Source organism: Sylvia atricapilla, chromosome 3 (assembly GCF_009819655.1).
Source record: "Sylvia atricapilla isolate bSylAtr1 chromosome 3, bSylAtr1.pri, whole genome shotgun sequence".
Lineage (NCBI taxonomy): Eukaryota > Metazoa > Chordata > Aves > Passeriformes > Sylviidae > Sylvia > Sylvia atricapilla.
In genome coordinates, this window is record NC_089142.1 from 96,573,640 (window position 1) to 96,713,374 (window position 139,735).

The 139,735-nt window shown below is 40.9% G+C and overlaps 2 protein-coding genes across 9 annotated transcripts in view; one reads left to right on the forward strand and one right to left on the reverse strand.

Annotated features, from left to right (window-relative positions):
- Positions 1-12,288: 12,288 nt before the first annotated feature.
- On the reverse strand, positions 12,289-103,075 carry ENAH (ENAH actin regulator). Of its 8 annotated transcripts, none has more exons than XM_066316278.1 (15): positions 102,852-103,075; positions 58,000-58,165; positions 56,407-56,584; positions 45,157-45,241; positions 30,733-31,052; positions 28,719-29,519; positions 26,616-26,923; positions 26,223-26,362; positions 25,786-25,840; positions 25,444-25,492; positions 23,328-23,394; positions 20,857-20,919; positions 17,398-17,476; positions 16,121-16,178; positions 12,289-15,332 (listed from the first exon to the last, which is right to left on the reverse strand). In XM_066316278.1, exons 1-15 carry the CDS (start codon positions 102,854-102,856, stop codon positions 15,295-15,297), a joined length of 2,412 nt encoding a protein of 803 aa, XP_066172375.1. In that variant the 5' UTR covers positions 102,857-103,075; the 3' UTR covers positions 12,289-15,294. The 8 variants fall into 8 exon arrangements, with proteins under 8 accessions (XP_066172375.1, XP_066172379.1, XP_066172376.1 ...); XM_066316282.1 differs by having other exon boundaries at positions 28,719-28,829; positions 102,852-103,043; XM_066316279.1 differs by lacking the exon at positions 20,857-20,919 and having other exon boundaries at positions 102,852-103,069.
- Positions 103,076-137,296: 34,221 nt separating this feature from the next.
- The window catches only part of SRP9 (signal recognition particle 9), a 6,354-nt gene continuing 3,915 nt past the window's right edge, over positions 137,297-139,735 (forward strand). Inside the window, exon 1 of the mRNA XM_066316277.1 lies at positions 137,297-137,448. Within this exon, the coding sequence (XP_066172374.1) occupies positions 137,377-137,448 (72 nt within the window). The 5' untranslated portion in view covers positions 137,297-137,376. The remainder of the gene's footprint in view (positions 137,449-139,735) is intronic.

Sequence of the window (139,735 nt, forward strand, 5' to 3'; positions counted from 1 at the left end):
CGCTTTAGTGTCACGTATTTAAATTCCTGTAATTCCAAAAACTAGCCCAGGACCTTCCCAGAAAGAAGGCCCGAAGCACAGCTAACCCGAGGTACTGGCACCCGCTGTACCTCCAGGACTCCCTGTCCATTTCTCCCCCTGGGCTGCCAGGCTGCGGGAATTCAGAGCCTCTTCCCCAGCACTCGGATTAGCAAGGAGGGCTTTGCTACTGAACAGCGAGAGAGACGGTGAACACGGAAACTGCGCCTGAGGTTCAGAGAGAGTTCAGGGTGAAGTTTGCAGAGGGGCCGGGCACGAAGCGCGGCTCAGCCCCGCTCGCAGGAAATGAGCTCGGCGGGGCCGCTGCGCTGAGCCCCCGGCCACGCCCGGCACCTGCGGCGAAGCTCTTCCAGCTTCCTTCGGCCCTTGCTGGCCCCCGGACACGCTGGTGGCACCTGAGGGGTGTGGAGCAAGCGGCCAGGGGTTTTGCTCGGGTTTTTCTTGGAGTTTTTGGTGGGCGATGACAGCGCTGGCGGCCCGTCCCTGCGCCGCCGATGGTTTCCGCAGCCTGCTGCTTTCGCTCTGGTCGGGCTCGCCCTACAGCGAGGGCCTTTCCAAACAAAGGGAAGTTTCAGTAATCTGTCGGGAATCAACCTCCCAGATGGCACGGCAAGAGTTTTTAAAAAGGAATATATTGGATTATTTAGGTCAGCGTTAAGCTGCTTTATGCCTTTTGTTCTTCTGTTCCCGAACAGATCCTGTTGTAGTGTTCCCAAAGTGTACTATACTGTATCAGAGCATCGGTCCTGTTGAGTTGCCTTAATGAAAACCTCAGACACTGCTCAAACAAAAATTGCTCTCTATTAAAATAGTCTGAGTTGCGCTGAGTTTATGCTGTTGCAGCTCTGAAACCTTACACTGAAAACAATTTGGTCCGCAGTGCACAATAGGTTTCATAAAGGTCCAGCAGTGCTTTGCTGTGTCATTTCTCTCATTCCCCGCTGTAGAGAATAAATTACATGTACAAATGGCTCTTGAAACTCTGCAGAAAAAAGGTAAATGGTATTGTTGTGCAGTACAGCAGTAGGCCCATCTAGCTAATTTAGTTTTTCACCATATAATTACAAAACATAGGTAGATATCTTCTGTAGAGATCTGAAACACTGAACCCAAAGAGCATCTGTGCAGGTCTACCATGCCAAGTTAAAATTTTCCCAGGGGAAAAACATGTATTTCAGATTATTGCTTTCCCCCCCCCTTTTTTTTTTTGTAATTACTTATTTACTACTGTAATAATTACTTATTATTTAAAACACATTTAATGCCATTTCAGATAAAATACGCAGCTCAAAAACAACCATGTAATTTGGGTCTTCAAAGACAGCAGTACCAGACTGCTGCTTGGAATTATACAATAAAATGAGCTACAGGGATTTTTAAGCTTCTATTGTGATTGTTTCTCATTTACCAGTGATTTTGCATGTAAAGAGGTGTCAACAGAACTGAATGCATCAAATGCATCTTTTTACATCAGCAGTGAGTTCCTTTTGCTTTAGAAACGGACATTGTGTTCTTTCACATGACGTGTGAGATTCAGATAACTCCATATCCTTTCTAGTGGAGACCTTTGGGGGTGAATAAAGCAGAGTTTTTCTTGTTTAGTTCAAATCACTGAATATTTGTTTCCGAAGTGACTTCTTTCAGCATTTAAAACAAGATCTGTCCCTAGTGGTGAAAGGCAGTTCCCCAAGCTTGCACAGTGTTTGATGGGTTTTCACAGCAATCTGAATTCGAGTATGATTTGCATGACATCCGTTCTCTCTTCCACACATCCGCGTCAGCAACTCAAGGTCACCTGAGAGAGGCTGCACACATCTGGATGAGCGCCAGGGAAATGCTTACACAGCTGGAGACGTGCTCAGGACTCTTCAGTCCCTCCTCTTGCTTGCATTGCTCCTGTCCTGGGACATATTCCTTCCTTGGACAGTATCCCAGTGAAGAACTTTGAAATTAACCAGCCTGACTAGGGAAACATATCTGCCATTTTTCATTTGTGACAGACCTCAAAGGAAAGAGACTTCAGCTGGTCTGAGATGTTCTAGCACTGACATTGATTCAAGGAAAGCAAATCCTTAAAGTAAATAAGAATCAGTGGGTTTAGTCCATGATATTTGAAGCAAAGAATCAAACTCATAAAGTGGAGTGTGGGGAAATTCCAGCTGGAGGAAACCCAGAGCTCATCTAACCTTCATCTCGAAACAAGGTCAGCTGTAAGGCCAGGCCTGCTCACTCAGAGATTTAAATGTCCTTGATATGGCATTTTAAATAGGTCAGCAGAACATTCCTTAGTGCCTGTACTGACACCCAGCAGACCCACCCTGCATCCATCATATCGCTGCAAATGCTGCAGTTGTTAACCTTGCCAGCAGATGCCACTGCAGGAAATTTGTTATAAAAATACATAAAACAGTCAAGATTAAGATTTTTGTTACTTGGTCCGTCACGGTACCTACCCAGCAGCTTTCCAGAGTTGCTTAAATCAGAAGCTGGTGACTGGGAAAAAAAGCCCAAGCCCTGTATCAGTGATCCCCCTTCCAGGGGACTGAGTTCTCTCAGGTTTGGTGCAGAAACCACGGCACAGCAAAGAGTGAAGGTACGGCAGAAAAGCTGGACATGACAGATGCTGGTCACTGCATTTAACTCCCCCTGGCAGATGCCAGATGGACAAGGAGGGACATGACAGAAACCGCCACGCCTGGAGCATCCTGCCCACAGTTTATGCTCCCGAATCCTCGGAGACCTGCTGGTGCTCAGGCAGCCTGAAGTATCACAGAACCATGGAATAAGCTGAGTTGGAAGGTATTCATCAGGATCACTGAGTCAAGCTCCTGTTCCTGCACAGGACGTCCCAAGAATCCCATCCTGTCTCTCAGCTCTTTCCATAAGGAAGGGACTGGGAAAGGGCTTGGGTTTTTTGTTAGTTTCTTTCTGAACTTTCACTGTGAACTGTTGGTTATTGATACAAGAAACCTGTGGCCAAGCACAGGCATGGAAATCCAGCAATCAGCAGGCACCAGCAGCCACGTCTGGGGAAGATGAGGCTCTGTCTCTGCCTGGAGCATTTTCCTGGTGAGGCTCTCAGTCTCTGGACAAGCTGACACTGCTCAGAGCTGGCAAGAGCAGCGCTGTTGCCAGTGAACTGTCCAGACCATGCATGTCTGTTACTGAAGAGGTTGTGGGAGAGTGGTGGAAGAACCCATCTGCTTTTCTTGGCCTATATTTGCTGGAGACAGACACTTGGTGACAGGAGGAGCCCAACTGCTGGGACACTCCTGCCTGCTGCCAGCTCAGCAGCCTGAGAAGCCTTGATAAGGCTCAAAACGCCGCATGGGGCTTGGCAGTGGTGCCCTGTGACTTATCCAGGCAGCAGCTCCCTCCAGCAGCCAGGCAGGAATCACCACACCCCGGCCTCCCTCAGCTGCAGCAGCACCTTGGCTTTGTTTTTAAATGAAATTCGTGGGTGCAGAGGTGGTGGTGGGAGGTCAGGTGTGGTGGGTCATGTGCTGGAATAAAGGTTGGGTGGATGTGGAGATGAATCTGTGAATTGGAGAGCAATAATTAAGGGATCACTGCCTCTGAGGAGAGTGGTGGTGAGCATAGGACGGCAAGAAAATCCACCTTGGAAAGGGGAATAGGAACAAGACAGACCCTTAAAAAACAAGGTGTCCACACATTTCCTGGACATCCTCTGAACTGAGGGAGCCTACCAGCTTCTGAAAGAGATGAGGAGGGACACAGGAGAGAAGCACTCACCTCCCAGCAGAAAGTTCTACCCCAGGCTCCTACAGGCGTATCCACAGGAGTCCACTCGTTGTGTAATGCGCCTCTTTTCCTTTGTAATCTCACTGATCCCAAGTTAAATGATGAAAACCTCCTTACAACAGCACCCAGACTACCTACCAGCAGCACAGCAGTCAGGGAACTGGAACAAATTCCTTGGGATGGAAAAGAGCCAAAAGGCTCTTCTTGAGCAAATAAGGCCCCCTATTGTCAAGCCAGAGTCTGAGCCAGATGAAACCTTCATCCTCTGGAGATGCTGTTTCTCTCCAGTGCTTTCTCTAGGCTGGAGAGTTTAGAGTTGGAGGCCTAACCAAGAGAGCAAAGCTGAGATGGTGCCAGTCCCTCCTGGAGCTGTAGGTTTCCTTTAGGATTACCAACTTTACCCTTGGCATCTATAGCTCATGACTTTTCCCTTTTCCCAAGACGATTTCTTCCAGTCACAGGAAAAGAAGACATCTCCTTTTCCTCAGCACCACTCCTGGGTTACTCCTCCATCTCTCAGGGCAGACTTTTAGGCAGATGAAGATGGCATCTGTTCTGTAGCAAAGTGTAACCCCCCCAACACACCCCACTGTGTAGTAGCACCAACATTCACCTAACAAATAATATTTCCAGGCTCCTGTCAGCAGCAAGTCTCACTTTACCAACTCCCAAAGCCTTTGCCTCACCAGCCTCAAACTCCACTGGCCATGGGACGGTGCCACCTGTACATCTCTATTCTGAATACATGGGCAGAGTTTGGAGCTCACCATTTTCTGCTTACTTTGATTAACTGTGTGTTTGTGGCACACAAACACGTTGCCTCATGGCAGGAAATAAACCACGGAAACATTTCCTTTTCTTTTTTTTTGTTTTGAAATTTTAGCAGCAGTCAGCCCCTTAGAAATGTACAAGTGTCACTCTCACATTTGTGCTAGAATGTAAAATGCATATTTTTTCACTGGGCGATTATTTGAAAGATGAGTATTTTTCCCCTTCAGAAAATTCTACCTGAATGTAACACCAATGGCTGAGGTCAGGAGCTCTCCAGTCACTGACTCAGTCACTGGAGTAAAACAAAAGAAACAGGAATCATTTAATAAAATCTCTTAGAAGAATGAATGCACTTGAGCAAAACCATCACTGACATGCACCAACTGCACTTTTGGCAGAACTGAAGCAGCAGATGCAGATTTTCCCTTTCCCCCCAACAACTCCTTGTGTTTGATGGTGCCCTACCATCACCGCTTTTTGTTTTAACAGTTCTTTTGGAACATGACGCAGGATCTGTGCATGCTCAGTAGAAATTCTGGTCCATGGGCAAAGCATGCTAAACACACAGAGTACATCTGGCTGTCCACAAACACGAAGTTCTGTCATCTGCATCCTTTTTGCACTTGAAAAAAAGTGGAAATTGTTAATCGTGGGCTTAACTAAGAGTTTGGATTTATGGATTAAATGTGTATCAAGAATTTAATTGCTTTGCTAGACTAAGAAAATAACAGATGCTGATGCAAGGAGTGGAAATACCACAAGTTTCTTGTGATATTCCCTATGTAGTTTGCTAGGAATATTTAACCTGGGTATGGAAAATTCCTTTTAAATAGGAGTCCTCACACAAGCAAAGCTTTGGTTTTGAATGAGAACAAAAGGGTCAGATCCTTTAATCAAAAACTCCCTAATGCCACAATCTACTTTGTCTTTGTGCATGGGTTTTCTTTGGACAAATGTAACAGAAATGTGGGTATGGATGGATCATGCAGGGAAACTCCATTCATTTCCACTCTTTTCTATGAAAAGCACACCATAAGACAGAGAGGTTGGGAAGCTACAGTGATCTGAATCCTTTCTTGTAAGAAAAAAATAAAAAGGATGACACTTTCCTTATTCCTGTCTTGGTCCAACACTGTCAGAGATCCTTTTGTCTCTGTATCCCACACAGACTGCCATCTCAACAATCTCATTACATCCTGAGACCTTGGGAAGATCTTTGATCAATTTTTCATTTTTAACAGAATCTGGTGTGTCTGGGAACAGAGGCCATACACAGGAACATTTTCTCCTAAAGGGCCCATCATATTTTTCCTGAAGCTGCTGGAGTGTAAACACACACACACATTAAAATTATACCTTGGTTCCTATAGACCTTACTTTTCTTCTGCATGGGCTCCAGCTATTTTACACCTTTCCCATGACAGTATTGGGCAATGTTAACTGGAGGGGAACCACCCTGCCATTCCCTCCTGCTGCTGCCTTTGCAGGGGGATTTCCCAGCAGTAATTTACTTGCCAATACACAATCACCTGAGCAACACTCCAGACTGAGCATTCCTGAGGCCTGTTCCATAGGATTTTATTTCTAAATTGTATCCTTGACACTGAAGTACTTGGGTGTTTGTACTGCTGTGTCCTGAGGCTTGCCAGGTATTTTTCCTGCTTGTCCAATGGCAAAGAGTATTATGCCAAGGAGCACAGTCCACATCACCTCCCTCTTCCCCTCCCCTCCATAGCTCCAGACAGACTATTTTGCCATTCATTCCAGCTTCACTGTTTTGGATAACAACTGAAGAAGATCCCGTTGTGGTGGAAAGAGAGATCCCCATTAACACAGGATTGCTAATAAAGGCCCAGTAAACTCCCAGGGAGGAGCAAATCTTCTGGAAGCTAAACTGAATTACTGATAGCCAATAACCCAAATCACCTTGGCCAGGTGTCACAGTTTAACCTCAGCTGTGAACCAAGTACCACACAGCTGCTTGCTCATTCCTCCCACAATGGGATGGGGAGGAGAATCAGGGAAAAAAAATGCAAAAACCCCCAAACTCACAGGTTGAGGTAAGAACAGTTTAATAATTGATGATACTACTACTACTAATGAGGAAAAAAAAACCCAAAGGAAACAAGTGATGCACAACACAGCTCAGGCTCTGCCAGGAGCTGAGGAGAACCTTCTCAACAGGCAAGTGAGAGGATGCTGGGGGAGATTTAGGAAGCCTGGAGGAAAAATATGAATCCATATCCATGTGCCTACCTTTAAAGACGAATTTAAAAGACCACAGTCTGAACAGTCACCCTCTGCCTCTTCTGAAGCTGTTTTAAGACTCAAATCACCTTGTGGAAATTGTTCTCCAGATTCAGAAAGAAACTGTTCCATTAACACTTCAGTGATGCTTCAGCTGCCCCCAGGGGTATTTTCAAGAGGAAGAACTGAAATTAACTGGAACATGAAATCTATATGCAGTTCACAAAATACCAAAAGACTGTTTCTAAGCCACAGTTTGCAATGCAGAATCTCAGTCTGGCTGTGATGCATCTGTGCAGCACTTCAGTGAAGTTTTCCTCTGGGTGCATTAGCTTTGGCAATGACATTAAAAATCCCCTCTGAGATAACTTCGTAATGGGAGTATTTTCATTTTCATTCCCTTTAAAGCAGACCTGTAGCCATTTCTGAAATTCTAGTGAGGAATACCTCTCCCTAAAAAGGAGTTTTCCTTACCTGTTGCAAATTTACTGCTACTGAAACTCAGTAGCAGAACTCAAAATTCCCTCAAGGCTTGCAGTGGTTGCATCCCCCTGCAATTCCAGCTCCAAACTGCACTAGCTGGAGATTCCATCCAGCTCCTTGCTGAAAAAGAAGCCCTTACTTGTCAGTAATTGCTGTTTATCTATCTAATATCTCTACCTCAGCTAGTCCAGATATTTAGCAGATCACCAGTAAAGAAAAAAAAAAAAAGGTTCAATTTCCTGCAATTCACATTATATTTTATTGTTTAAAGTATTTTTCATAAATGCATAAAAAATGCTGGGCAGTATTTACTAGACTGTAGTAACCAGAAGACGATTACATCTGATGGTTGGGAACATTTCAAACTAAAAAAACCAAACTTGTATTGACTTCAGAGAAGCTGAGAATACTCAGGGCTTGAACATGTGTAATGTTTTTCTTCCTTATACCTGAGAGCATACAGGGAAACCTATTTGGGTCCAGTAAATGAAACACAAAAACTTAAGAGTAACGTAGAAGGCAAATTTAGTCTTTTTATTTGTTTATTTGCTCTAAAGGTTGCAGGCTGACACTGAGGAAGAGCAATGACTTCACAGCAATGAAGCTGTCCTTCAGCAAATACATAAAATGTAATTGTTTTACAATGGAAAAGCCCAGATTTCCTGGTGGTGCTCAGGGCTTCAGGGCCAGGCTGTGTTGGATGCTGCAGTGCTCAGCTCTCAAGCTATGCCCCTGCCAGGCTCTGCCTTCAGACCTGAACTCTTTATGCTAGTCAAATATGTAAAAGGGATGACTATAGTTATGTAGTTCACCTCTAATGAAGAAACAAAGGCATAGAAGTGAAAAGTAATGCAGCAGGAAATTGCAGTAATTTTGAAGTGCTGATTCCCCTTCCTTTATTCTCCTTCCCTTATTCTCCTCTGGCTTTCCTCACACACAATGCTTGGGAACACATGAAACTCAGAGGCTCCAATCAACATTAACTGTTTTGCCCATGCAAAGTGTCCCACTATCTTTGAAGCCTTTTGCAACTCTACTCCTTTATTTTCAAGGAAAGAAGGGATTTGCATTTTTGGCTGTCAGAATCCCTCTCTTCTGGAGTCCTCTCATTTGCCTACCACTGCTGTGGACTTGTGACTTCCCTACCTGCTTGCCCTGAAGATGCAATTAATCCCTAAGTTAATCAATAAATTGCAGTACTGTCACATTTTCAGCTTGCAAGTTATTTTGTAAAAGTCCTCAAAGAGTGCATTTTTTTAAAGTAATTTATTTAAAGAGTAGTTGAAAGCTGTCACTGGTATGCAGTATGTTCCCTTTCCTTGTATTCTGAGATCTGTGTGGGCATGTGACCTTGTGAAGATTTGGTGTAAGTTTGCCACCACAGCTTCATAAAAGCTCTCCTGACTCCAGAGCAGCTGAGAAGGGTGTTTAAATTTCTGAAGGATTTTGTTTCCCCTCATGAAACAGAAGAACCAGAGCAGATTTTAAGGCCTCAGCAATGCTGCCTCCAAAAATGTCTCAAGCACATACTGAGCTGCCAGGTTAGGGAGATACCCTCATCTCTAGCTTTGTTGAGTGACACTCATCTCTTTAATAACAGGCTTTAGGGAGAAAAACGAGAGGAGGGGAGGGGAGGGGGAGAGGTGACAAGCAGTGGATTTCCTTTCTCTGCTAGACAAAGGCTCCTGACCAAGGTGTGCATCCATGGCTGACTGCACTTCCCTCTGGGGACACAATATTTATGAGGCACCTCCCATATCCCTGAACTTCCAGTGTCCAACAGGACTGAACTCCTCAGCTTCCCACTGCTCCTGGTGTGGTGGTCACCTCCTCCTCCTCACTTCATTAAGCCATGGAACAGCAAATCTCAGTTTTCTGAGTGCCTAACTCCTACCCTAATTCACTTTTGGGAAGTCCTACTTCAAGTCACTTTTGGGAGCTGGAACACATAAAACTGGCTCACTGAGACATTCACTCCCATATAACTAATGAGATGGAAAGTAAGAGTAGGATATTAAAAGGTTCTTACTTCTGAGAATCCAAACACTCTGGCTGCATTTCTGTCATCACTCACTCTGAACTCTGGCAAGGATTTTTCACTTACCCCATAAACTCCTTGAGGAACCAACTCCATCAGCACTGGACTCCTTGGACCCCCTCTCTCTTCCTAGACTGCAGTGTCAACTTGTGGGACTGAGAGCCAAGCACAGCTTTTCTCATTAGTGGTGCAAAGATTACTAAGCACACTGTTGATGCTCACGTTTGAAGCAGAATTGGCCTGGCACTGGCAGAGAGAAAGATTTCAGCCTAAAAGCCATGTAAAATTCTGTTCCTCAACTTCTCCAACCACAAGGCTTCTTGGCAGTGACAGACACCCCTAGATCCATCCAGGAGGAATTTATGGGTGTGTCTGCACCCCCTTTTCCTCAGGGGGGCATTTGGGGCTGGTTCTGCAGCATCACAGGACTTACCGACCGTGTAGGGTCTAACAGGTTTCACAATAACAGGGCTGGGGGAAAAAAGTCAAGTAGCAGAAAATTTACCTTCAACAGTCAGGTAATTTTTTTTAAACTTCCCAGCCCTACACTGATGGGCAAGCAGCCTTCAGACTGCCCAGAAAGCCACCCCTCCTGACTATCTCGATTTGTGGATTCCATCAGCATCCAGAACAGGTTTAAAAGCTGTTTGTGTTTTCAGGCCTCCTGCAGTCCCATTCATTCCAGCAGCATCCTTCCCTGCAGGTAGCCTGAACACTTCCAGAATCCCTTACACTTCTCTTCCTGTACCCACTTCCTCACTATGTTTTTCCCTCCTCTTCCTGTGTCAGCAGGACAATTCCAGAGACCCTGCAAGGAAAAGCAGTTCAGCACACTTACAGCACATTAGCACAGGCAACTTTATTGCTGAGCTGATGTTGTTCAGGGAATAGCTGGGGACTTAAGTGGCTCCAGCTGGTTGGTGATAAAATTTACATTAAAAATGATAAACATCAGATGAAGATGGGAAATCTCTTCCAACTCTACTGTGCTTGAGGGAACTGAGGGAGAGACCTGCAGTCACAAAGAGAAGTGAAAATGTCACACAGGTGACGGCTTCAAAACAGGCTGAGAAGGGAGGAGAGGGCAGTGTCCATCACTGAGTAATGATGATGGCAGAAATATGCATCTTAGAGAAACTGTCAGCTTGGAGCTGCCACAGCCAGAGCAGCAGCACAGCCCAGCTGCAGCAGCTGCTCCACATCTCCACTGAACAGTTTAGCAGTAAGACATGAGCATAATACTAACTAAGATCCAGGACACCAAGCTCTACAACGTAAACGTTAAGAAACTCCGTTTGATGGGATCCAGTTATAAAAGGGAGGCAATTTCCAAAGCTCCTTGACCTTCAGCAACTACCTGAGGAAGGCCCTTCCATCTGCAATGGAAGATGCTGATTACCAGGTATCCTGCAGACTGGGCTGTGACTGTAAGGTTTGCCTGAGCTTTTCCAACATCCAGAATCACCCCTCCTCTGCCCTATCTTTGAAAATTCCATCAGTTCCTATTACACAGGTTTTTAGTTTAAGATTATAAACCTACACTGACTTGAATACAGCTCCTGATGTATCAATTTCAACAGTTTTTAGGTGACCATTTCCACGGTGTTAAAATAAATCTTAACTCCTGGTAGGCCCCAATACAGGCTGACTTACTGACATGCTCTTCTGAATGTGCAAATACATGTTGTGACAGTATTGATTTAACATACTAATTCTCTCTCCTTTAAGACTCCCAGATAGCATGTAAAAGCAGCCTCATTTCCCAAAACCATCCCTTAAGACAAAGAATTTAAGTGATCTTTAGCCTGTTCTTCAAGAACTTTGAGCTGGTCCCAGTTTCTCCAAAATCACTGACTTTTCCCTTTTTACCTTCTCTCCATCACCTCCCGCCCAGCAACAGCCTACAGAATCAAGAAAATTTACAGCCTCAAAAGGAATTCTTAAGTGTTTGGTAAAAAGCCAGTTTGGGAAAAACTTTTCTTGCTTCCCACCTTGTTCACCTACTGAAAACTGAGGTAATATTCTTAATTTTGCAAGCTTTGTATGACTAGATGTAGAAGACACTGGCAAGTAATACTCAGTACTGGAACCGAGTCCAGTTAAACATTTTCAGAAGAGCCCATGACAACCCCCACTTTGAATAACCACAGACCATCTCGCTACCTTTTAATACACAACTTCCAAAAGTAGCTACCATCCATCCCTTGACACCAATGGACTGAGTTGGTAACACTGTTAGGACATTTAAATCAGGAATGTTTTCACTTGGTGCCTTAAACACTGCCCCAAGAACAGCAGACCATTTTAGAATCTAGTGGTAATTTTATTTAAAAAACCCCGAACCTTTATAACTCATTAAGGTTGATGCCAAACTTGGCACTGGGACCAAGGTTTGCCAAACAACAGCAGAAGCGAAGTACAGCTTCAGGGTGTCAAGTCAAGGACATTTGAGCAGCTCTGCTCAGTATTCTGCTGTAAGATAAACTGAGCAAACTGGCCTTAGTGCACAGAAACCTCTAATGATCTGCCATGGTAGGTTTGCTTTATTACAGTATTGAAAATAAGTCATGAACATAAAAGCAGGAAGAGAAGAAGTCAGACTGACTGCAATTATTTCCCCCCCAGTCTTTCCTTCTCCCTCCCATGTTCTCCTTGGATACAGAGACCAAAGTGTGCATATACCATGTGTAAATCACATCATACATTGGAAATTAATTTTAATTTATATACAGCAGTTACCATTCATGAATGTACACAGTCCCTGCAGTTACATTCTTTGTAAGGTTACGTCTTCGCTATTCTCTACTGGATCTTCTGATGGAGAAACAACACGGAGAGGTGGAATCCAGGAGTAAGGAATGATCACAGTCGTTAAAAATTTGGGGACTTTGAGTAGTAAATCTCAGAGAGTCTTCTAAGAGGTTCCAGAAATAAATGGTGGCAACGTGTATATATTGCAATTTTATTTCATTCGCTCAAACAAAACGTTAGCATGTAAGAAATTTAAAATGACACAATATGATAAAAATAGCAGAGAATGAACTGAGAAACTAAAAAGAAGGTAAACCTAAATGCATGAAAAGTCAACATTCATTAGTGAACAGCTTCAGTCTTTGATTGACACTTGATAACTTTAAAACAACGAACTGGAAATCATTATGACTGTCTGAAGAGATTTCAGCACCAGCACTAAGGGTTTTACATTCAGTTGGTTTGCGGTTGACTCGGTAGCCACTTGTCTATAGTGCAGGTTTATCACAGGTCAGATCACAGTGTTGAGGAAAGCAACGCCCTCCTGGCATTAGGAAGGATCCCTTAAACTGCCCTCAGCTTAAGACATCCATTGTACAAAAGCACAGAACCACCACAATATGGTTTTTAAAGAACTTAGTCACCAGTAAGCAAAATAATCGTAGCTTCTGCAGTTCATTTTCAATACTGAAATCTCTGGAAATGGTGCAACTGTCAGTAGGTCAGGAAATGTCTACAGTAATCTTTAATTCAATCCGATTTTCTGGAAAGAACCAGTTCTGCAGGTTGGGATTACAGAAAGTATATAATGTAGAAGCAGCACAAAAAGACAACAACTGTTCCTTTTTCTTTTAAACAGAAATCATGTTAATTGTAGACCAAGGCACAAAACGTTTAGTGCATAAGCCAGTTCCTTGCACAATCTAGAAGTTCAGCCTTTAATTTTGGACCACTTATAGCCATCCATGCTATTCCACTATGTAACTCCTGAACCCTCCTAGAAACGAATCAAATGTGATTTCTGACAAGGGTAAACATCCTTACTGCTCAAAAAGTCTGTGTAAAACAAAAAGCTACATCAACAAAGATGAAAATGCCTCCTCTTGTTTTGAGATAAAACAGTACTTGACAAGCTTACTACGGATTTTTCTTCTTTTTTAATGCCTTCAATAAATGCATGCAGAAAAGTGATGTTGTTTCTCCTATTTATTAAAAAAAAATATTAATAAATGGAGTTAGGCAATATTTCCACTGTCGTCTTCCCTTAGAATCTGAACCTATAAGATCAGGCAATGTTTGAATGGGAGAAAAAATTTCCTATTGAAGCCTTTCTGAAGCTGTTAAGTGCTGTTTTGCTTTGGTGTTCAGCACTCTAGACAGTCTGTCATTGAAAGCATCTGTGCCACGAATGGAGCTGCCTGTAAGAGAGATTTGTAAGCAAATCTCTCCACAAGTTGTAAGTAAACTTTTCTTCTGGATCAGCACAGATCCCAAAGCAAACACAGCTTGGAAAAATGGACAGTGCAAAGGAAAAGGGAAGATTTTCATCCATATTCTTTGTCTAAAGCACTACAGAGCCAATTTGCAGAATTTCTATTCCACTGAACTTTACCACATTAAAAAACAAAATTAAAAAAAGAAAGAATTTACACTTATAAGATTGAAAACCCTGGGAAAGAGAGAGGTTATCACCTCCCCTAACAATGATTCTCAAATTGTTGAGCAAAACCAATGGCATATCATTGCTGTTTTTTTCAGGGTTTCTGTTGTGTGGAGCTGTGGGGGTTTTTTGTTGGTTTTGTGTTTTCTTGGAAAGGAGGGTGGCAGATAAATTAGGAGGAGAAGGGGCCATTTACTGTGACCTGATTGTTCTCAGGTAACTACTGCTGTTCTGTTTCATTAAACAACCAAGAAAAAAAGGAGTCTCAGAAAAGAGTGAAGCAGAGGGTCATGGTGAAAAGGTGAAGGACAACGCACTTACACAGGGGCATCCTCAGCAAGTCAGATGCCTACAACGTTTTTTCTCTCACCGAGAAACAAATTCGGTTCATGTGGGAGTTTCCGAACCATTACTGGAAGTTATTACTGAATTTCAAATAGAAAACTGAAAAAAGATACAAAAGGATCAAGTACCTGGTTCCATTAACATGGTTACTGATAAAAGTCATGTTTTCCTCATTATTACACATGCATGTAAGATGAAGAAAAAGTGTAGAAAGTAATAAAAATGTGTCACCTTCCCCCTCCCTCTTCCCACATCTTTCTGGGCATAAATTAAGCCTTACAAATGAAAAGGCTACTCTGTGACATGCAATTTTTCTTTTAATTAAAAAGCTGGCTGTGTTGTGTTACATTACAAAATGTCCACATGCATAAATCTAAAAAAAGCCCCAAAATCTACTGTAAATCTACAACATACTAATGATTTACATTTGACTGCTGATTCGCTTTATGTCGAAGTCTTAGATTTGGTAAAGCATCGTAACAATGTAGGAAGGCATCTACATCTTTAAACTCTGGACTGTATTTGCTTTTTTTTTTTTTTTAAATTTTCCTAGAAAATTGCATGAAGGCTAACTAGAGAGGCTTCCTATCATAAAATTCCAAAATCTTGATATGTCATCACCGTCTAGGTCATCCTCACTTACAAATATTGCCCTTTAAAAGCACGCGTCTCTAATTTTTCCTTGTCTTGTGAACTGAACCTCTACACATCTGATCTCTTAAATTACTCATGGAAATATCAGATATGATAGGAAGACAAACCTGAGATACATTTGAAGTACAACAGTATAACTTGCTAACTCCTTCATTAACAAAGAAAACCTCTCTGAAAAGCCTTCCCAAGCTTTTCCCTGTTTTTTTGTCTTAACAACAAATTCTGAAACATGTGCAATTTTACCTTGACATGAGTAGACTTCAAAGCACTGTGATCTTGTCTGATAGATGTAGGAATTTCTGCATAATCATTACAGTAACTTTAAGAGTCTTTTCCACCCTGCTGTAAAGGTCAGAAAAAAGCTGCAAACTAGGAGGGGAATAGCATTATCACCAGAGTGATGTGTCTGAAGCTTTTCAGAATAGGTTGTTTCTCCCTCCTTCCAAGTGTCTGTCTGTCTGTCTCCATTTTCTTCTAACAGCTCACAAAACGTAGTCAGTTTTATATCAAGTTAAAGAGTCACATCGGCTTAGTACGAGTCTTTCTATGCAGTATTGGACTTGCTGAGTTCCTGCCTGATAGCTGCAGAGAGAGAGACAGAGTCAGCCAATCAAACAGGGCAGGAAGCTGGAACACACAACTGACCCCTCAAAGCAGGCTCACCCTGCTCTCACAGCACGAATAACCAACACCTAAGGCAGCCCCATGTGGCTTCAGACAAGTGGCATTATCAACCAGGCACTACCTTTCTTCTTCCTGTGAAATTTATGTTAAAATCTTAATTTTCAGTTCCCACCTCCACCAAGGTAGCAAATCACAGACAGAGTTTTATTTAATTCCTGACAGGGGGACCTTGAAGATTATGCTTTCTCAATGATTTCCCTTAAGTACAGAAGACTACATAGGAAAATAGCTTCTGTTAAAATAAAAATGGGAACTGAGAGAATTCTTTTCTTTGACTCTTACATTATAGATAGAAGAGGTAACTGAAAGCTGGAAGCACAATTCTCCTATGAATATTACTAGTTTTGAAATATGTACCTCAGCAGCTCTGGATTATTTAAAAATAACCCACCTAGCACCAAATGATAGTAGGGATAACTTCAAATCACTCAAATACAGCATCACTTCAACCACTCTTAAAAGACACACTGGTATCAATGTTCTACTAAAACAAAACCCCCAGGAGATAAATCACTGGAGCACATCAGCTGGAACAGGTCTGGCACCAGTGGTTTGCCACCAGATGAAGAACAAAGCTACATTTACCAATAAATCGCTCTCAGGCTACCAATACATTTTATTTACATTTTGAAGCACCTGCAGCTACTCTAAAACTGAGCAGCAGCAGTGAACAGAGCAATACTTACCATCAATGAGTTCTTCCTTTAATTTCGTTAACTCCTTCCTCATTTCATCTAAAATGTCCTAAAATGTGTCAGAGCATAAATAACAGATTAGCAAGCAGATTACTTTTGCTACCTGTAAATTTTCTGTGGAGAGAAATCCAGAATTCCCCCACTACAATCTTTCCATTAATCCACAACCCTTCTGAGAAGCATAACCCACCCCTCAGCTTCCAAGTTAATCCTCAAAACCTAAGGCATCCCTAGAATATTATTAATGCAGATATAATGCAGGAAAAACAGTCCCTAGAAGTGCCACAAATTGATTCCTGCAGAATTTATGAGAGGAGAAGGGATAAGAATGACAAAGCCTTGCTACAGGTGAAATGTGATGTGGAATGCAAAGGAGCTCACTCAACACCACAAGCCAAGGAAGTATTCCAAGGGAAAAAAGAAAAGAAAAGGATAATCAAGGTACCAAGATCCCAGCCCCGGTGGAATGTGATGGAATGAAGGCAACAGAATGAAGTGCTGTCCCTGATTACTGTTTTTTCTATCTTTTCCTCTCAGCTCCTCCAGAACCACTCACCAGGACAGAAACCACTCTAGAACTACCTGTTGAGGTAGGACCCAATCCAGAACCAACCAGAACTGATCCATAACCCAACCTAAAGCCACCCACTACATGGGGACGTGCTCTAGAAGCAACTAAAAGTTGCTACTAAAGTAAAAGTGGCTCTAGAATTACCCACGGAGCTGCAGCATGCACCGGAATCTCCCTCCCCACTTGTTGATGGACCCATTGATCCAAACACCACTTGGAGATCCTTCACCTCCAACTCTGCAATTCCCACAGGATTCCTCTGCTCTTGAACTGGAGAGCTACACAAAAGACAGCATCCCTGGATGCTCCTCCACCACCAAACTTGTGACCACAGGTGCTCAGATCTGGTACTAAAACATGGTGACAGTTGCTCTGCTAGAGCTGCCCCAAGGGCTTGCTGCTTGTTTGTGTACAGAGAAGAGAAGGAAAGGTTTTCCAGGTAAACTGATTTCCTAGTTCCATCTATGTCAACAACACGGGAATTTTGTGAGAAACTAATGGGGCTGTCTAAGCCACCATCCTACAGCTGCAGCTCCTAAGAATACTGACACATGCTTGGGCAAAAATAAATACTAGTAATTACTGAATCATTAACTTTGGAACTGGCTAACAAAACAGTTAAAAGGAGGTATTGGACAGCTGCAAGTCCTTATATCCAACTTATATAGCAATCCTTTTTAAAGCATTATACACATACCTGCTTCAATCTGTCATAATCTAGACCTTCTGACTGTACTCCGTTGGCACTGGGCTGTCCCGTTGGTGTAGATTTTGGTCTGCAGCACAAAACCACAAAATTCATGAGTTACTGGTTGTTCATTATTACAGGATACCTAGGACTCCCTCATCAAAATTGCTGATGTTTGTCTAACAAAAACATAGAAAAAAATCAGAATGGAAAAAAAAAAATTGGGAGGGGGAGGCTGGGAAAAATCAAGCAGACCCAAAATACCACACAGAATAGAAAGCAACACCCAAGAATGTTTTCCACACACTGGAAATATTAATTACCAGAAGAGTTATTAGTTCTAAACAGGAACTTTCAAAGCAGGAGACAGATTTCACTGTCTGTGGTTTCTGATTTCTTCATAGTGGTCATGAAAAGCTGAATGCCTTCAAACGTCAAGTACTTTCCTTTTTTAACTGCTTGCTCATTCAAAAGAGACTCTCCCAAGGAAGCACTCCCACTAACTAATGACTGCATGTTGATGCTGACTGTATGAACACTCAACAATCACCCTGGGGGATTTTCAACAGTTGACAGACCCAAGCAATGTTATCCAACTCCTCTGCAACCTCAATTATTCCATCCAGCATTCTAAAGCTACTGAAAACAAATACTCTAACAGCAGCAAGATTTATCTGGTGATACTTGAGAGGAAGTTCTAATGTTTTGGACTATGTCATGTTTGAGGTTTGCTTATGAAATGCTCTCTTTTAGACATCAAAAACTTGCTTGCCCAGATCACCCTGCATTTTTAACACAGATTTCAAAAGAAGGGCGTTTCCTGCCTTTCCACTTCTCTTTCCTGATCCTCTCTCTCATTCAAGGGGTAGTTCAGACTCATGGACTTTACTAGAGCTATGAGCAGAGACAAGAGCCTGGATGTTCACAGCAGGAAAACCGAAAGAGTTCTCCAAAGAGGGAGCAATGTTCTGCTATTCTTAAATACATTTTACATCTTGGCTAGCATTCTCCCTCCCTTACCTATAAAATTTCCAGCCAAAAAGAAGCTGTTGATAAAATTCCAGACAATTCATCTCAAGAGGTTTCCCCCATGTTTAGAATAATCACAGTATGCTAACTTTAAAGAAGGGCAGAGTATAAAGTAGATGAAACTGGGTCCTATTTCACTGCCCTTGTATGTGGCATCTCTGAACAAAATAGCCTGGCCTACACCCAGTGTGTCCCTGCAAAATTCCTACATAGGAGGAATTCATTTAGCACTGCATTTTTCTGCATTTGTTACATGAGGGTGCAGACTGATTCACTGCAATGAAGGTGGACAGGAACAAGGAAAAGACTTTATTTCTTAGTTTGTTTTACAAAATCACTACCTTGAGCTTTCATGCATCTTCCCTTACAAGACAGGAGTGAATCCATAGGGAAATTATCCTATTACACTGGTTTTATTCAGTAAGAGCTGAATGAAACTCACACTGGATTGTCTTGTTGACTTTTACAACCTGAGAGGACTATTTTCTGACTTGCTAACTGAAGAACACCCAAAATGTGACTCCCAACAGAAAAGGGTGCACACATCAAAATGTTGGTTTGATACTTGTTCTTCCCTTGGGCTCACAAATCTCAATTGTCACAGCTGTAAAGACTTCAGTCCACACAGTTTAAGTTCCCAGAGAGAAATTGCTAATTACTATTGCTTGAAATACACCAAAATTAAACACAAAATCCACCGAGCAAGACAGAAGATGAAAGATTGAATAACTTGATAGTGAAAGAAGCTGGAAAATAGAATTCACCTTGTAACCACCAGAGAACCTACTGTGTGCACTAATGCTATGAAGGCAAACCACAGTTTAGGATCTTTTACAAAACTCTTTACACATTACAGTGCTTAGTTCAGTATGGAAGAATTCCTTGCTCAAAAACATTCATCAGCTGAGATCTTTGGCAATTGCTGTTTCATCAGGTATCTGGTACTTAGGTACTTGCAGTTTACACTTCAAATTGTGAGCCCTGACTTACTCCAGGCAGAACAGCTGAGTTTTAAAGATACTTCATATATAATTTCTGATCATTTCCATTGACTATAGTTCTGTTCCCATACACTATAGTATGAGACCATTTATCCACCATGACTGAAAAAAATCCTCTTAAATGCAGCTTCTGACAACTGGTAACAGGCATCTAGTGCCTGCTTTAATGGAAAAACCCAACCAATTGTACACTTTAAGATATTTTTAAATTACTTATGAGTTTAATGTAATAATAAGATGACTTCAAAGAAAAGCTCAACACAAACTGACTTTTTCTTTTTCTTCTTATCCTTAGAACAAGAAGTCAGTTTTACCCACCACAACTATCTACTGCTGCTATCTGTTAAGAAGCTCCAGAGGAAAGCTTCTTTATGAATGCTGCCCCTCAATCTTGACAATATGTTTGTTCCCTTTTTGATTTCCAAAATGCAAAACATTCTTAATTCAAATACTGAAATATCATAACCAGCAAAATAGGTAATTTCTAATCTCAGGAAAATCTAGCTGTGTTCCTCCCCAAATTATGCTATTTCTTTTCTTTTTTCAGCCTGAATGCAGTTGTCATTTAACAAAACAGTAACTATTGAAATTTAGTGAATAAAAAATTCCCAGCCATTTGATCCCAACATGGCTAAAGAGCTCTCCCGTGTGGTTTTTCATAGCATTGCCTAACAGGACAGTGAGGCAACCCTGACAGTCCCTAACACACCTTCAATCAAGCATGCAAAGGAAAGATTTTATTCATGCCAACATGCAGAATACACCACCCAAGATAAGTAGCTAAAAGGGGAACTTTTCATACAAAAAGATTAAGTAATCACCACAACGAGCGCCTTCATGAAAAACAAAGAAATTGACTCAGTAATTTTTGGGGGATCTGTAAGACATTTACCTCTGGAAAGCTCTCAAACCCTGAGGGGTTTCAATGTCAGTAATTTATGACCACTAGAGAGTAAAACTTGGATTTCCAGCAAATGATACACATGATGTTAACTAACTTGGGAATATGTTCCAAATAGAAACATTAACTTAATGTTTAAAAAGTCTTTAATCAAAAAAGCAGGTGTGAAAACACACCTAGAAAATTAATTCCAGTTCCTCTGTATCTAAAGTTAAAGTTTTGAAAACCTGCTTCTTAAAACACTGCAAATGGTCCACTAAATCCTGGCATATTCAACAGGAATTTGTACCTTTGCACGTGGAGACTGCCAGAAAACCAGTATTTTATACGAATTTGTACCTGGTTCTTAAGCCATCTCAATTTGTCTTTGGCATCATCTGCTTTTAACCAGTCCAATAGTGGGCTCAACTGAACAAACAAAATGTGGAGAAGGAATCTGGTGGTGCATGTGGTGATTACCAACCCATGTAGAAAAAGCCCAACCCTGAACTGGTCAAAGGGGTTATTAGGAGGTCTCAAATCCCAACAGGATGATACCTGTTTAATGAATCATAGAACCTGTTTTCAGAAGCAAGCAGATTTTTCCATGGAGATTCCCGTCTATTAGGGGGAGAAACACTACCTTTAAAAGCTATATTAGGTCTTAATTTTGTTCAGTTTTAGCACCTTAAACACCATGGGGTTTCAGTAGATTCAAGAGTTCTACGTGCATGTTTCAGGAAATATTAAAAGCCCACAGCTGAAGTCTTTGATGTTTGCTACACAAAGAAAAGGCCTGATTTTAGACAGAAGACTGTCTTTTCAAAAAATACTTAAAACATTCATTCTGAATAAAAACAACTGCATTGTCTACCTCTGTGGAAGCTCTGAAGAGGAAATTTTGCTGACTTGCCAGCTTCTTAGGTGTGCTTTGCTTAATGCCTGTAAGTGACTCACATCCTCCCTCCTGCAGAGGTCAGGAGCAGGCTCTCCAGCCCCACCAGGGGAAAGAAATCATCTCCTGGCTAACACAGTATTAGTGTTTCAGACAGCAGCTCCCCTGACTAACTCACTCAAACAAAGCTAGTTTAACAAGCTGCTTGCTGAGACAGAGACTTGGCAAATGTAGAGAATTAAGAAAAATACAAGGATATTCAAGAGAGACTTCTTCTAACACCTTCTCTTTCTATGAAATTTTCCTCATCCTGGCAGAGCAAGCAGTCAACACTGACTAGAAAATTGTATCAGCAGGCCCAAAGTATGTGTTATGGCACCTTCCAGCAGGTTATGACAGCACTGGAAAAGAATACTGACATTAAATAAACAATCAATTCTTATTCTGAAAGTACTTTCAGAGTATATACCCAGGGAAGCTCACATCAAGTTAAATTCTACCCACGTTTTCTACTGGATGAATGAAGACAAAAGCTTGATGGAGAGAGTGCCCCAGTACATCTAAGAGAAATCTCAAAAATCCTCTGTATTCCTCTAGGTCAGAAAACATTTTTAAATAGACCTCAGCGACCTCTGAATTTTCACCAGTTGGAAAAAGATCAGTGATACTGGATGCATAAAACAGTTTACAAAAACCTACTGCTGTAGGGGCAGGTAGAATCAAGACTTCAAAACATTCCAGACTCCCCAAAAGAGTCTGATATTGAGAGCTGACCTACTTATTAATCCCTTTACCCTATGGATAAGCAGTTTGAGCAAAGTATCTACAGCCAAAGGGCCGGGTCAGCAACTGTCTTACAAAACATGAACTCTAAAATGCTCTTTAGGACTCCTTACACCAATTATTTCTGTGACAAGCTCCCCCTCAATGCCACATTTTGAAGCAGATCAAGGTATCAGCACAAGAGAACTTGGTTTAAAGCAGGTCAGACCTACTGGGGGTGAGGGGGAAGAGGGCAGGGGAAAGTCAAGGCCAAAGGTGATGCAGTATTTTGTTATACTGACAGTGTAGCAGAGAACATCACCACCAATGGCACCTGCTTCTTGACAAAAATCAAAGCAAGCAACCAGAACCCAGGCTGCAGACACATCAGACACGGATTTATTCTAAAAGACAAAGATACTAAGAGTGTTTAGTGTTGTGTTTTAGAACTGAAGACCTTAAGGGCAACCGCCACTAAAAGTGAGGCCACTCAGAGAACAATTCTTTTTAATACTCCGATCACACAATCTCTATAGCTTATTCTAACAGCCAGATTTTAAGGAGAACAAGTAATTTCCAACACAGCATTCCCAAGTTGAATGCGTTCTTATGTTTTCTCTCAAGAAATTCTGGTAACTTTCTCAAGATTATGGCAGTCAGGACCCTTTAACCTCTGTGTACACAACACACAGAAATTCTAAATGAACCACAAGCCTTGTGCTTAAAGTAAACGACAATTAAATATATCTCCAAAAAATTGCTACAGTAGCCATTTCACTCACTGAAAACGCTTACCAAAACACTTCCTGCCCACCAATGTTCCTGGCTTTTGCATTGAAGGATCAATGTAAAATATTTCTACACTTCTTTAGGATGGACTTTCTTAGATCGGTACAAGAGCTACTGAAAATTGTCACAGAATCAAATCTTACCAAGATGGCTTAAATATCCACATAGGCATTCTATGAGTAGCAGAGAAATAGAAACATCACCTGTTGTCTAGATGTACTACTGAATATGTGAACTGCACCTTGCAGGAAATTTCAGAGTTCAAAATAAAGAACTAAACATTGCTGTAGGCAAATATACACCTTATTAATTCAGGTTATACACCAGCAATTGTTAAATAAACTTTTTTGGGTACTACTTTTGATTTTACTGTTGAAAATTTCACCTACTAACATTCTCCAAAAGTAACTCTTCATTCCTACTTAGAAGTGCTAAAAGCAGTTTCACAGCAGCAATTTTAAACCCATAGATTTTGCCTTTAACAGTATCAAGATGATCTGTACTGTTCTAGTCCAGTATCTTTAGCAGCATGTGCAACAAGAACAAATGTAAGGAAAAGACAGCTGGTACAAAAGGGGAGTACCTTGAAATAACAGGTGACTTGCTTCCATTCACTGTATTTGTCCTTTCCCAAGGCTTTCTTGTTAGTTCTGGAAAACAGAGTGAGGAGATTAAAAGCTGTTTTTTTCTATTCACTGTGTAATTTCTGTGAGGAAACTTCAAGCACCTGGCAACCCAAGTCAGCTGCTTGGTGGTTTTACTACATTGCTTTAGCTCTTTCACATCAAGCTACCTCTTGTTGTATTCATCTGTGCATGCATCAAGTGAGGGAATCTTCAAGTCACACTGGTCTCCCAGACACTGTAAATGCCATTTGATTCTCAATCTGCTTATACTTTATGTATTGGATTGGTTCAGTTGTGAAATGTGGAATTTTGTAACCAGTCAGCTTCAAACACTTGAGGAAGAGGTTTTTAAGCTGAAGGAGTTTTCCTAAACTGTTAATGATATAAAATTAATTCAGTGCCAGTTTCAGTGACATGCCAGCAGATACAGTCTGACACAGCTAGAATATCTTTCAGCAACAAGAAAGAAGGTGGTTCATTCCTTACAATCTGCACAAGTTGAAACAGCCTTTCTGTAGTGTGGATTGTTATTACTTGCTATCAGGACTTCAGTGTGCCACTGATCTTATCAGCCTTCATTTCAGACTTTGAGTTTGTTTGTTCTGCTCCCTTTCTTTCATATTGCTCAGCTCTGCTAAGCTGGGCAAGCAGAGAAGCAGAAAGACCCTTTCAGAGTCTCATATTGACCAGAAAATTTCCTGGGATGCAGCTGGATACTGAGAATATCTAAATGGCAGAAGTCTGTAACTCAGCCAAGTACAAGCTACTTATGCCAGTAATAAGCCTTAAACTTAATTTTATATACTAGTCTTCAGGACTTGTCCTGCCATAGGAATTATTTTAGCAGGATTTTGGCTGTATCTGCAAAACTGAGAAACTTCTGCTATGGCTGCAGTTTGCTCAAGGATGCCAAGCATTCCAGTTAAAACACTATAAAGATATGTTCCACTGATGAGGCTCAGCATTACCAGAGCATCTCACAGCAAGAAACGAAGAAAATTTCTCAACTGGAAGGGAATGGTCAAATTCTGAATGCATCTGACATTTTTAACAGGTTTGATGAGGCTTCTTATCATCACCAATTAAAGGAACCACTTCCACTGGTTTTAATTTCCTTCTTTTGGGTCTATATTATCAGAAGCATTCTAAAAGCAGTCATTTTCCTAAGGCTAATGTCCTTTCTGCCTAACAGAATGTTTTTAACAGAATGAAGCAGACTCTCTTAAAAGAAGAGGAAAAAAGGGGGTGTGTGTGAAAAACCTGATTTGTGTGATGCCATTTATTTCCTTGCAGTCTGGCTTCTCTAGAAGAGTGTCTGTATCTCAGTATTAAGTTGGCCAGTTATTTCCATGTGGACACAGAACTCCTAGCACTCCCTTTTATTCCCCGGTCAGGTGTCACCTGGGTTTTGTTCACACTACAGCAGTGATTTTCAATATTAAGGCCTACACATCATCAAGTGGTTGAATTATCTAGAGAAGTGTACACATGGGCAAGTCATCAGCAGAGGAAGCTGGAACAGCCTGAACGCTGGTATTTTCATTATCCAGTTACTTCCCTTCTGCTTCCACTGCTTTTTGGGATGACAAACTGCAGGGTTATATGGCACAACCCCCCACTTTTGCAGGTATGTACTGAGAGGTGGTCAGGGAGACTGAGGGTACAACAAGGTACTGCTAAAGGACAGGAAAAGAAAGTCTTGAGTGTCTCTTGAGAGACAATAATTTACAATATGAATCCATATGCATGCTGACAATACCTCTTGGCCAACTGCGGAATGTGCAAGTTTTCCTTACTGACTGCAGCAGAGGTGTTGGCTACACAGCTCCAAACACTGCCTCTGCAGCAGAGGGATCATGGCCAAAGAATTTCAACACTCTGCATTTAACACTCTTTATTCACTTATGTTCTTTTTATCCATCATCTTCTGAACCAGGACCCATTCTACAGCAAAACCCCTGGCTGTAATCATGGGAGAAGAGGCAGGCTCCAAAATTCAGCAGAGATGACTGAGATTTGTCACTAGGTTTTAGCATCACAGAGTCCCAGAGTTCACAAACCTGAGCTACTTACCAGGTGTGCTTGTTGAAGAAACCTTAGAAGATGAAGACTCTGATTCTTCCTGATTAAAAGGGAGAATAGAGGGAACAGGGAAGGAGAAGGGGGGAAAAAATCTTTATAATCTGTTAGATTCAAAAGAGTCAATCTCAACTGTATAAATATTTCAGTTTTTATATATATTTAAAATGGTTCTGTTCAACTATATATAGAAAATGAGCAAGCACTTCACAATGTAGTGGCTATATGTGTGTATATTTATAAAGTAAAGTATAAATAACCCCTTGTACACCACTGGAATCTCTCTAATAATCCTTGTTTTGAGTAATGTGAATTAGATTAAACTGCTCAACTCACAGCTTTATCTTCTTTCGGCTCTGGTTCTGTTGATCCCTTTTCAGCAATTCTTCTCCTGTAAGCAGAGACAGAAGTTACCAAGTTCATCATGGCTTCAAGATGGAAGAATGTTGTTTACTGCAATTATAGACTTACACAGCCTCATGAAAATTAGTGTTTTAAGAAGTACTTTCAAAACACCTTCAAAGGCAATGCCGTCCTGCCAAACCAACTGTGCAATTTGAAGTCTGTATGCCTTCCCCTACTGCTGCACAAAGGCTTACACAAAAGTACTGGATTACATTCCAATAAAAATGGCTATTCATGAAACACGATCAGCTTCCCAAAGCAACCACGAGCTGCTGTCTATCTGATCCTCAGCCAACTGCAGGCAGGCACCCCAAATCCCACCTGTGTGATAGCTAAGCAGCTGGAGCAGAGCAGGAACAGCTCCTCACCTCCTGGCCAGCAGGGCACTCATTTCTTCCATCAACCCACTGCCTCCCAAGGGAAGGGGTCCATTTCCACGGCCACCGTCTGTTTTGGATGAAGCAGAGCTTCCTCCTCCTCCTCCACTCGAACTGGAGGAGTCTTCACCCTTCAGAGTGCACAAAAAGACAGCAGATGACATCTGAAGTCTGCTTCATGCGAGCTGACTCCATGAAACCAGCAAAGTTCACGTGCCAGAGGCACAACTGCATAAAGAACAGGATGGGCTGGCAGCACATCCTGTAATGCTCTTTTTTTTAATGAATTAAGCCTACCCCAAATGTCTTGATACTGCTGTTAACCTTGAACAAAGGTTAGAACCAGGGACAGGAATCGGAAAAAGAAACCAGAGTTATATTTACCCGTGAGACTTTCCTAAGTTTGGCTCCAGCAAGTGCAGCTGCTAGTCCAGTTAAAGGGCGATTATCCTCGGACACGAATCCCGCTGAAAATCCCGAGGCTGGCAGGGGGGGAGCAGGAGGTGGCAGGGGAACGGGAGGAACTTGGCTAGGCAGGGGAGGAGGCGGCGGCGGTGGTGGCGGAGGCCCCGAAGGTGGGAGTGGAGGAGGTGGTGGAGGGCCAGGAGGAGGTGGGGCTGCTACTGAAGACTGAGCTGGGCCAGGGGGCAGGGGAGGTGGAGGAGGAGGTGCAGGTGGTCCTTGGACAGCACCTAGTGTCAGAGAGAAGACAAATGGAAGGCATTAAGGATTTAGAAAACAAAGGTCTTGCTCCCATTGAAATGGTGGTTCTTTTGCTCAGTGAATGAGACATTAACACTGGTAAGATACTGGGCAAGAAAACACTGAATTTCAGCAAGAAGAGAAGCATTCTTATTCAGTGTACTAAAAATGTTACACAGTATGCTGTGAGAGATCAGACAGTTCCAGAGGCATTTACATTAAACCCCTCCAGTCAGGTTCTGTGCTGCAACCAAGAACAACTTCACATCAGGAAACAGGCAGAGAGTCAAGTCAGGAATGAGCTTCTTAGCAGGAGGAAGGACAGGGTGTGCTCACGTGGTGCTAAACAGTATCTCATTGTATTAACAAGCACTAACACATCACCCAAACATCTGAGCCCTTGAATTGTTCCAATGCCAATGCTAGTTTCTAAGCTGCATGTAAATCTTTCCTTTAAAATAATTCCAGCAATCAACTTCTATAATTTAATACGAACACTAATTAGTGAGTTAGAAGACACATATTTCAAGCTGATGGGAAGAAGCTCTTCTATTTTTTAATCTATCATTCTTCCACTTCTTTAAATTCACACTGCTAGCCAAATATAAAGTCTACTTCGAAAAAAGAATATTCTGATGATCACTGTATTATATTACTACAAGAAGAGTTTAAGAAATTTTGACTTAGACAACAGCTCCACACCTCCACAGATCCTACCTCTGTCTCACCCAAACTGCCATAAGGCATGAAAAATGCTGCACAACTACCTAAATCTCTAAAGGCAGGAATTCTGCATATGAGTCTTCCTGTTTTCCTACTCTGCTAAGCACTGCAGAAATTTAAAAGTCTGTTAAATCCTCTTGGCATCACTCACTGTCCAAATATACACTTTTATTCCATGCTAGAAGTGAGGCCATTCACTCTATTTCTACTCCATCCCAAGGCAGCTCAGACCTTCATTTCAGACAGGAGGATATAAACAGGCTCCATTCTGCATGGCTTGTACCAGGCTGCTCATCCCCCAGCAGCCCCTCTGCCCACACCTTTAGAGCTACTGCAGAGTTCTGTACAAAGACCTACATCTATTAAATCAACCTGAATCTGTTAAATCAATATAAAAGCAGGATTCAGGTTAACAAAGACATGTATCACCATGTAAAATGAATTTCTATCATATTGGAGGAGTGCTCATTAAGGCTGTCACCTGCTTAATCAAACTTTTTGTCCAAAGCTGTCTTAGATACACTGGTAAAGTACTGCAGAAAGACCTGTCTCTCTGTATCTAAATACACACATATAGGTGTATGTGCACACAGCCATATAGCAAAATACAACCACGGTCCAGAAAGAAATGCTGTAGGTGTCACACACTACTTCCTAAATTTTAATTACTCCTCACTGAAGGTCATTTTCATGCCCAAAGCCACGCATATGCTCTTCTATGCTGGCTGCCATTAGGAAACCAGTGATCCTGCCTGGTAACACCACTTTCCAAATAAACCAGCAGCACAGGGTTTACCAAGCAAGAATTTGACGAACACTGCTCTCAGCAGATGAGTTCTTATGAAATTACAATTTTACTCAAGAGAGGCCACAGAACCTGGGCTCCTGGGCACAGAGCTTTTCCATTTCCCTTACCCCAGTCTTCCAAAGGGTGTTTGGCTGTGGCATTAGGATGGCTGCAGCTTTGGAAGCAGCGGGTTAATTCCTGGGGCAGTCAGGGGCTCTGACACCCAGGGGCTCCGCCCTGCTTAGCGCATTAGTAGCAATAACAGAAAGCCTTACCCTGCTGGCTCGGAGGTTCAACCGGCTGAGAGGCTGCCTGCAAGACTGGCTCAGAAGCAGAGGAGTCTCCCAGCACAGAGTTTAGAGAGTTCTCAACAGAGGCAGGGGTAGCTGCAGAGGGAGAAGGGAGAACACTAGGCTTGGATGAGGGAGTCGAGGCATTCGGGGAGTTGGGAGAAGGAGAAGCTTGAGGTCCAGAGAGTGACAGAGGCGGAAAGGAAGGCAGTGGGGGGGGAGGAGGTGGCGGAGGCGGCGTTGGACCTGAGGTAGAAGGTGAAGGAACCGGATAAGCCAGGTTTTCAGGAAGCCCGTTAGGAGCCGTGGGAGACGTGGACATTTGGGTCACCGGGTTGGAAGCCGACACCGGGAGGACAGGCCTCGGGCCAGTAGCTTTGCCTGGTGGGCTGCTTATCATTACTGGAGGAGACGGGGGCAGAGGGGCGAAACTGGGCGCGGCCCAGGCCACGGGCTTTGTGCTGGGAGGCAAAGTCGCCGCGGCGCTGACGGGAGAAGGGGGCCGAGAACTTTTGTTCAGCGGACGAGGAACCGTAGCGTAATGGGGGAGAACGGGGTGGAAAGCTGAGCCTAAGGATGTAGCAAAACGTGATGCAGAGTGCCTTAGAGGCGGTGTAGGGGGAGTGGAAGTCGGTGGTGCAGAAGTCACTACAGCGTACTCCGGTGTGGCCTCTGCCATTGGTGCTGAGACTGCTTTTGCATATGATGGAGGAGGTGCTGAAGGAGGCTGGCAACTGGAGTATTCAGGAAGTGGAGTGCTATACGGGGAGTTGTCGAAAGATGGAGCTGGACAGAAGATGGAAAGCAGCAGCAAAGGCAGGATAAAAAAAGGAGAAAGAGAAAAAGGGAGCTAATGAAGCAACAAAACCAGCAATCAAACAAAATGTAAAAATGTAGACTACAGTTAGTACCAGAGGATTAGGCACAAGTGAAAATACTGTTAGGAAAGTTTTACATATTATCAACGGCTGCTCTTAAATTTTACCAACTCTTTTTGTGCCAACATTTGAATTTACAAGTACGTTCTAGAGAAAGTTTTCTCAAATCCCATCTGTGAGATGGATTAGATATAGGGTTGAGTAATCAGTCTTTTACCAGTTATTATCTTCTTGTTTGGTTGCAAACTGCAAGCAAATATAGTGATCTTAACATTTGTTTCAACTCCACTAATAAAACTCTTACCATGGGCAGCAAGTGTCATCTCTCCCTATTCCCCAGAAAAAGCTCCATAGCAAATATTGAAAGTACTGGAGGTAAAACTACCAATAAAATCCTCTATTCTAAAATGACTTAGACAGTATTCCTTGACTTTCACCATGAGCTGACTTACGCAAAATCAGTTTGAGACTGAAGAACAACCAAACACTTGACTAATGTTCCATTGCATTACCAAAATGAGAAAGCTTTCAGTTATCACTGGATACATTTCCACAGGCAGTGCATTATCTTATCTACAAATACATACAACACGTTTCACTGAAATGTTACTACAATGATAGATTAAGCAAGACCTCAGACTGAAAAGCATTTCTCACAGTATTACTTTGCCTTATATAGGAACATACCTTCTATGTTAACACACTCAACCTGACACCTTTTAGGGGCTTTTATCCAGCTTAGGTAATGACAATACATTCATTGAATAGAGCAAACAATGATAAGGTATTTAAAAAGTTTAACTCATCACACTTTAACCAACATTGGAGGTGCCCAAAATTATCAAGTTCTTCCACGTGATCAGACAGTGTGGCAACAGAGTGAGCAAATAGCGCAAAAAAAATAATTTCAGAGGTAATGGAAAATTATGACAGGAAAGTCAAAGCTCTTAGACTTCTTGCCATAAAAAAAGGGAAGGAATTCCAGCAAAACAAAGCCTGAAATACTGACTGTTGCTACACAGCTGTACTCACTGCCATTTGTTGGTTCTCTCACACTCCATCACCCAAACATATAAAGAGCAGTCTGGTGGTAGAACATGCTCAGGTTTTGAAATTCTTACCAGCATTTGAAATTCTTCTCTCTCTTTCCCATTCCAACTGTTCCCTTTCCAACTGTTCTTGCCGTTCTCTTTCTTGCCTCTCCCGTTCAAGTCGTTCAAGTCTCTCCCGGTCCTGCCTCTCCTTCTCTTGTCTCTCCCTCTCCAGGCGCTCTTGCCGTTCCCTTTCTTGCCGTTCTCTCTCCAGTTGCTCCTGCTCTAGGCGCTCTCTTTCCAGTCTTTCCCTTTCTAGCCTCTCTCTCTCCAGCCTCTCCCGTTCCATTCGCTCACGATCCAGCCTCTCCCGTTCCAGCTCCTTCTGCCTCTGTTGCTCTTGCAACTGTCTACAATTGTGAGAAAAGGAAAGACACTGAGCTGCAAAGCGAAAACCAAAAATATCAAGCAACTGTTAAAAGGACAAGGAGATAAACTAATCAACAATCTTGGCAGCAGCGAGAACAAAAGCACAGCATTTGTACCTACGTGGAAGCCTTAACTCCAACATGCCATTTTTCTGAGCTGGATAATAGTTTTATTATGTTTACAGTAAAAAAGAATCACATATCCGATTTCCTCTTAACTAATTGAACATTCTGAGAGACAGCCTTCAACAGGTAAGAATAGAAAGCTGATGCTGCTAATTTACTAACTGATACAATCTTCCCAGTTTGGGATATGGAGTTACATTTGTTCTTTGTATGGTATTTTATACTCAAACCAGTGACTAGAAGTACAGTGAAATAGTCGCAACACAAATACTCATTAAAAAAAACCCCACGCCCAAATAAATGATGGGTTTTGGACTAACCAGTCAGGTAGAATTTATCCAAATTTAACAGAAGCATCAAAATGCACACATGTCCATCCCCACTTGGATAGTAACACACACAGCTGAACTGGCAACAACATGAGAACACCCTGAAGGCACAACAAAACTGGACACAGTAAAAAAAAATCCAGGGTGCAGCAGCCAAGGAAACACTGCAGGGAGCTGGCAGGGTTTCCAGCTCATGGGAGTCTTTGCAAAGCAAAGCAGAGGGGGAAGACATGAAGAGGAGGAATACAAGTATAAGCCAGGCAGTGGAAATATCCTAAGAGTAAGAAGAAACCTTGTAAAATTCTCTGCCAATGCCACTGATTTGGCTGAAAGGGCTTTCCTAAAAAAAAAAAAAAAAATTACAGTGGGAAAAGCTATACCACCTTTCTGATCCTTTCTTCACAACTTTACATTTTCTTTAGGGTTTTTTAGGGCTTTTTTTAAGATATATCTTCTTAGTTGCTTAAAATACAGCACTTTGATTTCCAGAGTTTTCTCATCTCTTGGAGATAACTCACTGCTAAAACAAAAATTAGGCACATCTTCCTCCCAGCTGTGGCCAGTACATTACTGTCAGTACCTAACACTAAAAATGTTGCTAGTTGCTGTTCTCTATCTGAATTCTTGAATCCTTTGCTTCAAAAAAGAAAACAAAAAGACCCCCACCGACCCAACCCCAAAAAACAACAAAACAAACGAATGAAAAAACAACCAAAGGAAACCCCCAAAAAACCCACAACCCAAAACCTCAATGATAACAGTTAGAAAATCTTGTCAATAAAGCACAGAGCCATTTTTTTCTGTCAAGTTTCAGACACAGCTTCTCAACAAACATAAAGCACAGCCAGCTCATAAATATAAAGCAGAGAGGAGACCTGAATTGTCATAAGGACTGAATTCTGTAAAGGAAGGGGACTTCAGCTGTTTCACTCCTTTTCATGCCCAGAAAATACCAGCAATAACTGCAAACTCCAGCCCATGAACTATTGTTATTGAAGTCCATTTGATTTTTAAAACAATGTTCTTCCGTTACAAAAAAAAATTATAAATAATGAAATTTCATAATTTCTATAACCAAGTAAGTTCCAGTTATGCACAACAAAAAGACTTTTTTCACTACTTAACTCATTTCCCATCAGAAGCAAAAAAACCAGTTCTGCTCCTCTACCATTTCTTCCCTGAGCCATACAAAGCTGTAAGAGCAGTCACTATGAAATTGGAGCTGCAACTCAGCTTGTTAAATGACTGATTTTTAGCCTCTGAAGTCCACTAAGAAGTCTGGTGATTGACCCATGTATATTTGGAACCAGTACAGGATTTCTACAAATGTTAAGAAAATATAATAGAAATCACATAAATTTAAGCTCCAAGAGGTATTAAAAATATTTTTCACGTTACGTATTTGTTTATTCTGTACAAAGGTAATTTGACTATGTGCTCTTTTTTTCCCCTCAGATAAAACCTATTATTGGAAAAAAACCAGGGTTTTCATCAAGGCTAACTTCAGCTTGGTCATGTGAAAATTCTTTTTCGTAAAGGAGAGGTGGATGCACATGTTTGTATCTAAAAGGCAGAAGAAAACACTGACAGACTCCAAAGCAGCTTTGTTTATTTTCGTCATTCCTTGCATTCATTTGCCAGAAATGAGCATATTCTACCTAGAAATGTACACTCTGTTCATCCTAAACCTAAAATGCAGATATGGCATTTGGGATCATAAACATTTCATGTTATATTTAGTTTATAATACTGAAAGGTATCAATCCCCTGGGTTTAACAACACATCAAGCAACTGCCAGAAAATTTCTTTTGCTTAAGTTCTTCATTTCTTTACAGAAATAGAAGCTCAATATAGGTCACTCCTCACACAAGGGCAGCATTGCCAAGGCTGTTTTGCAATAAGCCATATCAAGAACTCTGCCATTTCATATTTCCATAAGCAACCTGGAAAAGAAACAGTGAGGTGCTTGTCATAAAGCTCCTTAAGAATATTTAGTTATTTAGGGTGGCAAGGATGATGGCTGATTATGAAGAATTACTGATGGATCTTCTAATTCCAACTAACCTGGGAATAAAAGTGGCTAATAAAACTCAACTGAAGTGAACCAGGGCAGAGGGGAAAATACCTGCTAAATTAATTTACAAAGTGCTGGACTTAAGAGTTGCCTGTGGACTCAGGAGTGAGATATTAGTGAAATCCATTCACTGATATGTCCTGTTCAAAAACCTCAACCAGATGCTGTACATCAAGAAAGGATTACAGAGCAGTACAGAAATAACACCATCCTGCCTCACAATCCCTGCATCCCTGCTCCCACCCCAAAACAGCAGAACTGAAAACATTTGAAGAGCAGCAACACTGAGATCAAACATACCCAACACCTTCCATTTAAAAGTATTTTCAAAAGCTGGAATTCTGCATTCTGGTAAAGACACCAGGAGCTCTGCAGAATCCTGAGTGATGAGGACACCCCTTCACAAGAGCTGGCAGGAAAGATGCGATGCAAATAGTGAGAGCAATGCTCAAAAGGAAAGAGCATCTCTGCACATCAGGCAGATGAGCTATGGAACCCCTTGCCAGAGTGATTCAAAGGGAGAGCAGGAAAAAGCCCACAGGAAAAACAATGCAAAACAAAACCAACCACCATGGGAAATCATTCAGAAAACAGAAATTGCATTGTGCACAAGAAGCTGTTGAACCAAGGGATGCCCAGAGGATGGGAGAACAGCAGAGGGAAGTATTCCAGTGTTTGGGCTGGCTCAGAAGGGTTTGTGTCATAACAAAATGCATCTAAGTGTTTAAACTTAGTCTGAAGCAAAAATTATTTCAGTTGGCAATGAGCACTATCAAATTATATTGACTAAGAAAGATCTAGATGAAAGATGAGTGAGATAACCACTTTTATTCACAGAGGACCTGAATAACAAAGTGCTCATTATTTAGTAAATATTGAGTGACGCAGTATTTAACTTTTTTCTTTGCTTGGTTTTTTTTTTGGGGGGGGGGTTGTTTTGTTTTTAAAGAATATTCATTTTCTATTTCTTCAGAAAATAAAAGAAATAAACCCAGAATCTTTTGCCAGGAACAAAGTTCAGCACTTTGCTTACAATACAAATGCTCTACCAAGAGAGGGCAGCAAAATACCTTGCAAGCATATCTTATACATATGAGATTAAATACACCATTGTTGAGAATAATTTCTCATTATTTGTCACTCAAACATCCCTTTGTCAACAACAACAACAACAAAAGGCCAAAAACAACAAGGAAAAAAACAAAACCTAACTGAAAAAACCACACCTCGCAACTCACTACATTTCTACTGTCATTTTAACAATTTTAATAAACTTTTTGAATAGCAAACCAAAAGCTGCACAAGTGAGAAGATCAGTATGCCAGTAATGCAATCAAGTTGCTTTAACACAACTTAGTAAGAAAGGAAACATTTCATAAACTACACACTAGATCTCAGCAGGTGTTACAGTTGAATACTAAAAAAGATTAAAACCACATTTGATTAATTTTTTTTAATTGCATTACATCCCTCTGGGGTTTTTTCACTAGCGTTAGACAGCATAATTTTATTTAAAAATTTTGTCAGAGATCAAAATTATATTAGACAAAAGCATTAGTAGATTAAGGAGAGTCATCACATCAATTAAAGTACGACTGAATGTCAAGACTGGTAGTTCAAGAACCCTGGGAAAGCAATACCTGAAAATCCATCAGTCTTAGAGGGCACATCTGGCCACCAGGACAATTTTGAAAAAGCTAAAGAGGTACTCAGAATACCCCAGAAAGCTATCTTGCAGTGAAATGCTCATTATGCAAAGATGATGTGATTATTTTAACTATTTTAGAAGTGTGACTTATTAAAGCTAAGAGCTAATTTACATTAAACAGCTGAGCCTGCTGTAAAACTGTACGTGTCAGTCACACACAAGGTACTGTTACGCATGTTTAGATTCAGAGTCAGCTTCAGAACCTCAGAATAGCTTCTAGCTTTATCACAGGGATTATTCACAACATTTTCTTTGGGGATTTCAATTAGCTTCATGTAAAACATGTAAAATGCATTTTGGGAAACTTTACTTTGGGGTGTTTTGGGGAAGGCTCTTGGGGTGTTTTGGGGGTTTTTTTGTTTTTTGTTGGTTTGGGTTTTTTTTTGGTTGTTGTTGGATTTTTGGTTTTGTGGCTTGCTTGCTTTTTTTTTTTTTTTTTTTTTTGGTGGTCCTGTTTTTAAATTAGCTTACTTTAATACGGCATCAGCTATTAAAATTATTTCCCTTCTTGCCCTTATACTTTTGTCCAGTTAAGGAGATACTGGGAGATACTGTCTGAGGATAAAGAAAGAATGATATTTACAATACCAACTTGTGATTTAATATGAGCATTAATCCTGCAGTTCTTTGGGCAGCCAAGCAGCAGGAGCATGACTACATTCTTGAAATAACACATGGAGGAAAAAAAAAATGCAGTGAGCACAATTAGGCACACACTGTTGCATCCCTGCTGAAAAAAAAATCCCCCCACATTCTCTGATGGTGAAAGTGTTTAGAATTTCTCCTACACAACAACTGCAGAACAAAATTGCAGTTAATTTACTTACCCAGGTACAGACAAAGCCTTCCTGGCTTGCTCTTGATCATAAGAAGGAATAACAATTAAGAAGTCCTGCTGTCTCAGCTCCTGTTATTATATGAAACGAGCCAACACCACATGCACACTGAGATCACTTTCCATTTAGCAAGTAACATCACTTCATTCAAAACCCAGTGTGTGTGATGGGTAGCTAGGAAGCTATATCAAATTAATACTATCCATTACTTTTTGATCTGTACTGGGGAAGGAGAAGGGAACAGGTGGGTTTTTAAACTTCTGTTCCTGAAGGTGAATGACTGTGAGAACCTCTGATCAATTTGCTGAAGACCTCAACATAGTCAATCAAAAGAATGGAGTCCTCAGTTAATTCTCTTAACACACAGCATTACCATACAGGTTGAAGAAAAGACAAAGATCTCAACTAGATTAAGAAACTTCAGTGTTTACTGGTAAAACAATATTCTCTTTCAGAGCAGACTTACTAGCCAGAGGGAAACTGTCCTTTTCCAGGACACTTTTCACATCTAAGCCTCCCTATCTTTGTCACCTGCAGCAGAGTTACGGTATTTGTGGGAAGACTCCTTCCAGCAAAGCAAGGACGCCTTGAAACACGAAGAAACTCCCATTGTGTCAAAACCCAGAGCTTCTGTCACAAGGGTAGAAAGAGAAAAAAATGATGAGTAACGAACCCAGAGCTGAAACAGTTTGCAAAAGCAGAGCTGCTCTGGCAGGTCACCTTGCTTCCTCAAGTGGAAGTTGTGCTGTACATTCACATAAATCTTCAGAATTCTAACACTAGCTTGCTTTGCTCTTGGCTGTGAGATCAAGGCATTACATTTTTTCCTAAAAAGATGATAGGAAACTGCACTGAGCAGCCCATATATCAACCTGAATAACAGAGTTCAGCCACGAACCTGGAAGGCTTCTTGTCACAAAGCCAGATACATTAAAAACAGAGGTATTTCCATGAACAGTACAAAGGCATCTTTGTATCACATCCAAATTCAGCAGGCATTGAGCTGATAGACATTCCAAGATGAACAGAAACTTGTTTGAAGTATTTAATTTAAAAACTCACTGTAGAAAACAAAGATCCAAGACAAAGCCTGCAGAAAACAAAATATCTTGAGGAACAGACCTGACTGAAGCAATTACTGCATTGAATGAAGAGGTCAGCTGCAGGCAGATAATATATAATATTTGACAGCTGCTAGTTGTCATTTATTAACACACCAATTTCATATTTCATTCTTTACTGGCGGAAAAACTGTGTGTCAAAGCAGGGCATCCAATCACTCAGAAAGATCAATACAATACTATCCCTGTTTTGTCTGCTTAAAGATACAAAAACAAGGCAAATGCAGGAAAAAAAAGATATCACTAATGTATATTGAAAGAAGACACAAAAAACCAACACTTGAGTCATTAAAAACCAACATGGACTTAAAACACATACAGCTGAGGGGAGATTTTCTGTGTCTCACATGGCGTTTTCTCGTTTTTTTTTGAAAAATAGTTTCTTGCTTGTGCTGTTACTTTTTCAAAAAGGACAAGGTGTGCCAGAAGAGAGATACAAGAATGACACCCAGAAGGCAGCATGAAGGTTCCCAGACTATTGCTGGCTTCAAATATTGCAGTAATATTCTGCACTTATTGTTCTGACAGTTACCATTAAGACATTCAGTATAAGAAACCAAATGTGGTTTTAAGAAAGTACTCAACAGCATAGGCATCTTTCTTTCTGCGCTGCACTAGGGGTTCTGCTGAGTTTTAAAGACAAGAAATCTAGGAATAACTACTATGCTAAAGTTCTAAAAGCAAATGTATCACCCCAGCTGCGATGAAGGCTGGGCTCATCAATCCAAACCAACTGAGTTGTCCAACCTGGAGTCTCAGTGTACCCAGGCTTTTGGGGCTGCCCCGAGCTGCTCTAAGCCTGCCTCCAACTGCGGAGCAACAAACAAGACAGCAATGTTTTGAGTTTTATTCTCAAAGGCTGTTAGCCCCAGCATGTGGGCACAGATAGCATTATCTAATCCAACAGTCACTACTTACTAGAATACATCTCACATGATGGCTCTCCTCCTCCCACCACTGAGTCACTGCAACAAACAGAGCAGCTGGCTGCAGACAGGCTACACAATGTCTGCCTGAGCCACAGGCACCAGCACCAGATGCAGGCTGACCTCAGCTCCATCTGAAACACGTTGTCCTCTACACAAGAGCGGTTACCTTGTGGTCACCAGGAATTGCATGTGGTCTCTGGACATCAACAGAAGTAGATACAGACACAGCCAAGCTACTTTATCCCTGTTGAAACTATTAACAGGGGGAAAAAAAGTGCTTTGACACGCTATTTTGAACATAGCTCCTAGCTTGATTTTTAATAGTTTAATCCTCTGATCATCTTCTGCACAAGTTCAGGAAAGTCTGTCATTTATGGCCCTTCAAATTTGCAGGAACTTATCTGAGTAATCAAAATCGAGTACTAGCATTAAACTTGCTCTTCCATCTTTAATATTAAATATTTATTCAGCACTCCAAAATTCAGCATTTACCACAGAGCTCACTATTCTGTATGGTCACGCAAACCTACATATCTCAGTGCCTACACATTATGTACCATGGAATGAACACACACCACCCCCCAAATTTCATAATTCATGTACAAAGAGAAAATACATCCACATCTTGGAAATTTGCAATCTGTATTGACATCAAACACAGGCAGCCTCCACAGAGACTGAGAATCTTCATAAATAAAAAGTACAGGGATGCACCAATAACATAAGCCCAGCAGAAGCGATCAATATTTAAGCTCTTTGCATCTTCCTAAGCAATTTCAGCTGCCTAAACTTCACTTCACATTATCTAAACTAAACTCCTGTTCTAAAACTTTTACCAAGTCAGTTTTATTTTCTGTCAAGTGCTTGACAGTCAGGACAGCTCTACCTGAGCATAATGCATACGGTGTCAGAGAAACCTAGACAAGACTTAGTCAGCTTGGTACAATGAGCAAGAGAACAGGGACTCAGAATATCTCCAAGTCTGACTGCTAAAGGCCAGATGTTTGTGAAGTGAGCCTGTGTATATGCTCTGGAACTGGCAAATCCTGTACTCTGAACAGTGCTGTGGACCTTTGGTTCTTTAAGCAGCAGTGAGAGATGAGACTTGTTTCAAATTATGGTTTGGTCTTTTCTTAATTTGTATTAAACACTATATACAATGCAAAATTATAAAGGCACGTAATTGACTACATGTATCATGATTTTGAAACACTGCACAAATCTAGGTCCTTACAGCTCCTTCCAGGGTTCAGGCAGCTTTCTTTTGATCAGTCGCCATTGCATATAACACTTCCAAAGTCCGTTTGATTTTCCCTGCACTAATGAGGTCTACAGGTTGGTGGTTTTCCCCTCTAAAAACAGGACACCTACTTGAACTCTCATTCTATTCTGATCATCAAAATCTGCAATATCATCCAACTCCTCCTGTTCTCCTTCATTCTCACGTATCTCAACTCACATCAGCAACAAGGACTTTGTTCAGCAAAACACCAAAACAAATTCAATTTTTACAGGTCCCATTGGTACACTGATGCCTGTTCTTGTGCTCCTCACACTTCCACAGCAATCCTCCTCTCTTCCACATCAACTAGGAAATTCCTTCTTCATAGCTGTCAAATGCTTTACCAAAGTCCAGGAACAGCCTTTCTGCTTTTGCAAAGAAAATAGTCTGGATCCAGTTTACTGTCCTATGTTTTATCTGTTACCAAAGTCAAATTAACAGGCTTGCACTTCCTTGATCAAAAGGAATTTAAGGTTTAAGAAGAAGCTTTCATGTTGTAAGCTGCAAATGCATTAGCTGGAAATAATCAGAACTAGGTTTTATCAGTCAAGCAAAAATTAGTAGCCAGCCACCATGATAAAGACATGAAGAGACAAACAGAAACCTGAAATGTATTAGATGGAGGAATTCTAATAGACTAAGGGATCTATTACTGCTCTTGCATCAGACCTATTTAAACCAAATTTTCCTCATCTCCATCTTTTCAACGTATTTTCTCAAACTAACAGAACACGAACTTTCCTGGCAGAAGCTAGATCACAGAACAGACACCTGTACTCATGGAATTTTAGAAAAAAGAAGAATCTCAGCAGAAGAAAAACCTATTTTCATTGGTGACTCCCTATCAGTGGTGTATTCTGGTGAGTATAACCAGAACACAATTTCATCACAGGAAACCAGAATAACCAAAAACCTGGAAAAATGTAGAACAGTTCCTAACTCCAATTTCATGTTCTGCATTAAACAGAAAAAATCCCCACATAACTGAAAGATTTCAAAGCAATTATATCAATGTCATCTGAATACTGCCTAATGGAAGAGTGACCTCAGTCTTCTGAACAGATCAATGCTACCAGCATCTACCATTATAGTGTAACCACACAGCACCCATTACACCTATCCACAAGGCCAGGTAAGTCTCTGAAAACTACTACAAATGGAAAGAAAATGAGACAGGCTAAAAATAAATTTTTAAAAAAGGAGGAAAAGCCCCTTTTGAGTCCATCTAAACCATATCTGTGCAGACTTAACAATACAATCATATGAGTGGGTTCTACTGACGTCTCAAACCCTAAACCAAAAAGCCAACAGCTCCATCACATTCATGTGTGTCTCACATTAGAGCTGTGTGCTGAGTTATAGTCTAACGAATCCACATGCCTTTTAATGAAATCCTACTTCCTTGAAAGAAGCTGCTGGATAAATGGCATGATTTCAGAAGCAAAGGCAAACTGGAAGCTGTACATATGGCCACTAACTAGGGAAAAGTTACAGGCTGTGGGAAATCAGTAGAAACAAGGCTACCAGGGACACAAAGCCATGGGCAAACTTTATTCCTTTTAAATACAATAGCTTCATTGATACTGAATTGCAGGATGCAAGGTTTTTTCTCTTAGCATTTCTACATACGTTTTCAAAACTGCTCAAGAGTACGTAATAATTACTAATACAAGGGGGGGGGGGGAATATTTTACTGTAGTTAAAAAATAAGACTAGTAAAATTCAGAAAAAAATTGTTTTAATCTGTAAAAAAAAAAATCTTGCCTTCGAGTCTCTCAGTAAATAAGAAACAGCTACATTTGACAGTCTCTGAACTTGCACTAAAACTAAGAATCCTTCCACAGGATGTAATCAAAACCACACCATGTCAATACTAAATTCTAGCACAGGCACACCCTACGTTTTCTTTAACACTATCATCACAAACCAAACTAAACCTATAAGCAAATGAATTATTTAATAATTGCAATCCCCCCTAATATTCTGCTGTTGGGTTTTGCAAACTTGTAATGTTTTCGAGTACTTACGAAAGAATTCGGTCAAGTTTTGGTCCATGATGTCCCTGAAGGACAGTAGGGGGCTTGTACACCCTCATCATTCCTTATTCTCTGTTTAGCTCCTCTGTTCCTGGAGCTCCTGGTCTCTTTATTTATGAAGCTGTGACCATTTTGAAGTTATTTATAAACATTAACTCATTAAATTCCCAAGTGTCATATTAGATACCAACTCAGTGAGTCATATTCCTGACAACATATTTACCAGGGCTGGGAGAGAAGGTAAATTTACATGCACTAGTAGCACACACAGGCATGCCATGAACTAATCTTGTATTTTAAAATGGTCTTTGGCATTAGGTAAGTCTGAAGTTATTAACAAATACGTGTGTCAACTGAAGCTGGCTCATTATCAATCAGTGGAATTTATAAACACTGCCTGGCCACCATTCTGACAAAACGAAAAACAACCTACAGAACAAAATATCCCTTCATTTTTGAGGATCAAAAATGGAAGCTAGAGTGTTTTAAAGCTTGCTATTACTGTACTTAAGTGGGTGCAAATTAAGGAAAATTACAGCTAGCTTCAAGTATTCCCTGAGAGGGAAAGCATCCGCCATGTGTTAAGGTTTCTTAGAAGACAGTAACAAAGTTATCAATTCACCAGAAGAAATTACTTCATTACACCTTATGTGAAATCTTGGCTTCATAAAAACCTCAGTGTTTCAGATGGCACATCTGGTCCTAACAGCCTTAGAAACTGTATCACTGCACAGTAAGCAATACAAATATTCAAGTGAGAAGTTCTGCAGCAAAATAAAAAAGTAGTATTAGTACTTTAGCACTTTCACCCAAAATCTAAGGGCATTTAAATCCTTTCCAAAATAGAGAAAAATCCCTGAACCAAAATAACGTACTTCTGCTGGCAATGAATTAATTTCACTCTTCACTTCCCAATTTTCCCAAGATTCCTGCACGCTGGTTATGAAAGCAAAGGAAAACATCAGATCCGTTGAAGAGCTCTCTTTATTATGCCACTCTTCACTGGTCAGTCCTTTGGCAAAATGTTTCTGAAGAAATGTTTCTATTTCTGCCTAGGAAAAGCCTGAGGGTCCAAGCCACATAATTTAACTTTGAAATTAGTCCTTCTCTGAGCAGAGGGTTGGACTAGACCTCCACAGGGTCCCTTTTTCAACTTTAATTTTCATGTAAGTAGATATTTTTCTCCAGCTTAGAATAATTTAAAAAACATTTCCCTGCACTTAACATGGGAGTCAGTTACAAACTACTAAATCCAGGTACACCTAAGAGGAAGGATATTAAAGCAGAACTCAAACACAACTATTACCAAGCCACATTTTAAAGAAAACCCCCATCCCAGAGACACACATTCCAGAAGCCATAGACTTGGCAAAGCCTTTCTCCTGATCCATCACAAACCCCATGTTCCTTCCCACGCAATAACATTTATTCCCATTTCTCGCATTCCCTGTAGTCTTACTGCTCCCCACAGGATTCAAGTCTGCCCACACTGCCTTTACCCTTTACTGAGATTGGAAATGTCACTTGCAGATATGGTAAAAGTAATACAGACTTAAACCTTTTCTTCCCAACTATTTACTACTCTCTACATTATGGTAGTAGCTCCTGTTCTTACAGCCTGAAAGCTGCAAGACAGTTACTACAGGAGAGAAGTTTTAACTCAGAGATAACTGAACTTATTGTAACCATGTAGTTACAGGAGTAATGAGACTGAAGAAGCATTTGTGAAATGTTTTAACAAAATTACATGTTCTTCTTAAGCTTAATGACACAACAGCAGTAACCTTTCCACGGACAATCTGTCTAGCAGCATGAGTAGAGACTCATTCCAGTGCTCCATCCTCCTTTCAGGGAAAAACAAAACAAATCCACAACCAGACTTCAAAGAGGACATTGCATTAAATGGGAACGAGTAGAGCATACTGATCAAAAAACCCAAGCCATAAGAATGCCATCTGATAGGATGTCCTTCACATACCAAAAATTTCAAGAGACTTTCAGAGCTCTTAATATAGGGCAGCATTTTTTTCTGAGGAGATGCCAATCTACCATGCTTCTCTCAAAAGTATTTCAGCATTATGAACTTCAGATAATGCAGCCTTCTAAAGGAACAGAGAGCAAATAAAAATACTAAAAGCCACTAATGTAGGACAGAAAAAAATATCAAAAGAAAAAAGGCTTTTTAAAAGTCTGTCAAAAGAAGTGACATAAAAGACTTTTATCATGACAGCAAACCTGCACATAAACACATCAAACAGACAAATTTGTAATGAGTTTCTTGCTATTTGTTTTTAAACAAGATAACTTTCAGATAAAGTGATTCCTGCTCAGATTTAAGAACACACAGAAGAAAAGAGACAGACAAGTATGACCAATTTTGATGTCAGCCCTTTGTTCAACATACATAGCTTGTTTATCAAATGAATTATTCCTAAATTAGCAATCTGGTTCTGCTCACCTTTTCATAAACAAACTAAATGCTGAATAGCAAAATAGAAAAAAAACTTAAGTGCTAATTAGACCCAACACATTTAAGCATTCTTCCAGCTACCACCAAAAGCTATTAGGTGCATTTACACCATCAGTCAGGACCACTTCCCATTTATTCAACGCTCCTGTTCCTCTATCCGTCCTAATGCATGTGACCTAAATCATTCCCAGCATCCCTTCAGGAAGGGAACAGCTAATCTCCTGGGAGTATTTTGATGGTAAAATAATCCAGGATTGCACCACAGGCAGTGTGCTTGGGACAGCCCAAGGTCTTACTGTTTTCACTGAGCCCAGTGTGACAGCACTGTCCCTACAAGACTTTGCCCTGCCATACACCCACAGCCCAGTCACTCACCCCACAGCACCACTCCATATCGCCACAAAACAAAAGTGGGAATAAGGCAACCACAGAGTTCGTAGAAATTGGGCACTTGATCAATACATAATGATTATTAAAAGGAATGGGAAATAAAACCTGTATGCTAGAGATCTGAAGAAATATCCCACAGGGATAGAAATTGAATGGAACAGCTTAGCTTGGAGGAAGCAGCAGCTGGTCAGGGGAACACAACCAGTCACTGAGGGCAGCACAGATATAAGCAGCACTGCTCCAGTTGAAAATTCAACTCTTAAAGGCTCCATTAGTTTATACACTAAAAGCAGAAAATTAGGGGGTTTTTGCTAAAGAATACAGTGTAAAGGCAAACAAGATTTCCAATAGAATGCCCTGATCTAGTACATCCACATTCAAGACAAAAGCTCTGTCATTCATGATGACTCAATTCTCTGCTTCTAAAACTTCCTTCCCTGGAAGCTTGCTGCTTTTTCCAGTGTCAAAAACTGAACATACAACAGTCACTGGAAAATTAATTCGCTTGGTTGAAAATGACAACAGTGAAATCTCCCAAGGCTTCCCCTCTAATCTTCAACTCTTTCCTGGCATGCCAATTCCAATTGCATTGTTTGAATGGGTGGAGAGCACGAACAAGGGATCCAGTGACAAAGCTTTTACAGAGTGATGCTAATGAAAACTGTGCACACACAAACGCTGCCCCCATGCAAGAGAGCAATTCGAAGCCCTTGACATTAATTTTCTCCTCATTAGGAGTTATCACTTCCTTGAACTGAACAGCTGTTCACTTTTAATACCATACCTTCTCTGGATTTCCATTTCTTCTTGTGATGGACCATTCTGTACTTGAGAGGGAAGCTGTGAATTCTGTCGAGGCAACGTAGGACCTAAGAGCAAAGACAGATCATAAATTATTGGTCTGAATTTTTACCATAAAAAAAAGCACAAAATCAAGGAAAAAGGCCAGCCATCACACAACATTTTAAGAACTGCCCACTTCTGCTTTTTAAGCCAAACAAGCTCAACAACATAACGCAGCAAATAAAAACTGCAACCTCACGCATGTACAATGTTACCTCACGCATCTGCAGAATGAATTTATTTCAGATGGATGGAAAGGTCTCACAGAAATGCAAAACAAACTTTCTACATGATAGAATTTGACAAAAGCTTTGAAAAGCACTCCAAGTCTGCATTTTCTTAAAACAATGAACAAGTACTCTTGAAGGAGCAAGAAAAGCTCAAAAAATTAAAACACTCACCTAAATAGAACACTGGAAAAGGGAGAGAAAACAGAAAAAGGAAAAAACAAAAGAACAGGAGAAAAAACATCAGAACCGTATCACCACATTGAGAGAAGGAAGATAAAGCAGGTTTCTACAGGTCACACCAAAATGTACTCAGATTTCAGGACATCAACTTGGATCAAAGACCTTTTTTGCATAGGTAAGTATTATTTATATCCAAAGGAATGGGGGCATATAACAAATGTGCAAACTGTGAATTCTGCTAAGCACAAGAGATGCAAAATGAGAAGGTCATGCAAAATCATCTCCAGCCTTTACTGATGGGAAATTCTGAACCAAACAACTTTCAAGTAATTGTCTACGTGAGAACTGTATTCTAGAAACAAAAAAAGCTTTACCATTTTAATCACAAATGTATTTACAGTACAAAACTGTGTAAAAAGAAGTGAAGAATGACAAAGTGTGGAATGGAATACAGGAGACCATGAAAGCATAGCTGCTGTCAGGCAATAATCCAGGAAAATATTTAGACTATAGCTATGCTCAAAGATTACGAAATTTATAAGAAACAAGAACCAAAATCAATTCAGACACCCAGTTTTGAAAATGCCCAAGAGCAAAACAGTAATTTCTCACTAATATTCCACCAAACTAGTAACAGTTATGGAAGTGTAATGAGATCTTCTCCATCTCAAATATCAAAATGCAAAATCTTTTCCTGTATGAACTTGTGAAAGTCACCCAAACCCATGAAAAGACCATGTGTGATACACTGACACATCAAGGACAGGCAATTTGCTAGAGACACAGCAAACAAGTGCCTTGTTTAAACCTCTTCAAAAACTTTATTTCTTCAGAATGCCACAGTATTGTGTCCACTGTGACCTTTAATCATGAAAATTATAGAAGTGTACACTATCTAAGTATACCTTACAATTACAAAAAGTAATGGAACTTAATTGTGGAAGATAAAAGCAGGCAGTGTACTACAGAGGTGGTGTCTTCCTTAATTATTCTTTCTGCAAGCATTAAGCCCTTAATCCTAATGGCTAGATGTTGCTTGGGACGCACTCTTTTTGCTTCAAGTATCACCAAGAGACACCTGCAAGTATAAAACCTATGGTATTTTAAATGCAAAACGTTTAACTATGATGATCAATTAATAGTTACATTATTGCTAACTAGAAACATCTGCCACATGGATCCTCTGGAAAACTCTTGTGCTTTAAAATTTCCCTGAGAGCCACGTCCTCCTCTCCTGTCCCCTGTGTGACAGGTGGAAAGCTTTAATGCCCATTAAGCCATGACTGCAGCTCCCAGGCAGCTGGGCTATTTGCTGCCTGCACCAGGCTGCAGCCTTTCATGGACTTTTACAAGTAGACACAATCCAGCAGCAGCTAAAGGTGCTATAAACACCACCACTGCTGTTTGCCATGCCCAACAGAACACGTGGAGTGAGAGTCAAGGCTCACAGCTTGAGCTGCAATCTGCAAGCAACACTTGAAGTATCAGGTAAGTGATGAAATTCCTGTCCTATTCCTCAGAATGAAACACGCTGACCTAAAAATTAATAATGAAGAAGAAAAATAAAAAGAAATAGTCACAATGTGTCTGTATACCAACCAGAACTGTTTTGAACTGAAAATGCAGTAGAAATGAAAAGTTCAACCTTCCACCAATTTAATCTTTGGGAGTATTTAAGAGGATTTTTTGAAGAAGGTATTATCATGCTGCAGCAGCTGGAGGCAGAGTGCCATTTTCCAGCCTTTCCAACTTAGTCCTTCTTTAGCCTACACCTCCAGAAAACAAACACCAAGCTTCACCTGCACTGGCTATTCCAACCTGCCTAGCTATGACAAAACCTGTTCTTGTAGTCTCAAACTTTCTTCCGGAGCACTGTCCTTCAGAAAACCATGTTATCCATCAATTCTGCACAAGGCAAACATGAGCAAGCCAAGTCAGCTTTAACTTGGCCAGCCTGCTCCAGTGATAGGCTTCTTTCATAGCTATGCACACAGGAGACAGGACAAAATCACCTGCTGGAAATTAACCTGGTGGTCCCAGTACTTCTCATATATTTTTGCCACCAGGAAATGCAACCTGAGTATACCAAAGGCTTTCAAGAAAGGAAAAGTTCAGCTCCCAAGTCATCTGTCCTGTTTTCTCATGAAATTTCCCTCTGCAGCCACCCTGCTTATGAACATTAGAAAGTTAAAGGTACATACCTGGTGGAAAAGTGTGTTTTATCCTAGAAGGTTTATTACAGTAAGGCAAGACTACCACTTCATTGCTAAAATACAACTGCCTGGGTAGCAGGACAATAAAACAAATAAACAGGAACTAGCTAATAAAAACCTCTCTCAGAGGCTTTTGAACACTTCAAGATACTTCAGAAACAACCACCCCCACAAGAAATACTCAGATACTGCCTGGAAAAGAACTCTGATCCTCCTACAGGATCACTTTATCTTCAGAAGCCAATATAAGCAAAGTGAGAGATGGGGCTGAATGGTCTATTCATTCTGAGTTTTAAAGAAAACCTAACATCTCTCTATTTCTAAAAAAGCACAGATGGTGCACTTTGCAGCACATTCTGACAGACAGAGGATATAATTTCATACTAATTTGTTCAGCAGCCATTCCAGTTTCAGTGCTTTCTGGTTTTTAGCTTATTCTCACCTTTGCATCACCTTCCTCTACAACAGTTTAGGCAACTGCATAGTGAGAGATGGATTGGAAATCTAGCACATTAAAAATCCCAGGGGAAAAAAAGCCTGCATTAAGCATTTCTACCAGCTAGAGGACAGCCAGACCTGGTTCTTCATGCAGTCACACAGACAATTATGGTGGCATCAACATTCGACATCGGAATATCAACATCAGACTGCTGGGGACTGCTTGAACCAAATCAAGCATCCCCAACATCACCCTTTTAAACCACAACCAGATTTATAGTTTGATAAACTCCTAATTTTTCATCCTTAATTGACCGGTTACCTTGTATCTCTATTCAAAAGCCAAACCAATTTCAATTGCACAACCCTATGAAAACATAACTGGCAAGCTGGGAAAGGAAACACGTGGTTTGTCCTCTCCCAATGCCTTTTGTTCCTCTGTGACTCACTCTTTCAGTTACCTTGTCTGATTTGGAGTGTCACACCATACCCTGCCCCACTTCTTTTAATGCCAGCTGCATTGTATGTTATCAGTGTTGACAGTGGCTGATATTGAAAATATCACATTCCTATAGCCCTAAAAAACCCCCCAAGCATCAGCTGTTCAAGACTGGCACAACACGTGTGCTGCAAAGCTGTACACTGAGCTACAGTGTGTGTTTTCATTTGGCTGGACAGACTTACTTGGGACCTGCTAACATAAGGGTGGATGAAATGGGGTTTGCAGGGGACCAGTGGCAGTCAGATCATGTGAAATCTTCCTTAGAACCCCACATGCCCTAATTCAAGAAGGCAAAAACACACAGAAAACCTCACACCTGCAATTACTGTACCTCAGGGTACAGCAGTAAAAGACGAGCCCTAATTTTTTAATAAATCTAGTAAAGCTGGTCAACTATCACACATAAGAATTTTAGTTTGAGGTGAAGATCTCCATTTTCTCCCCAGGAAACAGTTTGTATAAACAACTCAGTAACTAAGAATTTCCACTCTTTCACTTCTCAGTATGTTAGTGCCAAAACTAAACAGTGTTCTAATTATACAGTCTGATATCCAAATCAAAGTATGACTTGTCTTTTAGAAGTCTTTTCAAAGACTGAAAGTGGACAGCAAATTTATTTATACATCTATATGATATAAACATAAGTGAGCTGGCTAATCACAATATTCAGAAAATATTTTCTTTAAGGACAGTTTGAACACTCCTACTAAGCAAAGCCCACACCCCAGACAAGAGTTCAAAGCTACAGCCAAAAAGATGTATTTCTTTTAGGGAATATAAGAACTTACTAAAAAAAAAAAAAAAGTGTTTTACTAAATGGTTAAAGGTTTTCTGAATGAATGAAAAGCAGGCTTTTCAGAGATCTGTGTAGGAAGCAATAAGAACAACTAAGGTGAATCCCTCTCATGTGTTTCCAGCTCCTTCTCCCATTCAGAGCCGTCCTGCTCTAAGGCCATGCCAGAACAAAGTCTGGGTTGATTTGCTAACCAGCCCCCAGAAGAACCACAACCACATCACTCCTCAAGCCCTGGACATGTGTTATGGGTTTATGTGCAAGACTATAGATGGCCAAAAATGAGGGCATTAACTACGGACAAAATTTCCTCTAGTAGTTCTGTTTGGGTCAATCATCTTCCAGCCAAGACTTCCCCTCCCTTCAAACACCCACTTCCTCACTCCCAGTTACCTTCAGCTGAGTTAATTCACTCATCACTCCAAACTTGAAACTAAATGCTTTCCACTTCAATCTACAAGCTCTTTTAACTTGATCAAGGTAATAAAAGGCAACAAGAACAGCAAAACTATTCACTGAAACACACATGAATTTCAGCAGAGGTAAGCCTCCTATCAGTGGCAGCAGAAGCCCCTATCAGTGCCAGCAGTGCCTTGGAAAGCAGGCTCTGATAACCTGGGAGCCAGGCTTGGCTCAGCACCCGTGTGCTCCAGTTCCCCCCTGCCATCCTGTCATGCTTGGGGACACAGAGCTTCACCAGCAGCCAACTATGGCTGCTCAACGAGACTACAACATCACAAACTTAAAGGAGCAAATTCTGAGGTTAAAATACATCCATAGCATCTACTGGGGAAATGTATAGCTCCCCCTCCACCCTCAAAATTTGTTGAAATAGTAATGTTATAGGTGATGACTGTCACTATGGGTGTATACTAGCACAGAAATGAGCCTAGCCAAGGTATATTTCACAACTATCTTCATGATTTTTATGAAAACACTCCGCTCCCAAAAGGCAGATTTAATCTATCTACAGCTTCTACTGATAATATTTTTAAAGAAAACACTACAAACCCTCAACAGTAAAATAGGCTGACATTCCTCTATGTTTATTAAACAAAACTTTTCCCATAAATTAATATACCTCTATTTCTATTTGCCATGCAGTTTAGACTAGCTACCAGATTTTAATTAAATTTTTCAGGTTGTTCACCTAAAATCTAATGCTTTCACATGGCACACCCCTAATTCTAGAGAAACAAACAAAAAAAACCCCACCAACTTAGAAACACCATACGGGCAACCCTTGAAAGTCTGTATAATTCTGAAAACTTAGCAACCCTCCCTTCACTTCCAAACACTATAACTAACACTGATGATGCTTTTAATAATCTTATGTGCAGTTACAATGAAGAGGAAGTATTCTGTCCAATAAACAGACAGAACTTCCTCTAGGGTCAACATCTGGCACCTGAATCAGGTTTACCTAATCAGTATTAGCTATTATAAACACCTAGTAATGACCAAAAAAAAAAAAAAAAAAAATTATCAATACCACATTTAAAAGGAAGGGGGAAATCTTGCTAGCAAGACCAGAGATATCATCCAACCTTTGACAATACAGGTAATAAAAATACCATCATGTTACTCCTGTTCTGACAGGGAGTGCTGACAGCCTCTTCCACAGGCTTGCTAGGAGTACGGGTACAGCATAATTACTTCACTGCTGTAGAATTTTTCTTCTCTCAAAACATGTTTTAGCATGACATGAACCAAAACAGTACAAAGAAAATCATCTGAGATCCCCCCCGCAAGCTCCACATATACTTTTCTCATTTCAGTCTTCTCTACTCTCTCCATATATTCCAATTAGGCAACCCCAATTTTTGTTTCAGTTTGCATTTCCCGAAGATATTAAATTATTCAATCAGTGATTTGAGTGCATTCCCCTATCAGCAAGGATTTAATTACCTGTCTCTGCAGGAAGAGAAAGGACTGCACATCAATATACAGCTGTGAATAAAGATTTGTTTATTTAACAACTGGACAACCTAACTTCAAGTTACTAATTCAAGAGAAAATCAAAACACTTGAAATACAGGGGCTTTTTCCTCCCCAAGGTCAGATGAACAAAATAGTGAGACCTTGGAAACAAAAAACCCCCTCTGTTTCTTCTTCTTCATCCCCGTTTTCCTACGAATTACACTGTGATCTAAGGCAATACTAGAACATTCACTGAAGCCCTTCCTGACCCTGCCTTTATACCCAGAACATTCCAAAATCTTTTCAAGAACCAATATATAACTGCTACAGATTAGTACAAAAAGCACCACAAATCTTACATCTATGTAATTCTACTAGAAAGAATTAAAATAGATTTATTTACTGTTGTGACATCCTTCCTTCAGTTCTTTCGCAGCTTTCATCTTCTGCAACAAACAACTCCAAGGACCTCAGATTCAAATTCTACATCTATGAACCTCAAATTTGGTTTCCTATTCTCTTAGCAAGGCTTTCCTGAGGTTGAAGACAGATGCCACACAAAGCAACACCGATTCCAGCTGAACTAGAAGGTGCTTTTTGCAGCAAAACCGAGTGTGATACTCCTTTGTTCCTCCCAACACAAGCTTCCCTTATGTGACCTTATTCCTTCAAAGAAATAATCCATTGTCTCACACATCAGAGAATTCTCAGCCGTCTAATTTCCCTTCATTGAAGCTTTTCTCTTATTCCAGAGCCACTTTGATTGCAACAATGAGCCCTACTTAATGCAGATATGAAAATTTTCTTTGTAATGCAATGCAAAACCTTTGCAGCGAGCCGTCATCTCCAGACAAGACCAATTACTGAATATCTGAACACATTGCACACAGCCTTAGAGCCAGAAATCCTCTTCATTTGACCTCTTAAACTTGATGACACGCATTTGTCATTTGAGCAAGCATTTTGACCACATCAAACAGTTATTTAATGTAAGCAGTAGTAAGTCTTTCAAAATTTTCCCAAATGAGCACCAGAAAAAAAACTTGGTTCACTTTTAATGCATTTCTGAAATAGTGTGGGGCAGGAATCTGCAGTATTTAATTCTTTAAAACTCCAGGACAAAATGCAGTCCTGTCCTTCTCTTCTGGATTTGCAGGCTGCCTACAATCTGCCCAGCTAGCCAGCAGGAAAACAGGGTTTGCTAATGCAATAATTCAAACCAGAACGGAGCTAAAACAGCTAAAACACTTTGACATTTATTTAAATGAACAGAGTCCAACCATTTGAGAAGCCAGGATGTTCATTTGATCAGTCCTATAACTCAGGGGGAGGATAAAATCCTAAATCTGCAGAGCATTTGCAGCAGTTTCACTGGTAAGGGAGCCATTGCTTCTGCCTTTGAGACAAACCTGCACTCTTTTTTTTTTTTTTTTTTTTTTTTTTTTTTTTTTTTTTTTAGCAGATAGCTGCCACTTGCAGTAAAGCCTTTACTCTCAGCTTCAGAGATTTTCACTTTGCATTCTGAACTCATCAGAAGGACAAAAAGCCCATCCCTGTGAGCTCAGCGGTGCCTCGACTCCAGCAGATCCACTAGAGGGAGATCCTAAATTAAACAACCTCCAATTTTGCCAGCAGCCAGCAGAACAGCTGAGGATGCCAACTAAAAGATCAATGACATTTTTCAAATATATGCAAGAGAAGGAGACCATGATTTAATTTTATTTTAAAGAGAGCGAGAGAGCCATACCCAACAGCTGACTTGCAAACCAAAAGGATGTACACAACTTAGTCTTTAATATCCCTCAGAACTCGTTTAGATTTCTGTGAACTCCTGCTTAAAATTTAAAATTCATCTACAGCTTTATGAATTTCTGAATAGTATGCTCAGCTAACATTAGAACTGCTTTCCTTTTATGAATAAAATACAACATAAAATAAGCAGGCTAATAAAAGAAATTGCCAAAATGAGAAAGCACAGCAGAAAACAAGGATACTGCAAGAGTCTAACTGGATGTAATTCTAGAATAAAAAGGAAGCTATCTATGTAGAATTTCTTCATTTTATTTGAGTTGGAGGTTCTATATGCCATTTTGGATATACTAGGAAACACAGCAATTTATTCAAACTAATAGAGACAAGTTGTCATCTTCAAGTACAGATTTTTGAAGCAGTATCATCAAAACACCAACAACGGACTGCATGTGTTAGAAATTTTTAAAAGGCAAGCAGATACATTGAAAGAAACAAAACTAACCATACATCATCTATTGATCATTACGTATCAGTGTAAGTATTTATTTTACGACACATACCCTCCCAACACCTTTTCAGAAAGAGTAATTTGCTCATAAAAGGGAGGCAGTTCCAATCCATTTCCTAAAAGAGCTAATATTAGAGCCTCAGAGCCAGTGACCTGTCTAAGCAAATATTCATCTACTTCAGAGATGCTGGGGGGGGGAAACCTAGCACCAAGGATTCATTTCTAGCTGCACTTTTAGGAAATTATACGAACTACAGAGAAACAAAATTCATTGAACTTCGAGCAAGGAGCACAGTTAGCTTGTTTCTAAACTGCAAGCCACTTATCAATCTATTTCCATTATTGAAGCAGCACATTCAGAAAGACACTTGATCTTTTTTACTTCTTACACTGATATAGGTCAGAAAAATTAAATAATATCTAGATCATACATTGACAAACTTCCCAGCTGATAAAACTTAGGAATGCTTCTTGACAGTACTCTAACACAGAAACATTATGAACATTTATCTTTAAACATCGTCTGGAAGTGATACGAGGTTGAGTGCAATTCTGTGTGCCTTATTAGGAATGTTTTTTTTTAAAGCAGCAGTGCAAAACTGCTCATCTGCTGAAACAACGCTGATAATCTGAAGGTTTGGTTTTATTTCATCTTAATGGAAGCTAGAGCACCTCTGTCTGTGACACAGGTGACAGCTAATCTCAAACCACCACAGCCCTTGGCTGACAGGAGCCAGGGAAGAACAATTATCCCCTGTGCTCACCATTAGCTTGTGATGCAGCTAATTAATGCATTTTGACTCGTGCCTGCTGCTACCAAATCAAATTCACAAGAAGGAGACACAAAGTGACTATCGTGTAATTAAAAAAAAAAAAAAAAAGGTTACATCCAATCACTTTCAAACATAGTTACAAAGCTTAATTCGTGTCCATCTCAAAATTGCTGAGAACAAACCAGAGGACAACAGCAAGTATTCAGCAACCAGGCTGTCATAAGCCATATGCAGTTATGAAATTTTAGTTGTAAAATTTTAGTTTTATCCAAGTGTTTACAAACCAAAGTGGCATCTCTGTTTAATAAAGTTTCTACTGCTGAGCAATATAACAATACAGCAGACCACAAACACCTTGCACAAAGTAGCAAGAGAGAGAGTCATTAGGCAAATTACAAGCCACAAAATGAAAAAGGACACACTGTCTAACTAAAAATGAGCAATGCCATGCCTGCCTATGTAATTTCAGCCTCTCTAGCAGCTCAGTTTAGTGTTATGAGGAGTTAAACTGAATTATGAAGATATGAATATGCATATATATACACTGAAACATACAACAAATTATTCAGGTACAGGTAATGGGAAAAAACTTAAACCCCTCAAACCTGTGGCAATTACCATCAATCAGGCCTCTTCATTAAAAAATTACAAACCATCACTTCACATGTTCCCAAATGTTGGTTGGGAGACAGGTGATGAACAGTCAGAATGCACAAAAAGTTTACAACTGAGTAACCCCTAGGGAAGGCAGAACTGAGGGGTTTAGAAGAGAAAACACCCAGCTGAGAGGCAGGAGAATGGGAATCACAACTGGGTTATTTTAGTAGGCAAAAAGAAACCTCTTAACTCTAGCTACCTTTTCTATTTCGTCCTCCTATGTTTTGTAACAATAAGCACTGCAGAATGTATCATCCACAGTTCTAGACAGTTTAGTTTCAAAAGGTAAGTCTTGAAACAACTACCAGCATAAAAGCCAATTTGATAAATCCACTTTTTTTGCTGTAGTTGAGACAGCCCTAGTATAGTTATCTACTGCCTCACTTCTGCACAAGAGAAAGAAAACTGGCACACAAGTGCAATCTCTTGTTACACGGGCAATCTTTAAAGTTTAATGAGGACAAAAGAATTCTATTTGGTTACAAGAACACAAAAGACTCTTAGTCTTTTTAAAAGAAACTCTCTTTGTGTGTGTCACAGTGTTATACTGATCAATTTGCTGTAGTGCCTACCTAGAATATGCTACAGATACCAGCAGAAGACTAAAAACCAGGAATTTTTCCACCACTGTTTTAAAGCTTATGTCACCCTGGTCTTCAAACAAATTAAATTATAGACCTGAAGTCTAAACCATAGGTGCTCATCTGAATGTTAACCCTGGATTCAAGGTCTTTGAGCTAGAAAACTCTGTATGATAAGAACTGCCAGAGAAGATTATCTGAATTCCAAAATTTGAAGGAAAAAACCCTTCACATTTTTGTAATAAACCAGTAATCAGTGAGAAGCAAAAATACCAGCACACAAGGGGAACCTGGATGTCTCTAGAAATCCTGAAAGTATCCTCATTACAAAGGTACATGCTCCTTTGGCAGGTTTTTTTTTATTTTGCTTCCTTAAGAAAAAGGCAAAGCCAGCAGTTTCTGTATCTAATATAGAAACATGAAAATTGATTTACTTGCTAGGAATTGCAATTACAGGGATGCCAGTTGAGCTGAGAAGCACTGTTAAGAAGCAGTAATTAGTCAGACAAAACACCCTAATAATTAAAACACCTGGAGGCTTAATCATGATTAGAAACAAGACTTATAAACTTTCATGCATAAACATTTGAATTTTTCTGTATTTGAACAATCTTAGAGGAAAAAAACAGTGAAGAGACTCTTACCAGCTTCCTGTGAATTTAATACTTCTAAGGCATGCATCATGGCACTTGCGAAGACATTGGCATCTTCCTTGCTGCCAAAATTCAGACCATACACCTGCCTAGCATCACGCCACTGGTGGAAGGTCTGTGTAGCCTGATTGTACTTCAGCCCTTTTGGAATGGCACAATTTATTACCACCTATAATCATTAAAAAAAAAAAAAAAATTATTTATGTTAGAAATTGCTGTTCATCAGAAGTTTCAGCTTTGCGTAGATTTTCTTCCTCCACCACATGGTTTAATTCACGACCCATAATCTGAAACACAATGCTGAAAGCACATAAACATTTCAATTTTAATTCCAACTCTTGTCTGTAATCAGTGATGGGAATACACAAGGGGACTAATGAGATATTTTGTATCAACTTTTGTAGCTTAAGTGTTCTCACTTCAAAAGATGCAGGATGTTTCCTAACAGCAATGTAGTAACATCAACAGCTCTGACTTCCAGCAGCAGACTACTTGACGTGAAATATGCATCTGAAATTCAGAAACTCATCTTTCCATGAATTTCCCTGGGTATTTGTTAGGTTTCTTTTTCAACCAAGTTATCACCTTCTCCCTGGGGCTGCAGCAGCCCTTGGCTTGCAGGGCTTTCAGCAGCAGTTTACTGGATTTGTACCCTGGATCACAGAGTATCATTTTGCAAGATTGTTATGGCTCACACAAAAGATGATAAATTCGAGCTATTAGGGCAACCATTTACTACAAACCATCCAATAAGAGGATCCCATTGCACTTGGATAACTATATCCTCTCACCTTTTTCTGCTGAATAATGGGAGGAAAAAAAAACCTGTCTCAGAGGGGGTTTGCTCTCAGATGACTGCACAGAGACAATTTATTACTTGGAGAAAGTGATTAACAACAAATCACACTGGAGATTACCAGTCTAGGCTTCAAATGTGTGGTAAATGACCAAGAACAGACCAAAATAATTCTATGAAATACTGGGAGGGAGGGAAACAAATAGAAGAAGCTTTCCTCAAGCAAAAGATTAGGTTTTTAACCCCATCCCAAGCATCATATGGCAGAGCACATTTACAGACAGAGTGCTAATTTGCCATTTAATCATGATCCAGTAACTTCATCAAGGAAATTAAAATGTAATCCCCATTACTCCCTTCTCACAGTCTCTTAAAGTGGTAGATGATCAGCATTACCAAATATCAGAAGGTTTTTTGAACAAAATGATCTGGGGAAATGAGACATCATGCAGCCAAGTTTTCATGAGCTAGGAAGAGCTAAAAGAAGTGCTGGTGTCTACACAGGCTGCAGCTCACAGTGTAGAGTGGGGGAGAAAAGCTTCTAGGTTGCCACTTTGCCTTAAAAAGAACCAGATGACTTCTGTGTACACCACTAGCCTTTATAAATAGATATCTGTAGGAAGGAATGGCAAAAGGACTATTGCCTTGGGGGTATGCAAAGTGCTTAGTTCACAGGGAAAAAGCAATAAAAGTTTTGCTACTTCTGTGAAAAAATGTTTTGGGTTTTTTTATTGGTCCCATAATTTTGCTGAAGACTCAATAGTCTAAATTTTCAGAGGTTTCCTCACCTGATGATCCTGAATCTTCCTGCCCACTACTCTGAATGTGTTGTTGCCTGTGTGATGATATATGTGAACTCTGCTGAATCCAGTTGATCCACCAGCTGGTACCCATTTCTTATTGGCATCATCGTAGACCATTACAGCAGCTCGTGCTTGGCAGATACTCTGTTCACTGTTAATATACAAAGTGGAGGAGAAAATAAAATTACTTGTGGCAAAGCATCATCTTTCAGGTTAACTGGGTTTTTTTAAACTCAAAATGTTAACGCAATACTCCTTGCAACTTGCTGAAAGCTCTACCTTTCTGAATACAAAACCACCAGGACATTTTGACATCTGACATTTTGCTGACATGCGTTGATTCTGAAAAGCTGTGGTCCAGACAGACAGACCTAACAACCAATAAAAGAGATCAAGAAGGTATTCACTACTTTTTGCACTTTTCCCCCCCTTACAGGTTTTCTTCCCCTCCTTCTTCCCCACCACCAGCCATGAACTCTAATTAAATGCCATAACCCTATACAAAGCTTTCTGCAAAGACCAAAGAATCTGGAGTTGCACTGGAATCTGGAGCTTCATACAATCTACACTTCTCAGTGGAAATGACTTCTGCAAGAGATGAGAATTGGAAGGCCCTTGCCCCTTTTAATGTACAGAGAAGAAAACAAACACACAAAATAAAGTCCAGCACAAAAATTTCACCAGGTCATAAATAAAATGCATTTTTGTTTTAATACATTTTACGGCAGTTGACACCCAGATGTAACATTTTCTCCCTGAGAAAAAGCTCTACTGATCACCAAAAGTGCAAATTCATCAAAAGATTGCCATCAGTAGCTAATCCTGATTATGCTAGTCATCTGGAAGCTGAGCTACAGCCTGAAGTTAAAAAGGAGCATAACATGAATGTCATCGTATAAGAAACACATGAAATCAGACCATACCAGAAACAGACTATTTATTAGGAGAGGAAAGGGTGATAGATACCATGCAGGTTGTCTTCGTGGGAAATGTCCAGATGCAGACAGGAAATAAAAATAGAAAGGAATGATTTCTTATCAGTAAGTCAGATTGTCTGAACAGACCACTCCAGCACATCCAACATTATAGAAAGCACATGATGCCTGGCTTGCAAGGAATGAGCCTGCCATTTGGAAAACTGAGAAGGCTGGGGAGTCATGCATCCTTCATAGGAAAGTAAAGGAGTGTTTCTTCATATTTTATGAAAGAGGGAAAGGATGCCTCCCTCACCCATCTGTCTTGGATTTTTTTGTGTTTTTTATTGGTTGGTTGGTTTTGGATGGAGCGTGTGTGTCTTTGTTGGGTTTTTTTCCCAAAACCATGCTGAATTTCCCAGTATCTTATTCACATCTCCCAACACAAGAAAATTCTGAAGTGCATCCAGCTGTATTGTTAACTTTCAATACCAACATTTTTGAGGAAACAGAATCAATTTCTATCACACTTTCCATGGCATTCTAACAATTAGAAAAGTGGTCAACACTGGGATGTTTTTCAAGTCTCATGGAGAAGACAGAATCTGAGATTATGTCTCATGCACGTGGGAGATTGATGATCAAATAGGTTCCAAATTTTAAAAATGCACGTGTTCTAATCCCATCACCTATTCAACAACTAGATCAGAATGGGATTACAACCTCTAATTAGACCACCCTTTTTCTAGTGCAATTTAGGGATCTTAAAGTCTTAATATACATAACTAAAGTGCTTCTTTTCTAAGCATAATTTATAGTTTAGACTGGAAGGATTACATCCGAACCAGGAAGAAAGATTAACTGCAAAGAAAATAAATTTTGATACAACTTTTAGGCATTTCTCTGTCCCACTAAATATTTGCCACAGTGAAATACGGTTCCTTCCCTTGAGAAGAGGACAGTACAAGAACCTACTGGATTTCTTTATTTTTAGATATTCTGGCATACATCCTAAAGTTCAAACCTAGAAACATTCTGTACCGTTCACAAAGTACATGACAAACACTAGTGGTTTTTCTAAAATGCCTGACAGTAAACATGGAAAACTTTGGAACCCATAATAAATTTTTGCTATATTTCAATTTGGATCAATCACAAGCATGATGAACCATAGGTGACAGGACCTAGATACTGAGCCATGTGGTTCACAGAGTTCTTGCCAAAATAGCTTCTACTCAGTCATGTGCCAGACAGATTTAAAAAAAAAAAGATTCTATTAAAATTGAGACTATGATTCTAAGCTTATATGTTCCAATTACAACAGAGGTAGAGCCACAGAGTGACTGAGTAATGGCACAGTGAGCAGGAGACTTAATTAATAGGACAGACCATCAAATTTCAGGTGCTCTTATTCAGCCTAAGTTTATAAAACTTCTTACGTGATTTTATTTGACATACCAAAAAATAAAGGAATAAAGAAGAAGAAAAAACTATTCATTTTAGAACTGTTTGGTATTCAAGTGGCAGTCTTCACAAGTGCAAATAAGATGACCTTGAATTGAATTTCTAGCTTTTCTTTAACAACTGCTAAACTATTTTTAGTTCCTCTTCTCAGGCCATGTCTTATAACTGGAAGTATTAACCAAGTCTAGATCTCAAGTACTTCATGCTCTATTTAAAATAAAACCATTTTCATAACAGGGAATTATTCATATAAAAAATGAGATGATTCACAAACTTTTAAAAGTGACAAATACAAACAATTTCCAGCTGACCTTTTCAATCACTACACAATAAACCTTCTGCCTTCATTTAATAAAAATGCTATAACCAAAATTTCAGTGTTCAAAGACTGTAATTTTCATATCCAGGTATCAATTTGAAGGTGACATGCTCCCCTCCTGGAAACAGTTTCCAACACACAGCACCTTGTTTATCAGACTGCAAGAGTAAGATGGAAAAATCAAAGAAAGAAAAGATCCCTATGAGAAAAAAATCAAACCATCCCAGGATGCTAGCCTATTTCCAGGGTTCGATAATGATACACCAGTAGGTGAAGGGGAGATTTATTCAATTACTCTCTCTTAGTAATAAGTTCTCTAAAGTGATTACACTTCCTTTTGAAGAAAAGCATGGAGGCATGAGCTTTAGTGAAAAGAATCTTTAGTTCTGCCCTTCAATGGCTATTTGATAGTTCAGCATCTGAATACAGTATATTGTGTATTATGATTAGACACCATAAAGCATTTAAGTATCAACCTCAACTAAAAATGCATACTAGAAATCCACTCACTTCAAAGGGTTACACCGAATCAAAAATCCACACTGTTAGCTTATGACTATCTTTGACAGGTCTAATGAAAAATTAGGTTTAGGTTTTCTTCTGAAGATCCACCTTTTTCTAGGAAAATTCTGACTTTGGCATATACACTGTGACGAGAACCTGAACCGGTCTCTTGTATTCTAGAAATATAAATTAACTTAAACTTCAGTGCAAAAGAGCAAGAGACAAGTGAATCAGAAAGGTATCATTTATTGCATTCTTTGCTTTTCATGCTTATGACACTTCTCTGCTGTACTTTTATTAGGAAACAGATCTTCACCCATCTCAGTATTTATACATGAGCTCTTCACAGCGCTCAGGGCTTGCTGTAACACGTGTGTCCTTTCCATGACCTGTGCTAGGACAGCTTCCTTCATTCACTGCACCAGAATCACTCTGGTGTGATCACAAATGCAGATTTTTTACATATTACCTTACACTGGTGGCAAATTAACAAATTGTCTCCAGTCATGTTGGAAGAGAAAAGCAAAAGGGTCTTCATCTCCTTGCCATGTCATTAGGCCTTCAAAAGCATCCTACTGGGTTTACTTGCCTTTCTACAAATTTTCCTCTTCCTGGTGGGGTGTAATGGTTCCAGAAACCATTAGACTTGGATTAGTCTGCACCTTTTCAATATGTGACACGATTAGGGGATGTGGGAGATTGAGCATCTCCAGCTTCACATGCTACTGCCAAAATGCACAGCTGCTCCAAGAACTGATGGCTAAATTATTAGGGCAGTGCGTTGGGGAACTACACTGAAATATTAACAAAGAAAAACTGAGAAATCCTATGTTCCCAAGTAAACTTACTAAACTTAGTATATGAAATTATTTGCAGAAAACAGAAAAGTCATACGAGGGAATATCCATGCAAAAAAAGTGCTCTCCAAACCTTAGGAGACAAAGTGTACAAAGTTCTCTTCCCAAAATGTAAAGCTTGACAAATAGCTGGATAAATATATGTTAGGAGGAGTTATTCTCCAGACAAAGATGCAGGGCTCTGATTGTTAAAGCCAGCCATTATTCTGGTTGAGTCCACCTACAGCAATACCATATAAAGCCAACGACAGGGTGGCTGGTTTTTATTTGGGGTGGAAGAGTGGGGGGAGGTCTGGCACTCAAAAGGCTCACACAAAAAACCACAGTAGTAATGAATCATAAGTATAAGATTATTCTTATGGGAGAATATACTTTCCTCCTCCAGTGATGAGATCATACGAAAAGCTCAAAAACCACAGCAAACTGAACCCTAGCAGACATCATTCTTTTGCCCAGATGGAATGTGTTCATTCTTTCACATCCCAAGTTCTTAAACTCAATGCACAGTGACACCAATCCAGTCTGCTGACCTAAGCCTTATTTCTTTTTTTTTTTTTTTCCCTCTCCACAAGAAGTGGATCTTGGTTTTCCTCTCTCAAGAACTAAAAAGGATAAACATACTTCAAAGATCAAACTCATACGAAGGAGAGCACAATTGCAGCCACAAAAAAGATCATTTAAATACACTAACAAAAGCAAGGAAAGTCTGAGATTGCTCTGATGCCCAACCTTTGATATTTTTGTCAGCAATGTAACAATGAGGGGTTTGAAAAATTATATCCCATTACCACTGCTTCTGGTGATTCAGGCTTTTTTTTTTTCCTGCTATGTTCTCAATTCACAGAGACATAACAACATGTTCTTAAAATGTGCAGTCTTTGCGGGGCAGAAGGAATGGAAAAAGACACTGATTCATCAAACGCCTGTTTAGGATTTTCAAACCATGTGGCACAAAGCTAGAAAGAAACTCTAAACATTTCCAATTCTAATATCTTAAAAATATACATTTTTTAAAAGCAGCTAAATGCTGGTCCAGATATAAAGTTCTATATCTTAGTGATGGTGTTTTGCAAGGTAATTTTTCCTGCTTGTTCCTGAACCTCAACTGGCACATCACAGTGAAAATGTGTACTCTCTGTTTTGCTCTTTCAAAGTTAAAACCAACCCAAACCAAAACAAAATCCCACTGTATATATACTGTACCACTACTTTCTATTATCTAAAACCGACACTGTAGACAAAGTTGCTGTGTATTCTAAGTTGCTCATTTGGCTTAACAGTTAAACTCTTTTTTAACATCTTGAAGTTAACACGGAAATGTTTCCTATGCCCTCAAATATGCTCCAGACTGAACTCAATTACATAGCTTAATATTTATTTTGGGGAGTAAGGGAGGGAGCTTGGGTTTCTTGACGGGGGTGATGTGAGTGAGGAGATGGGAAGAACTTTGGGTTACTTCAGGTTTTAACTCATAGTATGCTGCCTTAATTTTATTCATTTCTTAACTTTAGCATTTCAGCGAGAAGGACATCTCAGAGGAGGCTGAGTATAACAATTATCACCTCCTCCTGCCAGCAAGACAGTCACACCATCAACAGGACATCATGAAAAAGTATAAACCATTAGGACTCTGCAGAGGTTAACACAGCACTTCAATAAGTTCAATAAGTTAAGTTTCTCTAACACAACCTCAGCTGGAAAGTAAGAATCTCAACTTTCCCTGCATTATTAAAAGCCAGTTAAACATGCTGCTGGCAAGGGAACATCACATGTTTGGTACAGCAGAAGGAATCAAGATGTGCTGTGTCACTTGTACCCAACTTTAAATGATGCAGCTTGCCCACTCCAACACTTCAGCCAATACAGAATTTATCTGCTATTTAGGTTTTAAAATAAGACTCAGTTAGGAGCAGCTGATTAATCTGATCTGTTTCCATGTGGGTTCTCCTTCAGACACTACAACCCCCCATAGGACAAGAGTCCTTGTTGATTCCTTCCAGCAGATCCAACTCAAACAAGGCTGGCTGTTAAAACAGGAGGTGAAAGTGGAGGGAGAAATCCCAGATTGCTTCACTAACAGCTCTCCTGTACTTGCCTGTGCCTAGAAAACTTTTGATTGATAACTGAGAGATTCATTCATCTCTCCCACTTTTCCGTCTCTGATAACCGAGAGATTCATTCATCTCTCCCACTTTTTCTCCTTGTGAATTACTCTGAATACAGATTAGCTGCAATATCAAAAACCAGCAAAAAAATCCTGCATGGTAAAGTCCCAACTAGAAATAAAACTAGTACTGCTGAGAAGCAGGGGAAACTGAATCATTGGGATTAATAGTTGGCAAAGGAAAGGTACTTTGCTTCTGTCACAGGATTCTGCAACACTCCAGAGTTTTAGTTGGTACTCAGTTTGTTGGGGACAAACATTCTTTCCTCAGTGACCACCTTCCACCAAAAGAAAATTAGTTTTCATCTTGTGTATAAAAGTATTTAACATTAATTTAGAAGAAGTCTGCTCTTGGAGCCAGAAAATTCTCATAAATTTCTCATGTTGCTATGAATCTGTTCCTTGATGATTTTGCATTTGTAGCTTGTTCCAGAGCAGCAGGTGAATATCAAACAGCTGAAAGAAATTATGGCAGGACATTCAAGCAGAAAGAGAAATTATTTAAAACAGCAGGTTGATGTCACTTTTCACACTGAATTCCCAATTTAAAACTCAAAGAAATTCTCCTTACCCAAACGTTTCACAAGCCACATTTCATATTTCATGCAATGGACAAAGCAATTTTGTGTTGGCAATTCAATATTGTCTCTAGGTTTGTCATACGCTGGTTCACATCAAAATTCACCTATTCTGTCAAAGGAAATCAGGAATATCTAAGAGAGAATACGACAAGTCAAACCAACCAACACTGACACTACAGAGACAAACCTTAAAAAACCCAGAAGTATTAATAATAATTAAGAACAGCAGACTGAAAAACAGATATTGAATAGCATGAAACTCGTTGTATTAACAATGGCTAACTGTATATGCAATAATGTAATGTAGTATTAATAAAATATACATAAGTGACTAATTTAATCTATCCTTAAATTCATAATACCCTCTGAAGATGATATTAAGATACTTCATTTCTCAACTCTCACATTAAATAGACTGTGTAATTACGCAAAACCAGATACCACTTTTTTAAGAGAAACGGGCACTAAAATCCTTTCAATACACAAAGGTAGGGGTGTTTTTTAAGCAATTCCTTCAGCAGACAGAAGGAATGACCATTTGCTACCTTGTTCCTTTAAAAAGTATAAAATTCTGAAAGTATAAAATTCCAAGCTTGAGACAGAGAAGAATATGAATATGCTACAATTTTATACAAAGATTTGGTCCTCGCCTTGCATGCAAACTAATGATGACTTCATGGAAATACTTTATTAAAAGCCTTCATTATTTTAGCTTGGAGGTAAGATTTTCAATGAAACAACCTGCAAGAGACAAGAGCAGCATTTTCCCACTTTCTTCCACTATTTTCTAGATCTTTTCATCCCACAGAGAATCATGAAGATATTTTTTCTCAATAAATGTTTCCAACAGATGTTTTGAAAAAAATCAGGACTACACAGAGGCCAACAATTTCGTTATAACACATTTACACTGACAAGGGAAATCTTTCTAGCCATTATTTTTATACTGGTAGAATAAAGTCCTGCATTTAGACTCCACAGAACCATGAAATAAGATAATTCAGTTTATGCTTGCTCCATGCACTCATCCATATTCTTGTTTTCTTTTATCCTCTTATACAGGGGTGTTCCCTTAGACATGGCATCTTCGGTAATTTATCCTGATTTTTTCTTGAAAATATTACATTGTTATAATCAAATCCATTTTTCCACCGATTCTTCAAACATATTTCTTCAGGGCATTTACTACTTTGCTTACACTAAAAGGCTGTGCAGAATCCATGCAGTAATTGAAGCAGATTCCATTTCCTCAAAGCAGATTCAATACAGTAGCATCACAAGCCAAAGGTTTGGCCACAGTAAAGGCTAATTCTGTCTGGGTACTGATTTTACTCAACAGTAAAAGAGGAGCAGAAGATTTTTACCACGCTCTTTCACCTATCTCAAGACAGATTTTTATCAAAAATCAATTTCTTGGTTTGTCTCTGTTGTCAAAGCTAATGGAAAAAAAATCTCTACAGCAGTATTTGGGAATGAACCAGTCTGGAAGCACCAGGGTACCTTGTAATTGAACAAAGCTATCAACCATAAAATCAGTATCTTTACTGAATAGGAACAATCATCACAGACTGAAAAGTTCAAAGCTTTTAACCCAAAGCTCTTAAAAGGCCAGGACCAAAAGCTAGCCAGACATATTAGTTCTTTCCTACAAATAGCCTATTTTTCCAGGGCTTGTTGCTTTCTTTGCTGCGATTCCACGAATCTGAGCCCAACATACTGTGGAAAGCCTTTTTAAGCAGGCATGAAAAACATCATCTGCAAGACTGACAGCTGATGATTTCCTGTGAAAAACCACTTAACATATATACATTTCCTATGTTCTATACATATTTTAACAAAAAGTGACCTTCTTCTGTTATTTTCTAAGCTTTTAACACATGGTACAAATCACAGCTTTCAGAACCCAGATTCCCCAGGCAATCCGAGTTCCCAAACGTGCTGCAACAGAATCCATCAGTGCATTAACAGCACCACAGATCATGTAACTCATTTTACTTTCAGATAACCAATGCCCAGCTCCTTTTGAAACAGCAAGAGAGCAGTGTTTTTACATCACCTATTTAATACAAGGGCAGCCTCTGATGTAGAGACGTGTGTAAAGGGAAGGTGGCTAATCTTTAGTGACATATTCTAGCCCCAGAGTTAACATATAAATATGTAATTCAAGGTTCATTACAAGAAGGATTCATTACAAGAAGGAATTGTCTTTCTAAAACTTAATTTCATCTTAAAAAAAAAAACCCTAAGATCCACCACCATATTTTGTTAACTTAACACTTGTTTTTAAACACCAGGTTGATATTAATTAACATGAATGAAAACTAGGCCAGGTTGCATGGGGCTCTGAGCAACCTGGTCGAGTAGAAAGTGTCCCTGCCCAAGGCACACGGGTTGGAACTGGGTGATCTTTAAGGTCCCTTCTAACCCAAGCCTTCTATGATTTTATGGATTAATCATGAAAATGTGAGCAGCAAATACAAGAAAAGGCTACATATAATTGCCTTGGCCTCGAAACGAAGTTTTGTTCCAGAGTTTCCAGGTCCGCATTAGAGGGAAATAAAGTTGGGGTTCCTGTTGGATGAACTGGACACAGAGAGTCCATCAAACCAAGCAGCATGCACCCAACACAGTGAAGGTACCGTGTGGTGACACCATGAGGTCACCTAACAGCTTTATGGGGTGATCAAGGTAAGTTCCTGACAGCCTGAAAAGGACAAATGTCATGGCCATCCTCCAGCAGAACAAGAACCAAGGTTTGGGGAGCCAGAGGCTCAGAAGGTTGCAGGGAGCAGTTTGACATGTACCTGGTAAGCTGTTACTGGTGCATTTCTCAGGGGGTCAATACCAGCTAGGGTACTGTTTAATGTCTGTTCATCACCAAGAAAATGGGATGTAATGAAACTTCAGCAAGTCTGTGGATGCATTTCTATAAATTGGGGTAGACTGGTATGCTGGACAGCAGAGCTGCTGTTCAGAGGTTTCTCAGCAGGCTAGAGAAGTAAGGTGACAAAAACCTCAAGATATTTGGAGGCAAGAGCTAAAACTTGCATGTGGGACAAAAATAACCTCAATCATGTAGAAAGTGATTATCCCCCTCTATTCAGACTGCATCTGGCACATTGTGCCCAGTTTTGGGCTCCCCAGTGAAAAGAAAGACTTTGACAAATTGGAGCAAATCAAAGAGAAAACCATTAATAGGGCTAGAGGAAAAGATGCACCAGGAGTGGCTTCACAGCTGTGCTTGTTCAGCCTCCAGCTAAGGCAGGAACATAATGACCACTCTCAACTACTCAACAGGGAATTACAGGGAACAAGAGTCACAATCTTTTCAGAAGTGCACTACAGAAAGGTAAGAGATAATCAAAAAGTACAGAAAAGGAGCTTTTAACCAGGCAAGGAAAAGTTGCACCAAGAAATCAGTGAAATACTGGGAGAGGCTGCCCAGAGGAGCTGTGGAATCTCCATCCCTGAGACTTCAAAATTCAACCCAGCCAAGGTGATGGGAGCAGACGAACCCCAAGAACTCACACCTTGACTAAGACAGTGTGTGGCTCTAGAATAAATAAAATCCTTTGAGAACACCCCACTGAATTGCAGATACATAAGTACCTTATTTATGACAATTTCTGCCTTAGCATCTCATTTTATTGGAATGCTCTTCCCAAAAATAACAACATGCATTTCACACTTGAAGTTTCAAGCAGCCTCTCCTTCTGTAGCCTTGAAATGAAGATCTTAAAGATTGCTGGTAGTTCTAATATTCAAAGTCTAAAAGTAAGAGGTTTAAATAAACAACATAGTATTTATATCACTGATGTGCACTACCAAATAAATGTCTGAATATTTAATAATAAGCAATAAGCCTTATTTCTTTCACACTCTCCTCCCAACAAAACACAAGATTGATTCATGAATTTCTGACATCTCTTAACAAGTCTGTACTACAAAATACTTCAAATATAAACAGAGCTCTTGACAATCCTGTCCTCATTTCCGAGGGCACCAGGATAAAGCAAAGTTCTGGGCCTTATTCAAGCAGCTCGAAACAAATGAATTCTTAAGCAACCCAAGACCTGTCATGGTGTAGTAAGCAAACACTGATGTGTAAAAATTACCCCAGTTACAACGGCTTCCTTGTACAGAAAAATCTAATGAGCATTCTTATGTTGTGCATTCAGTAGAGGCATTTATGATAATGTGTAAAACAAAGGAATACTAAATTTCCACTTAAATGCCTCTCTACAGTAGAGCTCTGCTCTCTTCTTTGAGCACAGGTTTCCACACACAAATTTCACAAATCAAGGAGAGGTTACCATCATCAAGTTGACACAATCTGGAAGCATTCTGCTTTCATTTCAATTATGGGTTATTTACATTTGCCATTGAATGCAGTCAATGTTATCACCTATATTGAAATACGAATTCAATTTTCATGCCAAACTACTGCATTTACCCACAGAACAGCAAATTGTTCTTGCACTTTCCTCTTCTGTGATCCAAATTACTTTTTGGCAAGGCTAAGTCAATCTTATTTTGAATAACTCTGATTTCTTTCCCATACCATTTTATCTCTCAATATCATTTTTTAAACTACTATTTTTTCACTCCTCCTATATATTAGTAATATCCTTCCTGAAGTGGTTACTCACATAGCAACTTCAGTAGCTCTTCTTCCAAGTCTGACTGCAAGTCAGTTAAGATTTTAACCTTTAATTTGAAGAAATCCCTAATTCCAGCTCATACACCACCCCCCAAATCCCTCCCTTCTTCCAGCAATGCTTCCTAATACACCTCCCTCAAGGTACTAAGGCTTGTCATTAAAATCTAGTTCCTTAGGTATAATCTCAATTGCATACACTCTTCTATTAAATGGAGCTTAAATTAACCTATAATCATTCAAACCTGTGAACAGTTTTTCTTCTGAATTTCCTTCATACAGTGCTATTTCACAACTAAGAGTAAAAAATTCTGCATTTCCCAAAGTCTGAATCTTGATTTCATCAGTTAATGACTTTGATAATAACAAAGTGGTAAAGGTAATATAATCTAAAAATTCTGCCACTATTTATACGTTTATTTATAAATTAATTAAACCCTTTTTCTGGAGCTGGCAGAGGTATTCAGAGGAATCTGTCCTGTCATGTATGTGCTACTGTAATTCTAACTGAAGGGACAAGTTACTTGTACACTAACTGTTACTTATACAAGCAAAAGGCTTGAAGTGCTCTACTCTTCCTCTCCAGACTAACAGGCAAAGAACAGCACAAGAAGAAATAGGAAAATCAATGCTAGTACTCATTGCAAAAGTATTTTGAGACTCAGTGACCCACTTTTAACTTTGAACACCAACAGACGACTGCAGTAACTAATTCAATCTAGTTAATAATTAACATTAACATTCGTGCATTCATTACATCTAACATTCTGTCCTAGAAAATTGGATGATCTAGATGCACCATGAAACACTGAGTAGAAGCTGTTTGATTTTCCCACAATGTCAGCTATTTCGAGCATCTCTTGCAATAAAAATTAAGTAGCTAGAGTGCAGTGGCAGTAAGCGCACAGCCCTTGAACAGAAGTGTATCAACACAGATGTGTGCTTGAAACACTTGTTTGGAGGGGTTTTGCCCACGCAGAGCAGCCAGCAGAAATGGGCATTTGCACCATCATCCCAATGAGTAAAACCAAAAACTATTTCTCAACGTATCTTGCCTCTCTGAAATAGGTCTGTATCAAAACTCTACCAAAATTGTTACACAGTCAAAAAAAGAAATGGCATTCTCACTCCAGAGCAGACAACACTCACAAGGAAAAAATGAATAAATTATTATGCAAGGTCATAAAAGTTACCATATAGATCAACATCTTCATTATGAATTACACACTGGTTTTTCTTCTAGAGAGCAGCTCTTCTAAGCATTTCAAACCTCTTGGCAAAGTAATTATTGCTTCAGACTGCAATACTTTGTTTCCCCCATTTTAGGATGCTTTGCTTCTTAGCTTCTTAAATGTTGTCACTGAGATCTGCCTTCACACCAGAAAAACAGTTACCAAGTTAAACAGTGAGAAACTGTGTTTGCCTTGCTTTCCTGCTCCCAATTCCTAAGCAGTTCAGCTGTCTCTCCAGTTGTTCTCTTCGCTTCGCAAATGCTCATGTTTAGAGAGAAAACCTCAATTTTAAGCCTTGAAAGGCAACTAACTCTCTTTCACATTTACTTTAATCTTAAAAGTGTGTCCCAGCTGGAAACAGGACAATATGCTTATCTGTTAAACAGTAGGATCTACAGTAACAGGGACATATCCATGTTCTGTTTGTTCCATTAAAATACCACCTACCTCTACCCCCAAGTTTTACAACAAATTGCATCACATCTACTGGTGATAGCAAAAGGAGATTGTATTTCCCAAGAGTCCTTTCACTTTAAACCTTCCCAGACATGACAAATCACACTTTCAAGTACATCTGCATGAACAAGTACAAATAATTATTCAACAAATCCAGAACCTCTGCATGTGAATTTCTACCTGTACCTGGGCACAAGACTTGACTCCTGAACAGCCAAAATTTGATTAAAACATCACTCAGAAAAAAAAAAAATCGTACAGATTTTTATATTTTCATATATTATGTTGTACGCATAAATAATTACTTTACAAAAAATTCCACTGTGTAAGTCCTTTATACCCAATGGTATTACCAGGTCGGGAAGTCCCTTAAAGTTCTGATCAAAATATTTTTTTCCTTTAGGGCAAGGACAAAAGTAGTCACTGGCTTCCTTTACTAGAAAAACAGGAAAATAAAGTTTTCGAAATAGCAATTAGATCAAAAAAACCCTGATCTAGCAAGAGTACATTTACTATATTACTATCAAAACTGGAAGATATGTTTAGACACTTTCTTCTAATATTAGTTAGAACTGGATGTCAGCTATTCTATTTCCTCCTTTCCAAGGAGCATAACTGACTACACCTTACCTCACTCTGAGAGGCAAGTATTAAAATTGAAAATACTATCACTTTGTACTTAATTTTGCTGCTTATCTTTTCTTACCCAAGTTTATTCAGTGAATCATTACAGATAAGGAAGTAATTCTCATTAAACTGAAATAAGAAATTCAATCTAGAAAGTAGGAATACAAACAGTCCAAAATCCCAAACAGAACAGCAGCACTAGCCAGTTAAGGCTCTTATTCCGTGGTTTTAAGCATTAAAAATACATCAGAAGAACAAAAAGGTAGAGGCCTACACTAACCACTATACATTCCAAATGAAAAAAAAAGGACTTGCAAACTCCAACTGAGAAAAGAGTATTTAAAAGCAAAGTTATCTATTCATTGCACTAATAAATTATTTAGAGGAGAAACTACAATGCAAAGGTGAGCTGAAGAACAATTTTGCTCACACCAGAAAATTAAGACTCCTTATCAGCATATCCATTGTTTAGGTTTGTGCTAGCTGCAAGTGCCAGAAAGCTTTATGTGACCAGGGATTTTCACTAGTTCAGCTAATCCAGCGGTAATTATCGGAAAACGCTATTTTAACGCATAAAGGCAGCACAATCCAGCTGGCATCCCAGGGGCCTCTCTCATTGTCCAAGATGGCTGTTGCCGGGTTCCAAATGGAACGTGCCTTTCACGGATCTAGATCAACACTCCAACCATTGTATTATCTTCCAGCTACAGCTTCATTTCACAAACCACCTCTCCCAGGCCACCTGGCCTTGTTTTAACCAGCATTTTGTCATGTTACTGCCTCTCGTACTCATTTCAGGGCTAAGACAACTTGAGCTTCGTGTCAGAGAACATTTGACTGCTATTTACAGCCCTTACTACGAGGCTGGGTTTTTCCAGTGTCACGACACTTTTAAGAGCTACGCTGGAGGTTTAATCTTTAAACTGCACAGGGAGTGTTCTGCATCTTCCCTCTTCACAGAAGCTTTGGAATTCCTACTCTCTACCCAGAGCCTTTGGGTTTGCTTGCAAACAAGGACTTTGGAGGCAGTTGTTTTGAGGTTTTTTTCTGGTTTTGTTTGGTTTGGGTTCTTCTGGTGTGTTGATGGGCGATTTTTGTTTTTAACTCAAGAATACTTCCATGCCGTAGTACACACATCAGTTTGATAACGTCAGCTACACACTTAACAAGATTTAGTTCTTTTCAGTTGTTATCTTCTTCACAAAAGCCCTCTTCTAGGCAAATGATACACAAGACAAGGAGATTAACACCAAGCAGCATTTTCAGACTAGCTATGCATTTATATTCCAGAATATATTATGCAATGAGCTGCTAACCTGAGGTAAGCAAACAGACTGCACTACCAACCCTAAATAGGTATTTTGCAGGGAGACAAAGGGAAAAGAAAAAATTTATTATCAGCTTTATGCCATATGTGGTCCTAGGTTAAAACCATAGTTCAGTTACCTGGTCCCTGATAGAGTCTAATCCAGTTTCCGTTTCTGCGTATCCAATTGTCCAAATTCATTTCTTAAAAAGCAGGCGATGAAATGTAACGATAAAATTTGGTTAATGTAACGTGACACAAAGTCAACAGAACTTAGTTTACACATCTCCGTGCACAAAACGAACAGGTAGTGTTCCAGAAAACACTAAACCTTTAAATAGGCTGCAAAAAATTACATACTTTCAACCTTTTTTCCATTATGACCTTTTTCCTCCCCTACATCAGCGTATTAGTTGTGGGGGTTGCTTTGTTTATAGAATTTATCTTTGAAAGCAAAAAGGTAAACTGCTTGTCCTCCCTCTTCCCATGTACAAAGAACAGCATTCACTGCCTCTGTGAAGAACCTAAGGGCTGTGAGTCATTTGTTTTGGAAAAAAGCTCCCAAAGGCTATCAAGCAAGACTGTTGAGATAAAGCCTTTCAAGACTTACATCAGGGTTTCCCAGACACTACGTGTACCAGTAAGTGCAGACTAATCATATTTTGTCAGACTGCACACTCTTTCTGAATCCATCTACCACCATCCCAGCCAGGATAATGTAACCATAAACTATTAGAAGCACATGCTACTCCATGTAAGAGCTCTTCTGCTTCTGCATCCTCATGCAAGTCGCTTCAAAAGTGCTTCGGGGCTTTTTACAAAACTGAGACAAATAGGAAGCAAAACCAAGCAGGGAGGACTCGAGGTTCCTATTGCCAGCAATGAGTGAACAAAGCAGAAAGCTGCAGAAAGGCTGTTCCAGGCCAGAGGAGAAAAGAAGCCCAGCAAACTGGTTAGCTACCCTACCAGCACAATGCTCTGAATTAGCCAAAGTTCTGGTTTGGTTTAGAAACTTTTATTCCAGGCATCTAAAGGCTGCCAGCAACCTAGGCAGCCTAATCAAATCCAGGCCTTGTTAGAAGCAGTAGTTTGAATGTCAGTAGCTGTTTCCCTTATAGTTGTGTGTCAGACCTACAGCAGCATTTGCACTCAAAGCAGGACAGAACTCATTTAAATCCAGCTATGGCAACACATCTCGCTCCACCAGCTGGGACATCAGGCAGTGGTTTTTAACAGCAAATATCTGCTAAATTAAGTGGACACACACAGACGTCCACAGGAGCAAGACTTCTCAAAAAAAATTAACTCCAAACCAACACAAAAGCACAAGGAATTTTGAAGAAAATATTCCAATGAGAAAACACAATAGCAAGCACCAGTATGCAGTTTTACCTCTTCCTGCCTAACAATGGTCAGAAAAGTAGTCAACACATTATAAGGGAGCATTCAAAGCGAATTGGAAAGTCTGGGAACAGACCAAATACTATTCATAATTCTTCACAAAACAACGTACAGCGGGATCCACCATGAGCACCTGTGTTTCCCTCACCTCAACAGCTAAAAAAACAATTAGAAAAGCCTTCAAAGGGGTAAAGCAGCACCCTGAAACACTTAAAAATGCTGTTGCAGCACATAAAGACATTAAGTTTATGGAACAGCTTCAGGAAAAAACACGCATGTCTTTCATAGAGCAGTATAAGCCCATAGCAAATACCTTTATACACATTCTTTTAAAAAGATAGAGAATCGTACAAAGTACAGATACATAAAACAGTTTCTTCACCTCCATTAAGTAACCAGCATTCACGTTGCAAGATCTAGTGATATTAACAATGGCTTGGCCTAAACACTCCAAACAGTATTGTTACTGCCAAGAGCAGGGACTTCCTGTTGAGAGGCAAATCCACCGCCAAGCATGAAAACACTAATGCTCATAAAAACTAAGATTACCTGTGGAATGTAAGGTTTAGCACTTTATAGCCTTTTCTGTGACAAATCCACTGATGAGTACCTTGTCATGATATAGTGTACGTGGGGTGGGGAAAGCTGTAACTACTAGTGGCCACTTGGGAACTGCTTGCAATAATCTGGGTAATAAGGGCACATACAAGGCTAAAGGCAAAGTACCACCTTCCTACCAGGAAGGACAAAAGATCACACAGAAGCGACAGGCACTGCCTTTCATCATTAGCCAACTTATTTAGGGCAGGGGGGAAGCACTGCATGCTAAGTCTATGGCATTGACATCTATCCACATAATGTAAAATCTAGCATAAGGAAAAGTAACTTCATTTTGCTTTCTACAAACACAAGCACAAAACAGAATACTTTTAACTATAGCAGACATACAATTTGGGAAAAACACAGGCAGAAGTGCGTCAAAAAAGACACAGGAGTTACAAGGTTACAAAATAAAAGAGCAAACCATTCCACACAGAAGAAGAAACCAGAGGATGTAGGAACAATGTCCTCCATAAACAAGAATAACAGGAAAATTCTTCTAACAGTGAAATACTAGAACAGACTATGTAGAAATATTGTGAAATCTCACGGAAGATTCTGAAATAAGTTACACATGTCAAGGTAAGTTTACTGGATTCTTTATTCTCGAGCTGCTATTTTTGGAGCATCCCTGTGCATGGGCAGCCCTTGACCTCCCAGCCAGCAGAGCACACTTGCAAGCAGGAAGTGCCAGCAGCCCTTTCCGACACCGCTGCAGGGAGGGACAGACCCCCATCACATCAAAGTCCCCAGGCAGTGATGCAATTCCACAGGTATCCATCACGGGTGAACCCTGCCACAGGAGGGATCAGCACTGGCTCCATGCAGAACAAGGTCACGATCCAGCAGCAGAGTTACAAAATGTATTGCAGCACTTAGGTGCTGGTTTTATGGCTTCCAGAGCAGCAGGAGGCTGTCTCTGAAGGTACAGAGTAAGAATCAATCAGCCAAATCAATCTGGCTCAGATGCTCCCAGACCATGGCTCCACTCCCATGTCTGAGAAACACCCAAGGAGCATGCATAACTTTATTAGGATCTGAAGCTACAGCTCAACTAATTTGCAATTACGGCACCAGCTGGTGGCCCACAGCACCGTGCTGTGTCATTTGAGCCTCTCAGTGTCTGTGGCAGTAAAAAAAACCCCATGCCTACAGTATCCCAACTCCCTTTAATATTCCAGAGACAAAGTTACATGTAGGAAATCAACAGAGCAAAGGATGTAAATACTCACTTATGACAGTTTAGGAAATGAGAAGTCTTCCCTGAATTCAGAATATTTTATCAACATAAGTGAGACACAGCTCAGCAGTGTTCTTACTGTTTTTTCTCACACTTCTCCAAGTGATTTGTATTTTGACTTATCTGCCCAGGATAAACAGTCCCTCAACTGTCTAGAAATGATCCTGGTAAATTATGAGCAGGCATCTGATTAATTCAGAGTCCCAGGATAACAGATAACAGAAGGAGCTCTTCATGGTTAGAGCAGAATGTTCTGCCTGCTTACACATGTGGCTTCCACAAGATCCACCAAGGGCTTTCAGGTTGCTGACAAAGCAACAACCAACCCCTTCCCACCAAAAAAAGAGGGCACTACTTGCGTAATAGTCATTCTAACTCAGTGTTTCCCATACACTGGCAGAGACACTAAATTGTCTGTTTTCAAGCTCAAAAAGCAGCATTTGTCCTAAATATTTCAGACAAGGTATGGGAGACAAATATTCCAAGTTGCAAATATTACACATGGCAGCACACGCAGAGAGAACTTTTTGGGCAGGGGGGAAGAAACAAAACAGAAGTTCTTCCTTTACTATCATAGGAGGCATTGACTATTCTGAGAACCAGAAATCTGGTCCTCATAAACGATGAGGGACTGTGAAAAGTAAGGCTGAATAATCAACATCAAGTGTTATCTGTTTTAATCATTTCTGGAACCCATTAGCCTTTAGCAATAACTTTCCTTAAAATGGAAAAAAATGAAACCAATGAATCTCTAAATGAAACCAAATGCGTCCCTAAACAGTCTAGAAACAGACTCCTGGTTGCAGTTCCAAACAATTTTTAATATAGTAAAATCATAATTTTGGTTTTAGTATTATTCTATGTAAATTTCAGTGGTTTCAATTATTAAGGTTCCTGGTGAAACTCATTCCACTGTGGTTACTCAAATGGTATTTGTTCCAGCTGATAAGAATACGCAAAAATTTTGGTCAAACAGCCTGGATCTTTATCTGCTTCTTTTAAAAATTCTGGATTACAGATGGTTTTAAAAAAGTCCTGAGCATGTACAGCTTCTCTTCATGCATTGTGCCTTGTCAACTTTGCTGTCTGGAGCATCTCCCTTCTGAGCGAAGGCTGAGGGCCTGTTCAGCCTTGAGAAGAGAGAACACAGAGGGGACCTCATCAGTTTCTGTCAGTATCTGAAGGGAGAGTGCCAAGAGGAAGGATCCACGCCCTTCTCAGTGATGCCAGGCAATAGGACAGGAGGGGATAAGCAGAAACTGATGCACAGAAAGTTCTGCCCGAATATGAGGAAAAACTTTTCCTGTGCAGTGACTGAGCACTGGAACGTGTTGCCCAGAGAGGTTGTGAAGTCTCCCTCACAGAGGACATACAAGAACCATCTTATCGCAATGCTGTGCCATGTGTGCTCTGGGATGACCCTGCTTGAGCAGGGAGGCTGGACCAGATGACCCACTGTGGTCTCCTCCAACCTGACCCATGCTGTGAAAACATTCTGTGGCACCAAAGTTGTTCCAGAAACCCAAGGATGTCAGGCACCACAAACATCTGCAAGTGCCTGGTAATTCCAACTATGGCAATTTGTTTGTGTCTGTTCACCACCTCCAGACAAGCATTAGCTTCTCAGATGCTGCAGTCCACATTTAAGCCTAATTTAACTTCAGTTATCAACCACTTCAGAGGTTTATCCTCCAGCTGCTACTACTTCTGCCAGAGCATTAAGTGACAACAAATGCCCGAGCCATCAATCTTGCCAATGTCCGTAAGAAACCTGGTTTCTTTTGCCCTGTGTAATTCTAGTGTCTGGATAAATTCTAACACCCTAGGACAACTCTGATAATTAGACTCAAATAACTGACCACTGAAGGCTGAACAACTATTAAATCACTCTTCCTAAAAAAGGAGCTTGAGAATTTTAGGCTGGTGGTATTTGGTGTTGGTTCTGAAATAGGCTTTTGCTCTCCAAAGGTCCAGCCTCTGTGAGTGGTCTTTCATGCCACTCTGGCTGAAAAAGTGTTATGCCAGGTGCATAAATATGCATAAAGGATGACAAGGAGATGCTGAACCCTCTCTTCTGCTTTTTCTAACAGATTGGTCTGAATCTGTCTGCGAAAAAACAGAGAAGAAAATTGTGTAGGAAAGTTTGCATGGATGTTCTCTGTGCCAGAATTAGGTCGGTGCTATCCATGCTCCCTTTTCATATATGAAGTGACATTTTTAGAAATACTGGCTAATGGAAACTTAGAGCTAAAACTTGCAGATATCAGCAAATTTGTATTTTTGAAAGTTTTGACTTCAGCATATATGGAGAGGTTATATTTTTAACAAACTGCATTTTAAAAAAACCTGTCAGACGGTACACAAGGTCTGTTTGCAGAATGACTGCACAAATTCCTGCTCTGTGCGTGCCATTTGACTCAAAGTGCAATCCCAAAGACAACAGGTCCCTGTTTTTCACATACCAATTGTTGGCTTGAATCAGTGAATTCATTGTCTGAGTTTGCATGACCATAGCTGTAATGTAATTTAAATAAAGTTCTCATTCCCCAAACTTTTAGAAGTACTTCAAATACCTTCTGATATCATAACATTGCTTATTATTCTAAAGCAGTCTTCAGACTTGAAAACTATGTAACTTTGGGAAGAAACAAAAACCACCCTAGAAAGCCCCACATGCCTGAATCTGAGACTGTTTAAAAGAGCTTTCCATCAGAAAGAAACTTTGACTTGGTTTCTGAAGATTCTTTAGGATCAGAAGGCAAAGCACTGACTTCTCCCACTGTCCCACACTTCAGGTGGTGCCAGCTCACACAGTGGCTTATTGCAGAACCTGCCGGGGCCTCTCTGGCAGCCAGGTAAGCACCAGGGTGTGGCACAGCACCCAGGACAAAAAGCTCCCTCCAGATCCCTCTCCAGCTGAGAACAAGCCTGCTGGATGCTTACAGACAACGGTGATACACCAGCCCTCCCTCTGAAGAGAAAGCCATAGCATTGAATTAATACATCCTGTAGTTAAGGATTGTGTTCTAAGTTTAATTTACTTGATGCAGCCTAGATTTAACTCACTCAAATCTCTATGCTTATGTTTCACCAACAATCCCATGCCATCATTTCCATTTACATTGGAAAAACCTTTCTTCTTGCTTAACACTTTTTGTTCAGTTCCTCTGCTGTACACCGTGTAGAATCCCAACAGCAAAAAATGCTGTTCTTTGCAAAATTTATGCTGCAACGACAGCCAGAATCATCTCTACCCTTCATCAATATTCAGTTCTGGGTACTCCAGTGATAAAACTTAAACCAAGTGATTCAGTTATAATAGCAAGTGCCTCTAGACAGCATTTCATTATCAATTTGCTGCCACTACCATTTGAGTGGGAATCCAAATTTATTGCAGTACTTTTGGATTTTAATCTAGGTTATGGTATTACCCACCTATAAAAGCAATTAGCAGAAAAAATACTCATTTATTAAAAGGCCCCAAACAAACAGTGAACACCTTTTCAGCCAGAGTTCCACTTCCCAGGACCAAAAAAAAACAAAACAAAACAACCACAAAACAAAAAAAAAAAAAAAAAAAAAAAAAAAAAAAAAAAAAAAAAAAAAAAACACCCCACATGTGAAAATAAGTTATGTTTAAAACACCTAAGCACACTGATTTTTGCAGCTAGCCATCAGCAACAATACTGCAGCGAAACAAAACAGCTAAATACAAAGCTGGGCCTCTTAACTGGATCAGAGAGGTAATGAATTAAGTTCACAACTGCTTTTAAAGGAAACAAGAGGCAGAGGTTTACTACCCACCTCAAAATGGGAGATCAGTGTAAGTTATTTGTAAAGGCATCTCACTGTGGTCAGCAAATATCCTCACTAGGTGTTACCCCTCTGTAATTCTAAGAGGCAAGACAAGTAAGGCCTTTCCTGCATCATTCACTGTTCCATTTTACAGTCCAAAAGAACCTAATTTGGCCTAAATTTAAATTACATAACCTCCACTCCCTTCAATGGGAGCTTTACAACCGTAAATAAAGGCAGCTTTTGGTCCTGACATGGAAACATAATTGAATTTTGAATTAACTAGAACACAACCACATTTTCTTATACACAGCTACATTCTCTCTTTACAGCCAGCATCTAACAGGCAAAAAAATAACTCTGCTGTAAGTAATTCTGCTGTACCTTCTGAGTGTACCTGTGAAGGTTTTAAACAGCATTTCAGAGTGCCCAGAACAAATTATGAACTTAGCCGTTTCTTGCCTGTATTTCAACATTAGATTGTTAACCTCTTCAATATCCAAAGCCCACAAAATTTCCACCTTTCATCACTGAAGGATTACTCCTACTCCTGCTTATGACAACAAAGGATGTAAGAGAAATCAAGCCCAAAACCTTCATTAGTGTCAGATTAAGACTTAAAACATCCAGAAATGCTATGTGAAAATTCCTGGAGTAATCCTAACATTCGATACACATAATGATACACAGACTATGCCAAACCACAAACATAAGTAGTAAGAATGCAATGGCCAGCCTACAACATAAAAGAGGAGTAAATTCAAGCATTTCACTAGACTTTAACCATATCATAGATGCTGGGGCTCTTTGCAGTCAATATTATCTCTTACAGTAAAAAACTCAAGTGTCAAGCAAAACACTTCTATCAAAGTCACAGTATACAGTGCTGCCACCATAACTATCTTCTGAGGTCACTGTGCCTCAGTTTTACAACTCTCATACCAAGGAGATAAAGGGAAGGCAGGTTAAAGAGTGAACCGGTACTACAACACCATAAAAATCTACTGACTTTCCTCCTGACATACAAGGGTCCTGTGAATTGAAGCTTTAAGGACTTAGTACTCACATTCCTGCATTATAGGTTCTAAGCTTGCAAATTTAATATTCCTCTGTATCACAGGATTTCTATAGGGTATTCTCAGCTTTACTCTGAACACAGCTACCTAGGGATGGCTAACAAAAAAAAAAAAAAAAAAAAAAAAAAAAAAAAAAAAAAAAAAAAAAAAAAAAAGGGAGTGGGGGGAAGGGAAAAGAAAAACAAGCAAAACTGACCTGTAATCTGAGTAATGAACCAGGTGTAGCAGCAGGACAGTGACCTGACGCAAGTGCTGCAAGGAATAGCTGCAGGAAAGCCCAGTTCTTGCACAGTGTAAATCACGCACAGGAGCTGTGCAAGTTTCAGGCTCTTCCCTCCAGCCATAAAAATTACGCAACATGCACTGCCTCTGTGCTAGACACACAAAGAACACTTTTATAGAAATGGTGCCACAAAAATATTACAGACTGCTAGAGCAATCACTAAAGTAACCTGTCAAAAAATTGTCACAATGTTTAGAAAGATCTTCCCTTACTAGTGCAGACCTTTATTTGCTAAAAGGAATGAATTGGAAGGTGCTGTTTGGATTCTCTAAACTCCTTCATCTACATATCCACCTAATCCACGGTGAGGAAAACTAACAATGCCCTTTTGGTCTTAGGGTAGCACAAGTAACATGATTGCTCCTCCTTTTCATTTTACTTGCAAAGAAATATATTCACTCTACTGTACTGCATACCATAAACCAGGCTGCTTTAACAGAAGCAGAACTCACAGTGACAGGGCAAAGGGAAGCAGTTGCAAATGTGAACTTCTAATTTAACTTCATGTAAATAAATCCCTACCACCCTAAAGGTTAAAAAGTTACATACAAAGATAGTGAATTTCTGGACTTTGTTGCCACAGGAAGTTACGGAGAGAGATAAGATCAGCAAGCTACAAAGGAATTAGAGGAATTCATGGGTAACAGGTTCTCAAAAAATAATAATAAAAAGGAATCTATAGGCATGTTCCAAAACACCTCAAAACAGACAATGGATTCCAGGGTTCTGGCAGAGGGAGAGGAAAAGACATCCCTAAGGGGCTGCTGGCAATTTCTTCCAAGCAGCCTCTCCTATTGCTACTCTCCAGGATGGTGTATGGGACTACACTGATCAGTGGTCTGACCCAGCAGGGCACTTCTCCAATTTTAATGCTACTTTAATACTAAAACCTCTGTAGTTTGCACAAAACCTAACCCCTTCCATAGGCAGGGAATCACAGAACCTTGGTGTCTTCTCTTGTTTAAATTACACATCCTGTTTTCTTTGTTTTGTTATCAAAGCAGTTAAATCTAAGATAGGAAGCAAAGTCTTTTAGATAAAAAGTCATTTTCTATTGTTTTTAGTAGTCAGAAGGAAGTCCCAGTTTAAATAAACAGCAACTCTGCCCAGGGATCACCACTGGAGAAATGCTGGAAAGCTTGCTTTCTTAATCTGACATTAATTTTAGATGTAACAGCTTTCAAACCTATTTGAATTATTTCATAAGAAATCTACTGCTACACTACCTTTGATATATTTTTATTTAATATTTCATAACAAACCAACCAACCCAAATCCAGTCCCTACAAGCTCTGTTTTCTGGTTACGAGGTAATACCAGAAAAGCACTGCTCCATGACCCTCTGAGAGCAGGCTATCAGATGTAAGGAATTCAGAAAGCACAATGCAGAGTAAGACTGAATTTGAGACAACTAACAGATCTGTGAGCTCTGTGAAGAAACTGTGGGGAGTATCCATATCCAAATTTTATGCTGAAGAGAAAATAAAAGAAAGAAGAGACGACGACCTCAGGAGCAAAGGAGCACGTGTACGTGTGCTAGCGAGGCTGGTGTGTTTACAGGCGAGATGTGACAAAGTTGCCCTCATTACTATCACACACACAGTGTTTAATCTCTGTGGTAAGGAATTATCCAGGAAAAGCGCTTAGACTTCCAAGAGACACTAAACCCAACAGGAAAGCTGAACACAGTGAACTTTACAAGCTTGCAGGGAGACACTGCCTGCAGTCCTCTGAAGAATTTTAAAGCAGTCCCAACTACATAAGTTATGATCTCCCACATCTCAGCTCCCCCACGGCTACTAAAAGGATGGGAAGTTTGACAATCCTATCACCTTTAACTACTCAAGACACACAGCAGTGTCAGGCCAGACCCGCTGCAATGTCAAAAGAGAAAAACAACTCCAGCTCTTGCTTCAGCTGGAGAGCTAACAATAGATGCAGTGCATTCCACGGATCAAACAGAGCTGCAAATAATCCCAGCATTTTTTGCCATGGTCACACGGAGTACACAGGCTGTCACCAAAGTTCTCCCCAAACCAGGGAAATACCAGGGGAAGTCTTGGGGCTTCTGTAGCCTGCAGTCACTTTTTAAAATGGCTTTTTACACTATTATCTCTGAAGATGAGCAAATAGATTCTAAAGTGGTTTGAGCCAACCAAGCCTTACCTAAACCACAGAGCAAGGTATTCTTAAGCCAGGAAACAAAAAATTCTCATTTTTAGACAGTAACCTGTTTTGCAAACGAGGCACATAAAAGATTTTTTTAAATGCAGACTAAATTTAGGATTGATATTTCAGTCGCAGTTTGTCTAATTAGTCCCCATCACAGGAAAAAAAAATAAAGATCTCTAGAGGAATAAAATGTTTTTTAATTGTTTTAATTAACATTAAAAAAGTTATTCCATTAACTTCAAAATTTTTAGGAAAAGAACGGCAAAAAAGCAGATAACCGTTTCAGACAAAAATTCTGCTTCTAATTTCTACAAAGCTTGCAATGAAATACAATTTTACCAAGTACTAGACTTCACTCATCAGCACTTAGGTGAAGCTTAGACAAAGCACTGATCAGGTAAGCCTTCATAACAACATTTATTTTGACCAAGCATAATTAAATTCCAAAACCTTGAGCTAAGTCATAGGTAAAACACAGTGGTTTTGTTAAAAACCACTACCAATCAAGTCCTCTTCAGCCTATTCCATTTTTCAGAAGCAGCTCCACAATTGCTGGGCTGTAAAGATGGCCTTGTGGATGTTCTCCTTTTCCCATCAACAGGTATCAGTAATCCTACAATCACCACCTGGAAAGCATCCTTGGCAGAAAGCTGACAGAAAGACACTCACTGCCAAATGAACATTTGTTTCATTAAGAACACCACTGAGAGAGGTTTAAAATGCAAGTATCTATTTGAGGTTTTCACTTGTGCCTTTGCTGGCCCCATTGATTAAGGTGTGCAGCCGGGAGCAAAAGGCAGCGCTCGTTTTTGAAAGGTACATGATGCTCCTGATAGGAAAACCAGCCACTTACCTCACACCTCTGGATTTTACTTAGAACAGTAAGTTAAGCTCTCTCTGTACATGGAATTTGCTGGATAAAAGCTTGGGCACTCTCCCCACTCCCGTTCCTCTTTTGATCTGTTTTTACATACTGTCTATGAAGCGTTTTAAGCCTAACACCCAATAGGGAGACAAGCAGCATGAAGTTACTCACTTAAGCCTGAAGACACTCTGCAATGTACAGGAGACAAAAAGAATTCCACGAAAAGACCATAACTACACACAGTAGCTTGTTGCAACACAAAAGGAAAGCAAAATGCAAAGGTTCTCACGTTTTCAAGCTGTTTTGCAGACACAAGCGGTTATACTGCCACTTTTTAATAAAAATTCAAATAGTTTCAAATGGAAGTAAATAATCCACGATTACCAGTTTAAAAGCTTATCCCCTAAGTGTACCAAGTAGCTACACAGAAAATTAGTATTTGATAACATTCCAGAAGTATTTCCAACACTTTCAGACAATTATGAAACACAAATAAGCCATGTACAAAGGAGACAAACCACCTGTCTCTTCAGGTAACATTTTTGCTAGGTGCAGAAGCCAGGAGTACTGCTAATTACATCTCAGCAAACCTACGTTTCATGGTACAAAGCTTCTTCAAGCAGAGATTTATTTTCAAGTAAAACACTTTGTTTTAAAAACTAATTAGACTTATAAACTTTATCCTGTACAAGAAAATACTATAAATCACAAAGCATTCTTTAATGCATTAGACTGCCTTAAAGGTTTCTAAACTATACAGATTCCTGTTATGACAGTGGTATACCTCATTCTGATGAAAACATGGAATTGCTGCTGAAAGCCAGAGCAAATTTAAGATTCAGTACAGAACTCTACTACAATCCACTGCAGCAAACAACAGCCTGGGCCAGACTGAAAGGATTTTAATCAGGTGCCTGCAACACACTGGTACCACGGTGAGGGAATGAGATCTGAAGCACAGTGCGGTTGTGTAACTACAGCAAGGAGAGTTTACAGTAAAAAGAGGGTTATTCCTGCAAAACCAACCTCCTCCCCTCTTTCAGGCTATCATCGGTAGGTTGTAGCTCAACATCTTACCCCATAAACTGGTCCACCCTGCTCGGATCCCAAGAGGGTTAATCCTTCACAAAGCAACCCCTGAGCATCACATGGGGAGCTCCCACCAGTCTCATTCTTTAGTCTTTTCTCTGCAGTACTATCAGTGATACCAGCAACAGATTGCTCCACACTGCTTTTTACAAAACTCATTTTCTCAACTGTGCAAAAATTTGCAAGCTTCAACCACTTTTACTGAACTGTTTTATTATTAAAACTGAATCAGTTTTATTCAACTGATTACTTTTTTTGTATATTTTGTGTCTGCATTTACTGTGTACCTTCTCCCCATCAGAAAACCCTGAATGTCATAGCTACAAGCCTCAGTTTTCAGGAGACTGAGTTGCTTGGCTTACACTGAACAGATACAATTCCAAGCTGAGAAATTCAGCAACCTTTTCCACGAAACTGCTATATTTCAGCTGATGTTCAGAACCTCAGCCCATGGAGGGATGTCAATCAGGTTTGCAGAAGCCCGTGGCCCAGTGTTACATCCAGAGCAGATGTGAGGTTTTGAATGGGGAAGGAAGCAGGCTGTCATGTCTATAAAGAACCTATGTTTAACTTCAATCACAAGAAAAACACCAGCATAAACTATTAGTAAAAAACGCCTAAAAAATAAAAAATGCATCTTCAATGCCACTTATGGACTAATGATATCAAATAAGTGTAATTTCCTGCAGTTCTTCTGGAGTCCTACACCAATTACCACAAAGGGCAGATGCTGTCAAATGACTTTGTTCTTGACGGCATTCACAGGGCATTTCTGTAAGAGATGTATACACAAAATTACTGTAAGGAGAGCAGAAAAGGGATTTGAAAACCTTATTCAGACACCAGATGCTACACTCAGAGAAAACATATCAAGTGCAGCTTTGCAATGCCTGCGCTGCAGCAGAACCATAAAGAAATGGAAGAGTATTCTATCAGAGAGGACAGGAGCCCAGAAGAAGATAGAAGCAGGGTAAGAATTCTGACTAATATTGGCATACTGGAAGAGAGACAAGAAAAAACAAGTTCAGGTCTACATTTAGATACTGAACAGATGCAAATCAGTACATGACAGACTGGACAACAATCAGCCTTTGCTTCCAAATGATGATGACCAAATGGAGAATAACAACTCGCAGGAGGTCTTAAAAACAGACCAAAATGAGAGATTAATGAAACTGGTGGGCTAAATCCTGAAAAGACTCAGGAGAAACACAAAGCCTCACACACACTAGAGGTAGCTTCAGAGAGAATAAGCTGATCTGTACTGTCCACAGTTAGTGAGTATGGAAGCTTTAATATACAGAAGGAAGATTTAAATAACCTAGTGAGACAAAACCTCCAAGGATAATTTAGAATGGGGAAAAGTTTCCCAATAGAGGTGATACCATCTCAGATTAAAGATACATTTAAATGAGGTGCCCAATCCTCATTTAAACTGAGAGACGACATACAGACCAGAGCCTGTAGAAAAATCTGCCCAGATGGTCTCTGGCATAATTTTTCTCTGGAGCCTCCAAAGATATAGGCAGAGAACATGTACAGTTATTTTGAAAAGCTGTTCCTTGCTGCTCAGAGGGTACCACAATACCTTCTTCCTTAATAATCAGGTCTACATCTGCCATGTAGCCAAAACTCACAAAAGTGAACCACTTCATCATTTACTGTAGACCAGGTGCATTTCCAATTATCTAAAAGGAGTCACTGAAGTAGACTGTCCCAGTCAGGAGAGCATTGCCCAGCTTTTAATTGTATAGCAAAGGAGTGATCAACTCAGTGCAATCCAAAGCACCTTCAGAGAAAGTCACCAGGTCTAACCTACAAAAAACATCAGGACAATGAACAAACTGTTCCAGTCCTGTTTTAAAAGCTGATGGACAACTATTGATGGATGTTAGCTTGGCTGAAGTTAGCAATTCTGATTAAGCACAGTACAAGGAGAGCACAGATCCCTGGAGTTCAGGTTCTTTCCTGGCAAGCACACCTTGTTATAATCACAGTTTCAGCCTCCTTCATGTGCCTGCTCTACGAACAGGACAAGAACTACCAAGAGTTACAGTGATTTTAGGGAGCATATGTGGCTGACAATCTAGCTGTTTTCCAAATTTATGAGTCCTTCAAATATCATGGCACATTATGTTTGGTCTGTTACTTCCATTTTTAAAGAACATAAAAAATTACACTGTATTCTGGTTAAAAAAATAAGCTTCAAAGTTAAAAAAAAAAGTACATGAGTTAAGAACACCTCAAAGTTCTGGTTGCTTATATATGAAGGAAGGAGTGACTTGCAGTTGTAAAACCATTAAAAAGTCTTAGTTACATACTTACTCCTCTCACCCCTCCCACCTTTTTTCTCAGACTGCCTCTGACTTTGGATAGATGAACTGAGGAGTAAACGAACAGCTAGTAGGTTTCTTCATTATTCAATGTGTAGTGACGTTTTTTGCACATTAATCAAAACTTGTTCTGAATACCAAATTCAGAAGTTATTCACAGTTTAAGCACAGTGTCATAAAATATAGCATTTGAGAACTTCAAACTTGAGTACAGCTTCTTTTTAAGAAATTAGCAAAAGTTGGAAAGTGAAGGAGAAACAGACGGGAAGTTGTTTCCTCCATGGGAGAACTGATGCACAGCAACTGGTGCACCCAGTCTTCTGATGTTGCTCATTTAATCCAAAATGATCTAGAGGCCTTTGTCTTCAGTGGCCATCTAAGATTCTCTCTTCTTTGAAGGACTAAGGTAGATGCTGAATAATTTAATGTTTTGACAGATCAGGTCCACAGTCTTAAGTTAGTCAGTAAGAAAACAAGCCAGGACACAGCTAATGAACACCCCTGACAACTCTCAACCAGCACCAGAGGACAGAAATTCTTTGAAAAGCAAGAAGCAGTCAGTGCTTGCAGAAAACACTGAGCCAAGTCCATGAAATCATCTTATCTTTAAGCAATTCCCTACCTCATTCATTAGAGGCTTTCCAACCTCTGCAACAGAGAAAGACAAATCAAATAAAAAACCCAAACCAAACAAACTAAAAAAAAATAAACCCAAACAAACAAAAAACCAAAAACAAGCAGGCTTCAAATCACCATCTATTTCTACCAGCAAAGCAGAATCCAGGCTCTACTGTAGGGGAGGAAAAAATAGCATTAAATCATTCACACGCTCCAACATCCTTTTTGAGATAATTCTGCTTCTGGTGTATGTATATAGGTATTAATTAATTGACCAAGAACTAGTAGGGTAGTGTCACTGCTCACATATACACAGAGACTGTATTGATTTCGTTTCAATGGCCAAACAGAACTTCGGACCACTGGTACCAAATCTATAAGATTTACCCCAACTCTAATTTCAATCTGGGGAGAAAGATGATGAATATGAAAAGCTGACTGTCTTCTCATAGCCCTGTTTATAGCAGCTGAACTTAACATTTAAATGCTCTTTGTGCTACAACCAGAGTGGTTCCAGAACATCCATGTTCTACTCTGAGTTCCTTTAAGACTTACCTAAGCAGCCTACCAGCACACTGCTTAAAACTTATAGCTCAAATTTCCCAGTTTCCTGGGTATATTCTAGAACTTCTCCATTTACACACTAAAAGAAGTTCATTTCATTAAAGATGAAAATATTATCTCCACAATTAAATTACATTCTGCCCCTGTTCTCAAGAAGCGGAGACATTTTTACCAATTCCTACTGTTTCCTGTGCCAAAAGATAGAACTGAAACAAGCCATCACAGCACTGAAAGTCACAAGCAGTTTTCTCATTCTTGCCGAACAGTTGTGCAACAGAAGCAGAGATCCCTCTTCCCAAAACAGAGAGCAAAAAGCCCCCAAGCATCCCCATCCATGTATTTAAATCATTTCTGTGACAGAGCTCAGGTTCGATCTCACCAAATGCCATAAGAATTTTTTAGGTTGTATCAAGTTTTCTTTGTGTACACAAACGTTTATCGTTGGGCCTGCTCGAGAACGGGCACACAACTCTCTGGCACTGAGGTCTCAATTAAGCATCAGACTACGAGAAAGGCATTTGTGTTACTAAAGGCTGCCTGCTCAATGATGCTTTATAGATTAGAAACACCCCCTTGGCAAAACGAGCAAGAGAACAGTAATGAGAGGTGTTTTGAATCTTTTCCTTGCTTTACTTCAACTCTTTCTTTTGGTTTCTGCTTTATTAAGAAGCCATATGTAAGTATATTTACAATAATATTTAAAAAAAAAACTGCTTTCAAATCTGCTTCAGATTTAAAGACATGTTAGACAGTTCTAACAGCAAGAAAGTGATAGTATTTGATCTGTTAATTTAAGTATCTACCCTAATTTCAGCTTAGATTTTGTGAATTGACTTTCAAAACCCACATGAAAATTCAGAAAACTGACTAAAATAAGATGGATTATTACACGGTATAAACATCATGCCACCTGAGACACAATGCATATGTTACAAAACCACACTATTACAAATCCTCAGTTTTCCAGTTTCTGTATTTCAGACATCTATTATTGCTTGACACACTTTGAAGCAAAGCTCAAATTCACATCTTTCTAGATTTCAAATATTACTTTTGCCTTGTTTTCCACTACAGAACACTAACTAGATTATAAAATAATGCCTTACCAGATGTTGCCATTTGTCCATTACTTAATTACTGGTTCCAGAGCCGCAGAGGGTAATTTTCCCAAACACGCTCTAAACATTTATTCCAGAATCCATTGAGAGCAAATGTACAGAATTTAGATGCTGAGACTGGCTGGGTTTAGCGCTGGGGGGAATGGGGAGGTAGGCAGAGGAGGTATGAACATATTCAAGTATTCAAGTTAAATCTAAGAATTAAAAATTAACCAGATATTTTGGTTTAAAGATCCAGATAGCTAATGCAGATGGCACTTTCTCTGCATCACGTATACGGGTTTTCACAATCGGCAGCCTAATATTTTTTCCCATAGAACAAATTTCTCCCTTTTGAATTGTTGTTAACATGTTGCTTGGCAATGCCATCCCACCTCGGGGAAGATAATCCACCACCCCTTTTTGTCTGCTTAGAAGCCTGAATTGTGTTGCCCAGGTGTCCCATCCATGAGAAAACAAAGAGAGGCTCTGCAAGTGCACTGACGTCACCGCAGCTCCAGCGAGCCCCAGAATAGCAGCTCAAATACATACTTCATACCCCAGTGCTACAGGAAGCCAGAACCATACCCTCCTGCTAAAGTATAAAATGAACGGGCAGAGATATGTGCCGGGAATACCAATTTAATATATCCTGTACTAAGTGACATTCTGTTTGTTGCATAGCAACAGGAATCTACTGCAGAAAAACAATATGGAACTTTTTTTTTTTTTTCACTTGCCAAGCCACAATTAACCCCAGTTTTCCTGAGAAACAGAACATCCACAGCATAAACATTACCTTTGTCACCAGTCCACCGAAGATGCTATCTCTAGCATTTCCTCTGTTCTACATTAAAATGATTCTGTGCATTTAAGTGGCTGCAGGGTATGGTGCTGCCAAGAGAAAATCCCCTGCTGCAGTGCACAATGGCCAGCAAGATCTTAATTCTGTAGCAATGACCAAGAAAAAGTTCTTAGATGCACAAAACTTCCATTCTTAAGCATGAAATGCTTTAGTCATTTTACAATATTTCTGTCATACTACATAAAAAAAATTAAAGCACTCAAATTCTGAAAGAAAAGCCTGTGGCTTTATTTCTAAATGGTTTTGCTTTGCTTTGTTTGGGGAATTGGTTTAGTCTCACAAAATACTAAAAATGAGCACTACCCAAACTACTTTGAATTTAAAATCAGTTTATCTTCAGATTTCATAACAATGTATGTACATCTAAACTCCGTGCCTCTTCATGGGAAAGTTTTTTGTAAGACAGTATGAATTGCATTAGATCTCTCTTTGTTTCCAAAAGAACAAGAAAATTACAATCACTCAAGTGGTTGGGAAATTGATACATTGATACATCATAAGTTACATAAAACTATACACCAGCGAATTGGAGGGAATCTTGTCTCAAGCTGTTTGTTTCTTAGCTAGTTCTTTCTTAAGCATCCTCCCCATTCCCAGATAAGACCAGGGTAATCTTACAGAGAGTTACAACCAAAATACCTGATGAGTGGGCTTTGGGGAGAGCCTACACTCACCCCAAGCACAGACATACTCAAGGACTGGGAGGTTAGCTCAATTCAGGAGGAAAAAGCAAGTGAGATTTCAAATATATGGATTCCAAATCTGTTGAATTTGAGTACCAGTTGAGACTGGTACTACACAAATCACCAAACCTGCAAGGATTCCTCACTGTTACATGAGCAGTCTTCATATTGAGGTTTTCTTTTTATTGTTGGGGCAGGGACCACAGGAACAGGAGTGGTTGCTTGCTATGCATCTGCCCTAAGAAAAGGAGGCATGGAAATTCAAGGCAAGATATCCAGGGTACTCAGAATTGGCTTAACAGTACACTCCTCTATCCTGTGGTAACCGGGAATTTCAACAGGGAAAAAATCAAATCCTGCTATTAAGTATTAGTCATGTCTAAAGATGCAACCCTTGCAATGCAATCCACTTCTAGCTGCATCTTACAAATTTACTATACAAAAGTCACATCAGTGACCAAGCCCATGTCTTCACAAAAATAACAGGGATGGACTCTTTAAAAAAGGCATTCCAAGCATCCTTTTCTCCCAGTGATTTCCAGTAGTCAGATGCTTCAAATGAAAATATATCTTCATGCTTTACATGGAACAGAGCATTTGAAAAGTATTTTCACAGGTTTACTTCCTGAGATTGCCCTCTGCAATGCAATCTCCACTTTCTTTATGCAGACATCATCTTCGTTAAGTAATACAAAACCAAATAGCAATTTAACTATGTTCTACAGCTGCTAACCTGTTTTCAAGCACCCAATTCTTTAATTTCTGAAATAAGAATGACACAAAATATTGCTATGAGATCGGACATCAGAACTATGAGTTTCCTATAAAAAAATAAACCACACAGTAACATTTACCTGTATCTGCAATGTGCCTGCAACAATCCACACAAATACAAAATCTCCACATGGTGTCTCCAAAGAATTGAGCAACTTTCTGAAGAATTCAGCCCTTGGATGTGTGAAATTGCCCGTGTCCTGTTCCCCACCACTGCAGCAGGTGATTTAATAAAGGTATTGCCTCTCCTTATACAACCTTTGTCATGTTTATAAGCTTAGAGCAACACAGCTACAGCAACAGTATTCATAACCTGCAAGGCAACCCTTGTGTTTGTCTTACTGCCATCCATCTGTGGATTCAGCTATTGTTGGAAACAGTGACAATTACAGGAACACAGACTTGTTCTTTCAGTGACTAAGAAAGGTAACAAAATAAAAGGAATACCCTTTGGTTTCAAAGTCACCTTTATAGTGTGCCAAAGAAGAAGCCTGAAGCCACCCTATTCCTCCAAATTTTATGATGAGACTACTCGAAGCTACTGCCAGAATACAAAATCAAGTCCCTGAGTGCAGCAGTCCAGATTTCTTCGCCTCACAACTTAGAGGCAAGGTCAGATGTAAAGTGCAGCAGTAATCATTCTGAGGAAAATTCATATATGAAGCAGTTAACACAGCTGATCACCAAATTAAAGGCTGCTGCACTCATCACACCACACTGTGGAAACCAGAACAATGGTACCTTGTTCAATCCTTCGGACTGCAGCACGAGATCTTTAAGATGCAAAATCTATTTGACTTCTTTGATTTGTTTACTGCTTTGGTCTTTTTCCTCAAGTAAAAGTAGGAACATCTTTTACATCTCAAAGTAAAAATTTTCATCCAAAAGCCACTATCGCATGTCCACTCAGTAGCTAAAAAAGGAAACCACTGAAATGGTACAAAACTGTGACAGTTCTGGCTTCTTTTTCTCTGCCAAGGTACAGGGGAAACCAAGGTTTTGAGTTCGGACTTGGATGTTTATTATTTCTTATCTATTTACAGACTCATGAGCTGTGAACCCTAACTAGCGAGTTAGAGAAATGAGATAAAATGGAGTACCTCTGACTCTTTCCAAGGTTATTGTAGTGATAATCACCCAATAATGAGATGATACCTACATTATTTATACTTTTGACCCAGTAATGACCACCCAAGGCCTGCAATGAGGACCTTTTTCACCCAGTTACAGAAAACCACCTCAATCCATGAAGAAGGAGGAAGAAGGTGAAGGAGGACCTAGACAAGGCCTAAAGTCCTCTATCTTGACTCACATGTATTACTATATACTAAAATCTTAAATCTAAGTTTTGCAGCCTGTAAGATCACACAACACTACTCAAACCACACACTCACAGCCCCTGTGCTATCACTCAATCTCGGGAGCCTGTTCCAAGGCCTCAAGTCAAACGTGGTGCTTGCTTGAGGGCCAGTACCTTTTAACACTGAAAGCCTGAAATTTTCAGCCTCCAGGGTTCCAACAACAAAACCTCATTCTTAATTGCTCTCAAAAACACATAACACTAAAGAAGCAGCTGAACTACTGGATTCAGCTTGTGCTTAAGTTCCAACACTTACTACTCAAGTGCTCTAATCATTCATCTCCTCGTCCTCCTCCTCATGGTTAGACACAGGTTCCCTGCGAGTTTTCCAAAATGGACTGCTCTCCTTCTCTTGGTCAGAACAACGCTGAACTGCAAAGGTCTTTGATTCTTCCCTCAGCCCTCAAACAGCAGCCTCTAACCAAGAGAAAAAAGCTACTAGAGACAGATCTACTGTCTCCAGACTCAGCTTCAGACCAGATGGTTCATATCTGACTAGGAGAGCAGTCCCGTGTTCCAAATAGGTTTATTTCATATACATACATCTTCCTGCACCATTCTCCTGTTCTACTCACACTAACGTGATTCAACTAAGTAGATGGGTGTATAACAATAAATTAAAATATAATACAATCTCTGATTATATTCAGACATTTCTATCAAAGCAGAAGTATTCTGAACTAGGAAAAAGTACCTCTAAATATAATTTAAAAATAATAAATCAGTATTTCTGCTAGAGTAGTACATAACCAAAACCAAACCATACCTGTTCTTAAGTAGCATGTTCATATACAAATGCAAAGCTTCAATACTGATCATTTTCCTAGTGCTGTCATTCGCTATTTTGATTCATTATCTCTGCCAAAATTAGGCTCATTTGGATTAAGTGTCACTGTTTTGTCAGTCTGGCCACACCATTTATTTCAGACAATAGGTAATTATGTTTATTCTGAAGTTGTAAAGTCCATTTACCATCATCCACAGTAGCCAACTGCAGACTTCTAAAAACAGGCTTTGCAAATGCATTCAAGAACACAGTACAAGTTTTCTAGGAAAGCTTCACTGTGTACAGTTTTAAATACAAATCCAACAAGTTTTGGTTTTTTTTAACAAATCTGTTTTATTAAACTTAGACTGGGTACTCTTAAAGAAGAGTCAGCATTGTTTAATGGACTAAGGCTTCCCAAAAGGATCATAACCTTTCCTCAAATATCAACAAGAGTTCAACACAGGAGATACAATAAAAGGTGTACACATCACTGTGCACTGTTTATAGAAGACTCCAAGCTTTGAAAAGAAAGCAAAGGGCAAAGAGATTTTTATAGAACAGGAAGACACAGGGAGAAAATAAGTTTTCAAAATGAGTAGCAGTGTTTAATGTTCATTGTAATGCATTACTGACATGAACAACATACACTAGAAAAGGAAAATTCTTGCTCGCCTGGAGCTGGAAGCTTGGAACCTGAAAAAAGGCACATATTCAACGTAAGTTATTTGAAGAACTAGTGATTTTAGGCAGCAATACAACCAGGTTCAATGCCCAGATTTACTCAGAGCATATGTTTAAGTCACATTTGTAAAACCAACCAGAAAGCTGAATGGAACCTAAAACTACCAACCTCCTCCTTCCACCAATGCCAGTAAAAATACCACTAAATGCAGCAGTACTGGAAGTTTTGTTGGAAATACATGAACTACAACAGAATCTTAAATCGTCTTTCCATTTAGTACTTCCATTTTCAATCCCATATGATAAGGAAAAAAATGCAACTTCAATGGAAAGCTCCACAAAATATAAATTTGTATCAGACATGAGCACATATGAAGACATACTGGTGTATACAACAGAAATAGAAAAGTGTTCACCAGGATCCAGATGAGATCACAATAAAACACTACCTGAACTACATGCCCTTCAAAGCATTTCAGTTTAAAAGCTGCTTTCACTGTATTTCACCAGCAATAAACTGACACCAGTCAGTGGACTAAAAAAAGATTTAGGCATTAAACTACATTTTAGGCAATTGCTTTAAGGACACACATAGAAACTGATTTCCTCTAAAAAGAAAGTTTAAATATTTCTTTACTTGTTATAAACCCACAACTGATGTGTAATACAGGTTTTAGCCATACCAGTGATTCTCTTGCTCTTTTACCATTCTGTTTAATTCCAGGTTTTAAAAGTTCTTCTGTTTTGAACTACGTGGCATGTATTCTAGAGCAAACAACAATCTTGCCTCACCTTCTGTATGGAATTTACAGTAAATATAGATTACTTTGTAATCCAGTTCAGGAAACAGAAATTTCAAATTTGTGAAGGAAAGACAATGAAAGAACAATTTCAAACAAAACTCTTCCAATTGTGTTTGTGCTGCAAATTAGAAGTTAGAAGTTTATAGAGTTATTTCTGGCAGTACACCAGACCAGTAAAGTAGCATTTTTTGTATCACCCTCTGGAGTGCAATCACTTTCTGCTTCTTTCTTTCTCCCATACTTCACCTGGTGTCAGCACCTTTCTTTACCATAATTAAAAAAAAAAAAAAAAAAAAAAAGAAAAAAAGAAAAAAAGAAAAAAAGAAAAAAACCCATGACACCAACCCACACACAAAGAAGCAGACCAATTCTGGACTAACTGAAAGCATTTTTATTATTCATCTTTAACATAAAACAGCTTTGCCTGGAGAATTTTCAATATGTGAAACTAAGGGCAGACTTTGTTTTTTTTTTTTTCCCCTGAATAATGACAGTGTTTTCTTTTAATGAGCCTTGCCTAAAGATTACCCACAGAGACAAGAGTCGCACTTCAATTCTTCGCATTAACTTGTGCATTGATTCCCAAAACATGTGCTTATTACAAGCAGTTCAACTGGAAAGACTAATCCGAAGAGGATTGACACATCATCTCACATCCCACTGAACAGTCCCATTTTCTCCACCAGGCTGTCACCAGCATTTGGGCAGGAGACCCAGAAAGATGTCACATCACCTCCCCAGCAGCAGTTCCATAAGCCTCCCATAAGTGCCTACAGAACCACAACATTAGGAGCAGCACACACCACCACATAACACCATCAGAGGCTGGTAAGCACAACATTCCCTTCTGGAACACATTTAACATTAGCCATGAAATAGCTACAGTGAAGGAGACTTGCAATACATGAGAGCAGAGGAGAGGTTTAGCCATTAGGAGAACAATTTATTAGGAGTATTTGAAGTAAAATTCAGTATTTTCCTCTACAACCAGTATTGGCATGACGCATTTTCAAATTAGACTCAACTACTTAGATACACGTTTTTATTTCTCATGCAAGAAAATTTGAAAGTTAAAATAAGGTGGTGCAGCTATTTCTAAAAGGGGAAAAAGTTTCTGTATATTATTTAACCAAAAAAGCTCCACACAAACCATGTTTTTTTCCAGATCTGTGAGAACCCATGGGAAGTTAGGGCAGGAAACGCACAGCGGGGACACACAGTAACTGCTCCTCACCTGGCACATTTACATACAGGCAGATACAAAAGCACCTTCACTCCCGCATCGATCCCAAGGGAGATTCTAACAGCCCAAGAACACAAAGTAGTTGTATTGAATTCCCAAGGACTGGCAGGGCAAGGTGGGGAGCGAGAGTGAGCTAGGCACCAACAAATATCACAGCTGATAGTTCAGCAAGGCTGATGTGACTTCAGTCTCGGCTACATTTCATTTGAGCTACTACTAGAAGTCAATTTTTTTTTAATTGAACGTAAAAAGCACATCTCTTCTGCTCTCTCTCACCACTACAGCACTCCTAAAACCTGAAACATGCCTGGATGTTTAAAGAGCTGGCACATGTATTTCTCCACTGCTGAGTGGAAGCAGGCATGAACTGTCAAAAGCAATTCTAGATGAAAGGTCAAAGCAAAGAAGGGAATAATATCTGTTTCACAAAATACATTTGCTCTCTCTAGTAATGAAAGCAAATGACTCTATCCAGTGGTTCAATAACCTACTTCTATAATAGTTCCACATGAGCTGCCCTGGCATGGCAAGAAGCAGCCCTCATTACAAAGTATTTCCAATCACATGCCTAAGGCAGCGCCGAGAGACGTCACTTAGGGCAAAGCATCCACTGAAACAGGTGCCGGGAGAAAAATGTTTCTGCTTTTTATGGAAGTGGAGAAAAAAGGCTTTTAGGCTATAGTGGCCTGGAGCAGGATGCCAACTAACTCGCTCTTGTTTTCTGACCTCCAACAGCAAACATGAAACCCTGAATCAGAGTCAGGAAAAAACTTGCACATGCCCTTCCAGAGTGCATTCCTGAATTATACACACTCCCGGACTGTTTCTAATTTTTAGAGGCTGACAACATAATTGCTAAGAGGGTCATAAATAGCTTTGTCTAAAAAAATCATATTCTCATTCCTGCACTCTCCATTCACATGGTAATTTTTTAAAGATTTATACTTTTACTAAGAAAATAATTCACTAAACTATCCAGAGGCCTTGCGGGCAAAACAGCTGTCAGATCCCATATCAGGTGGGCAGAAACAGCCTGTCCAAAAATTACTTGCAACTGTCACAAATAAAGTGCAAGCTAAAGACCACACTTCTATCAGACAGATGACTCAGTCCATCTGTTAGTTTACTTAAGAACAAGGAAAGTAACCTGAATTCTTGGATCCACCTGAAAAAAAACCCTGCCCACACCACCAATTTTCCTCTTGAGATACAAGCAATTTTAGGAAATGTATTGCTTGCAGTTATGCACATCCAGTCTAATTTAACTGCCTGCTTGCACTTCCAACATTTTGTCAAATATTTCTCAAACTAAATTAGGCTTCCGATTTCAAATACACCATTCAGGCAAGTATTAAAACTAAAGGCACAATTCCAACGAGTCACCTTATGTAGCCAACAATAACTTCATGTCACCATCAAATTGATGGCCTTGCTGCTGTGCTATTTCACCACCTTAAATAACTGCAGGTTTTGCAGCAGACTGAACTGTACTATTGTCACTAATAATGCTCCTGTATGCCCACTTCCCTGGAAACCCCAGGAAACACGTGTGGGCTCCTTCAAGAATTCCTAGTCCTAATGAAGGTACATGTTTTGTTACTTCTGCCGTGGGCTTTCATTCAGTAAACAGTGAGTCTGTATGGTATTAGTTTTCTCAGCACAACACTTAAAATATAATGAAGGCTTATCAACCCAGGCATAAAATATGCTGACTTTTAAATAATAACGTGAAGTGCGTTCTGTAGCAACATACTTGAGCAGAAAAGCTGCTGATTGTAAGCAAATAGAAATTTCAGTGTGGCTTAGAGACCACAAATTCAGCTACCTTTTTAGCTTGAAAAGACAAGTGAGAATATGACACGACTTTTCAGAAAAGGCAAAATCTATAAAAATTTTGCTGTTTGCTTCATCTAAACACGGAATTAAATTCACATATGTATGATCTGCACAGCAGCCCATCATAAATACAAATTATTATACTGGGCTCTGGAAACAGTCAAATTTGAAATTTCTTTAAAATACTGTTTCTTTCCTAGTTCTTGGGAACTTGAGTATTGAAACTCGACTAAGCAGTCTGCTTTCTGACCAGCACACTAATGAAAAACAATTCTTTCCCACACAAAGAAATGGATGTAGTAATCCCAAGAGAAGGCTCTACAGTTTCATTTTTAAAAAGTCGGTATCTTGTAAAGCTCATTTATTTTTATTGGAGTTAACACTCTAAATGAGCCTGATACGAAGAAAAAAAAAAAAAGGTAATTCAGTTAACCTTCATTGTAGTATCCCAGCTCTAGCAGCAGAGTTGTGTTTACCAGCTCCCGTAATACAGACTCCAACATATGCTACAATAAAAGTCTGTTCACACACGTTCTTCTTGTACAAATACGATAGGAAGTCATGTTACTACGAGAACAGGGGCACCAAACTCTGCTGTTACCTACATCTTCACCACCTCTTCCCCCCACCATGTTCCAGAGGTGAATAAAAACCTCACTGAATATGCCCACTCCTGGATACCTATTATAATGTAAGTGCTTTCAGGAAACTCTATTAGGGGCAGCACTTTTGTCAGCTAACCAGAGTACAAAGAGAGCAACAGGTGTTCATGGGAATCAGATGTTTACCTAGGGCAGGAGACACAGATACACACAGCCCTGAATAGGGCTATCCTCAACCAAGTAACTTCATACTTAGGCTAGACCATTTAACCGGGATATTTAATATTCAGAGTTCCTCTGCAACCTAAAACCCCTAACAGATGTTATTCAAATAGCATATCATTTCAATTTGAATACAAAGCAGACTTCTGCAAGAATTAATTCGTGTGTAGTGTCGGTGTTTGTGTCTTACAGAATTGCTGATTGTTTTAACATTCAAAGATGCTCTTCACAATGATGAAGACAGAAGAAAAACCAGTTTGCTTTTTGGTAACTGACCAGCTAATCATCCAGCCAAGATGCAAGATCTTAACACAAAATCATCAGAATTAATTCAGGGTCATGATGGCCGAAGCATAGCCAAAGCACAGGAAAGAAAATGAGGGTGCTTTCCCCCTCCCCATCCCAGTACATCTATTTATTTTTTTATTCTTTGGAGCACCAGCTGTGTACTTACCTGCCCAACAGCAATGACAGAATGCAGTTTACTCATTCCAAGACACCATCAACATTGTGCCAAAAGTACATTTTTAATATAAACTGCTAAGATTTAACAGCACCTGCAAACAGAGGAGCTATGTATGAAATGCTGGTTGCTTGTCCATTCTACCTCGTCACTCCTCACCCATCAGACCTTGCCTTGACCAGCAAATGCACATGAAAAATCATTGCCTGAACAAAATACAGCATGAAGATATTGTTTAAACATGCTTCAGAAATATACCACCAACCATAGTCTAAACAAGTCCAAAGAGAGAGCGTGCAATGAAAGCTTGCCATTGCACTGGAGTCGGACCAATTAAACAAAACTGAGAGAATTTAATAGTGCCTCTATAGAGAGAAAATACTTCTTTAACCACATCATTTTTCTAGCCTGCGTAGTTTAATTGGTACAGCTTGTTTCTTTTTTTCCAGAGGGCTGGAACCAAGCGTTCTAGAAGTCAGTTTCCTTTGAAACACCCCATGAGCACTCACCAGAGCGACCCTCCAAATCACAACTGCATCTCCCCTTTACCAGCTTGATGCTCTGCAGGCACGAGCAGGTAGAAAGCTTCAAGGCCAAGAATATATTCATTTACCTACATTTACTCACTGCTGCACGTCAGCTAATCAAACATCTAAATAAGCAACCTAAGGGTAGGTTCAACCTCGACACTTTCCTGTTGTGCTGGTTAAGAGAAATACTTGTGCTCCCTCCAAGCTGGCACAAGTCCTAGCACACATACAGTTACACCAGTGAACAGAGAGACTCTTGCTGCTATAGCTCACTTCACTCAGCATCACCCGAACAATTCAAGCACTTTTTGCCAGCACGAAACCCAAACTCACACGGGGCTTCCCAAGGTATTTATGCCAAGTCTTGCTCGATTAGCAGAATTCATTGTGCTAAAGGCTGTCAAGATAATTTAAAAGAACACCTCTGCTTCAAGGATCTGGATACAAACCGTAGGTTTTCCAAGCTGTAACTTTTCATTTGCAGGGTATCTGACTTCTACATGAGCAACATGAATAACCGAAAATAAATTACCACAAGACAAAACAAAGCTTAAAATAACGTAGGACATAAATACCTACAGTTAACAAAGAAAACTAGTGGGAAATACAGGAATACAATTCTAAACAAAACAGCAGGAAGATTGTTCCCATGCTTCCCGCTGCAACGCCACCTTTTCCATTGAAGGTGCACTGAAAAGGGGGAACCCTCATAGGGCAAAAATTTATTTTAGGATTTTCCTGTAATTTACAGGGAATTCTAACGGCTCATCGGTTTTATGCAGCAGAGGAATTTGCCGACTTCGATCACGCAAATCTTGCTGGACCTCTACTCCAAAGGACCTCACGACTTACAGTCGCGTCTTTAAGACAAAGAAGGTTCATATCCAACTGTAAGGCAGACAATAACTTCCAGGCGAAAAAAAAAAAAGGCAGGCATGAGTAACTCGTTTCCCCAGCTGTCTGAGCGAGGGGCAGGCCTCCAGGGAGCACGGCGTCCCCGAGCAGCCAGACCAGCGCTCGGCCACCGAGCCGCATTTCTCACCGGGTCCTGCACCAATCCAGAAAGGAGATTATGGAAACAGAACAGGCGCTAAAAGCGAGCCGGGGGGAGGATGGCGGGGGGAAGGGGGGGACGGGCCGGGGAGGCAGAAAATCGCCTTCAAATGAATGAGCCGGCGGGGAGCGGGAGTTCCCGGCGGGAAGGCAGCAGGCACCCACCTCCCTCCTGCCGCCCCCAGCCGCGGCCACCTCTGTGTTTACATCCCGAACCTCCAAACGCGACACTTTCCCGGCTGCCGAGAGGGGGATCCCCCCTCCCTCCTTCCCCCCCCCCCCCCCGGCGCCTCTTTATTGATTACCGAGGGAAAAGCCCAGCTGCTGCTGCAATGCAACACGCGCCGGGTAAGGCGGAGGGGAAGGGGGGGAAAAAATCACCACCGGCAGAGAAAGAAAGGAGACGGGCGCCGGGGGCTCACGCCGTGCCCGGCCCGGGGGAGGCGCCGGAGCGGGGCCGTCCCCCGCCCCGGGCCGGGCCCCGCCGCCGCCGCCCCCCGACCGCAACTTCGCCGCCGCCGCGGGGGGACGGGGACGGCGGGCCGCCCTTCCCCCGCCGCCACTAACAATGGGCCCTTCCCCCACCGCGGGGCTCCCCTCGGCCCGGCCCCCTCCCCCGCCGCCGGCCGATCCCCCCGGCTCCCATTCCCGTTCCCGGCCGTGCGCCGTCCGAGCCGGGGGGCGCGGAGCATCGCCCCCCACCCCGCGCCCGCCGCCCGCTCCGGAGCCGGCCGCTCACCTCATGGTGCCGCCCGCGGTCGGGGAGCCGCTCCCGCTGCCTCGCTCGCCGCGCTGTCTCCCCCGCCCCGCTCCGCTGCTCGCCGCGTCCCCGCAGAGCGAGACCCCCGGAGAGCGAGACCCCCGCCCGGCAGCGCCGCCCGCCCGCCCGCTCCGCCGCTCCCTCCGCCGCCGGGCCGGGCCAGACCACCGCGGGGAGCCGGGGGTGGGAGGGGACGGGAGAGGTGGGGGAAAGGGGCGGGGAGGAGCGAACCACCGCGCGGGAAGGGCGGGGGGAAAGGAGGAGGAGAGCGAGAGCGGGCGGGGGCAGCGCGGGGGCGGCCGGAGACACCGGCGGGGCCGCGGGAGCGGCGGGGGGCGCGGGAGCGGCGGGCGGGAGGAGGAGGAAGGCGGGAGGGAGGGAGGAAGGGGCGGGCGGCGGAGGCCGCGCCCACCGCCGCGCTGTGCCCGGGCGGCTCGCTGGGGCTCGGCGGCTCCGGCGCGGGGTGGCGGGGGCGGAGGGACGGGGCGGCCGCAGGTGAGGCGACGGCTCCTCCTCGGGAGAACCGCCCGCCCGCGGCGGCTTCTTCCCCGGCGGCCTCGGGAGTCGCCCCGGAGCGGAGGGGCGGGATGGGTTCCCCGGGAGCCGTGTCCCGGCCGGCGGAGCCCGGCGCCTCCGGTGTGAGCCCCTCCATCCGTCCGCAAACCCTTCCCCTCTCGGCCCCGCGCTGCCTGCACCGGGCTCTGTCCTGCCGGGAAGCCTCGCCCGGTTCAGCGCTGTCGGTGCGGGAGGGAACACGCGGCCCCCGAGCCCCTCTGCCCGAGCCCGGCAGGTACCGACAGGCGACAGGTCCCGGAGCCGGTGGTCTAAGCCTTTTTCAGGAATACCGGAATGTTCTTTCTGCATTTTTCGGTAGCCCCGCGCCTGTCCTAAGTGTAGATTTACGTCCTGCTTTCGGTACCCGCAGTGGACCCAGCACACCGTACAAGTAACTTTACCCCAGCTCGTGTTCGGCTCCTTTCTGTCTGCTAGCGAGTGAATGAATACCCGTTCCCTTTCGTCTCGGTTAAATGAAGTGACGAGCAAGCGCCTTTGCAATTCCCAATGCTGTTAAGCCATCTTGGTGCTTTTGCACCTCCAAATTCATTTTTCCCTAATGAATACTAGTGTTTTTTTTCTAAGGTCTAGTAGTAAACGTATACATGAGAAACAAATGAGTAAGCATCTTCTTTATAAGTGTCTAGACTTTTAGACATAAAAAGTGAAGAATTTAAAAAATATATATGTTTTTCTGATGTAGATTCCACACATTTAAGGGGGTCTTACTATGAGTCTCAGCTGTTTGATGCCACCTCTTCCTTGATCAGTGAGGCAGAATCACTCACTGTCAATTAATGGTGTCAGTAGCACAGTAAGAGATGAAGTAATCATGGAAAAAAAATGGCCAATTGTTAGAAAACACTAAAACGGGAACAAGGACAGGCTCTGAAATTGAAGCTAATGAAAAATAGTTTAGTAAGAAAACATGTTTTTACTGGCATAGGGATGATGTCAATGAAAATGTTGCAGTAGAGGTGAATCACAAAATGCAGATGAGTAATCGGAAGAAAAGCGACATCGTGATCTTAAAAATTGTGTACCTTTGTCAACAATGTAAAGACAGTCTGAAAAAGGGACACAATCGAATCTGGTAAATAAAATTACCTTAATTGCTTTCAGCAAATGCTGAGGACTAATGACTGGCAGTGGACCTCAGTTCTTAAGGCATAATGAATTTTCTAAGATCTGGGCTTCCTATCACCAGAACATCCTCCAAATAAAAGGTTTGGAAAGAAAGCCATTCTGGCAGTGAAAAGTCTCTTGAAGGCAGCCAAGCAGAAATGTTAAAATCTGTATCTAATATATCTCTGTATCTATATAGATACATCCAAGATGGTATGTCTAATGGGCTTCAGCAGGTACATCAGTAGAAGGAATGGCAAAGACAGTCGGAACAAAGAGGATTTTGTTCAAAGGTATCAGTTGTTCTATAACAGAAAAAATCAGGATCACAATGTGACTGTCCTGATGCAACTGTCTGGTCTTATTAGTCAAACCTAAGAGAATTTTGACTGTGACAGGTATATAAAAAACACTGACAGTATGCCTGGGCTCCAGGTCTGCCTGAGAGGGAATGAAAATAGCCAGAAGCTGTTACTCCTGCAAAATAACTATTATCGCTATTTGTGTTATATTACTTGGTGCTCTTAGCCAAATCAGATATGGTCATAGCTGGATTTCTCAAGACCTACTCAGTGGTACAATAGAACTTGTAAAAATGCCAGAAGAATCATTTTGCATGCTGGCATCGCAGATGTCACCAAGTGCAAAGTCATTTTGGATGCTAGCTTAGTCAAAAATCCCATTGAATTAATCTGTAACAAAATACTAAATCTACAGTAACTCATATTAGCAGCTACATGAAGAGGAGGAGAGCCAAAATTATATAGGGCAGAAATCAAATTATAAACATTGAATGCCTCTTTCTTTCCAGGTCAATTTAGTGAGGTTATTGTCAAGAAATTAAAGTAGTCTAGCAGAAGAATGAGTTAGTGTTGTGTACATGTTTATGGTACTGAATTATGCATTGAGAAATCTGCCCACTCTCACAGAGGACTGCATGCTCCCAAGCTGTAATAGCTTGGTGTGTCCTGTGTCCAAGTCACTTAGTGTGCCTCTGCTGTCACCTTTCTTGCTGATAGGATCCTCCTGCAGCACAGCGTAGGTGTCAATGACCTCTACATCCTCTCCCACCGCTCTCCCTTCTTCTGGCAATGACAGAACCAATGTGGCAGAAAGCCTTCTTAGCTGGTGGTGTCACACTAATAACCCAAGGCCCGTGACAACCTATGAGGCAGAGCCACGTAATGGTTCTTCTAATCAGTGTCCAAGGATTGTGTTCATGCCCTTCTTCCTCTGGATCCAAGCAGCTCAGAATGCCCCAAAACCACTTTGCATTCTTCTCTCTTGCATTTTCTGCTGCTCAGCTGCAGCTGAGGACTGGAATTGAGATGCTTCCAAAGCTAAGCCAGCTCATGTTGAGCAGTGTGGTGTGCCTCCTCTCCAGACAACCTGACTAATGAAGGCTTTCTGAATGCTAGAGAAATGGCTCACCCAGGCATAAACCAGAAGAGAATGTGTTCCTGTTTCATGTTAGCCAAATGCAAGAGGCTTGGCTGGCTACTCCTGAATAAACCCAGTGGATCCCATTGCATGTCATCAGTATGGATCACCCTTGACACAGGGTCATGAGGAGGCTGCATGATGTTCTGATGTTCTGGAGACATTCAGGGAATCCAAAAGCTTAAAAAAGCAGAGTAATCCTTTATCTCATAGTGAGATTTCCCCTGTCTTCTCTGAAACAATCTCCCACATTCCGGTCTTTGTTTCTTTAGAAAGGAAAAAGGAGCTGAGATCTTCATATGTCTTACAAAAGTCAGTGTCCTAGGACAGCAGCTCATATGCAAGATTACTTTTGGCCTTCTTCAGTGACTGTAAATAACATAATGCAGGATACAGTCAAAGTTGTTTCTGGAGAAGGAGAAAGTGGGTTTTTTTCTGGTGGTTTTGGCTTTTTGAGGGTTATTGTTCCTTTCACTTAATACATCCAGAGTTTAGTTTTTGAGTACATAAGAGAAGATATTTTATTTCACTTGTTTGGATTATTTTCTACAGAACTAGTATAGAAAGAAAACACAATTTGCTATATAATAGCAAATTATAATTATGTTTGCTATATAATAGCAAGTGAGAGAGTTGCAACAACAAAGCAACAAAGCATGAGCTTTCTCTCCAGAGATAGTGAAGGGCTTTCCAAAAATGGTGGACTAAAAGAAAATAGTTCTGACAGTGTGCTTCTGGTACCATTGAAGATTATCAAAACAGAAGCGAATTAAGTAATTGAACATATTATTCTCATCAGTAATTATGTTAATCTAATTTATAAATACATCTTTGCTCTAGACCAGACACAGAGCTGATGCCTGAACCAATTCTGTGAGGTCATGGTTAGTTGAACAAAATGAAGATCCAACTATTATACAGATAGTTAAAGTATACTAGCTAGTATAACTCTTCCTGCCCTCTTCTTGCTTCCCTCAACCCCAAGTCATTTTCAATTTCAGGTTGCCATGAGTCAGCTGAGTGCTGAAGTGTTGCATAGCAGACCTTTAAAGGAAGTGCTTTCAACTAAAAACTCCATAGTTTTGTTTTATTTATGAAATTACACAGTTTTTCCTAACTGCCTTCTGGGGAAGGAGGAGTAAACTATCTCTAAAATTCTCTAGGAATGCTAAAATAAACAATTATTGGCATGACTCTGCAGATAACAACAGCAAGAGCCAAGAAGGTCTTTTCTTAAAGGAATAATATTTTTATTCTGTTGTAAAAAAAGGCAAAACAACATCACCAGCAAAGGAAGCAAATCTTTTGCTATCAAACACCTTTGACTCCTAAAGGTGAAACTTGGTCTTCCTACCAGCATACTCTACTCCTTGTTACACAAAAAAACAACTCCTAGATGTTCCACCAGGTACCTCCAAAGAGGAATGAAAACAGCAGCTGAGGCTTTCCACTGTGTTTCTTCCCACCAAGGTTCCTAAAAGTGCCCCCCACACTGGCAAACAGCACCAGCACATCAAACCACAATCCTCTGTAGATGTGAGTCGGGAGTATGGTATGTGTCTTTCAGGCTGTTCCCAGTAGGCTCAAATATTTAAATGGAAATTCCTTGTATAAAAAGGGATTGTTTTTCCCCCCTAGGTTTACCATGAAAAGAATTCGTATTGTGCTGCAGGCTATTCAGTGGGTGTTGAAGTCTCTTTTTGTGTAAGTACTGTCGATCAAGTGTAAATCGATGTGTTGTGTACTTAGTGTAAAAATGCTTTTCTGACACTCAGATAAACTATGTTGGTTGTTTTGACCCTTGTCTTTCATTCACCTCCACTCAGCTGCTGACTTTTGTGGGTTTTTTTCATCTTTTGTGAGATGAAATGTTGATTTAGGGCCAGTGCAACTGACCAATCTCATCTCTTCCTTTCCATCTAATTTTATACTCTTATCCCCTAATAGTCTTATTTGCCACCACTCTGCATTCTTCTTATGCATTACCAATAAAATGTATTCATTATGTCCTTCTCTCTCCCTTGTCTTAGAACAAATTGTACTCTGCTGCTTTATTTTTTGCTGGAGCAAAGTCCAGGCACAAAGCTGGCCCAGGATTTGGTTAAGATTCTTTTGAGCCATCTTTTCCTACAACTCTAGATGAGTTATTCTCTGAGGTCCTCAGTCACAGCCAAGGATTTGGGCCATTATTAATTAGTTATTATTAATAATTGTTAAGTGCCTACAGTGCTCTTGTGGCATAAAAAAGGGCAAGCTTCTTGCCTAGAAGGGCTATGCATGGGATGTCTACACTGCACTCTCCCACCTTTAAAATACTCGGGTATTACTTATCTGGTGCTCAGTGCACTCTACATAAAAGTGCACTGAGCTCTGCAAGCAGCTTCTACAACCCTAGCAGAGGTTTGACTTCACTAGAGCATGTTTACTGCATTGTACCCCTTCATCCTGTCTGAGATTAGGCAGGCAGATGCCAAAGGAAATGGTGTAGCCTTTCAGCTGGAAGCCTGGACTGAATTTCACCTTAACTTAATGTTATCTTGCGCTACCCTGGGGTCATTTAACTCAGAGTCTGTTGCAAATATCTTCTGCACTTTGTCCATCTTTCTCCTTTCTCCTGCCTTCTATTTTAGATGAATGACAACACACTTACTATTGCTGGTAAGTTTTCATTCACTACAAAGTTGGAATAACTTACGATGGAAGTACTGTCCCAGTTATAGATGAATGACAACACTTTTACTATAGCTGGTTAGTTTCCATTGACTGCAAAGTCGGAATAACTTGCAGTAAAAATAATGTCCCGATTATAGATTAATTACAACACTTTTGCTATTGTGAGTGAGCACCTGTGGATTGCAAAGCAGTTAGTAACCTACAATACAAATATTGTTCCAAGAAAGGTTGCAGCTTAGTCAGATGATAACCTTTTTAGTCCTTTTCCAGCAGTGCAGATTCTGCTTTCTGGCAATAGCTACAGCCAGTTCCATAATTTGGATTTCAAATTTAGTAAGTGATAAATCATGCATGAGACCCAAAATATACAAAGCAGCAGTTGCAAAAATATTCTTCCTCAGTATTTTAGAAAGAACATCACAAAAATTTTTTGCCAAAAGAATTAATGTTTCTATAAAAAGACATGAAGAAATGAGCTCTTAAGAGATTACAACACTAACACATGCCATTATTATTACTATAACTAGTTAGAAACTATTTCAGAATGTAGCTATACTCTATAAAATCAATGAGAAGGAATTCCTTGCAGCTGGCCCTAAGTCACACTTCCAGGACTAGGGATCCGTATCTTCACCATAATCACTCTTTCTGCTGAGTATTTATTTATTCTCCACTTCCTCTGTTACTTCAGCTCCCATGTGTCACAAAAACAACCATATAAACATTGATGGATTTTCTCCAGCTCCTTCCACCCTCAGTCAGCACAAAACCACCTCGTACCCTATTTCCTGTGTCACAGGTTTATTTCTAAACAACTCATCCTGAGTGTTTGACACTGACTGGTGTGCTGCAGTCAGGAATTCAGCTACTACGGTCAACTGACTGCTTTCCAAGAATTCCACTCATTAAAAAGTACTGCTGGAGACTCTACATTCAAGTCCTTGCTGAATGCTGGGCTTTCTCACTGGTTAATAAGAAAGAATTCATCTTCTGGAGAGTGTAAATAAGTAGAGGTAGGAAAAGATCATAAAAAATTCCCCGCCAGGCTTTCTCCAGAGTTTTCAAAAACCAACCTTCTACTATCTGGAATACATTTTACTGTCAGAAGTGCTTCTTTCTAAAACTTCCCTTGTTTCTCTTACGCTTACTGTGTCTAGATAAATCCTATCTTCCCTGTTTTTTTCCTTTACTAAATAGCTGTAGATTTTATCACAGGCTTTTTCAGACATCAACTATCCCAAAAATGTCAACTGCTCTCTGTCAATAAACAAAATTTTTCATTGTTCCTGTAGCTCAGTTTCTCAAAAGCTTCCACTAACATTCTGTGGTCCTGTTCTAAGCTCTCTCCCATGTCTCTAGTCCTGCACACTGAAACTGATATCTTTATTCTAGGTACGAATAACTGCTCTTTGCTTCTGAACATGGAAAGAGAAATCATATTTCACGAGACTGTTTCCACTAGAGTTGTTAGTCAAAGATTCTGTGGATTTATATAATAAAGGACAGGTAGCACCAATTGGAGACAGAATGATTTGTAACCCAAAGAGATGCTCAAACAAGCATTTTATTTAATTGTCATGACTGGTTGAACATTTCTAACCTTCCTGTTGTGAATAGAGGTCGCTTTGTGCAGGGAAATGACTCCTCTAACAATGATCCATTCATTCTGCTGTGACTACACCAGTGGGTGAAGGGGAAATGCCAGCTTTGCAATGTTTTAAATTATTATTATTATTAAAACAACTGTACTAGGACATTGGCACATCTGCAAAGAAATAAAACCCTTCCATTGTTAACCTGTTCATGGTTTAGAAACATCCTAAACTGGTAGCAGCCATAACCATTAGCATCTGATAGGTTTGGTCTATTCATAAAACCACCAGTAAAAGCCTCCAGGAGCTCCCAGACAAACTCAAACAGAAAAATGAAGCCCACAGAGGGTGGAAGCAGGAACAGGTAGCCTGGGAGGACTACAGACAAAATTGTAGCCAGGGATCAGATTATGTAAGCCAAAACCCTGATGGAATTAAACCTGGCCAGGTACATCAAGGAGAACAAAAAAAGCTTCTGTAGGCACATTGATGATAAAAGAAAAACCAAGGAAAATGTGGGCTATCTCCAGAAGAAAATGGAAGATCTGGTTACCCAGGTGGGACATGGAGAAGGGTGAGGTCTCAAGGATGTTTTTGCCTCCATTTTCACCAGCAGGGGCTCCAGCCACACCAAGCAAGTCACAGAAGGCAAAGGCAGTGACTGGAGGAATGAAGAATCACACAGTGGAAAGGGAAGAACAGGTACCAGAGCATCTAAGGAATGTGAAGGTGTACAAATCCATGGAACCTGATGAGATGCATCCATGGGTCCTGAGGGCACCAGTGGATGAAGTGGCTAAACCACTATCCATCATATTTGAGAAATTGGGGCAGTCTGGTGAAGTTCACAGTCAGTGGATGAGGAATTGGCTGGACGGTCATTCTCCAAGAGCTGTGGGCAGCAGCTCAATGTTCAAGTGGAAACCAGTGATGAGCAGCTCCTCAGGGGTCAGTGCGGGGACTAATGCTGCCTGACACCTCTGTCAGTGACAGGGACCATGGATGGAGTACAGCCTCAGCACATTTGCTGGGGACATGAGCTGAGTGGTCTGTCGGCATGCTGGAGGGAAGGGACATCACAGGGACCTTGACAGGCTTGGGTCCACGTGAACCTTATGAAGCTCAACAAATGTAAGGTCCTGCACCTGGATCTTGCCATCCATCCCTGGAAGTGTTCAAAGCCAGTTCAGGTGAGCCTTGGAGCAACCTGTTGTAGTGGAAGGTGTCCCTGCCTAAGGCAGGGGGTTGGAACTAGATGGTCTTTAAGGTCCTCCCAACCCAAACCATCCTAGGATTCTGTGATTCTACAAATGTGAGCTGATGCGTTGGTAAAAACATGTTCAGATAAAAATTGCTAGGAAGATAAGACACCCATCTTGTTCCACAAGAGGTGACAGATAAGGTGGAACATGCACAACTGAATCAGGATCTATGCAAGGTTGCAAGCCCTTTCCTAAAACCCAGCAGCAAGGGCAATCCTTGTGTGCTCCTTTGGAGCGATGGCTGAGAACAAGAGCAGGAAAAGAAATGGGGCTTTAGCAAGAAGGAGGTGAGGTTATAATGCTAAAAAATTTATAAAACCCTGTATGAATTCATCAGCATTTGTCCTGAGAAAAGAACAAGTCATTGATCTACAAAGGCAGGGAATGTATTTTTTTAAAAAAAGAATTACCACATAATCATGTTTTACAGACCATTATTCTAAACCAAATCCCAAGAAAATGTAATATCAAAATCAGTCTGCCATTGTAGACATGGGCTTTGCATTTATCAGTTTAATTTTGGCTTTAAAACCAAAGGAAGCCAGTTACTGATTCTGATAAATCTGCTGTGCATTGCCCTTCCATCACTTAACTTCATCATGAAAACTCAAAAGGAGTTTTAAAACAGAGACATTACAAGATTCATTTGACAAAACCATCATTAACTTCACGTTCTTCTCCATAATCTGGAACAGATGGAGTGTCCAGAGGACAGCTGAAAGCAGATATGTGCCTCCTATCCCACCAAAGCACAGAGATTCCTGCCTCGTAATGGTCCTTTCAGGTTGACCATGCTTGTGGTAAGTCAAAGCAGGCTGGAAGCTGCTGCAGGCTTTGCTTGGAAATGGAGAGGAGTTAAGTAAAGCTCAGAAAATGAACTAGCCCAGGGAATTACAGAGGGGTTTCATGCATGAATCAGATCAATGTTGGGTCAAAGCATACCACAAGAAGTGATGCCTTCAAACCTGAACAAAATGAGACTAAAAGCACTGCTTTGGAATCCTGGTCTGTGACTTGTACAGAGATGTAGAAAATTTTGCCCTAGTAAAGAAATTCTGGTTGCATTCATATGTTAACTAAGAAAAAGGTGCTCTTGCCTCCACTTACATTCAGATCTTGCCTCCACTTACATTACATTACATTACATTTTGGCTGAGGAAAGCCAAAAGCTGTCAATTTTTTGGGGAAGGTCAGCCTGATCCTCCTCCTTTGGGGAGTTCTGCTTGAGCACAGTTAAATCCATGTCTCTACAAAGCTCTTCATTTGTAGCACTTTCAGGCAGTTTTTGGAATGGATCTTTTAAGTCACAAAAAATAAGCAAGTTACCCTCATTATCACTGCATTACCACCTCACCCAGGACAGCAATGCTGGTTCATGTGCTACACAAGTACCTGAGTATAAGTACAAGTACCTCTCTCTGTGTGAGTTAACCTTTAACACAAATCAGCTGAGACTCCGACCCACACAAACTGTGACCTTAAAACAGGGCATTTCTTCTTCCCTTCAGTTTCAAACACAGCAGCTCATCTTTTCATTTACATGAAGATCTTTTACATCAATTACATCTGAATTTTACACTATAATTAAGATCCCTTTGCACCAAAAAAGAGCGGTTCAAAATGCATTAATTAATTACATTAAATAAGCACACAAGAGACTGCCTTGCATTTTTTTGTTCCTCATCTAAGAATTCTGTGAAGCCAGCTGCAATTCACAAAATTGCTCAGCTTCACAAGCATTTCTCCCTCAAATTCTTAGACATTTTGGACATCTTACTGATTTCTGTGAGGGCTCTCAAGCAGCCAAAAATGTGTTTCTCTTCCTATATCCTGCTGTGTGTACCTTTGCTAAATCCTTTACAACAGGTTTTCCTCAAAAGCTCAGAATTTTCCATAGCTGAGGTTTTACTTACAAAGTTCTGTAGACAGACTCTCCTGAGATGCTGACCTCACTTGTTTAATGATTTCTCTCCAGCTACTGCATTCTTACAGCAACTGCACAAAGGAGTAGAACCAGGGAAAGGCTTGTCCCAGTGCGTTCAGGGGTCTTAAATGTAACAGCAGAGACAATCCTGTTAATCTACAAGACAGTTAAAAAAAAATTCGTCTTAAGCATCCAGGATATTATCTTCATTGTCTCTTCTCCTGTTATTATGTAAAGAAAATTTTTGTTTAATGTTAAATTCATTATTATGGCTGTGACAGAAGGGTATAGAAACACTCTGCAGAGTAATTGCAGAAGAGTGGTCCTGAGTAGGCAAAGACAGAAAGGAGTGCTTAGTTGGAAACAGTGATCTTCCATAATATATCAAAATGCCAAGATTGCTGAATATTCACTTCGAAAGACAGATTCCTTGCTGCTATTTCACTTTATAATGGGGTTGTCCAAATGGGAGTATTGTGCAGAATTCTGTTTTACTGGTTTCTGGTGTCTATAACACAGTGGAAATAAATAATGAAGAATCCCCGTGTTCATCAAAAATTGACCATTTGCAAAGCTTACTGGATATCCTTGTGCAAGAAAAGGGAAGGGTTGGAAGCTATGACCACATGAAACACAAATAATAGTCCATGTTCAGAATTCCTGGCTGGCAGCACCCAAAAGGTTGGAGGGATGGATCTGCAAATGCTACATAGCGTGTTCTCCCTCTGCACTGCCTGTTTAGCTCCTCTGGGATGGAAGGAAAGATAATGGCAGCCTTTGGCTTCATGCCTGTCATTGCCATGACACTACCATATGTTCCCTTCAGCATTGTGTATGTCTCCCTTTACCTCTCAGTAGCAGCAGCATCAGTTACTCAACAGGAAATGTCTCGAAATAAGCCTTTCATTTGAGCAGTCTGCCAAAATTAAAACACTTTTAGAAAGAGAAAACTGATCTCATAAACAGAAATAAATCTGAAATTAACTGAAACCAAAATCACATGTTTCCCCCCCCACCCACGTCCCCATCCAGGTCTCTGGATATTGGAACCTTAAGCTCCATTCTGAAACTAAATTAGACTCATAGTCTGAAAACTGACCTCAGACTCAAACTTTGGTAGAGTGGCTTGAGGTGATATATTCTCTACTTAGATATAAATGCACACCTTTAGATCCCCTGTACTCACAAGCTTTTTCCTAGAAATAAAATCTTATGATTTTCTGTTCAATTAGATTGTGTATTTTAATTAATTCTCTAGTCTTTCTCTGGAAGCAAATCATCAAATAGAAGAGACATCTGCACTATTCTAATTGACTTAAATAGAAATAATGAATGTACAACCTTTGGGTTGATTGGACACCTGGATTACTTCTCACTGAGAAAAATAATACATCTATCCACAAGCAAATTCTGGGAAGAGAAAGTGTGATAATTCCATCAAAAACACATTAGGAAAAACAGACGCCTAGAATTACACACATTTACTGAGTAGAGCCTATACTCCATCCACTGTTAGGGCTTCCCTTTGAGGACTGAAATGAAACAGCAACAGTTTATTTCTTCCTGAGATTTTCATAATAAAAGAGAAGGGAGGATCTAGTCCATGTATTTAGCTATAGACTATCTAGGAATTCTGCTGAGTGAAATACACCAGGATTTGTGGTTGCCACCTTTATTATCTCTGACAGAAATTATTCCACTGATTTTTTTTTCCAGAGACATTGGGTTAACATTTTATTAAGAGGATAAAACTGTTGTTATACCTAGAAAGCAAGAAGCCTTTTCAAAAAGGAGTACCTTGAACTAATTTTTACAGAATACAGACCATTTACTTCACAAAATTAAACTCTTGTACTTGGAATTTCATGTACAATACACAAACCTCGGGAACAATTCCCATAAGGACTCTTTTAACAGGCTTCATTATGTGGAAAGGGTATAAAGCAACCAAAAACCTAAAATGGCTGCTCGGCATTATATTGTTCAGTGGCTGCAAGCATGATTTACAACTATGCATTTTCTGCTCTTGTTTCTTTAGCTTAGTGCTGAATTATAAATGAACAACTGGATCCTGGCATTCTTCTCCTAGTTCAAAAATAAAATTAACGTATTTGAAGGACACTTTTAAAACACATTCAGCCTAAGAATTCTTAATAAGGAAATGCTTTATTTGAAGAAAAAAGATCCCAACCCATCTCAGACCTTTCCGTTTTGGTCTTAAACAAAGAGTAAAGATAGCTCGATGTAAAACCAGGCCAAACAGTTCCATGTCAGCTTGTTTGAGGCAGTTCAAGTAACTGTGGATAACCAACTCGCATTGCCTTATGTGAACAAATACCTACGCAACGAAAAGGCAACTGGTTTGCTTTGGCTTTATTTGAATCTAGATGTACAGTAAATTTGTCCACTGAGGTAGGTATTTGACAACACATGAAGTCTGCAAAATCACTTTCAGTCTGCCTGACAACATGACTCTCTTTGTCTGCTCAACACTTGTGGTCCATATCTGTTATTAAATAATGTACACAAATGCTGCAACAAACGAATCATAAATAATTACTGAGCAGGTTGTTTTTTTTAATAGATGACGCAAGTCCCTGCCTCAGGGGGTTGCTGTCTACCTCAAAAATGGGCTAAAAAGATGGAAAATTATACGCCACACCAGAAATTAGCAGGGGTCTGGCACTGCTCAGTACTAAAGGCTTGAGAGAAGACCTTGGTATGAAGGAAGAGGAGACAGAACTGTGAAGTTCAAAGCCAAGAGCACATTAACACCGAAAAGCCATCTACATTTTACTTTCATAGTGGGTGTGATCTCAAGACCTGCTGGAGGGAGAATCACCAGGTAGCCAGTCCTTGCTGTATTTCGAGCTCTGTCACAGCTAGACCTGAGTGTTTAACATCATTAAACAGAGGCAAATCTAGGAAGGTGTGACCAGCCTGAGAGATGCTGTTGTGCTTGGTGTTTGCAGGCCTCCAGCTGGGTGTGGAGCTTGTCCTTGTGCCTTTCCAAAGCCCCAGCACATGGCCATTTGTGGCTCCATGAAGCATTCCCAGGGGTTAAGGCAGACTGGTGGAGACGACTGTCCAGGCACTTTGCATCTTCTGACCACAGCCACCAAAATAGCTCTCGAGCTGTCAACCACAGCCCTGGGGAACAGGGAAGGTTCTTCAGCTCTCTCCTTGTATTACAGGCCTGGATTAGGCTGATTTAGCCCTTTTTTTCCTTCTTTTTTTTTTTTTTTTTTTTTTTTTTTTTTTTTTTTTTTTTTTTTTGTAAATAAGGCATCAGGATCTGCCAACAACATTCCTCTCATTTTATCTGATCTCATAAGAATTATTTTTAGTAAGAACTGGTTTGCCCTGAAAGAAAGCTATTCTCTAAAAAAAGCTTTGTACACTTAAGACATATGGGACAGAAGGAAGCCTGCATCTAGCATTACTTTTTTCTTTCAGTCACCAGAAAAACCCTGAAATTGCCCTTTTTAGCAAAGAGAAAAGATAAATGCGTTCGTTCTGAATAAAAAATAATAGTTATGTCTTGTGCCATTCTTGACAACCTTTTCTGAAGTCTCATTAGCTCACAGAACATGTGCACTACTCCTACCTCTAAGAAATTTACACAGGTGTAATTCCACCGAAATAACAGTTGAATAGCTGTAGTAGAATGAGGGCTATTTTTGTCACTTCTCTCACAAAAATTAATTGAAATAGATACTTTAAAGAGGTAGCAGCAGCCAGTCTCCCAAGCTTACAAGCACTGGAGACATTGCTTGGGGTCATCATGCTCTGTATTTTGGTGCACAGACTTAGTGAATGGCATGCATGTTATGCTTACTAAGCTACTTTGGATAAACATGGAAAAAATCTAGTGGTGTAGTTGTCACAGACCAAAATGGTTTCATGTGCTATGTGATTTGAAGGGAGATTCCTTTGCTGTGTGTCATTTACCTTTTATACATTGCTGCTGTGCAGTATTTCATAACCCTTCATTCTTTGGATGCCCACACTGACATTGTTATATACATATAGGCACAAAAAAATGGGAACTGCGAGTTCTTACTCGACGTCACATTATAGTCCACAAACTGCTTTATTGCTCTTTACCATGTTTGGGAACAAAGGCAAAGGGATGACGTACGTCTCACAGAAGAACAATTTCCTTCTCACACTTGGAAAACAGAGCTGCTGTCTTTTACATGTGGTTTATGTACACATGCATAGCCTTGGGACATCAGGATCTGAGGAGAAAAACCTCTCATGTTTCATATGTAAATCAGTGACAGCCGTGGTCATGTGCTAAATTATAAATAAGCTGGCATGGTGGAGTCAGCAAAAAACTTCCATGCTTTAATTTTTAACGTCATTTCTCAAGCCGTGATGCTACAAGTCATAAGGCTTTTTGAGTAGGTGGGGCCCTGCCATGAATTAACTGTTGGCATAACTGATCCAACAGCAAACAGCTTCTTAGATAATGAACTTCTTTGGGAAAAGAAGTGCTTGTGTCTCTCTGGTATACAGCACAAGACCATCTCCCTGATTCCTGCCTTTCCTGGCACACCTGGAGTGCACTCATTCTGTCTCAGTCACTGTGAATTCCTCGCATCCATTGACACCATGGGGAGAGAATTATGATATTTAGGATACAACAGGAATTGAAGGTAATGTGCGATCTGTTTCGCCCTCCTGTCCCCTGTGACACTCTAAAACCACCTTGTGATGCCTCTGTGTCTCCATTTCTGCCTTCATGGTGATAATTTCCCCATCCTAGGAAGTCTGAGAGCCTGTAAATGTGCTTAATGTGAACTGAGGTCTTCAGTTGCAATTTTCAAAGCCGATGTAGCTATTTTGTAAAGGAGGCTGTGACATTATGGATAATAAAGATAAGGCTTCCTGTAGCTGAGGTTTTTACACTCACCATTTAATTCACTGTTTTCTTGCTGAATTACAGGATTCCAACATTAGCAAGTACTAACGATGACAGCTGAAAGTTACACTGTTGGGCACTGACCTCATCTCAATACCCTGGGATAATTCTAGCCCAAGTAACCCAAGCAAAAATTGAAGGATACTGTATTGCCTTAAAAACATTCACATCCTTTCCTGTAGTAATCCTACCCCATCCTTACCCTGTATGAGGGACGGGTCACAAATGCTGATATCAAGGAGGCAACTTTTGCAGCTCCTTTCACAAGCCTCTCAGTTTGACCAGACCTCTGACAATTGCTTTTCAGGCATTCAGTAAAGAATGGGCAGGCCTGGATTAAGCTTGTGTGCTGTGACAGAAAGCAGGGTGGAAATGCAGGGGCAGCAGCCCTGTGGCAAGGTATTTGGGGTACCTGGAGCACCATAGAGCTTGGAAGCAAGGGAGCCTAGGAGGAGGACTAGAAGAAGGAGCTGCTAGCAGCTGGAATACGGCAATGGTGGGGACTAAAACCTGAAGCTGAAAGGAGACTGAGAAACAGAGATGGAGACAAGGAGATGTAAGGCTAAAAGGGCTAAATTGGGAGTGTAAGAAGGAAAAGCCAGAGTAACTAGGAGTTGAACACTTCAGAGTTGTGTTAAGAGCTGACACTGTGCCTAGATGGGTTCCTCCCAGAATCTGGAATAGAACCCAAAATTTCTGACTTGAATATTTTCCTATTTTTCCTACTGAATGTACTAAAAAAAATGGATGCCTTTTCTCCTTTCAGCCTGCACAGGGATGATACCCTACTGCATGGTAAGAGTTGTCTGTGAACCTCTGCTTCAATCTCTGGATCTGGAATTCCTTCCAGTAGAACAAATGGAACTGAATGTAGTAGCATGTGAAAGGAAATCAACTTTCCTTCCTTAAAAAAGCTAAGAAATTCTCTGATATGCATGTGTTTGTGTATATATATACACACACACACATAGTGTGAAGGGAATTTGTAATGTCACTGACTGCAGAAAGCAGGAAGTACAGGAATACAACAATTGGAGCTCAACCATTGCTCATTGGCTCTGAGCACTTCCATTTTTATGCAGTCTATTTCTTACACCTCGTGCAGAGGTTCCTCCAAGTCCTCTGGTGCTCCATGGTTACTTCAGCTTTTTATTCTTGGGAAGTGTTTGGGTAGTGGTAGTGCCTAAGTCAAAGATCTCTTCATGGACAACTTCACAATTTAAAGAATCTGGACTGTAATTCCATAGCTGGAACTTTTCACTGCAGTGCTCAAATAGAATTCAACCAACCCCCAGCTTATCTCGCTGTTCTTCCTACTCTTCCTCCTTTTATTTTTTCTTTGCTTCTTGGGCTTTATTCTTTTTTTTTCACACTTTTTCAAAAAAATGAAGCATTCTATATTCCTTCATCGGTTTTTCCTTTCCACCTCTTCTGTTTCTGTGCCTCTTTTCCACAATTAGCTCTTATTTTTTTCCTTCTTCATTTTTATTTCCCTCTACTGTCACTAGGAATGAAACTTGAGCCTGGATCTTGCATTATCTTAATAATTATTTGAACCTGTATTACATCTTCAGACCACCACTATAGTCACAAGAGTTAAAACATCTTTTTTTTTTTTCCCTATAAAAACTGATCCTAGGCAGCCTTCCAATTATGATATCAGTCTTATAACGTTTGCCTAAATTTGCTGACATCCTGAAAGAATGATCTCAAGAGGTGTATTCTCCTGGCTGAAAGGGCCAGCAATGACACATCACAGTCAGTCGTCAGCCTGCCCACAGCTGATTATTTTGGGGGTTGGAATGGAGCAAGTGGAGAGAATGGAGCCCCTCAAGAGGCAAGATCTGGAAACAGCTGGAATAAAGATGTGCAGGAAGGATGAGGGGTTAGGAAAAGAAAGTCCAAGGAGAAAAAGGAAGAGCTTAAGAGCCCAGAGGCAGAAGCAGCAGTAGCCTAGAGCAGAGATTTTCTGAGTGTGATGGAGAACAGGAAAATAAGAACTGATTAACTTTTAGTTATAATGTAATTTTAATCCATGAAAAAGCCTCCTGGTGGTATCAGTATGAGAGCCAGTGATAACTGGGGAGATTATAATGAAACACCATAGGCTGCTTTCTTTTCTCCTCAGCTCTGCTCTATCATCTTCCTTATCCATCCCTATTTTTCCTGCCAAGACCTGTCCAGCTCCTACAGGAGTTAACAAGAGCTTTGCCATCAAGTCCAGGAGGAGCACAGTCGTGATTTATTGTAAATTGAGGCCAGCCTTGGCAACAGGCTTACAGAAGGGCCAGTTCCACATCAGGAAGCAGAGGATGTTTCACTGACAGTGTTAATGCACTGTCGAGCAATAAAACTACTGGTTTCTGGCATAGTACGGAGCAACGTGACAAAAAATTGCAGAATCCACAATATTATCCTACCCACAGTTTTCTACTGACCCTAATTACAGTTCTGTTGCTCAAGCTATATAATTTGATTTTTAACAGCACACCAAAAAGGCAGAAGCTCAGCAGTTCCCAGAGCGATTGCAGATTTTGCTGGACAAATGTGTTTTGCTTCTGGTCAGGAGTTAGGTGAATAATTAATTAGGAAATTAGATGTCCAAACATGTCTCCAGTAAGTCTACAGAGCAAGAACAATTAGTTAGGGCTGGCATGCCTGGATGCCACTTCAAATGTTGAAAGTTGCTGGTAGTTCTCTTCTCTAATGGCAGGTGGTAGATCCAGTGGAGGCCACAGTGTTCTTGCACTTTTTTCCCCAAGTGTAATTTTTTGTATCTCCAGAGACAACCAAAGGCCTAAGCACCACTGGTGTGGTGGCACTTGGCCCTTGTGCACATGACAACAAAAATATCTGCTGGAAAAGGAAGATGTCATTTTACTCACCATGTGTATATTGTTTGGACCATAAAGCATTCTGCCTTTCTCTTATTTCCATACAGGTATATTTTTGTTTATTTTGCCATTGAAGTCCCTGATCTTTTTTTTTTTTGTCTAATTTTTGTTGATACACAGTTGTTGTACACCACGAGCTGACCCTGCCAGATGAGAATTGCTGTGGTGCAGCCAAGAGCTGCCACCCTCAGCTAACCTGTCCTGAAGGAGGTTTCCACCTGATGCAGCAGGAACCCTTTGCCTCCACCCCTGCAGAGACATCAGGGCAAAACCAGTCAAAAATTCAGCTAAGGTGAATATAAGTAGACAATCAGGCTTTCTGTGAGGAATCAGAGGTGTGACACGCTCTTTACACCCAAGGTTGCCTGGGGGGGGCAATAACCTCCAGCAAAGCAGCAGGTGGGAAGCCAAGGCAGCCACTTCTGTAACTGCTGCAGCAAAATTCACCAGAGCTCATCTCTCAACATGGAGTAATGTTCTTGGCATTAGTGGGAACCAGGCTTCCTCTGACTGAAGTGAAAAGTAGCAAGGGACATGATTTTAGATTGTTACTGATTTTGTTTCGATTTCAAAGGCAGAAAGATTAAAATTTGAATTCTAATTATGTGTCTTTTTTTCAAGTCACAGCAGCTAACTAATTCCCATCAGTGCTTTCCCTAAGATCAGAAGCAAAGCTGACACTAAAATATATTTTTTCAATTCCAAGGCAGTCATATAAGTACAGAGACTAAGATGAATCAGTTCCATGGTGCTCTTATTCTGTGTTTAATAATAAAATAAAACTAAAAATTACTAACGAAATCCCAAATCCTTCAAGGTATTGAAAATTGCAGACTGTTGCCTGAGCTTGCACTCTGAGCCCAGCTGATGTTTGTCTGCTGAAGCACAGTAAGCACATATGATATTACAGAGCAAATAAAACAGACAATTAAGCCAATACAGTCAGGCAGATAAAACTAATGAAAGGTTTAGCTCTTCTCAAAAATAATGTGCTCAGTAGAAGGCAATCTCTTGAAGCATGTGGAATGTCTTAACATAATACGTTTCTTTCGATGCTTAGATTTTCAAAACTGCAAAATACTGACATTCATAGGTACGTGTCTCAAATGTAAAATAATCTTTTTGGAAGGAGCAGACAGTATCTTTTTCTGACACACTGAAGGGGAATAATGTTTATTGTTTATGCATTTGCTCAAGCAGTGGAATTTTACATGGCTAAACTTCACTTCATCAGATGGATATCAGTTTAAATTAGCTCAAAATCCAACTCAATGTTCATTTTTAGATCACAGTCTTCAGAGGAACTGATTTACCAGGGTGCCTAAATCCAGATGCACTACAAATAAGCCAGGAAAGACAAATAAGCCTCTTGGCATAAAACAAATGAGCCAGAGGGGAAAAAGAAATGTGAAAAAAAGGAACAGCTTAGGGAGAGTAAGGAAAAAAACTGCCAGTGGGAAGAATGCACAGTTTCAGATTCCAGACACCACCCCACTTGGATTTCCACATGTCCCACCTTCCCTCCAGCCCTTCCTTTTTTATTTTTATACTTTTTTTTTCTTTTTTTACCATTGCCTTCTGGACCACCTTCCCTCCTCACAACCATCAGCTCTCCAGTTTCGTATTTGCATTCCTTTTTAAACCACATCTCTTTAACAAGCTTTATAAACCATTTGGAATGCCTGAATGGGAACAGTTTGGAAGGACCAAAAAGCTTTGGGCATGGCCTGAGCAATGGTAGCTGCCTGAGTATGCTTTGAGCTCCCAACAAATACAAAAACAATCACCCCAATAACAGGATCTTAAAATGAAAGGCAGTTAAGAGCAGACCCTTATCATCCTTCTGTCAGGGTAAATTGGTTTGCTCATTGTGGAGCTGTGAAGACTTTGTAGAAGAGGAAAGTTTGTAGAAGAGGAAAAAGTGAAAGAAAATTGAAATGTTTGTATGATAACAGTCCTGTCAAGAAAGAGTGGCCAACTGTTAGAATAACTACCCTTTAAGAAATTGGGGACTAAAGGCGAAATATTTCTGGCCAGAGACCAGGTCTCCTTAGCTGAGGAGCAGCCCAACAGAGAGAAATCCTTCCTCCTGCACAAACTTTCCGTTAATGGTGGCTAATTAACCTGGTACTTGGTTAAAAATTTAACATATTTGTCAGGTCTGACTCAGCTTTTATTCATCACTGTTTAGGAACAAAACAGTGTCGCATTTCCATCCATGTTCATGTAGTCTGGCTTGTATAGACAGGTAAATGAACTCATAAAAGTTAGATCTCTTAGATCACGCAGAAGAAAGAGTTTTATCAGGTAGCCCTGAGTGTAAGACAGTGCAACATATATTATCATTATACATTGTATTTCATTTTGCTCCTTTTGTTTCCTATCAGACTCCCTAGAGACCTTAGTTTGTATTCATTCACTCTCTCAAACGTCTTCCCAGATGCTCAAATCCCACTTCTGTTATTGCAGTTTCTTTTAAATTTGTCTGGATCCCTTGTGCAGAGTCAGGACTTTACTGTTCCTTAGCTCAGCATTCTCCTGGCTGGACTCCAGCTCAGGTAATTATATCCAGGGTTCTCTCAGACTTCCCTCTCTAGCTGCCTTTGGAGAAGTTATTCTTCCTTTTCTTTTCCAAGCTGCTTTAAAACATTGCAGATCTTGGGAACTGATGGGATGTGTATTTTGGAGAGGCTGTGCATTATGCATTAGGGGTGAACCAACACCTTCCACAGCAGCAGGACTGAAAGTACTGACACAGCTTCCTTTCTTTTTCATTTCAATGCTATTTTAAGTGGGCAGTTGTCACACCAAGCAGAAGCTGAAGGACAAAAATTTGGTCCAGATGAATCTGTTGTTGCTATTTGGATGTGGAGACTTCACCCTCTAATTTCCTATTCTGAATCTAGCCTGAATTTGTTCAATAGCTGTTCAGTGGCTTATGTCACTTGAGCCGGTTGTCACAAGATGCTCACAAAAATAGATTCCTCACTTATTGGGAGAAATATCAATACAAGGCTAAAGAGAGAACAAATACTGTTAGAAGTAATGCTGCTATATCAACCAGGAGGCAAATTACAAAGCAAAAGCCGTAGAAAACTTAATTTTGCAATGCGTCTGTTCAATCCAAAAGTTCTCTATTTCTTAAATTTATCTAGTGCTAGGCCAAAGAGAGTTCAGAGTATCCTTTCCAATGAAAAGGATTCATATAGAATCGCCAGGAGTCTAGAACATGTAAGAGAGAAAAAATATTTTCCTTAACTAAGAAGCATGAAGCATGAAGTTAGGCAAATTTCAGAAAGGAAAAGAGATATATTGTAAAAAAACAAGGTAAAGAATGGTAGTTGATCTTGTTACTAAACACTACTCATTTCCTGCAGGATATGGGCATCAGAACTGGCTGCAAATACTTACGCAAGCTCATGTAACTGCTCACTGCAGTGCAGTTCTTCCAAGGCAAAGAAAAAGATCTTCACACATCAAACAAGTAAACTCTGATCAATTCTCACTCCTTCACCTTGGAGGAATTTGAGTTGTTGCTATCAGCAGAATTTTAAGCTGTTCCCTAGTCTGGGCAGAACTGCTGCACTCAGAAAAAATTTGGGAAGACAAATGACCCAGGAGAGGTCAATCTGTGCTCACAAGAAGCTTAAGAAATGCTTTCCTAATCTAAACTTGAAGGTTTTACTTTCACCATGGGCCATCTCTCAGGGAAGGATCATCAGAGAACAGCTCATCTACATGGCCTCACTTGCAATGGAGATTGGACCAGATTACCCCCAGAGGACCCTTCATGCCCACTCTGCACCCACAGGCAAGTCCTTCACATCACAGAAATTCCTACCAAGGAAAAACAATAAAAGAAACATCCACCAGATGCAAAAGTAATACAGACTACATTCAATATATTTTTGTTTTATTTCCCCCAAAAAATCTACAAGTTTTAAAAACTGCCAGGTCCATCTCACCTTTCATGTTAAAAAATACCATTTTTACCCAGTGAGGCCATGACTGAACTTGGATCACTTGCTGAATTAGATTCTCCAGAGTAGTCACAACCATCACAGCCTTCACATGACAATGTCCAGGCAGCTGAGATGGTTTCTGCACTTGTCCCAGAAGTGAATAGAGGGGAAGGGAAAGAGCAGGGGTCTGTAGAAATGTACATCTGGAAGTTTAACTTGACCCTGCTGCAGAGTTAAGTTAGCATAGCCCCTGTGCAGTTTTGATGGCAGGACTTGGCCAGCTGGCACCAGGTTCACCTTCCTCCCTCTGTGCTAAACAGCCCTTTCATGCAAAAAGAAATTGACTCCACTGTACTCAGTAACATTTTTATCCTCCCTCCCCTGTAGTCCAGGGGTACGTGAGCAGTCATAAATCCATATTTAAAGTGCTGTTGACTGCTTTAGAACTCGGGCAGTAAAGGAAATAAAGTAAGCACATAAGCATTTAGCCCTTGCACTGTTGAACATGGCATCTAGTGCTGGGGATAACTAAAAGCAGGGTTGACTAAGAAACTAAATAAAACTGTAAGGCACTACTTTATGATTTATATCACATGGGTTTTTCTGTAATTTTTGTAAGTGGAAACCAGGATTGGGTGCAGGACATGTTTGCACAAGATAACAGGAACAAATGTATTTTGGGATTCTTACTGCAATCAAAGCACTGGGGACAAGGAAACAGTGAAACTATACAAACATACTTAGGCATTGGAATTTTTATGAAGGAGAAATATTCATTCTGTATTGGTGTCCATGTAGAATAGATGCTGTTGGCTTACATTATACCAGATGATTGATGATGGTGCAACATAAATAGCTAATGAGCATTGTAATCTGTATTATTTCATGCTTGTTTACTTTCAAGAGGTTATACAAGAATAAAGGAAATTCTACAGCTTCATAAACTTCAGCATCTGTTTCTTTTTCCTGTTTGAAAACTTTAAACATCAAGCAGGTTTTGAGACCTGCAAGCAGACAAGTAAAAATTGCTTCCTCATGTCCAACTCAGGATTTTCTTATTAGTCATTATGAGTAAAGATGTCTAATGTAAGAACAGCAACAGTTTAATCTTCCACAGAACCCAAATATTTCAAGTATATTGCTAATATTACCAGGTGAATTTGCATTGAACAGTGATATGAATTTTATCAAAGAGAAGCAAAGGCACTGCTTCTCTTGATGGAAGCTGTGGATGAAATCTCCAAGAGCGCTGCCTGTATTATTTGCTGCAGGGTCTTTACACACAAGGCAAGCTCACCATGGTATAATCCTCACCTTATTTTAGTCCCTTAGTAGAAGAGCCTCAGACTGCTCCTGTACAAATACAGTGACAATCTCCTGTTTCCAAAATTCATAAGGACAGCTATGTATTTTCCTAAAGAAAATGTTGTCAGAGAGACAAAAGGAATACTTGAACCATTACTTTACCAGAAAGTCCTTTTTGGCTTTATGATTGCAAACGTTTGTAGATGAGTGAAACTGTTTTGAGTCAAACTTAAAAAAGAGCATGGAAGTAACCATTAGCAAGCCAGAGGTGTCTGTGAAGATCTTAGAGGAAATATGGAGGGATATTAAGAGAGTGCTGCGATTCAGCTGGGAAAGATCAAAGAGAGCCAGATAACAGCCAGGGGACATCAGAGTACTATGAAAGTTGCTGAGGATGTCGGAAAAGCCTGTGTAGTGCTGTGGGACATAAGGGAAGCTGAATAAGATATGTATGTCAAGAAACATCCCAGGGTGATACAGAAAACCAGAGGACACATCATCATGGCAGAATTGTCTGAGAAGGCCTCAAAGTGGTGTGAGATGCAAGCCTCAGGATGATGAGGAAAACCAGAGAAGGTTGAGAATTGTTGGGGACAAAAAAACCAGCCAGCTAACAGAGGCGATGTTACTGAATGCAATCACATCTAGAATGGTTACAGCTGCTGGGTAGAGCTACAAGGATGTTGGAAATAACAAAGTCAGTGTCCCTATTTTATGGGGAATAACACATGATCCTGGACATCAGGGACCAAATAAAGGTAAATGAAGAAGAAATTAGAAATATGCCAAGGAAAAACATACCACATCACAAAATAAAATTAAAAAAAAAAAAAAATCATTGCTAGAGAGCATAAGGGAGAATCTGGAAAATGCTTTCAGAAAAAAGCTCCCCAGTCTTAGGAACCTTCTTGGAGCAGCTGCCGAGCCTGAAGAAGGCTGTAGCATGTTAGGCAATGAGAGAGCAACTGTAAGGTGCCAGAAACGGCGAAGCAGATTGTGAGCTGAATGACAAATGTGTAAGCTGCTGGTTGCTATAAGGGGCCACAGTGTCAGGAAATGTTGGAGCCTGCTGTAGTGCTTCTGGAGGCATCCAGGAAGGATGCAAGTTAAAGAACACGGCATAGGTTGAATAGCATCAAGAAACATCAGAGAAGAACAAGAATACCTTTAAGCCTGTTCAGCAGAGGGATCCAGATTAAGGCAGTGAATTATTGGAGTGGCCATACAGAAACCAAGGCAAGTCTGTGATCTCCCAAGGGCCAAAGATACCAGAAAAAAGCTCGAGGAAGAATGCAGATTGCCTGGGGGACTGAAGAATCCTGCATATAAACTAGAACAACTGAAAGCTATGAGGTCCATCAGGAAACACAGGGTAAGGTCACAGACTGAAACAACTCGGATGTCTGGTTTCACCATTTGACAAACAGAAGAAAGATGTGACCCAAGATAATCCTGCCTACTTCTCTCTTGGAGAGCAGAACAGAACCCCTTTCAGTACTGTCCTAAAGCAATGAATGTTTCCTGCTGAACAACCATACAAGACCATGTATGGAAAATAGCTATCTATCCTATGTCATTGTATGTGTTTAAACATTGTATGGGCCTTGGAAACCACACGAGACTGGGAGAGGAAAATAATCTCTCTGGGACAAGGGAAAATCTTAAACAACTAGGTTGTGCTTAGGTCTGTGTGCTGGTGCAGGGAGCCCTTCTGCCCTCCTCAGCACAGTTATAAGCAAGTAAATATCCCCAGTCTTTATCATGAGTTTATAAAATACCGAGAGAGAGAAAAGCAGTGCGGAAAATATATTTTATTCATGCATTCATCTAACTCCAGAGCACTGGTCCTAAATAGAGTAACATGGCCAGTGTATTTATAATTCATGGTGCCAACTGGCTCTGGAGCAATGCCTTGCTGGAGCCTGGGCAGAGTGAGGCCCTCAGCCCCCGTCTGGCAACCCAGTTTTACAGAGGAGACACTCTGTTTGAAACCTGCTCCTTGCTGCACATCTTCCCTAGGGAATGCCAGTCAGCACCAGGACTTGAGCAGCACAGCTCTTCCCTCCCTCCAGCACAGCTCAGCCCCAGGAGAGCCATTCAGCAGCCTGAGTTTGGATGGGGAGGTGCAAGGGGAGGAAGACAATGAGTTATTTTTCATCAGATCTGCTGTGGAAGGCTGAAAACAGCCAGGTTTCCAACCTCTTTGTTTGCCTTAGGTCTCTCAGTTTCTATATCAGGCTCTGGTTCAGCTTCCATTAGCGCTTCCTCATCAACATCGCTAACAATGGTTTCCTCACTGAGGGTATCACTAGGATTATACTTACTGCCAGAATCCTCTGGCACAAAATCACTGTCTGAGTCAGAGCAGAGAAATAATTAACCCTCATGATACTTCTCTAGAAGAATGAACAGAATACCTAATAAGATTTATGGGACATCAAACTGATCTTGCTCCAAAGGAGAAAAGCATCCGCTTGCTGAAGTTGTCATCGCCACCAAGGAGTGAGGAGGTTCCTGAGTGGACACAGGAGACATCCTCACCTCACCTGAAGGCAACCTGCATTCCCCTAATTGAGTTAGTTACCTTACATGTCCAAACAGCAAACCACTTGTTTACCATTCTGGCCCCGGATTAGATCATGGTTTCATTGCCTAAAAAAAACCTATCAGAGTCAACAGATTCTCAGCTTCTGTGAAACTGGCCAGGCTGGAGGCAAGTAGGGCAAGACTATCTTACCTGAAATTACCAGCATTGATGTGCAAATGGCCTTCAAATAGTCCTGATCGTGTTCTTGATATGTAAGATTAAATTTATCATTCAACCTACAATTCCAAAACTGAAATAGAACAGTTGAAAAATTTTCCCCACATATGGAGAAGAGTGTTGCCCCACAGAAGAGAAATAAGCACCAAAATATATACAAATTTGCAAGCTTTTGCTGTTCTTAACTCTAGAGACAAGAGTTTTCCTTCCCTCCAAAAAGTAATCAGTCACTTCAGTGGCAGACATTTGCAAGCAAAGCTAATTAACTTTCTAGGTCCAGAAGGATCCCCTCCCAAAAGCTGGCAATATGTCTCAGTGGGGTAGGAGAAGGATAGTACAGTCCTAGCTGGCTGGGAGGGATCTCTGGAGAAGTACATATGATACAGATTTCTATCTGTGAAAAAACAGTAGTCTGCTAAGATCTGGAAGCCTCAAAATCCTTCCACTTCTGCTGGGAATTTAGTTCAAAGCAGCTGCATGTAAATGTTGCATAGCAAATGCTACACTGGCAAATCTTTCTCATGATTCTTGCTTTTAAATCAACAAGAAGAAACTATATAGAAGAGGAGCAAGCTTTAGGGCAGCCAGTTTTACCCTGTTTTAAACTAAAAGTGAAAACAACTCTAAGGAAAAAAAAAAAAAAAAAAGAAAATATTTGAAATATGTATGAGCAACTGCCTTGCCCTGCCTCATCTCTTTGTGCTGCATAAAGGGGACACAGATTGGCTGAATCTTTTATTCAGAGAGATCTGGCCAGTGATTCACCAGAAAGCATGCAGCTACCATTCCCAGTTCCTGTCCCTCCCAGCCAGGAGTGGATAAGAGGCAGGGAGACAAAGCAGGAGGATCAGTAGCAGGCTGGGAATTGCCTGAAGGCTCATCATCTTCCTCCAGCCCCTAAAACAGTGAGAGCAGTGAGTATTTCCTCCTCATTCACATCCCTTGCATAAGTGTTTCTGGTATCTGTTCGAACTCTAAACTTCTGCTTCATCTAAAAGAAAGGGGAACTTTGTCATTAATTCTTGAAGAAGGAAGATCACTTCAACCTTTGACTTACTACTCATTAAAAAAAAATGAGATCAGTGAAAGTTGCTAATGGAGAGAGAAAAACATCTCAGCACGAATGCAATGGTTAGGGCACATTGTAAGTCTTGTTAGGAGCTATCCCTTTAACATAAAGTTACAGCCATGGCATGGAATTTATGCAGTTATTCTCCCTGCCCCCACTCCTAAACACCACCTAGATCTCCTTTCATATTTTTAATCTAATCCAAATCTTATGAAAACACTAACCTTAGAGATTTGAGGTTCAAATTCCTCTGCAGACCCAAGCCAACTAAAGGGCCGGGTAAATCTTTGCAACATCCATGACAAGGGTCTTAACAGCAGCACCATGTTGGAAGTAAGGAAGCCCTTCCCAACACTGATCTCAGCTCTTTGTGTATGCTTTATGTGGGTCTGTGAGCCCAGTACCAACAAGCTCTGGATCAGACACCTCTTAGAAGAAGCTGCCATACTACAGACATCCCAGGAATGTGTGTGCTTGCAGTTGTTCCAGGAATTGGCAACACAAATGTCAAGCATCCATTCTGATGCTAATTTGACCATAATTAGGACCTCTACCCTCACCAGCACTTGACCAAAGACAAAGACTTGAACAGGGGAGCTTGAGGAGCTTGCAGGTCTTTATTCTGCTGTTCATTCTTGGCCACTGCTGCTCAGCACAAAGTTCCTCTCCTGCTGTAACTCTGGGAAGGGGTATATGGGGAAAGAGCTGCTCCGTGGCAGCTTCCCAAGCTGTGCCAGCCAGGCTGCCCAGGAGGCCCATGTGCTGGAGTCCTCCTCTGCCTGCAGCCCAGAGGATGGGAGTAAGCTGCTGATTCAGATCCACTCTCCCTGCTCAGCCCGTCCTACTTCTTGTGGAAATTACCACCTCTTGAGATCTGCCTGCAGAGTAGGCTTGTGTGGACACCCCCTCAGCTACTTCGGTCAACCTGGGCCAGACTTAAATGGATTAAGTAGGAGGTTTTTGCTAGCCCAGTTTGATTGAAGTGGGCTGAGGGGTACTTACACATGCATTTCTGCAAACACATCCTGAGAGGGCATTAATTCCTGGGAAAAGGCAATGACAAGTAGCTGTGACTACCAGCTCTTGTACTGCCACAGCTAAATCAAGAGTCCACTCAAATGAGGCTGTGGATTCAGGGAGATGCATGAATTTTCTTTGCAAACAGTGAGAGCTACTATTTCCCACCAGCTGCAGGTTGCTGCTCTCACAACAGAGCAGAGGGAAGGGGAAGCCTATAACTCTCACTTGAGCAAGAAGTCAGTAGGGTTCACTGCCAGGAGAGTTCAGGCCTTAGCATTGCAGCTGCTCCGTCTCCCTTTCTGTAGGCTGAACTGAGGAGGAGGCAATTTCCATCTGGTCCAGGCTCAGACATGTAGCTCAGAATTAGAAGCCAACTTAAGTTAAAAATTCGGAAAGCCCTTCCACCCCAGCTGCAGTTACGCAGCTCCAGAGGACTTGGGAAGGTATCACTGCAAGCATCTAATCTCTCTTGCCTCTTCTGGTGCTTTGTACTCCTCAATTACGTCAGCCAGGGGAACATGAACAGCACAGGTAAACCAGCCTTAAGTCATGCCTATCAAATAAAAAGCTTTGCTGCTTAAAGATTAATGTAAGAAATCAATGTGCTTGCAGTGTGTGCCAGCAGATGATCTAAGCCCATCTTAGGCAGGCTCAGAAACTTCACATAATGGTGATACAAAATCTACGAGCAGTTAATGCTAAGAGCAGTTAATGCTAAGAGTGTCTGTCTGCTCCCAGAGTGCCTCAAATGCTGGTTCATGAGCTGGCTACCAGATGTGCTCCTCTTTTCCCTGAAGGCCATCACGAGGACTGCTATTTCATTCTCAAATCTCAACAGCCAGCCTGGTGACAGCAGAGAGGCTGCTCTCTAACATATGTCTCCTGCATGACAGCACATTCATTTGAATACCTTGTTATGCTGAAGGAACTGAAGTGACCACTTAACAGGAAGGGATGAATCTTTCCAGCTATCAAAACTGTGCAGCTTAACAAGAACACTACCAGAACAGCATCCAAAAACGAAAGGGTAGTTTCTCTTAAGGACAGAACACAGCCATAGGCAGGGACGACTCTCTTACCAGAATAATGGCTATTGCCATCCACATACACACACTCCCTAACAAAGCGAGATGAGACCATATTAAATGACATTTTCTTTTCTGATGGTTAAAGCAAACTAGGAAACAATACCGCCTTGGGCAAGGTCTCAAATGTCTGGCAAGTGTAGATCAGTGTGCACTGATGAGGGGACGTGTTTGGAGTGTGCTCCTTTCACAGGAGCAGGGGCACTGAGGAAAAGGAATGAGGATATTAACAGGCATCCGGGTTTCACCCTGCCCTGAAGCTGTGACTCGGCTGTGACAGGCACCAGGACTGGGCCTTGGAATCCTGCTGCCCACGTACAGCTTTAGCTGCCATGAACTGTCTTTTAACAACAAAGTGTCACCAATATTTAATTATCCTGTTAGGACAATATGAGCCTGAATCACTCTGTAAGATGCTTGTGTCCAAAAGAATAGAAAACTGGCATTGATGTAATTAACTGTGTATGGCTCAACCTGGCTATGTAAAACATAAAACCCCAGAAAGGAGCCACATGCTTTGTGCTCCGTCAGGAGATGTGGAGTGAAACCTGTGGCTCAGTCTGGCGTGTTATAACCCATCCAGGAGCACAAACTGCTTCTCACTGCAGGCTCAGTTCTCATGGGCACAGAGACTCAGAAGCCAGTGAGATGTCAAGACCTCGGATCTCAGTGTATTCAAGATTTATCTGCATCCCTATGCACATAAATGCCCTTTCAAAGGGAAAAATAGCCCCGTGTGATTAAAGTCTGCATCAGTACAAATCCCAGGCTGGTTTAGACCATACACACACAAGAACGGAATGTATAATCACAACGCCTGGGATTCTCCTTAACTTTGCTAAGGGCTGGGTTGAAGCTATTTTGAAAGAAGCAACTATATCTCCTTTAAGCGTTAAGCATTCTTGGCAGTAATAATTGCCTTGTAACTAACTCCTCATTAGCACTTTCGCAGACCTGAATTACTGCGCTGACTTTATGTTGCTCCCGGTCCAAGAACAGGATTATCATCCCGGCACCAAAGTCTGCTCTTGATTATACTGTTACAGATAAATAATAATAATAATAAAAATTCCAATGAAATAAATGGAATGACACTGGATTCAGAGCAGCATAACTGAGATGACTTTGTCCCATTGTTTCCCATCTAATCCACAACTTAGCATGATAAAGCACGGTGCTCTTTGCAAAGCCTCTTTTAGCTGGGAAGACCAGCTTGTTTTACCCACCAGTAATATGTCATGGTGACAGATAAATATTTTAACGAATTTAATGCTCTTATCTGAGTTCCTTATCCAGGGAAGAAAAATAATTTTGGAAGAGAAAAAAAAAAAAAAATTGCACCTGCTTTAGATAGAAGAAAAGCATTAATGTGAAGAACAGGAAACCAAATGTCTGAGCCTAAATGATGCTAAGCAGCTGCAACTTCTATGAACTTTTCAGAAGTTGTAAGATTGCTGTGGATGATATTTTAAGGTCTAATGCAATGTTTTCTCTACTATTTTATTTCAGTTTGTCATTAATGCAAAGGAAGACACTAGATAAAAAACCTGAAGGAATCACCATGTGCAATCCAGATGCCTGAACACAACTTTATGAAGCAGAACTTGCAGTGGCAATGCATGTAGGAGCTTGATCAAAGGGAGACCATTAATCATGTACATACAGGTTGGATGAGGGGAAAAGGCCTGAGGAAAAACCACATGAAAAGTCTTCATCATACAAGTACTTACATTATTGCTTCATAGCTTTTTAGGGCCTTAAATCCAAGGAAAAAAAAAAAAAAAAAAAAAAAAAAAAAAAGACATTATCTAAGGTGGTCTAGGGAATACAGCAAGGATATACAAAGACAGACTGAGGAAAGGGTAAATGAGGTTTCACAGCATTCCAGATTTCACTTGCAAGTGATGGAATGGGCCGTTAAGACCGTTGGAATGATTTCTTGCATGGCAGAAAGCAGGAACTCAAGAAAAGAAAGCAAGATAAGTATGTATGTTTTAGCAGAATTCTTACTAACTACTAAATTATTATTGGCTGCATACCAAACACTCCACACAGCGATAAACAACTGTTCATTTTATTTCACTAAACAAAAAGCCCATTGAAAGATTTCTACTGTTACTGCACTCACTGGAACTCACTTGAAAAATACAGTTTTGGACATACATCAAATACAACTTACAGCTGAATAGCTGCACTGGTCTGACTTACTTTCCAAACATGTCAAGAAAATGTTCTGTTCTCCAGGCAAAAGGAGAACAACAGAGCGAAGCAGTGCATTAACTACAGGTATCAGACATTCCCTGGGGCTCAGAAATAGCTTCTCTTCTTAATTGTGGAGAGTTCAGCAACCGGCCCTGCTTTCAGGGGAACTAGCGGTGGGGGTGGTTTCACACACAGCCCCTCATTTTTGGTGGCAATCCAGCAAAAACAGTAGGAATTCCCATATTCTCTCTTGCCACCAAGAAAGGTACATTTTCAACAGCTGTGTCAGCACAAGAGTACATAAGGCCACACAGTAAACTAGAAAACCAAACTCGTCTCAGTAAAAAAAAGGTGTAACTAAAAATGGTGTTGCTTTTCATCCCAGCATTGGTTCAATCCCCAGTGCAGAGTTACAAACAGCTGTGGCAGCACAACGTGGGGCCATAGGTGGTGGTGGCAGGGATGACAAAATCCTTAAGATCTGCAGCCAGGAACAGGCTATGCAGAGCTGTGTATCAGGCTGTATAGAACTGTCACTGTGACACATCCCATTTTCCTCAGAGGCAAGGCCAGTTACGAAATCCCTCTCTGTTCTTTGCCCTGGCTGCTGCAGTTTGTCACCTCCAAAACTGTGCCTATAGAACACTTTTAGAAGCTGCATTCTAAAATGTATCATAGAAATAATCTAGGTTATGGGAAAAAAAATACCATGATGGGTTTGTTTTCTAATCTTGCTCTGTTGCATTAGCACAACTGCAGGGCTAATGACTGGGCATTGGCAAGCTCCTAAACCACTTCTGTGTCAAAGAACACATGAAAGATCCTCAATATTTGAGTCAAAACTAAAATCCTCTGTAAAGTGCTTATGACTGGACAGCCCAAAACTGAGGCTCTTTCAGAGGAGCTATATCTCACTTGAAAACCTGGATCCAAATTTGGTGAATGATGGTTCTGCAAAATGTGTGTTATAGGGTTTGTGATCCCCACACCTTCCCTTTCCACGTGTTCCCTTCCCCTTACATGTCTGTACAACACTACCAAATGCAATCCCTCTTCTACTGTCATAAAGAGCCAGCCAAACCCAAGGAGAATAGAGAACCACCCTGTCCAGGTTAGGTTCTGTGTTTGGGATGATGGTTTTAGGGTCTCTCCATGTATCTATCACCTGATAATCTGTTGCTTCTCAGCATCTCTGACAGACAACTCTTTCTGAAGCTGGGTTCTGTGACACATCAGCACCTAAACCCTGTGAGCAGTTCTGGAAAGAAAGAAAAAAAAATTCCTTAAATCTTTCCACCCTCCATAGCCCCCACTCATTGGTGCAAAGCCCTTTACCAGAATTGTTTAGACCACATAACACCCACAAATCATAATTTATGAAGTTTGTCAGCCTAATCACAGTAGACTTTTTCAGAGTAGATCCCCACAGCAACAATTATTTTCTGTTTTACTGATTCATGGAATTTCATTCTAGTTTTTCTCCCCTTACCTCTCATCCACCCTTTTATTTCTACACCACTTTTCTTCATTCTCTCTTGCACGTATTGTGCCTTTTGTGGCCAAAAAAAGCCTGCAGCTATAGTATTTTCCCATGTTGCTAGTGGAGACTGCAACAGCCTGCATAATTTGTCCCCCTCAAATGCAGATCTGCCCTAAACCTTCCAGTTTACTTGCGTGGCCAAGCTGGTGAGCTCCAAGTCGTTCAGTAAAACTTGGAGCTGTGAATCATTATCAGGAGCTTTTGGGTTTTCAGTGAATCTCTGTGAAATAGAGAATACAGACTGCAGATTTTACGTGCTTATTGTCACTGCAGCAGTTGCACAAGCCGTGTGACAGGAGCAGAGCTTAGCTCTGTGTCTGGCCACAAGCTTTGTGCTATAAAGGCACAAAAATCTTTGCAGGCAGTGGGATTTTAAAACAACGGGAGAAATCTCAGATCTTTTTTTTTCCCTCCCTCATTTCATTTTTGAAGGGAATTTTTAAGTCAGCTTTATGTAAAAGCTTTACGCGGACAGGACTGAAAAGCAGAGTTCCCCAAGATATTTCATAATTTTATTCTATGCTATTCGGCCTCTTTCCCAAAGAGCAGCTCCAGTTTAGCAATGCCTCAGCACCCCTCAGCAAAGCCGACCAGGGAAGGCAGCGAGGGTCTCCCACACATCCCTTTTGTTCCACACGAAGCCGATCTCCAGCTTATCGCAGCCCTTCCAGCCTGGGAAATCCTGGGGCTGGCTTCAGCTGGGAGGGCCGGCCGGGCAAACAGGACACCGGGGCACGGCCCGGGCCTTGCCCTCCCCTCCCGCCGGACCCCCAGGCTCCCCGCTGGCCCAGCCGCGTCCCCAGCCTCCCCTGTGGCCTCAGGGCGCGAGGTTATCGCGGAGACAGCCCGTACCTGGCCGAGCCCTGCCGGTGCCAGCCCCGGGCGGGCGGGCGCTCCGCCGGCGGCGGGGCTCGAACCCGGCACTCACGGGCGCCCGGCCCGGCCGCCACCGGGCGGGGAGCGCCGGCCGCCATCCCGCCGCTCCTCCAGGGGTCGCTGTGGCGGGAGCGCCCGGCCGGCGGGCCCGGGAGCCCTGAGTTACGCGCCTCGCGATTGGCCGGTGCTGTCCCGCGGACCAATGGCAGGCGGTGTCTCAGCCGCACAGCCGCCCGCCCGCCTCCGGAGCCATCTTGCCGCGGCCGCGGGTAGCCGAGCGGGCCCGGCCATGCCGCACTTCCAGGCCTGGGAGGAGTTCACCCGCGCCGCCGAGAAGCTCTACCTCGCCGACCCCATGAAGGTGGGACAGCCCGGGCCAGGAGGGGAGGGTGCGCGGCTCGGCCTCGGGAGCGGCGCTCTGGAGGCGGCTCCAGCTGCGCGCAGCTCGGCGGGCGCGGCGGGCGGTGTCGGGCTGGGAAGGGTTCGCTGGTTATTGCACGGGGCAGGCAAGAATTAGAGTCGCAGAATCGATTAGGTTGGAAAAGACATCCGAGATCATCGAGTCCAACCTGTGACCGAACATAGCAGTGTTAAGTAGACCATAGGGAGCACTAAGTGCCACGTCTACTTATTATTTGAACACGTCAAGGGATGGTGACTCCAGCCCCTCTCTGGGCAGCCCTTAGTAATGTCTAATCACCCTTTCCATGAAGAAATTTCTTCTAATGTCCAACCTAAACCTCCCTTAGCACAGCTTAAGCCTGTGTGGGGGTTGCGTGGGAGAAGAGGCCGATTCCCACCTGGCTGCACCCCGCTGTCAGCAGCTGCAGGGAATGATAAGGGCACACCTGAGCCTGCTGCGGCTGAGCACCCCCAGCTCCACTGCCCTTCCCTGGGCTCTCTGCAGCACCGCCATGCCCTTCTTGAAGTGAGGGGCTCAGGACTGGACACAGCACTTGAAGTGTGGCCTCACCAGTGTCGAGTGACGGGGGAAAGAACCTGCAAGGAAGGGGATTAGTCGTTGGTGTTGCACCTGACCATCCTTTCCCATTACACGGGAGGAAGCTCTCATTTATCACCCCGACAACATCCCTGGGGAACGGTGTTTCCGGTGTGTTAATGGCAGCTGGGACTAACCTCAGGAACCGAACTTCAAGGACATTGAGCTCATTTCACGGTGTACCTGTGTGTTAGAAACCGAAGTTAAGGCTTCTGCTGAAGTGTCAGGAACTGATTTATTTTATGGGTTTATAGCATGTAAGACCTTTGTCATTTGAATTCGTCTTTTCATTAGCACTTTGCATTGTTGCCTGCAGTGACGTTTCAGGTGGTGTTTGCATCCTAAACATGCATTTCTTGTTTCCGGTGACTTTTGGAAATGTGGTTTATGCAAATACTAAAATTAACCTCAGTCTTCGTTGTAGTTTGCCTAAAAAGCAGCACAAAAATGTGATGTGGAACTCACACCTGAGAAAACTTCAGTAAAAAAGGCCAAAAATAGGGGAACTGGCAAAACCTTCAGAAGATTAAATTAATATCTGATTGTTTAAAGCTGATTAGTGTCTGCCTTTTAATTAGCACAGAGACACCATATGTGATTGCTGCTGATAATTAAAATTGCCCAGTTTTGCCTTCCTAGGCTCTATGGCATTCAATGAAATGAAAGAGAAGGGATGTCACTGCAGCCAGGAGTTGTTCTTCCCCTTTCCTTAAAGGACCTCCAAAGACAATCTTTTCCCATCCATGGCAGTAAATTTGTCTGGTTACAGAGGGGGTTATATAGGCCCCGTTGTGGTAACACAACGTTGTTTTGGCAGAGACTTAGCTTCAGCAGTTTTGTAATTGGGCTTGCTGGGAAGCTGAAGGAAGAACAAGAACTGTGGGAGATGGGTGTGTGTTCTTCAGGCAGGTACTGAGTAGTCTTGCCTTTTGCAAGAGCAGGTTATTGATACAGTGAGTGTGTACCTGCTGCCTCTCTTGTGCTTTTGGGGCTGCTCAGCAGAGACACGTGCTGTTACACTGCTGCTATGGTCAGAAGGTTGCAGTTTGTTAAACAAAAAGGGTCAATCTGTGATGAGATCCACTCTGGAACAGGAATTTCAAGATGTATTTGTAGCGAAGGAGGTTGTTGACCATTAGCACAAATCACTGTACAATAAAACCTGTTCGCAGTGTGAGTTCAGAACATTCTCAAAGGCCACCTTGCTTTGTTTCTAGTTACTGATGTTAGCTAAGGTTGCAAACAGAGCCTCTGTGGCTGGTTCTGTGCTCAGGAGGAATCATTTAATGCCCAGTCGCTGAGGAGGTGGATTTTTGTCAGTGTGGCTTTGAGCACTTCATTGATTTGAGGGTCCAGAGGGACTGGAGAGGTTAGAGCTTAGGGCAGGTGACTGCAGGAGTAGCTGTGGTAACAGTTCAGGTGCCATAGAAGAAAAAGTGGTGATGTTGAGCCTTCCCCACTCAGCTGATTCGAGTCCTCATGCAGAGCTGCTCTTTTTTGAAGTGTTTCAAGCCCACAAACACAGGCTTCTGGTTGGTTTTTCTGGGGTGTCATACCCAGCGAGGGGGTGTCTCGTCTCAACATGACTCTCATGGTTTATCCTGCTGTCTCCAGCATCTCTGCAGCTGTTGTTGCTGTATTTGCAGGG

Excerpts from the sequence above, each read along its gene's own strand:
- ENAH (XM_066316278.1), bottom strand. Across the intron at positions 23,395-25,443 it reads TTCTTCAACAAGCACACCTG|AACTAACAAGAAAGCCTTGG; the intron begins GTAAGTAGCTCA and ends TCTGTTTTCCAG. Across the intron at positions 16,179-17,397 it reads ATTATGACAGATTGAAGCAG|GACATTTTAGATGAAATGAG; the intron begins GTATGTGTATAA and ends GACACATTTTAG.